The sequence below is a fragment of the Adiantum capillus-veneris genome, chromosome 5, assembly GCF_014529385.1.
Source record: "Adiantum capillus-veneris isolate H3 chromosome 5, ASM1452938v2, whole genome shotgun sequence".
Lineage (NCBI taxonomy): Eukaryota > Viridiplantae > Streptophyta > Polypodiopsida > Polypodiales > Pteridaceae > Adiantum > Adiantum capillus-veneris.
The window spans coordinates 1872962-2017140 of NC_140935.1; the positions used below are offsets into that span (position 1 = coordinate 1872962).

Genomic DNA, 144179 nt, shown 5'->3' on the forward strand with positions numbered 1-144179 from the left:
GCTCCCTTCGTCTTCTCCAAGCTGTGTGTGTTTCTCTGCAACCCTAATTCCAACAATTGGTATCAGAGCAGGTCACGTCTTCCCGGGCTTAGTCGCCAGCTGCTCCAGCACACGCCTGCTCACTTTCTCCGATTTCAGTGAGCTTTGGCGAGTGTTCGCAGGTCGACAAATATTTTGGGGCAACTCGAAGAGCTTGGTCTGCTCAGAATTTTGATTTCGGCTAATTTCGGCCTCCGTTTCCACTACGGGCAGTACTGCACAGGCTATTTCGTCATTTTGTGCAGATTTTCTGTCAGTGCCGTTTTCTGCATAACAGGTGCCTTATAGTCTTCTACGGTTTGTGCTATATAGCACAAGTTGTTCCCGCTCCATTTCTCCTATTTTCGGGCAGTTTTCACATCAGGTGCAGCATTTACCATGGCTGACAACAACAACACAGATGTGTTCAAGATGTTTGTTGCTGAGGACAGGTTGGATGGGGACAACTACCCTATGTGGGCTTATATGATGCAACATGTTCTTGTGTCAAAAGGTGTCTGGAACATTGTGCAGGGCATTGATGTACGTCCTGGTTCTGAAGATGTAGGCGATATTGAGGATGTTGCAGGTCTTGCTGCAAGGATTGCAGCTGTTAGAGTTGTTTTGCCTACGGCAGAACAAGCTCGTTGGGATGTTAAGGATGCGCAGGCTCATGCATTGATTGCGTTGTCTGTGAAGCGCACCATTATTCCTCACATCCGTTCAGCAAAATCTGCAAAACAGGCTTGGGATATTCTAGCAGGTCTTTATGCAAGCCGCAATGAGGCTAAAATTGCTTTGCTGCGTAAAGAGCTAGAGTCGAAGATTATGCATGAGGAAGATGATATGGACACTTTCCTTGCTAGTGTCAAGGATATCAATGAGCAACTCATTTCTGCAGGTGAAGTCATTTTTGACAGTTCCCTTGTGCAGACTGTTCTTGATGCCTTACCAGATTCCTACCAGACTTTTGCTAGTACTTGGAGACTGATGACCCAAGGAAATCCTAAAGTTGTCAAGTTTGATGCATTATGCACATTGCTGTTGCAAGAGTCACTTTCTAGAAAAAACAGGACTAGGCAGCGTGCAGTTGAACAGGCTTTTATTGCTTCTCAAAGAAAGGGTGGTAACAGTAATGCAGCCACTTCTTATGGTTCTGCTGCGAGTGGCAAAAATTCTGTTCATAATGCTTCTGCTGGCAGCACTTCGTCTGGCAATTCTGGTGATAAGGGAAAAAAGAAGATGCGTTGCCATTATTGTAAAGCCAATGATCACTTGATCAAGTCATGTCCTAAGTTGAAGGCCAAAGAGGCTAAGAAGAAAGAGGGTGGTTCCACTGCAAATGCTGGGTCCACTACAAATGCAACCATTGTTGAGTCTTCTGTGAAAGGAGATTGTGATGCTGATGCTGATGCAGAATGGGATTTTAGCGCAGAGTGCACTTACAATCCTGCTGTCCATGATGCATGCTTGTCAGTTGCTGCAGATTCACATGTGTGGTATTTCGACAGTGGTGCTACAAAGCACATTACCTCACATCGTGAATTGTTTACCTCTCTCGAGTCTGTCCCTCATGGGAATTCAGTCACTTGTGCCAACAACTCCTCTTACCCAGTTCAGGGAGTTGGAAAGATTGTGCTCGCTGCTGCTAATGGCAGTTCCTTCACACTTGTTGATGCACTTTATGTACCTGGGATCAAGAAGAATCTCTTGTCTGTATCCGCACTTGCTAGACTTGGACTTGTAGTCAAATTTGTGGATGACAGATGTACAGTTCATGATCTCAGTTTTGGTGATGAAATTGTTGCATCTGGGCTTTTGTGCCGTGGGATGTATAAGCTCACTTTGTATGACAAGTGTGGAAAAAATTTTGCAAATGCTGTTGCAGATTCAAGGGCTATTTCAGATGCAAAACTTTGGCATGCACGTTTTGGTCATCTGAATTTTGCCAGTTTGCTGCGTTTGCAAAAATCTGATATGGTTGCTTCTTTGCCGCCTCTTGAAGCACCTATCAAACATGTTTGTGAAGGCTGTATTCTGGGTAAAATGCAGCGTTCTAAGTTTCCAAAGGATGGTTCAGTTAGGGCCACATGCAGGTTGCAGCTTGTGCATAGTGATGTTTGTGGGCCCATGCAAACTCCGTCCTTGGGCAATTACCTGTACTTCGTGACTTTCATTGATGATTACTCCAGGCATGCGTGGGTATTTCCGCTTAAAGCGAAGTCCGAAGTTTTTATGTGCTTCAAACAATTTTTGGCTATGGCTGAAAATGTCTCAAAATGTACTATGGGCACCCTCCGTTCCGATCGAGGGGGGGAGTATATGTCTCATGAATTTAATGCATTTCTGGCTAGTCGTGGGATAAAACACCAATGTACAGTGCCTTATACACCTCAGCAAAATGGTGTTGCTGAGAGGAAAAACAGGTCACTAACGGAAATGGCACGATGTATGGTCAAAAGTCAAGCTTTGCCGCATTCTTTTTGGCTTGAGGCCATCATGTGTGCCACTTATGTACTTAACAGGTGTCCTACGAAAGCTTTGCAGTCTATTACTCCATATGAAGCATGGCATGATAGAAAACCTTCTATTGAGCACATGCGTGTTTTTGGCTGTTTGGCATATGCTTTGGTGCCACAAGTGCAGCGCAGAAAATTGGATGATAAGGCTATCAAATGTATTTTTTTTGGTTATAGTGCTGAAAGCAAAGGTTACAGGTTGTATCATCCGCAAACAAAACGTATTCTGGTTTCACGGGATGTAGTGTTTGTGGAAGATTCTGTTCAACCCTTGCTGTCATGTACTAGAGACAATAATGTAAGCTCACAGGACATTTATGACACTTTGTTGCCTCTTTTCAGTGGTGGAAATACGAATGTAAGTTCTAATGAGGCAAATGTACAGCCTATGGGGGTTTCTGAAAATGTTTTAGAACAGCCTATTACTGATGCAGATGTACATGATGTACTTGATGAGGAAAGGGCTGAAAATGAGCAGGCTAGAGGTATGCCAAAATGGCTGGTGCACACTTTGCGTGACAGTAAATTGGATGCACCTTTATCTAGTCGTACTCGTTCAGGCTCTCGCCATGCATCTTATGCATCAGATTGTTATGCTTTGGCTGTGTCTAGTTTACATGATGTTGAGGAGCCTCTGTCTTTTGATGAAGCACAGAATTCAGAAAATTGGATTGCTGCCATGAAATCAGAATATGATGCACTTATAGAGAATGACACATGGACTTTATGTGATTTTCCTCCTGGCAAAAAGGCCATTGGTACGAAGTGGGTTTACAAGTTGAAACGCAAGCCGAATGGTGAGATCGATCGCCATAAGGCTCGACTTGTTGCAAAGGGTTATGCACAACAAAAAGGCATAGATTATGAAGAGACTTTTGCTCCCACTTGTCGTATGACTACTGTGCGTTTTCTATGTGCATTGGCAGCTCATTTTGGTTGGGATGTACATCAATCAGACATTGTTACTGCTTTCTTGAATGGTGACATATTTGAGGAAGTTTATGTAACGCAGCCTCGCGGTTTTGTCATAAAAGGACAAGAGGACAAAGTGTGCAAATGTAAGAAGGCTTTGTATGGGTTGAAGCAATCTCCTCGTGCTTGGTATGAGAAAGCTGACACTCATTTGGTTAAACGAGGCTTTCGTAACAGTCCAACAGAAAGCACATTGTATGTAAAGCGTGAGGATGATGTATTTCTCATTGTGGTTCTTTATGTTGATTATTTGCTGATCACTGGACCAAATGAGAGACATATTGCTGAATTTAAGGCTGATTTGAATGCTACTTTCAAGATGAAAGATTTGGGGCTGTTGCATCATTACTTGGGTATACAGTTTAAGCAGTGTGATGGTGGTATTGCTTTGTGTCAGAAAAGTTACATAGAGACATTGCTATGTAAGTTTGGACTTGAGGATTGCAAACCTATTGCCACTCCCATGGAAACAGGTTTGAAGTTGAGTCTACATGATGCTGGCGATCCTGCTGATGTCACTCTTTACCAAACTGCTGTTGGCTGCCTCATTTATGTATGCAACACGAGGCCAGATATTCAGTTTGCAGTCTCGCAGGTCAGCAGATTTATGCATAGCCCAGGGTCTAAGCATTGGCAGGCTGTCAAGAGGATTTTCCGCTACCTTAGTGGCACTTTACATCTTGGCTTGTTTTATCCCAAGGGGGGATCATTGCCGCCAGACTTACATGCTTTTTCGGACTCAGATTGGGCTGGTTGTTTTGACACGCGAGTGTCCACAAGTGGTTTTTGTTTCATGCTTGGCAGTTCATGTATATCATGGTTGAGCAAGAAGCAACCTACTGTGGCCACTTCGAGTTGTGAGGCTGAGTACAGGGCAGTCTTCACAGCTACGGTTGAGTGTGTATGGCTCAGACGCCTTATGGCTGACTTGGGTGTTGGATAGGACACTGCCAACACTATCTACACTGACAGTCAGAGCGCATTGGCAGTTGCGAGGAACCCAGTTTTTCATGCTCGCACAAAGCACATTGAGGTGCATTACCACTATGTCAGGGAGAGGCTCTCAGCAGGAGAGATCAGCTTGGCTTATGTGCCAACACAGGACAACCTTGCAGATCTTTTCACAAAGGCATTGTCTCGTGAGAAGCTTGAAGCTTTCCGCAAAGCTTTGGGCTTACTCCCCTTTGTGGAATGATCCTGTCCTCAGGGCATGGTACTTCCCTTTACTCATGTGCCAGCTCTCGTTCACCGCATCACTCCAGGGGGGATTTGTTACCATATACATGTGGTAGTGATGTGTGTGAACACACTAGGACCGCCGGGGCATTTTTTCCCTCTTTAGGAGGTTTTTTCCCCCGTGCATTGATATATACGCCCATCACTCTAGGGCTATCTATCTTTCCATTGCACACTAAGTTACACACTCTCTATTGTGTGCCTTGAGCTCCCTTCGTCTTCTCCAAGCTGTGTGTGTTTCTCTGCAACCCCAATTCCAACAGTTAACCACTTTACTTAATTTACCTCCCAGTGTAAGATATACTTCACACAGAGCAGATAAATTTTAAACTCAAAACTCCAAAGCCTTAAAAAAACTATATTTAACTAATTTAACTTTTTATCCTACGCTCTAAATTTTTACTAAAAAAACTATATGACTAAATTTAAAATGGTTTTTTTATATCCTTTTTGATGTTGTAAAGCTTACCTACAGATGAGATAAGGGGGAAGAGAGATGAGGAAAATAGTTCGTTTTCACGATAAATAGAGGGCTATAATTCGATCAAAATTCTAAGAAATTATGCGATACAATGTTTTTGCTGATGTGGCAATGTATAATACGATCGAATAAAGATAGGTGTTGTATAATACGTCCGTTTAAAGCATATTATACATACACCGAATAACATACAATCCAACTTAGCTCCCTACACACATAGTGCACGCACTTGCAATGTTTGAGCCTCTTACTACACCCATGGCTTCTACTACCATAACCCTTACTCTCACCAAGATACACCATCTCTTGGCACTTAGCAGCTAACCCTGAACGGGCTGAAACATAAGCGACTTTACACAACCGCTAACCCTAAGCGGCTAGCCCTAAGAAAATTAAAATGGCCAAACGCTACCCTAACCTAAGTGGCTTTACACAACCTACCCTAACTTTGTTGTACCGTGGTACGTGCATAATGTGGAACTAAAATATTTACCTCACTCTCACTGCTTTTGTTATGTGGGACCAAATGCTATGATGTACATAGAGAGATATATGAGAAACAGATGCCACCGTTGTAGTCGTGTACATAACTTGTCGAACAAGCGAGGCCTTGGATGTGGCATTGATGCATGTTTTATCAAATCAAAACATGCTTCATTTTCTTAATAAATAAAACATATCAAGTGTTTTGAAGTGGCACGCTCATTTTGCCTAGAAAGTTCAATGCGAGCGATCTTGAACAAAAATAGCAGGTTTTGTGCGCATGCATAAGAGATGCATCCAGAGTGCTTGACAAGTGATAAAACATGTTTCAAGATAAAATTTAAGCCCAATGGATTTTCCCACAATTTAAGGGATTTTTCCTTGCTCGTTTTGGCTTTTTACGAGAAAAAAAGAACATTTTTGGCTAAAAATGACAAAAAATGGTCAAATATGGCTCAAAATGCCACATCACTCAGGGTTCCGTGACTATGATGAGTGAAGGGACATTTTGGAAGCACAATATCAGCAATTTGAGCTCCTCTGTGAAGGGATACAAAGCTTGTACCTATGGTCTGCTAGTGCAATCCCGTGTTGTTTCGACCCTGTAACGAGGCTGTAAGGCCACCAAGTAGGGTTCAAATACTTCCTTGGGAATGTCCAATAAATTTTTGAAGCTTCCATGAAATGTCTATGATGGAGAATTGAAGCATTTTTTTAGGGGTTTTATCAGGGCGAAAGAGCATTGGAAGAGTGCAATTAGCAGCGAGGCTACACCAAATCATCACACACACAAGAGTTTTGAGTTGATCTTGGATCTTTTTCAAAGTAAAGCTTTCATGGCTGGAGTTTGTTCTTTTTAAGTGTGTTTTTTAGCTTCAAATCTTCTACGAATTGCTTGATTTTGTTGCAAACTCCACAGTCACAGGCCTAGCGCTTTCCTAGCCAAAGTGTGCACTTCTTAACACTGTTCGAACACGGCCATATATTAGCGGTCAAACCCTAAGCTGCTAACCCTTATCGGCTATCCCTAAGCAGACTTAAATGGTTGAATGCTACCCTAACCTAATTTGGAGCAGCCAAACCTAAGCGGCTTTACACGGCCTACCCTAACCATCCAAACACGACCATCTATTAACGACCAAACCAAACCAAAAGTTACCAAACCCTGAGACACTAACCCTAAGCATCTAGCCCTAAGAGGATTGAAAGGGCCAAACACTTTCCTAATCCGATATAGAGCAGTCGAACCTAAGCGGCTTTACTTAACCTACCCTAATCAGCCAAACACGTCCATCTATTAGTAGCCAAACCAAAATCCACTAACTCCAAGCAGCTCACCCTGAGCAGACTAAACTGGGCAAATGCTACCTGAACCTGATTTGGAGCGACCAAACCTAAGAGTCTTGACTTGACCTACCCTAACCGTCCAAACACAGCCATCTATTAGCGGCCTAACCAAAATCCGCTAACCCTAAGCCTTTAGCTCCAAGTGGAGTGAAACGGACCTAAACGGATTGAAACGGTTAAACACAAAGTTTAAGCCAATTGAAACATGCAGCTAGCCAATCCTAAGCGGCAAGTTCTAAACTAATTAAAATGGTCAAACCCTAACACATTAACCTAGGTATTTAGTTCTAAATAGACTAAAATGGTCAAACGTATTAAATGAACTTTTTTAACACTAGAATGGTAACAGGACACTTTTATGTCCTTGGACACTGTTGTGTCCTGTTCAGTGACCATTTTGCTTGAATTATTTGAAGAGTATGAAAATGAATTTCTAGGTGCTATATATCCACAAAGTTGCCTTATGAGCTGAAAAAAACTTAGCATTTTTTTTGGAGTATCGATCTCACCATTAACCTTACTCTTGCACAACATTTTTGAACCTAAACTGTGTGAAAAAACGGGTCTTGTTTTTGGCTTTTTTTCAATTTTTGGCAACTATACCACTCTAAAATTCATGTTGTGAGGTTTAGGTGGCTAGAGGTTAGGCCTTCATAGTTCTCAACATGTTTTGATGCTTGTAGGGAGAGCTAAGTGTTAAAATTGAAAGTTCTGACCAATATACAAGAATTGCATAATCCTGTTTTTTGGCCAAAATTAGCACTTTTATGATTTTTTGGTGGCTTTCTTGATATCCAAATTCAATTTTGATTGTGTAAGTGTAATGTATAACATAAAGCTAATATTACTTGAGTTTTGGGGGACCTAATATGCTATATAGCATAGTATATGATGATGGTTGAGTTTTTTGATTGCTGAAGAATACGATACATTTTAGAGTAGCAAGTAAAACTTTCTCAATATTGCTAGTTTCGTAGGCCAATTGTGTGTATTTTGTAGGTAGTAACCATATCTAATCATAGACTACAAACTTGGTTAGATATTGAGTAGTTTCTATGGGTTTCTAGAGGTCATAATGCTAAACCCAATTTTTTCATGTTTGCTGTATTTAGCACTTTATCATTGCCCCCAAGGTTCCAATTGTAAGAGATCCATTATCCTTTTGACATGCTCCATGGCTCCTTTTGAATCCAAAGGCCCAAAGGGAACTAAGAAAACATGTATATAGTATCTGTATTGAGCGTGACTATAGAAACTTTAATCATAGGTTCGCAGAACGGCAAAAATGCAACTTTTTTGTACCTATTTTTTTATCCAAAAAAAAATTAGTGAGGTAAAAGCAACCATATGTTTTGGTCACCAACCCATTGAAGTTAACGGGGCATTTTATCTCAGGTCCTACAAAAATCCCCACTCTTATTTATATGCAATCAACCGTAAGAAATTGCTGTTTTGGGCAAAATGCACTGGTCCATCAACTTTGGAGGCTTGTAGTGACCAAGGGATGAGAAAAATTACAAGTTTCTCATTTTTCCCATATGTAGTAGTTATTGAACTATAAGCTCCTGAAAGGATTTTTCAAAATGAGTGGATCTACTATGGTTTTGGAAATTTTTCCCAAAACCCTGAAAGGACACTTTTATGTCCTGTTAAGTTACCATTCTAGTGTTAAGTTAAACATGAACAAAGTAGCAAGTTTTTTGTTAAAGTATAAATTGATCTAAACCAAATCAAAATAACTCAATGATTCTTTTTCAAACTTATTCTTATTACCAAATTTTATTATGCTTGATTGTGAATGATAATATTTAATCAAAATTTGAAAATAAAAAATTTAATATAATTTTCTATTTCTTATTTTTTATTTAATATATTTTTTATTGTTTATTTTCCTGTGTATGTGTGTACGTCGTAGTGTGTTAAATTATGTGTAAATTTATGTGCATCTTTATTTATTTTCATGTTGTATGCATGTGTGTGTGTGTGTGTGTGTGTGCGTGTGTGTATGCAAGAAAAGAAAGGGATAGTGCACTCATAAGCGGCTTAAGTGAGCATAATTGTCATGTTTCACAAAACATTATGGGATGAGCTTAGCATGAGTTATGGTGCTTTCTAGGATGTTGGGACTCCCTACAATAATCACATAGGATTTTGAGGAATGCATGCCACACATATATGAGTGAAGATTGGTGTTTTTAGAGGTCACACTATATAAAGGCATTAATAGCCATGCAGCCCTTAGGAAAGTCATGTGCCCGCAGCTAGGTGACACAAGGAGTAGGCTTTTTAACATGATGTGATCAAAGTTTGTGGCCCACATAAGCCATATATCTATATTACCAGAGTATCATAAGGTAGCATTGACATGAGATATGTATAGGTTTTGCAGAGAGATAAATGTAAGAGATACTATAAACCATAAGGAAAATGACTTTCGGCTTTCAAGGAGAACTCTCCAAGAGAAAAAATTCTATAACATCGAGTAGATATGTCTCAAGAGTGCCTCCCTCCTAGCCAAACTTACTAACACTATGTAAGTAATAGGATCAAAAGAGAGGATGTTCAACTATATAGAGCCACATGTAATACATAAATGAGAAGTAGATTTCTTTATATATAGACATGCATGATTGAACGTATGCAAAAATGTATATCTAAATATATATGATATGTGTGAATGTATGTTTTTGTGCCATTCATGTTAAATGCATATGTATGTATGTACGGATGCATGTATATATGTATGCATGTGTTTACACACACACACACACACACACACACACACACATATATAAATAAATAAACAAACAAACAAATCAATATATATATTCACACATGCAATCACATGTATGTGTGCATGTATGTATGTATGTACATACATACATACATATGCATGTATGTATGTAGTGATAATATGCTTCTAAACTAGAATTGTATAGTAAATGGTACTTAACAATTTACAACACAATAGACAAGATAGAAAAGAAAAATTAATTTATTAGAAAGTCTTGATATACAAACTCATTGTATGTTGCTAGCAGCAATCTACAAGGCTCCTATAGGAAGAAGTTTGGGACCTATACTTGTCATCATCCAAAAACAACAAGAATTTGGACCTTACATGCCATTTATAGGAAGACAAGTATCCAACCACCTCAATCTTCTTGTTATTGTTGTCCTTTTTATTACATTTTTAAGGGGAAAATGGTTAGATTCAAATACACACTCTTCAAAAGCCATATGGAAAGTGCAGTTGTCTAAGTAGGTCATTAGGTCAAGCCAAGTATAGTGACAAAGTGTGTTATATATATATATATATATATATATATATGTGTGTGTGTGTGTGTGTGTGTGTGTATGTATCTATACACATGTATATATATACATACATACATATGTATATTCATATGTATGTGTGTGTGTGTATGTATGTATGTGTATACATACATGTGTATGTGTGTGTGTGCATGCGTGCATAAATCAACATATGTATATGTAAGGAGAGATGTCTATGTGTATGGATATATATATGCCGCCATATGTTTGGAGATACAGATAGGTTTGTATGCAAGTGAGCATCATTCTATATATCTTCATACCAACATACATGTGTATACATATCTATGAGTGTGTATATCTATGAATTGATCTATGGATTTCTATATATGTGTCTAAGCTATATTTTACTATTGTTGACAAAAGGTGGATTTCATGTATGACAAATAAGGTCATTTATATAAGGATCTCTGATACATATGTTTGGAAGAATTAACCATATTTGTGATTATGTGTGTGAGTTCATTATGCAGTTCATAGTATCATTCAGATGAGATAGAGTCAGGTGTACCCAGGTACATTAAGGACTAAAAAATCACCTCATTAGGTATCATTCTCTATGGAATTCAATCAACATGTTTAAAACATACTATATCCACATACCAACTAACATGAGATTAAAGACACTAAGTAGGAGGATATGCACTAAGTAGGAAGATAGGCTTGCGAGATTGAAGCTTCAATGCTCTGATACCATGTGAAAACTAAATCTTTTGAGCACTTAACTATACTTAGTTAACTCACTACTAATAACAAGGAGAGAGTGAGAGGACAAGGATGACCAGAATACTAATAACACCACAACTGATATAATTAGCTAGATGTGCTCAAGAGAAGAATGAGCATACAAAGTGTGAGCCTTAATGGACTATTTATAGAGTTGGGATGAAGATTCACTACCTAAATCATAGGGAGGTTTCTATATCTGTGGGAGGTGGCTACAAAGTAGGGAGGTGGCTAAATTTTGGGATGTTAATGCTAAATCTATGGAATATTATCCTAGGTTTGACAATGGGAATTCACCCTTACAAAAGATAAAGGTAATTTTTCTAACATGTGTGTGTGTGTGTGTGTGTGTGTGTGTGTGTGTGTGTGTGTGTGTGTGTGAGAGAGAGAGAGAGAGAGAGAGAGAGAGAGAGAGAGAGAGAGAGAGAGAGAGAGAGAGAGAGAGAGAGAGAGAGAGAGAGAGAGAGAGAGAGAGAGAGAGAGAGAGAGAGAGAGAGAGAGTACCTGCATCGTATATAGATGTGGGCGATTGTAAAGGAAAATTGGCATTAATTGCAAACTGTAGTGGGCATGCTATCGTAGAGGAGGGTTGGCATGATTAACCATCCGGCTTACGTTTCAGCTTGTAAACCCACTTCGTACCAATGGCCTTTTTGCCAGGAGGCAAACCACATAAAGTCCATGTGTCATTTTCTATAAGTGCATCATATTCTGATTGCATGGCAGCCATCCAATTTTTTGAATTCTGTGCTTCATCAAAAGACAGAGGCTCCTCAACATCATGTAAGCTAGACACAGCCAAAGCATAACAATCTGATGCATAAGATGCATGGCGAGAGCCTGAACGAGTACGACTAGACAAAGGTGCATCCAATTTATTGTCACGCAAAGTGTGCACCAGCCATTTTGGCATACCTCTAGCCTGCTCATTTTCAGCTCTTTCCTCATCAAGTACATCATGTACATCTGCATCAGTAATAGGCTGATCTAAAACATTTTCAGAAACCCCCATAGGCTGTACATTTTCCTCATTGGAACTTACATTCGTATTTCCACCACTGAAAAGAGGCAACAAAGTGTCATAAATGTCCTGTGAGCTTACAATACTGTCTCTGGTACATGACAGCAAGGGCTGAACAGAATCTTCCACAAACACTACATCCCGAGAAACCAGAATACGTTTTGTTTGCGGATGATACAACCTGTAACCTTTGCTTTCAGCACTATAACCAACAAAAATACATTTGACAGCCTTATCATCCAATTTTCTGTGCTGTACTTGTGGCACCAAAGAATATGCCAAACAGCCAAAAACACGCATGTGCTCAATAGAAGGCTTTCTATCATGCCATGCTTCATATGGAGTAATAGATTGCAAAGCTTTTGTAGGACACCTGTTAAGTACATAAGTGGCACACATGATGGCCTCAAGCCAAAAAGAATGCGGCAAAGCTTGACTTTTGACCATACATCGTGCCATTTTCATCAGTTACGTGTTTTTCCTCTCAGCAACACTATTTTGCTGAGGTGTATAAGGCATTGTACATTGGTGTTTTATCCCACGACTAGCCAGAAATGCATTAAATTCATGAGACATATACTCCCCCCCTCGATCGGAACGGAGGGTGCCCATAGTACATTTCGAGACATTTTCAGCCATAGCCAGATATTGTTTGAAGCACATAAAAACTTTGGACTTCGCTGTAAGTAGAAATACCCATGCATGCCTGGATTAATCATCAATGAAAGTCATGAATAACACGTAATTGCCCAAGGACGGAGTTTGCATGGGCCCACAAACATCAGTATGCACAAGCTGCAACCTGCATGTGGCCCTAACTGAACCATCCTTTGGAAACTTAGAACGCTGCATTTTACCCAGAATACAGTCTTCACAAACATGTTTGACAGGTGCTTCAAGAGGCGGCAAAGAAGCAACCATATCAGATTTCTGCAAATGCAGCAAACTGGCAAAATTCAGATGACCAAAACGTGCATGCCAAAGTTTTGCATCTGAAATAGCCCTTGAATCTGCAATAGCATTTGCAAAATTTTGTCCACACTTGTCATACAAAGTGAGCTTATACAGCCCACGGCACAAAAGCCCAGATGCAACAATTTCATCACCAAAACTGAGATCATGAACTGTACATCTGGCATCCACAAATTTGACTACAAGTCCAAGTCTAGCAAGTGCGGATATAGACAAGAGATTCTTCTTGATCCCAGGTACATAAAGTGCATCAACAAGTGTGAAAGAGCTGCCATTAGCAGCAGTGAGCACAATCTTTCCAACTCCCTGAACTCGATAAGAGGCGTTGTTGACACAAGTGACTGAATTCCCATGAGGGACAGACTAGAGAGAGGTAAACAATTCACGATGTGAGGTAATGTGCTTTGTAGCACCACTGTCGAAATACCACACATGTGAGTCTGTAGCAACTGACAAGCATGCATCATGGACATCAAGATTGTAAGTGCACTCCGCGCTAAAAGCCCATTCTGCATCAACATCAATATTACAGTCTCCTTTCACAGAAGACTCAACAATGGCTGCATTTGTAGTGGAACCAGCATTTGCAGTGGAACCACCCTCTTTCTTCTTAGCCTCTTTGGACTTCAACTTAGGACACGACTTGCTCAAGTGATCATTAGCTTTACAATAATGGCAACACATCTTCTTTTTGCCTTTGTCACCAGAATTTCCAAACGAATTGCTGTTAGCAGAAACATTAGGAACATAATTTTTGCCACTCGCAGCACAACCATAAGAAGTGGCTGCATCACTGTTACCACCCTTTCTTTGAGAAGCAATAAAAGCCTGTTCAACTGCATGCTGCCTAGTCCTGTTTTTTCTGGAAAGTGACTCTTGCAATAGCAATGTGCATAATGCATCAAACTTGACAACTTCTGGATTTCCTTGGGTCATAAGTCTCCAAGTACTAGCAAAAGTCTGGTAAGAATCTTGTAAGGCATCAAGAACAGTCTGCATTGAGGGAACTGTCTGAAATGACTTCTCCTACAGAAATAAGTTGCTCATTGATATCCTTGACACTATCAAGGAAAGTGTCCATATCATCTTCCTCATGCATAATCTTCGAATCCAACTCTTTACGCAGCAAAGCAATTTTAGCCTCATTGCGACTTGCATAAAGACCAGCCAAAATATCCCAAGCTTGTTTTGCAGATTTTGCTGAACGGATGTGAGGAACAATGGTGCGCTTCACAGACAACGCAATCAATGCATGAGCCTGCGCATCCTTTACATCCCAACGAGCTTGTTCTGCCGTAGGCAAAACAACTCTAACAGTAGCAATCCTTGCAGCAAGACCTGCAACATCCTCAACATCGCCTACATCCTCAGAACCAGGACGTACATCAATGCCCTGCACAATGTTCCAGACGCCCATTGACACAAGAACATGTTGCATCATATAAGCCCACATAGGGTAGTTGTTCCCATCCAACCTGTCCTCAGCAGCAAACATCTTGAGCACATCTGTGTTGTTGTTGTCAGCCATGGTAAATGCTGCACTTGATGTGAAAACTGCCCGAAAATAGGAGAAACGGAGCGGGAACAACCTGTGCTATATAGCACAAACCGTAGAAGACTATAAGGCACCTGTTATGCAGAAAACGGCACTGACAGAAATTCTGTACAAAATGACGAAATAGCCTGTGCAGCACTGCCTGTAGTGGAAACGGAGGCCGAAATGAGCCCAAATCAAAAATCTGAGCAGACGCAACTCTTCGAGCTATCCCGAAATATTTGTCGACCTGCGAACGCTCGCCAAAGCTCCTTGAAATCGGAGAAAGTGAGCAGGCGTGTACTAGAGCAGCTGGCGACTAAGCCCGGGAGGACGCGATCTGCTCTGATACCAATTGTTGGAATTAGGGTTGCAGAGAAACACACACAGCTTGGAGAAGACGAAGGAAGCTCAAGGAACACAATAGAGAGTGTGTTACTTAGTGTGCAATGGAAAGATAGATAGCCCTGGAGTGATGGGCGTATATACAATGCACGGGGGGAAAAACCTCCGAAAGAGGGAAAAAATGCCCTGGCGGTCCTAGTGTTTTCACACACATCACTACCACATGTATATGGTAACAATCATCCTCATCCTCATCACTATTTTCTTGTACCAACTTTGCCAATGGCTTGATGGAGACATATTTCCATTCTTCAATGTGCTTCTAATTATTTTCTCTCATCCACTTCCCATTCACACATGGATAATAAGAGTATGACAAAGTCCAAAAACGCACATCACATGGATAATGTGTTGAATAGCCATCAACTCAATGGAATAAGCAAGAGCTTGCAATTGGTTAAAATGCCATAGTGGAGAACGAAACACCTCATTCGATGAAACCAACCAAGACACCCTCTTTGTGGTAACACTCCCACCTTCCCTTGTCATGAGCCGCACACTTCATTGGCCAGCCATCGGGGTCTAGCTCTTCATGTGTAGGAGTTCTCTTGATAACAACACTTGCACCATCATGCTCCCCTTTTCCATGTCCTAAAGCGGAGAATTTATGCATCATATGCAATCCTATCAACTGATAATATGTGGCTACAAAATAGTACATGGTACGAGCCTTGAATTGTGAAGCGGCACCATCTAATCATACCCAATGATAATACAGATTATATCCTCGTTGTTTCATCCAATTGTCATGCAACATAAAACAATGCTAAACAAAGCGCATGTCATGGAGCTTATCATCCAATCTGTACAAATGCATAGTCTTCTCAACAACTCCTATTGAATTCTTGATATAAGAGATGTGAACCAATATTGTTACCTGTGTTGACCACCAATGCATGGACTAACTATTTTTATGCACTTTAAAGCTATAATTCTTTGCAAAATCAACAACAAAAACCACAACATCTCTGGGAAACTTAAGCAAGCAGTCTTTAAATTGTTGGGCATGCCACCTAAACACAAAGTTATGCTTCACGAAGCTTTTTAGATGATTTGAAATTCTCTTCTTCTCTTTTCTTTTGGCATTAACCTATCCAATACCCGCATCCTTACAGGGTTGTACTCCGTGCATCATTGCTCACGCTTCTTTTGCGCCCAACAACCCCATAGATACTCTTCATTGCTGACAAGCTCATGAAAGATCATGGCTCCATTAAAATACCCTCTGTAAATGTAGGTATCACTGACTCAATATTGCTGGAGGGATTGTGCTAAGATTCCAACATTGTCTCTATAGATATGGTGCTAGCCTGAGGTGCCATAGAGAGAGAGAGAGAGAGAGAGAGAGAGAGAGAGAGAGAGAGAGAGAGAGAGAGAGAGAGAGAGAGAGAGAGAGAGAGAGAGAGAGAGAGAGAGAGAGAGAGAGAGAGCACGACAGAATTTGAATCCCACCCATGTTGATATGTTACGGGACTTTCAATAGAGAAGACTAAAGTTATAAACCTCCGAGAATTTTGTGTTTGACTTTTCTCCTTTAATTCCCTTTTGCCCTCTTTTACTTTAGTCTTTTTGTACTCAGGAACGCACCAAGCCTGGATGGTGTCAAGGACAACCAATTTTGTACCACCATCCCTTGCTTTTAGCCTTCTTTGCTTTGCTTGTGTGAATTACCTCTTCACCTTAAATGTGAAGTCAGCCTTCACCAACAAGAAATCGCCCTCTGTGATCGAGGCCCTACCACCTTTGCCCTTGACTTGCTCAAAGTTTGAAGTACTTGAAAAAACCCTCCTCTTGAATTTATTCTTTTGATGCTTGGAAGAGGCCTTTTGAAGCTTCTTGCGTCTCCCCTTCTGAATCTCAAGCCTTTTTAGTACCTTTACAAACGGGAAACCACTCTTGTAGCGAGTCTTATCTGCTTCTTGATTCCTTGGGGTCAACTGTAACATTTAATGGTCTAGTAACTTGTGTGTAGCGGAAATAGCATGAACATAGTGAGCATTTCATTAGAATAGATTCCTAATGAGAATAACAAGAGTGCTTGGTGGAGAGAGCAACAAAAAGTATAACACCTAGTTAGATAGCATGAACAATACTTCAAAAGAGAGAGAAATTAAGAAATGGACAATAGTTGAGGACCGGATTTGCATGGAGCCGGTCCCCCTTTCCAAAAGGCTTTGTATTATGGTTTCTCCCATCAAGAGAGACATTTTACAATACAATTCTTTGTGTTCCTTCAATACTAGCTAGTGCTATGAATATGGAAACTTCAAGCACTAAGCACAACACTTATCAAACATAACATCAATTCCCTCACGATCTCAGACCCAAGACCTCACACACCTTCGAAGATGGTGAGAGCTAGCGGGGTATGAGAGTAGATTGAGAGGAAGAAGGAGTATTCTTACGAGAAAGCTATACATCTCCTCACATAATCACTCTGATTAGCACAACTTAGCTTAGTAATTAGCATGGTAGAGGAGATGGGCATGCATTAAAGCTTGGCTCTTGGTTGGATTTGCATCACAAAGCCAAGAGTTTTTGGTGTAGGCCTCCCTTCTCACAAGCTTGGAGTAGGTGGTAAGCTTTCCATTAAATCTTGAGAAGGAGAGAGAGAGTCTTCTTGCTTCACACATAGATTGTGTGAGTGTGTAAGTGAATAATCCCTTGAGAAAATCAGGCCCCTCTCTCTCTTGGTCGACCCCCCTTGCTAATTGCTCATGCTACAGCCCTATTGGACTTCCCCAGGCCTAGCCAATGGAAATTAAGCAGCATAAGTGATAGTCTTTTGACATGTGTCCCCCTTTCCCTTTTGTGAGAGCTTTTGCTAATTAATTAATGTAACTAAACTCTCATTGGACCCTTTTGTCTCCTGGCCAATAGGAATCAGGCAAGCCATTGGGCTGCTGAATGCTCATTGGACCCCTTGGGAGACTGTCCAATAGTCTTCTAGAGAGCTTAATTCCTATTGGTTATTTTATGAAGTGTTTTTAAATTAATTAAACTATAATTATTCTAGCCTAATTCTCATTGGTCCACCTCCAAGGCCATCCAATAGGAATTGAGTACACCTTGAGGGCATTGGGCTAGGGAGTTGACATGTGTCCCTCTTTCCCCTTGTGTACAAATGAAGCCTGTGAGTGTGTGTGGGTGTTTCTCTCTCATCCCCTACTTCTTGGGCTCGCCCCCTCCTATGTAGGGAGTTGTGAAGACTTTTGTACACACACACACAAAGCATCCAATTTCCTAAGCTCTGACCTTTGGACATAACCTTTGAATTTTGGAAGTCTTAATGGACTGAACCATAGGGTCTTTTAAGCCCATTGTTGCACATTGGTCTTTTGCAGATGGGCCCCCCTTTGGATCCCTATTTTCCCTCCTTTGGATCCCTATTGTGGCTGGTCTGCCAGCTTAACCAATATTCTAGCTTTTTCTCATGTGGCACTTCCCCATATTAAATGATCAGTTTAACATGAGAAAATCATTTAGGAGAATTAGATATTAGTTTTTATGACATTACCTCTCTCTTGAAATCATAGTCGTCCTCGACTATGGGGTAAAGAAGATAAAGCATATCATTAGTCCTTTTTCTAGTGGATAGAGGATTCCTATGTTACTCTACGACATCGTTCTAGAATGGATGACTAGTCCATTTGGGGCTTGAGAGCCTAAGCTGCCACAAGCATGTCTGCACATTAGTCCTATCAATCTTCCATAGTAGAGTGACAAGCTATACTTGGTGTTCGGGAGACGTCGTCTCCGCAAACTTGATCTAAGCATGCATACTACTTCACATTTGTGTACAATAAAGAAAAGGAGAGTCTTATAAGACAAAAACTTTGTTCATTTTTAACATTTGTACATTTTCTTACTCTAGGGAAGCATTGTACGCATTGGCAAGGTTTAGGTTATCCTTTAATTGTATGCGTTGCATCCATCTAGCATCTTCAAAAGGATAATTCTTAAACTTAATAAGATATTGTTGGATAGTCTTACCGCCTCTTAGTACCTTGCTTCATGTCGGAGAATGGACTCAGGCTACAACACCTCTTCTTGGTCCTCGATCTCCGGTGGGTCTTCAATAGTTGATTCTTGAGGTGGCTCTCCTTTGTAAGGCTTTACTAGGCTCACATGGAAAGCATTGTGTAAGAGCCAATGGTTGGGCAACTTGAGTTGATAGGCCATCTCATTGATTGGCCTAAGAATCTAGAAGGGACCATAGTACCTTTTTGCTAACTTAGCATAGTACTTTTGGTGTCTCGTAGGATTCTTGCCCGTTGTGTGCCTTAATTGAGCCTTGGGAAATTTTAATAAGACCCAATCATTTTCTTTAAAGGCTTGGGCTCTTCTGCGCTTGTCAGCAGCAGGCTTTTGTCTTTGTTGTGAGATAGAGATAGCATCCTTAATCTTTTGGAAACATTCTTGTAGGTCTCGGCTATACTCATCTGTAGCGAAGATCTTCCCGTGTACCTTAAGTAGCAGGGGACTTTTTGATCTTCCCTGAATTACCTCAAAAGGTGCTTTTCCTGTGGAAGTATGTACATTATTATTGTAGGCATACTCCACTAAGGGTAAGTACTTCTCCCATTGGGATCTTTGTTCTACTTCCGTTACATAGGCTTTTAGTAGATCGAGAATTGTTAGGTTAGCCATTTCACTTTGGCCATCCGTTTGCGGGTGATAGGCCGAAGAGAAATTTAGCCTTGTCCCTAAATTCTCAAAGAGACTCTTCCAAAAATTACTAGTCATTCTAGGATCTCTATCTGACACTATGGACATTGGTAAGCCATGCTACTTGAAGATTTGTGAAATGAAGAGGGTTGCCATTTGATGGGCTTTGATAGTCTTTTTGGCAGGTATAAAATGAGCTTGTTTACTAAACCTTTCCTTTATTGTCCATATTCCCGTATTCCCATGCATAGACTTAGGCACTCCAAAGATAAAATCCATGGATATGCTCTCCCATGGTGAATTAGGGATTGGCAAAGGTTGAAGAAATCTAGGTTGCTTCCCTCTATCAAACTTTGTCTTTTGGCATACCACACATTTAGAAACATACTCTTATATGTTTGCTTTCATGGTAGGCCAATAGAAATATGTTTCAATCCCCTTTAGGATCCCTCTATGCCCCGCATAAGAAGGAGCATGAGATTCATACATTACTTTCTCACGGAGTGAGTTAGTAACGCATAGTCTATTGCCATAGAGAAGATAAACATCTTGTAAAGTAAATGGTTCCTCTTTCTTCCCTAGTGCAAGGGCTGAAATCACATCTCTAAAATTGGGATCAATAGCATACTCATCTATCATAGAAGATAGATCATTGTGAGTTGCTATGGAAACCGCATTCACTCTCGGTCGTCTTGAGAGTACATCGGCTCCTTGATTATGCTTACCAGTAAGTAATGTGAACAATATGAAAATGAAATTGCGAAAGGAAATTTGCCCACCTCATTTGTTTGTCAGAGATCTTGGTCTGCGTCATGAAGTACTTAAGACTTTGGTGATCCGTTCGCAGAATGAAAGGAGTCCCCAATAAATAGTGCTTCCATGAGTCCAAGGCATGTAGAACTACAAGGAGTTCCTTTTCATATATGCCTAGAGCTTGCTCAACAGGGTTGAGCCTTTGACTTTCATAGCCTATGACGTGCCCTTCTTGGAGTAAAACAGCTCCAAGGCAATCACCACAAGCATCACATTGGACCTCAAATGGCTTTGAGAGATCCGGTAGTGTAAGCACAGGTTGAGAGATAAGCTTTTCTTTAAGCTTTTCGTAAGCATTGTTCTCCTTGTTAGTCCATGTATACCTAACATTTTTCTTTGTTAGGTCATGTAATGGTCCTGCTATTAGTGATAACTTTTCTATGAAGCGTCTATAGTATGCACACATACCTATAAAGCTTCTTAGTTCATGAAGATTCCTTGGTTTAGGCCATCCTTTTATTACCTCTAATTTTGATGGATCCATTTGGATGCCATCTTGAGAGATAATGTGACGTGAATACTGAATCTCTTGTAAGAAAAATTCACTTTTCTTTTGATTAACATAAAGTTTATTCTCTCTTAGAACTTGAAATATTACCTGGAGGTGTTGCTTGTGTTCGTCTAGTGAATTAGAGTAGATGATGATATCATCAAAGAACACTCCAGTAAGGGTTCAGTGAGGCCTGGATAGCTTCTCCATCAAGCAATTGAATGTGGCTGGTGCATTAGTCAAGCCAAAAGGCATGACAATGTATTCGTAAAGACCAAACGTAGTGCGAAATGCGGTCTTTACAATGTCTTGATCAACTATCCTTATTTGATGATAGCCACTTTTTAGGTCAATCCTTCTGAAGTAGGTGGACCCTTGTAGCTTATCAAATAGGTCTTCTACCCGTGGAACGGGAAACCTATTCTTGATAGTGATCCTATTTAGTGCTCTATAGTCGACACACATAGGATATGTGCCGTCTTTCTTTTGCACTAGTAGCACAGGAGAAAAAAATGGAGATGAGCTAGGCCTAACCATGCCCTTCTCGACTAACTCATGCACTTGCCACATAATCTCCTCTTGTTGAGCTTGAGAAACTCTATGAGGACGTTTGTTAGGCGATGAACTTCCTGGAAGAATTTCAATTGCATGGTCATCATTGCCTCGTTTAGGAGGTAGCTCACAAGGGATGTCATCAATAAAGACAACTTGAAACCCCTTGAGAAAATTGGATAACTCTAATTCCTTTTGGTTGCGTATATTTTCTTTTGCTAAAACATTAGGTTCATTTTGAGAGTCTTTAACAAAAATCATGTACACGGAAATAGAGCTCTTTATTGACTTATTGAAAGTTTGTGTATGTACAATGGGTATGGTATTACCCATTTGCTTGGCATCTATGTACATATCTTTTTCCCTGAACCCAAAGGAGATTCTCCTTTCAGGGAATTTAACATTGGCAACCATGCGATCAAACCATGGTGCCCCTAGGATTACATCCTCATGCTTGAGAGGAGAGATAAAGAAGTCCTCTTTGTCTACATAGCTTTGGATATGGAGCCTCAATTTCCCAATTAAGGGAGTGATTGAATCTTCTTGCCCCTTGAAAGCACCAAATACGGGTAGGACATCTCCCATCTCATAAGCTTGTATGCCTAGCTTGGTGGCCAACTCTGTGGATATGAAATTGTGAGTAGAACCAGGGTCAAAGAGAATAAAAGCATCATGTTCTCTTACCTTTCCCTGAGCATGGCATAGAGGAGATCCTTTGTGGTGAGTTTCCTCCTCTTGGATTTCGACCAAGGTAGCTCTAGGAGGCTCATGGCGGGTGTTCTTTTTGGGACAAGCGTGGTACGTATGCCCTTGCTCACCGCACTTGAAACAACGGTTATCCTTACGATAACGCTCAAGCTCTTAAGGAGAGAGTTTATTATTGCTTTTGTAAACTCCCTTCTCTTTAGCTTTGTTGGAGTTGCCCTTAGGAGACTTTTGGACATTATCCTTCCCCTTAGGCTCATTGGAACCCTTGTTTTCCGTGGGCTTAAAATTTCTTTTAGCCCCCTTTTGGAAATTGAATGGTATATAACCGCCAATATGGTGCATGGACTTTGGGAGTTGATATACTCCGCCATTTCTTCAGTTGAGCCCGCACAAAATTGTTGCTTTTGCTCTGCAAAATCCAACTTCTTAAAGACAGTGGCTTTGAGTTGTAAGTCCCAAAGCTTGTCTACATATTTGTGAATGGATTCATAGGGAGAGAGCTTCAAGCTTCGCCATTCGGTGAGTACTTTCTCTTTGGCATCGGTGGCCAAAAACTGCTTCATAATGGAAGCTCTTAAATCTTTCCATGTTCGTGGATCTTCACCGTTGGCCCGTAGGCTAGACCACCATTGCGTGGCGAACTTTTGAAAGTGCATAGCTACATGGCATAGCTTAGAGGACTCCGTGAAGCCCTCATCTCCAAACGCCACATCGAATTGTTGGATAAAGGCCAAGACTTTGTCAGTAGCACCAAACAAATCATAGGTAAGGAAAGAGATGCTCTTCTCTCCCTCTTTGAACTTCTTGAGCTTGGATGACCTCTTCCACGCGGCATAGGATTTCTTATGGCCTCTTGTTTTTGATGGTTCAAAAGTTGCACCATCACTTTCTTCAGAAGATGAAGAATTTGAGGAAGGTGGAGAAGAGGGTGACCTCTTTCTCGCCTTTTTCTTGCCTTGATCTTCTTGGTCTTCACCATCACTTTCATAAGAGGAAGAGGATGAAGAAGATGGAGAAGAGGGTGTCCTCTTTCTTGCCTTTTTCTTCTCTTGCTTTTTATCATCCCTCTTTGAACTATGGTGTGGAGAAGTGTATGATGGTATTCTCCGTTTTGGAGGTGATGGAGAGCACTTAGCCCGCCGTCTTCGTGGAGCCATCTCTACCGAGGTGGTGGGAGACTCACTTCTTTCTGGTTCCTTCGATGGGGGCTCTTGAATTCTCCTTTGAGAAGGAGATGCGTCATCTAGGACAAAATTTTTGAGCCCTTCATATGGATCTTCTTCTTTTTCCCGAATCGGAGAGAGGCCTCTTTTGGAAGTCTCACAAGGAGGCTTCCTAGGTGCTCTCTCGTCATGGTGGGGAGCTTGGAGAATCCCATGGGCACGAAGCTGCTGTTGCACTTCACTTTGGAGGGACGCATTGCCCATGGCTTGTTGAAGCCTAGAAACAAGATAGTTAACAACCATCGGGGCATCATTAATAGCGTGCTCATTAGCAAAATCAAAGTTATCAACATTAATTTCACTCTCTTTACTATTGTCAGCCATTCTAACAACTTTTAGGTGTACTTTGGCACTTCAAGCCCTGGTTGCTACTCCTCTTTACCCCTTTAGAAAAAGCACTCAAGCTATTGTACCCGTGGCTCGAATACCATTAATTGCAAGGAATAGAAGAGAGGGTCGTTCAACACCAAAACATCACTCGCTCCTGTCAAGCTTCTAATAGCTCAATAGTGATTAATCCGTAGGCAAGCCCCGTAGGACTCCACTATTAAGACCATAGTTCTCGACGTTGATGCCCCGTTAACTGCACAAAGGTAGGCGCACTGCAAGGCTGAAAAATTCCTAATTATTAATACCAACCATTTATAGCTAGCTTGAGAACCTCCCTTCTTGAGCAAGAAAAGAGAAACCTTGTGCTCTGATACCAATGTAACATTTAATGGTCTAGTAATTTATGTGTAGCGAAAAAGAGCATGAACATAGTGAGAATTTCATTAGAATAGATTCCTAATGAGAATAACAAGAGTGCTTGGGTGGAGAGAGCAACAAAAAGTATAACACCTAGTTAGATAGCATGAACAATACTTCAAAAGAGAGAGAAATCAAGCAATTGACAACAATTGAGGACCAAACTTGCATGGAGCCAGTCCCCCCCCTCCAAAAGGCTTTGTATTATGGTTTCTCCCATCAAGAGAGACATTTACAATACAATCCTTTGTGTTCCTTCAATACTAACTAGTGCTATGAAGATGGAAACTTCAAGCACTAAGCACAACACTTATTAAACACAACATCAATTCCCTCACGGTCTGAGACCCAAGACCTCACACACCTTGTTTCATCCCTTGACACGACCATGTGCAATCTGGTGAGTAGGATTGTCTTCATAGGTTTGTACATATGCGTGCTGTCAACCCCATCCAAGCTGAGATTGTAAAGTTCATGAAAATCCTCCTTTGTAGTGCAAACCTTTGCATGCTGGATTTTGATGTATGGAGGTGACATCCACCTGAATATACAATAACAATAATAAGATGAAGTCCATAACATTAGCAGCAAAAGATGAAACAGATGACAGGTCACACACCACACACATGGACATGCACAATGACACAATTGCTTATAACAGGCAAATAACAACCACATACACACAAATACATAGACTGCACATGAGAACATCATGAGAAATTGCACCTCCTGGTTCTACTCCCATTCACGCAACAGCTTCGAGGTATGTCGTAAGGAACTCTTTGCAAGTTACAGTGATCAATGAACATGCTGTTGATGCAGAGACAAGAAGGCAATTGAGCACACATTCAACACCCCTCCAGGTATGGATACTCCAATTCACACAGCAGCACAAAGCTCTTTTGCAAAAGAGCATGTACAAGCTATGGTGGTTAATGACGACGACAAGATGGTCATATTTGCGACTCTTAGTACCGATGCTCCAATTGAGAAACAAGATTCGAGTTTTGTTGCACCGCAGTCCATGCAAGTAATGCTAATTAGTGATGATAGTGTGATCATGATAGATGAGGAGCTTATGTAGACAATTCAATTTCCTTCCATTTTTGAAAATGCGCATTGATGCAGCTTCTCTATCGACCTCCTTGCGATAAAAGAATGAGAACTGGGGATAGTCTTCCTGCTTTCATTGTTAGTTCATGCACTTCTCTATTTGGCAGTCTAATCGTTTTAAACTGGCTATCCCCAGGCACAAATTGAGCATATCAAACATCAGAAGTGGGGTGTGACGTCCAGACCTTCTACATCTGACTCTTTCCCAATTTGATGTCATTACTCTTTCAAGAAGGTGATCTTCCAGCAATGCAAATGCTTCATCTCACTTCTTTATATTCCTAATCACTCTCTATCTAAAGTTCTCTAACTAGAGTCTTACAAAACATGCAGTTCTTCTAGAGATAAAATAGCACTGCCAAGAATTGGCTTTAACACGATATATGAGCCCCTATCCAGCAGGTACCTTTGATGCAATAAGTTATCAGCAAAAGGTTAGAAATAACAGTGTGCTATTCTAATTCATGGAAACACCACTCTTCTGAGTTTATAAATAGCTCTCATCCATCACACCATACTTCTCCCACATAGAAACAAATCACATCCACACACACACACACACACACACACACACACACACAGAGAGAGAGAGAGAGAGAGAGAGAGAGAGAGAGAGAGAGAGAGAGAGAGAGAGAGAGAGAGAGAGAGAGAACCTTAGAGCCATAGCGTGCGCTGTTCCTATAGGAGAACCTTGTGTTCCTTGCCTTCCTGTAAAATTCTAGCCCATGCAAGAAAGTGGATCCGCACAAAGTTTTCCTCCCTCTCTCACACACTTAAACCAGTTTCCCACTACTTTTCTTGAAAATTTTTCAAAAGTGATTTTTCTTGACTTTTTTAAAGCTAACAATTAAGGACCAAGCTATTAAGGTGTTATGGAAAGACAACTTTGAACCCTAAAAGTGTACCACCCACTCATGCTACCACCCCTATGTGAATGTTGCTTAAAAAAAACACTAAGGTGCATTGGGCACTGGGAATTTAAAAAATAGGCGCAATGAGCACAGTGCGCGCGCGGGACTCTCGAACACCTTTGGTTACCAACTTGCCACTGCTCTACGAGCAGTTTGTTGAGAAGAGAGTTTCCAACTTCCGAGTAGCTCTCTGTGTGCGTGCGTGCGTGCGTGCGTGTGTGTGCGCGTGTGTGTGTGGCTATGAATCAAATGCCCACATTGGGCTGGCAGCAGATCTAACCTTCAGATCAAGAGTGGGCCGCTAATGGAGTGGTCAAGTGATCAGGAAGGCACCTTGAGCAGGTCGGGAGGCAGCGACTGGGATAAGAAGCTCCTAAGAACTCTGTTCCTGGTAAATATGGCAGGTATCATGGAGAAAGCTGATGAAGCCCTGCTGCCAGGTGTGTATCGCGAGCTGGGAGTAAGCTTGCATGCCAGTCCTACCAAGCTTGGAAGCCTCACTCTACTTCGCTCCATTGTGCAGATGCTCTGCTTCCCTTTGGCTGCCTATTTTTCTGTTCATCACAATCGCGTTAGCGTCATTGCTCTTGGTGCCATGCTCTGGGCCATTGCTACTTTTTTCGTCGGGGTTTCTTCTACCTTTGTAGAGGTGAGTCTTATTTTTTGTGTCTCCCGCTGCATTTGAAGCGTTAAGTCTAGGTTTCTCTGTCGTTTAGAAAGGCAGAGAACTCCATTCTTCATTACAGACTTTTGCCTGATCTTTGCAGGGTCTGGCTCTACGAGCATAACTGCTGCCTAGTAGGGCGCTATATTCCCGTTAATGGTTATTAGGGCTGATTTCATTCTTAATGGTGATTATGGCTGTCTGTCAGTTTGAAATAACATAATGTTTCTTCTTTGTATTGGCAAGGTAGCCATATCAAGGGCATTGAATGGAGTTGGGCTTGCCATGGTCATTCCTGCCATTCAATCCTTGGTTGCAGATGTTGCCCACCCTGAAAAACGAGGCTTGGCATTTGGTTGGCTTCAGTTCACTGGAAACCTTGGAAAAGTCTTTGGCAATGTATTTGCTGTGCTCTTGGCAGGCACTACCGTTTTTGGCGTAGCTGGATGGCGTGCTTCGTTTCACATTCTTGCAGCTTCAAGTGTATTGGTTGCCTTTTTTGTCTATCGATTAGCTATTGATCCGCGCTACAAGGAAGGCCAGCAGTAAGTATTATTCTCTAGTGCAATCAAATTTTTGGTCCATGAAAATCTGGTTCCTTGTCAGTAACTTGTCATTGTGTGTGTGTGAGAGAGAGAGAGAGAGAGAGAGAGAGAGAGAGTAGGCACGATTTTGGCGTTCTAGGAGATTTTCAAGTCATAGAATCAACTTCCAAAAGAAGGAGAGAGCTGAGAGAAAGAGAGAGACAGATAGAGAGAGGTGTGAAAGTTCAATCTTCTGTTTGGTGGTGGCTCCAGTATCTCCCAAGACAAATTAGGGAGAGAAGGTTGTGTCTGACCAGATGTGAGATAGACGTACGTTTTCCATTGGTATGAGCCATGTATGTGTCCACTTGGTAGGCTGACATGAGGAAGGACCTCTATTCCTAGGTCATTTGGGGTAAGAGTAGCTAGTAGCCATATTTTAATTTATGGTTGATGTGGCATATTTTTACTAGGGTGCCCCAAGAAACCCCAATCAACTCTATCATAAGCCTTCTCTCTCTCTCTCTCTCTCTCTCTCTCTCTCTCTCTCTCTCTCTCTCTGATTGTGTGTTTGTGTGTGTGTGTGAAAAAGCAAAGCTTATTCTATTACTTGACCCCCTTGCAGCGCCCAAAATGGTGCCTAACCCAAGGGGAAGTAAAAAAATGTTACATTAGATGCTCGTAGGAATTTACAAGGCCAATGGCCCAATTGTAAAAAAATGGTAAAAACATGCCAAGGGAAAAAACCCCTCCTAATGAGGGTAAAAAGGGGGTAAAAGTGCCCTCACAACTATTTGAAGGTGCCGCGGGAAGCGTGTGCGAGTGCAGAGACAGAGGGAGAGACTTGCTTTGGGTGGAGCGTACAACAACGTTATCCTGTTGCAGCTCCTTATTCTTTTGTATTAAAGAATAAGTGTATGTAGGTTAAGTTAGTAGATGGGTTATTAGTAAGTGGGATGTCCGGCCAGTTGGACTGAATCCCAAGAAACTCCCACTTGAAGGCCAATGCAGCCCAAGTGACCTGGTATGTACAATTGTGAAGTTTTCTAGTGGCTTCAAGCTATACCCATCAACTCATGCAATGTGTAAACCGCTCCAAAGCTAAGCCTTTCGTCAAAGTATCTGCTGGGTTGTCGTCAGTGTGTACCTTGACCAAATCAATGAGCTTTTTGTCCAAGAAATCTCTCACGAGATGATACCTGACTTCAATGTGTTTCGATTTGGAGTGAAACACGAGATTCCTTGCCAATGCAAGAGCACTCTGACTATCACAATATATCACTGGAGTCTCATCAATGCTAAGATTTCTGACCAAGCGAGATAACCATACAGCCTCTTTACTTGCATCCGACAATGCAACGTACTCTGCTTTCATAGTGGAAGATGACGTACAATCTTGAAGACATGACCTCCAAGATACTGCTGCTCCAGCAAATATGAAGACATAGCCAGATGTCGATCTCCTATTGTCGACACAACCCGCATAGTCTGCATCCGCATAACCCACGATGGATGCACCAATGTTCCCGAAGCGTAAACACCTACGAACCGTACCTTTGAAGTACCTAAGAATGTGCTTCACTGCTTCCCAATGCTTAATGCTGCCAAGACTTGCCATATATCGGCTCACCACTCCCACTACAAAAGCAATGTCTGGCCTTGTGGCTACCATAGCATACATGAGACTGCCCACTCCGAAGAATATGGTACCTTAGCCATTTCAGCTCGCTCAGCATCAGATTTGGGTCCCCCCCTGCATATTGAAACGCTGCAAAACTTTCTCAATGGATGTTTCCTGAGATAACTCAAGAATACGACGTTTGCGATATCTTTTGATTCGCATGCCAAGAAAGTGTGTAGCATCCCCCAAATCTTTCATTGCAATATTATCGCTAAGTGTTTTCTTCAAATTGGCAATTTCCGCAATAGATTTCCCAACTACAAGCATGTCATCAACATACAAAACTAGAATGATCATCGAGCCATCATCTAGCTTTTTTGTGTACAAGCAGTGATCCTCTTCGCTCCTTTTATATCCTTGAGACCTCATACATGCATTAATTTTATGATAACACTGCCTTGAACCCTGCTTTAAGCCATAAAGTGCCTTTTTGAGCTTACATACTAGCTCCTCACGAGATACGTTCTCCTGAACAAACCCTTCAGGCTGCTGCATGTAAATATCCTCATCGAGATCCCCGTGAAGAAATATTGTCTTCACATCCATTTGGACAAGTTCCATGTCCTCAATCGCTACAAGACCAAGTACGGTTCTAAGCGTTGTCATCTTGACCACAGGCTAGAAGATTTCATCAAAATCGACTCCCTTTTGCTGTTTGAACCCTTTGGCTATAAGTACTCTAGCCTTGTACTTTGGATTTGGATCACCTGAGGTAAATTTATTCTTGTAAACCCATTTGCAAGGTAAATCTTTCGCATCATTTGACAGTTCTACCAAGTCCCAAGTGTCATTAGCCAGAATCGAGTTATACTCAGATTCCATAGCCTGCTCCCACTTCACCACATTATACGTCATCATGGCTTCTTGGTAGCAGCTTGGCTCACTGCAATCGGTTAACATGATGTAATCAAGACCTGGCTCAAAACGCGCAGGTGGACGCTCTAGTAGACCGTCTCACTCCTTGACCATTGCTATCCGCTCCCTCTGGAGCATTGCTAGTGGAAGGTATATCACTAGCCCGCTGAGTTGATTTCACTGTTTCTGAGGCAACATCCTCAAAAGTGACTCTCTGAATCTCTATTTCCTTGATAGGTTGTTTATACATTTTCGACTCATTGAAGATCACATCTGAACTACGGATGACTCGACGAGATTCCGGGTGCCAGAGACGATATCCCATCTCTCTATCGGCACCATATCCAATGAAAATACATTTGTGTTTGGCTCTAACTTCTGTCGAAGTTGTTTAGGCACGTGAGCATAAGATTCACAACCAAAAAAACGTAGATGGTCATAGTGGGGCTTATGTTTAGACCATAACTCTTATGGAATCTCATAATTCAATGGCGTACTAGGCGAACGATTTATAATGTGCACTGCGGTCAAGACGTCTTCTGCCCAAAAGCCTTGTGTGAGATTTTCCCTAGAAATCCTGGCTGTGACTCTTCCCTAAATCATACGATTCATGCGCTCAACAACTCCATTATGAGCTGGTGTGTATGATGCAGTAAACGGCCTTTTAATCCCCCTTTTAGCATAGAAATTGTCAAACTCCTTCGAGACATACTCTCTACCGTTGTCAGTCCGCAATTGATTCCATTCCAGATATATTTCCTTCAACAGCTGTGGAATGGAAGCCTGTGGAGAGTCTAAGTGGGACCTGCAAAGCAATGCATAAAGGGATTGCAGATGCTATGTATGCTGACAAGCCACCTTCTTTTTACAAAACAAAGGATTTGTTTGTCTATTTTGCAGAATACAAGGTTCCATCACGAGAAGGTGCATATGGAGAACTACATCAGTTACCCGTTCCCACCATAAGTTTACGTGACTAGGAAGCTCCTGATGCATACTATATCAAGCTTCAAATCCAAGATCAAAGAGGACATCCTTAAAGCTACGTCTCCGGGCAGGACATCAAGAAGGATTAAAGTTCAATGGTTCTTGCCTATACATGTCTTTGTGGCATTGAGCTACCATGTAGCGGTGCTTTACTAACAAACGAGGTGCATGGCGTGTTTCTTGGCATGACCATCATTGGGGTAGACATGGTAGCTATGGTGTCATCAAGGGAAAGATGAGCTAGACTTGGAAAAGTAAAGCTATCACTTGTGGGCTTCGATTGCACTGAGACCCTTGGCGAAACAACATATGGAGGATCCATCAGACTTCTCCATATGACTTACTGAGGGAGTCTCCATTTGCGATAAGGTTGGTTGTTTAGCCTTCCCTATGTCCAAGAATCTCATGAGATCACCCGTTGAAGGAATGTGGATCCCCTTGTTCTGTCTCTCTAACTCAATAACTCTATGGATGACCTCACAAACTCTTTGTTGTTGATCCTCCACACTAGTAGCACCCGTTGTGGATTGTAGGACATCTAACCAACCCACGTGATAGGTGTGACCTGTGTATAGGTCGGTTATAGTTTCCGTTTGTAGTTTGTACTCCCAGTTCTCATTTAAGAACGCTCCATCTAGGATTGAGGTGCTAGGGGTGTCCTTTGAGCTAGATGCAATGTTGCTCTCTATGGGAAGGCCCTTAGTGGTTGCTAAGTTAGGAGCACTTGATTTCTCTCCTAAAAATGATATTGACATAGGGGCTTTCGCTTTTAACTCTCTTTGTTGCTCCGCCTTGTGTAAGCTCTCGATTTCCTTTTCCCTAGATGCAATGATATATCGCACAACCTCTTGCACTTCAACAAGGCTTCTACCATCAGGTAATATGACCTTGGAGGGGAACAACTCTGAAGAGTCAGGGGGTGGAGTGAATGAAGTATTCACGTGCACACTCTCTAAGAGCATGGGGTCTACGTTGGTCATGAATGGAGAATATACTTCCCCACCCCTCTCATTTACATCGTTAGCTCCATGTTCAGAGCGAGTGGCTCTACTAAAGGTTTCCTTCAAGCGGCTAAGCACGCTCGGCCCGGACCGTGGGTTCTGGCATGCATGTCTTGGCTTGAGCTATCGGGATTAGGCATTGGGAAACCCTCCATGACATTGTAGTCAGAGGAAGAGTCACTAGCCACTATGTTTGGGTCTTGGTTTGTACTACCTTGGGTCCTCGCCGAGGGCCCGGAACCTAAGGTAGGTGGATAATGAGAATTCGCGTAAGTCGAAATGCTCTCTAGTTGCTCCGTCTCTAGCACACAACCAGAGTGCAGATGCATGTGCCTTGGGCACCCTACAAGCATCGACGAATAACCTCGAATGTTAACCGCTTACTTTTTTAGGTGTCCGTTTTCACTCATTTTTTGATGTTTTTTAATGATCAGGTTTTGGATTAGAGCGTGTGATAGCTGAAAACGAGCATATCGCTCAGGGGGTTGTGGTGTGCTTTACAACAACGCATTCAGTTACCCAAAGCTCCGTTGGTCCTCAAAAAGGTTGATTTTTCCCTACCTATGAAGCTAAAATACATAATTTTAAAGGGGGACTGAGGCCTCAGCCTGAGCGTGAGCTTGGGCTTGGTTCTGAGCTTGGGTGTGGAGGATATTTTCGATCCCGGTCCTACCTTTAGAAAATTTTTTACTTTAAAAAATAATAATTTGGTGTAAGGTCGTCGCGGCCGCGCTGTGCGCGCGAGCACACACACACACCTAATCTACCTACTTACAACTAATACAGTTGTTGTTACACACTAACACACTATTACAACAACTCATTAGCTAACATTACTACTTACTTTACTTTACACAGAACTAACATTATAGATCTACTACCTTAATTCTAACACCTTATCACAGAGAAAAACACAGTACCTTTCAAGACCTTATAAACAGAAAAAACACAGTACCTTTGAACACCTTATTAACAAAACAATACACAGCAGCGAAACAAACTCCTTCTCAACACACATACCTTCCTTCTCTACCTTTTCCTACATTTGAAATTGCAGCGCAACACAGCACAGAGTGCCTCTTGAGCTTAGTGCAGGGCATTTCCCGGCAATGGTGCCAAAAATGTGTGCGTTTGTCGCACGTGTCAATGCGAAGGACTTGCCGATACACTGTGTGCGAGCCACAGATGGCTCCAAGCATGAAACTAGCCTAAACTAGTACCCTTAAAGATGACGATGGTGTGTCACTCACCGCTCTACGCTTGTTGTCGTGGAGAATTCCTTGCCGCGAAGAAGAGGGAGACACCGCTACGTCGTGCTCAACCGCCTCGCCACCGTTGTGCCACCGCAATGCTCGATCTCTCTCTCTCTCTCTCTCTCTCTCTCTCTCTCTCTCTCTCTCAAGCGCGCACGCACACACACACACACACACACACACACACACACACACACACACACACATACTAGTGCACAAGGGAGACGGAGAAGGAGATGGAGCAAGAGCACTCTTCTTGCATTGCACAAATGAGAGAATGAGGTATTTTAGGTTTAGATTGACTTTTATATGGGCTTGCCTGTTCACATTTGGGCGCCCACACTTAGCCAATCCTACCCAAACATTATAGGTTCCAGTTTTAGAGTGCGCCTCTCATCGGTGATCACTCTTAACCATTCCTATTGGACCGACAAGCCCGGTACTTGACTCTACCAAATAAATAATACGACGTCTATTGCAGGTGATATGAATGTGCGTGAGGGTTAACAATCAGGCACTATGCACCCATAGCTCCAAACTAGATCGGCCTACCTGGCATCACCTCCCTCGTCCGTCTCAGATATGCAACCACCTTCAATTTCAAAGCACCCTATCTTGCACACAGTGGCTCCATTTGACGAGGAGTCTTGGACTTGCTCCTTCAATAATTTTAGCTCCACATTCCCAAGCGTGAAACCATCACCTTGAACCTCCTTCACTTGCCACCATGTGTGGCCCATTTTGCAACATTTCTGGTCTAAAAACACACATAAAGCATACGTCTCCGTTGCCACCTGTCTACCCTGGCTCTTCCCATCTATCCTAGCCCTTTGCTCACCCTCTACCATGCATCTGTAAGCATACACATCACTTCCCGTGCCCTCATCTAGGGTCGACACACTTTGATTGCACCAACTTATGTTTACACATCCATCATTGAGGATATTGACATGTGCAATTGTACGGAGTTAGACACTGGCCTTTGGTTAAGACCGCTCCATTGCACCATGAGGGGTTAGGAGATTAGAAAGCTCACTTCAAGGAGAGGAAAATTATCATCAATTTTTATTTTGTATTGGTGTTATTTAGCTTTTCATTTAATAAAGCTCATGAGCAAGCTATGGTAGCGACCATGGCAGTAACAACACCAAGATGGTGCGAGTAGCATAATTGAAAGACAAAGAAGTAGAAATGGTGGAGGACAAACAATGAAGCTGTGGCAATGAAAATTTTTACATACTCTTGGACTAGAGCTCTGTGTTGGACTCCTAGATTGGAGCTGTGCTCATGGATTGGAGTGTTTATCATCAGTTGTCTCTTGGATTGGAGATGGTCCTCTGGATTGGGGTTGATGGTTAGCCTGAATTGATGTAGCTTCTATTTTCATAGTCCAAACCCCAAGGGGAGGGTTGTTGGGAATTTTGGGCTTTGTCCTATGTTGGTATGTATCTCCTCTATCCTACTATGATGCATAGGTGGCCCAGAACCATGTGTTTAGCATGTGGAAAAGGTACTCAAGGGTGTGGGTGCCCATGTGGGTCATTACTAGAGGTTGTGGACTCACCTAGAGTTAGTTATTGGACTCCTAAAGTGTCTTGAAAGGTCACCCACGAGTTTGCAAGTTGGATGGGTTGATTTTGAGCCTTTGTGTGTCCTCAGTGTTGCCAGATAAGATGCCTTAGCCAGCTCTATATAATGAGCCCGTTGTACACGCTTTCTAGTTGAATCAATTGATCTAGTTTTGCGTCTTTGTTTTACTCTATCTCTATTGTTTGATTAGCATCATCATTATCATGTTAACACCATGAATGGTTCTCTTATCCATACTTACTAAACTCTGCATGAGAATAGATAGATAGATTTTATTATCGTCCTCAGTGGTAAAATATGACCTATGGGACCAAAGCTACATGTGGTATATGTTACCATATACATATGGTAGTGATGTGTGTGAACACACTAGGACCGCCGGGGCATTTTTTCCCTCTTTAGGAGGTTTTTTCCCCCATGCATTGTATATACGCCCATCACTCTAGGGCTACCTATCTTTCCATTGCACACTAAGTAACACACTCTCTATTGTGTGCCTTGAGCTTCCTTCGTCTTCTCCAAGCTGTGTGCATTTCTCTACAACCCTAATTCCAACAATTGGTATCAGAGCAAGTCACGTCCTCCCGGGCTTAGTCGCCAGCTGCTCCAGCACACGCCTGCTCACTTTCTCCTATTTCAGTGAGCTTTGGCGAGCGTTCGCAGGTCGACAAAAATTTTGGTTTGGGCTCATTTCGGCCTCCGTTTTGATTTGGGCTCATTTCCGCCTCCGTTTCCACTACAGGCAGTACTGCACAGGCTACTTCGTCATTTTGTGCAGAATTTATGTCAGTGCCGTTTTCTGCATAACAGGTGCCTTATACTCTTCTACGGTTTTTGCTATATAGCACAGATTGTTCCCACTCCGTTTCTCCTATTTTCGCGCAGTTTTCACATCAGGTGCAACATTTACCATGGCTGACAACAACAACACAGATGTGTTCAAGATGTTTGTTGCTGAGGACGGGTTGGATGGGGACAACTACCCTATGTGGGCTTATATGATGCAACATGTTCTTGTGTCAAAGGGTGTCTGGAACATTGTGCAGGGCATTGATGTACGTCCTGGTTCTGAGGATGTAGGCGATGTTGAGGATGTTGCAGGTCTTGCTGCAAGGATTGTAGCTGTTAGAGTTGTTTTGCCTATGGCAGAACAAGCTCGTTGGGATGTTAAGGATGCGCAGGCTCATGCATTGATTGCGTTGTCTGTGAAGCGCACCATTGTTCCTCACATCCGTTCAGCAAAATCTGCGAAACAAGCTTGGGATATTTTAGCAGGTCTTTATGCAAGCCGCAATGAGGCTAAAATTGCTTTGCTGCGTAAAGAGCTGGAGTCGAAGATTATGCATGAGGAAGATGATATGGACACTTTCCTTGCTAGTGTCAAGGATATCAATGAGCAGCTTATTTCTGCAAGTGAAGTCATTTCAGACAGTTCCCTTGTGCAGACTGTTCTTGATGCCTTACCAGATTCCTACCAGACTTTTGCTAGTACTTGGAGACTTATGACCCAAGGAAATCTTGAAGTTGTCAAGTTTCATGCATTATGCACATTGCTGTTGCAAGAGTCACTTTCTAGAAAAAACAGGACTAGGCAGCGTGCAGTTGAACAGGCTTTTATTGCTTCTCAAAGAAAGGGTGGTAACAGTAATGTAGCCACTTCTTATGGTTCTATTGCGAGTGGAAAAAATTCTGTTCATAATGCTTCTGCTGGGAGCACTTTGTCTGGCAATTCTGGTGAAAAGGGCAAAAAGAAGATACGTTGCCATTATTGTAAAGCCAATGATCACTTGATGAAGTCGTGTCCTAAGTTGAAGGCCAAAGAGGCTAAGAAGAAAGAGGGTGGTTCCACTACAAATGCTGGTTCCACTACAAATGCAGCCATTGTTGAGTCTTCTGTGAAAGGAGACTGTGTTGCTGATGTTGATGCAGATTGGGCTTTTAGCGCACAGTGCACTTACACTCCTGTTGTCCATGATGCATACTTGTCAGTTGCTGCAGATTCACATGTGTGGTATTTCGACAGTGGTGCTACAAAGCACATTACCTCACATCGTGAATTGTTTACCTCTCTCAAGTCTGTCCCTCATGGGAATTCAGTCACTTGTGCCAACAATGCCTCTTATCCAGTTCAGGGAGTTGGAAGGATTGTGCTTACTGCTGCTAATGGCAGTTCCTTCACACTTGTTGATGCACTTTATGTACGTGGGATCAAGAAGAATCTCTTGTCTGTATCCGCACTTTCTAGACTTGGACTTGTAGTCAAATTTGTGGATGACAGATGTACAATTCATGATCTCAGTTTTGGTGATGAAATTGTTGCATCTGGGCTTTTGTGCCGTGGGATGTATAAGCTCACTTTGTATGACAAGTGTGGACAAAATTTTGCAAATGCTGTTGCAGATTCAAGGGCTATTTCAGATGCAAAACTTTGGCATGCACGTTTTGGTCATCTGAATTTTGCCAGTTTGCTGCGTTTGCAGAAATCTGATATGGTTGCTTCTTTGCCGCCTCTTGAAGCACCTGCCAAACATGTTTGTGAAGGCTGTATTTTGGGTAAGATGCAGCGTTCTAGGTTTCCAAACGATGGTTCAGTTCGGGGCACATGCAGGTTGCAGCTTGTGCATAGTGATGTTTGTGGGCCCATGCAAACTCCGTCCTTGGGCAATTACCTGTACTTCGTGACTTTCATAGATGATTACTCCAGGCATGCATGGGTATTTCCGCTTAAAGCGAAGTCCGAAGTTTTTATGTGCTTCAAACAATTTTTGGCTATGGCTGAAAATGTCTCGAAATGTACTATGGGCACCCTCCGTTCCGATCGAGGGGGGGAGTATATGTCTCATGAATTTAATGCATTTCTGGCTAGTCGTGGGATAAAACACCAATGTACAGTGCGTTATACACCTCAGCAAAATGGGGTTGCTGAGAGGAAAAATAGTCACTGACGGACATGGCATGATGTATGGTCAAAAGTCAAGCTTTACCGCATTCTTTTTGGCTTGAGGCCATCATGTGTACCACTTATGTACTTAACAGGTGTCCTACGAAAGCTTTGCAGTCTATTACTCCATATGAAGCATGGCATGACAGAAAGCCTTCTATTGAGCACATGCGTGTTTTTGGCTGTTTGGCATATGCTTTGGTGCCACAAGTGCAGCGCAGAAAATTGGATGATAAGGCTGTCAAATGTATTTTTGTTGGTTATAGTGCTGAAAGCAAAGGTTACAGGTTGTATCATCCGCAAACAAAACGTATTCTGGTTTCACGGGATGTAGTGTTTGTGGAAGATTCTGTTCAGCCCTTGCTGTCATGTACCAGAGACATTAATGTAAGCTCACAGGACATTTATGACACTTTGTTGCCTCTTTTCAGTGGTGGAAATACGAATGTAAGCTCCAATGAGGCAAATGTACAGCCTATGGGGGTTTCTGAAAATGTTCTAGATCAGCCTATTACTGATGTAGATGTACATGATGTACTTGATGAGGAAAGGGCTGAAAATGAGCAGGCTAGAGGGATGCCAAAATGGCTGGTGCACACCTTGCGTGACAGTAAATTGGATGCACCTTTTTCTAGCCGTACTCCTTCAGGCTCTCGCCATGCATCTTATGCATCAGATTGTTATGCTTTGGCTGTGTCTAGCTTACATGATGTTGAGGAGCCTCTGACTTTTGATGAAGCACAAAATTCAGAAATATTCCATTTTGCAAAAGCTCTAGCCCCCATCATTGGTCTTAAGGGCATGCTATCTACACGGGTTGGAATTTTAGCTCATTGACATGCATCGCACCTTCAAACATATTCTTTGGTATCTGCAAAAAGTGCTGGCCACCATATGCATGCCATTAAGATTGCTCTTGCAGTGGTCTCATTAGAAAAGTGACCTATAGCTAATCCAGCATGTGCTTGTTCTATAATAGGATTATATTCGTTTTCATTTGCACAAAGATGCAAGTGTTGATCCTTACCTCTCCGTCGATACAATTGGTTTCCAATAAGAGCATAGTCTCTTGCTTCAGTTTTAATTACTCTTTGACGGCGTTTACTCATACCCTCAACTAACGTTTGGCTTGATAAGTAAGTAACCAGATAGTTACTCCATTTAGGAACAGTTGGCATTTGAAACAATGTTACATAAGGTATGGGTGCTTGTTTTTGACATTGAGGACAATCTTTCGCAAAAGAATGAACATCCCTTCTCATAGTTGGCCAAAATACTCCAAGCCTCAAGATCCTTTGCATAGTTTGGTCTTCCACAAAGTGAAGTCCTACTACAGTAATATGTGCTTGACTTAGGTATTGGGTTTTTTCCTCAGGATTAACTCATAAAAGCAATATTCCATCTCGATTTCTTTTGTATAACCTTCCAACTAGTAATTGATACATAGCCAATTGCTCAATTAATCTGACTGTAATCGGAAGTGGTATTTTTGAATCCACTTGAGCTATGGTCATCAATGATACTATGTTTTCCGACCATCGAGGTATCATTTCCACAGCGAACAGATATGTATCTAGTAGATCATCATCTACTCCCTTGGGTGGTCCTCCTGAAATAATCCGCTCTTTGATGAGTGGTGCCCTTTTCCACAACTACAGTGAAATCAAATTCCAAAAGAATGATGAACCATTGCACTATTCTTCCTGTGTTGCATGGCTTGTTGACCAAGTACAATAAGGCTTGGTGGTCCACAAAGAACACAAATTTGTTTGCTAATAGGTAATGCCTATACTTTTTTATGGCATAGATCATTCCTAATCCTTCCCTTTCGGTGGTGGTATAATTATTTTCCGCCATGTTCAATGTTGGATAGCATAAGAAATTGGAGAATCAGTTTTCCCGTCTCCTGGTTGAGCTAGTATACACCCGATGGAAAAATTGGAAGCATCTACATGTATGTGAAATATCTTATTCCAATTTGGTGCTTTCAATATTGGAGCTGAAGTGAGAGCTTGCTTAAGCTTCATGAAGGATTCTTCACACTCATCAGTTCAATCAAAGTGTGTAATCAAGTTGTACATGGGTTTTTCAATTATAGCATACATGTAAATGAATCGTCTATAATATCTACAATGTCCCCTGAAGGTTTGAACCCCCTTGACTATTCCCGGTATAGGCAAATCAACAATAACATGAATTCTATCCACATCAGTAGCTATACCGTTTTTAAACACTATATATCCAAGCATTTTTCCTTGTCTACCCATAAATGTGCACTTTTTAGGATTTAGGCAAATCCTATAAAGTCTACATTTTTTGAATAACTTTTTGAGGTGTTCAAAATTATCAGCTTGGATTGATGAATGTACACATAGATCATCCATATCTACTTCCAAGAAATTTCAAAGATATAAGTTTAAAAGCATGGCTCATCAATCTTTGAAAAGTGGCAGGAGCATTAGTTAACCCAAAAGGCATAACCCGATAGGCAAAAATATCCCATTCAGTTGCAAAGGTAGTTTTATGCTGATCTTTGGGGTCAACCAAAAGTTGATTGTATCCCGATAGCCTCTTTTCTTGCAACTCATCCTAAAACATGCTCGGTGATTGGAAGAGGAAATTTGTCTCTAATGGTAGCTGCATCCACTTTCTTGAGAGTGACACACACTCGTAATTTTCCATTTTTCTTGGGTACTACCACAATTAAAGACACCCAATCTGTGTGTTCAATTTCATAAATGAATTCGACTTCCTTTAGCTTTTCAATCTCTTCTTTGATCTTCCTAGAAAATGTCTCATTATATGTGTATGGCATTTGGCTACTTGGTTTCGCATCATCTCTCATGGGTATGGTATGTTGACAGATTTTTGGATCAACACCCTTGAGATCCTTATAAGACGAAGCAAAGATATCTTGGTATTAGTCTCAATGAACGCGCTTGCTACTGCTGCTCGACCCCCCCTTGTTGCGCCATCGCTAACCTTCCCCCCCCGCTACCCCCGCCCCGCCAGCCCCTGCGCGCTGACACACAACCCGCCCGCTGTCTCCCCTGTTTTTGCGTTGCCCCACAGGCCGCCCGCTGCCTCCCTGTTGCACTGCCATCCCCCCCCCCCCCCCCCATCTCCCCGCTCACTGTCGCTTGTGCACCCGCACATTACTCGACCCTCCCCCCCCCCCCTTCCTTTCTTCCCCGAAGCCTTATGCAAATTGGCTTGTGCAGCACTGTCTTTTTGGGCAGTGCTCGGCGCTCGTCTGCAGGTTCTCTCCACCGCCCATTTTTTCACCACAACAGTAGACACAGATGGAGGCTCCAGCTCCGCCCCCACAGAGGGGCTTGTCCGAAGTCCCCTCCCCCGACCCCGCTGAGCCCACCATTCAACTTGCTCTTTCACCGATAGAGCAAGTGATCCTTGGCGCAGAGGTAGAGCGATTACAGGCGACTTCTGTCACCTGCAAGATTCTCGACACCCGACCTAGCAGAGGAGAGTTGCATGACCTTCTCCAGGCCCGCCTTCTCGTAGAGGTGGGCAAAATCTTGGACGTACAGATACTCGGATGAGGGTACTATCAGATCGAGTTTGAGACCTCCGAGATGGCATCCAAGGTCATCGCCATGAGTCCACTGACCATCCGAGCAGCACGTGCCCACTTTCGACAGTGGAGACATGGTTTCGACCCTGCTGCGGATGTTCTAGTAGAGGAGGAAGACATCCTCATCTCTGTTTGCTTTCCGAGTTTGGGGAGGGAGTACTTACCACTTTTGTCCAGGATCGGCTCAATCATTGGGCCTGTCTCGGAGACACCTCGGACGGCAGCCTCAGTAGCTGCCAAGGCGGCTGGCATTCCCTCACTTCACATTTTGGTTAGAGACACTCACACACTCCCGAAGGTTATTCTTCTGCCTCAAGTGAGTGGGGGTTGGTTTAGACAGAGTGTGGAGTATTCGGGCCTCCCGAACCAGTGCTTCATTTGTTGACAGATGGGCCATCTAGCGAAGGCCTATCCACGGAGGAGGCCTCGACCTACACCACATCTTCAGCCCCAACCTGCAAGGGCTAGCCAGCAGACACAAACAGAGACATAACGCACACATGCAAAGACACCCTCTGAGTCTGGGTCTCCAGCGGATGAGGGATGGCAGCACGCCTGTGGTAGACAACGACACAGGCCATAACGTCAGCCTGGCACTCAGAGTGGTCCTCAGGCGCCTACTCAGCAGCAGTGGGTTCCCACGGGGAACCGGTTTGGTCCTCTTGAGTAGGATGAGGTCCTTGCTCCAGCCCCCACCCCAGCTTCACCCTCGACAGCCCCTCCCCCCCCCCCAGAGTTCCCCCCCTCTTCCTCATTCGCCCCCCCGCCTCTTGCTCCTGCCGCCTCTCCCCCCCGCCCCTCTACCTCTGCCACTCCCTCCTGCCCCTCTTCTCCACCGCTCCCCCTAGCTGCTTCTCCCTTCCCCTCCTGCTTCAGTTCCACAGTCGACCCAGGGGGCAGGGACTTTTCCAGCGGCTAGGAGATCTCTTGCCCGGGGGATTCTGAAGGAGTACGAGCGAAAGTGCGACGCGAGAGAGAGTGCGAGAAGAAGAGCACGACGATATGGTGAACTCGCTCTACTATAATGTGTAGAGCATAGTGATTTCTTATTAGGTTTTTACAAAAGAACATGTGTACATACCTGGCGGCCCGCCCACTTACCTGGGCGACCACATTGGGCTTTATACCCCAACAACCTCCCACTTAAAGTCCAATGTGGTACTTTAAGTGTGAGAGAAGCTACTATACAAGCTAATATACAAGAGATGTAGAGAAGTGATGTACTACCCTACACCTAACTGCTTGCAAAAATGCGCAAAGCTCTCTGAGGGAAGTCCTTTTGTAAGTAGATCAACAGGATTTTCTGTGGTGTGAACTTTGACAAGCTGAAGTTGCTTATCCTCGAGCATTTCCCTGATGAAATGATACTTCACATCCACATGCTTTGTCTTTGAGTGATAAACTGGATTGCGAGCCAATTGTATAGCACTTTGACTATCACAATATAACACAGGCATCTCTTCTTTGATTCCCAAATCTGTTACTAGTCGATTAAGCCAAATTGATTCTTTGCATGCCTCTGATGCTGCAACATATTCAGCCTCTGTAGTAGACTGAGTAACACAATCTTGTAATCTAGAACGCCATGATACTGCTCCACAAGCCAATGTAAAGACATACCTTGACGTAGACCTTCGGTTGTCTAAGTCACCTGCATAATCTGAGTCTGTAAAACCCTTTACACTTAGCTCCTGACTCCCATAGCATATACGCATACTCTTTGTAGCTTTCAGGTATCTCAATATTCCTTTCACTGCCTCCCAATGTTTCTTGCCTGGGTTTGACATGTATCGACTTACTACTCCCACTGAAAATGCAATGTCTGGGCGAGTAGCAATCATTGCATACATCAAACTACCCACTACAGACGCATATGGAATCTTATCCATTTCAGCCTGTTCTTCCTTAGACACAGGACAATCTTGTTTGCTAAGTTTCACATATGGTGGCAATGGAACACTCAATGCCTTTCCCTTCTCCATATTGAAACGTTGCCAAACCTTGTCAATATACTCTGTTTGAGATAACCAAATCAACTTCTTTGATCTGTCTCTCTCAATGCGCATAACAAGTATATGACTTGCCTCACCCATGTCTTTCATGTCAAACGATTTTTCCATCTTTGACTTCAAAGCTGAAATTTCTTCCAAGTGCTTGCCAGCAATCAACATGTCATCCACATACAAAATAAGGATCAGCCAACTACCATCCTTAGCCTTCTTTGTATATAGACAGTGATCGAACTCACTACGTTTGTAGCCTTGAGAAAGCATAAACTTGTGGAATTTATGGTACCATGCCCTCGGTGATTGTTTTAAGCCATAAAGACTCTTTAACAACTGGCATACCCAATCTTCCTTGCCTTTCTCAACAAACCCTTCTGGCTTCTGCATGTAAATTTCCACATCTAAATCACCATGCAAGAACGCTGTCTTGACATCCATTTGGTGCAACACCAAATCTAATATGGCAACCAATGCAAGAAAGCATCTCAATGTAGTCATCTTGACCACCGGAGAGAAGACTTCATCAAAGTCAATGCCTTGTTCTTGCTTAAAGCCCTTGGCAACAAGCCTTGCTTTGTACTTTGGATGACTATCATGAGCGGTGATCTTATACCTGTAAACCCATTTACAAGGTAGAGCCTTTTTGCCCTGTGGTAATTTAACTAGCTTCCATGTCTTGTTTTTATGCAGAGCTGTCATCTCTGACTGCATGGCCAATTGCCAATTCCCGGAGTCCTTCATTTGCACTGCTTCCTTGTAACATGAAGGCTCATTGCAATCAGTCAACATGACATAGTTCATAGATGGAACAAACCTATCAGGAGGTCGCATGACACGTCCAGATCTACGCACAATAGGTGGCTCAGGCTCATCCACAACCTGTGGTTCCACTCTATCCTGTCCTTGATCCTCTTGAGCCCTGACATTTTGTCTTGCACGTGCAGGTCCATCTTCTTGGAAGACAACTCTTCTAATCTCCTCAACCCTCTCTGGTTTAGAATGATATTTGGATTCATTAAAGTGAACATCATTGCTGCGGACAACCTTTCTGGATTCGGGATCCCAAAGTCTGTACCCCATCTCACCAGAATTACCATAGCCTAGAAAGATGCACTTTCTACTCTTTGGCTCAAGTTTGTTCCTAAATTCCTTTGGAACGTGAGTATATGCCTCACAACCAAAGACTCTGAGATGCTTGTATGAAGGCATTTTGCCTGACCATACCATCTCTGGCACTGAATCCTTCTGCAAAACCTTGCTAGGAGATCTATTTACAAGATGAACAGCTGTTGATACAGCTTCAGCCCAAAACCCATTTGGCAGTTGTGCATTAGACAACATACTTCTGACCTTCTCTTGTATGGTCCTATTCATCCTCTCACCAACACCATTTTGAGGAGGATTGTAAGGAGCAGTAAGTTCACGTTTTATACCTTTTGACTCACAAAAGTCCTAAAAGGCCTTTGAAACATACTCTCCACCATTGTCAGTGCGTAAGCATTTAAGCTTCTTGCCACTCTGATTTTCCACAAGTGTCACAAACGTTTTGAAAACACTAAACGCTTCATCCTTGTGCTTGAGAAAGTAAACCCATACTTTCCTCGAGTAATCATCTATAAATGTCATAAAGTAAGAAGCTCCCCCTAGAGATAGGTTAGGCATAGGTCCACACAAATCACTATGAACAAGTGCCAACTGTGTATCTCTTCTACTGCTTCTATGCTTATGTGGCTGCTGTGTTTGCTTACCATACAGACAATGTTCACAGAATTCAAAATCATTAAATGAAAAGCCAGGCAAATAACCAGAACGAGACAAGATTTCCATTCCCTTATTGGGCATATGTACTAACCGGCTATGCCACAAAGAAACGTTCGGCTGCTCGGTTACATTGATTACATTTTTAGAGACATTTGATACATAAATCATGTAAAGTCCTCCAGACTTTACTCCATGTGCTACTGTCATAGAACCCTTGGATATCTTCCACATGTTCTGTCCAAAAGTGGTGACGTAGCCAGCATCATCAAGTAAACCTGTGCTGATCAAGCTCTTTGTAATTGCGGGAACATGTCTCACATTCTTCAGCGTGAAAGAAGAGCCATTCTGAAACTTCAATTGAACATCTCCAACACCTAAGATCTCACATGTCTGCCCATTTCCTAGCCGAACATGATCTTTAGTGGTCACATAAGAGGTAAACCACTCCTTGTTTGGAGACACATGAAGTGATGCCCCTGAGTCTATAATCCAGTCACTCAGTGCATTTCCATCAGATGCTGTAAGAAGAGCTGAGTCCATTGTATTCTTCAAGAAGTAGATGTCTCCTGACACTAGACTGTCATCCTCTGCAATAGTGTTTGTCACATTTATTTCTTGAATCTTCACTGAGGACTTGTTCTTCTCACTATGGTCTTCAGCTTTCTCTTTGCCTTTTTCTGCTTTCCATTCTTTGCAGTCTCTTTTCATGTGACCCTTCTTACCACAATGGTAGCATTCTATGTCACTCTTGCCTTTAGCACTGCGGGACTTGCTACGAGACTGATTCCTCTTTCCACCTTTGTACTTTTCTTTGGTCCTTTCCCTTGACAACTAAGGCTGTAACTTTGCCTTTGTCCATTGTCTTTCTATTGGTTTCTTCAGTAAGCAGACTTCCTTCTACACCTGCTATGTTCAAACCATCTGGAGGTGCAGAATTACTCAAAGCTGTGCGAAAAGTGTCCCAAATTTCCGGCAATGTGATCAACAGGAACATAGCTCTAACAGGTTCATCAAACTTGACACCTTGAGCTGACAACTGACTATAGATTGTGTTGAATTCATTCAGATGATTGGACATAGGTGTCCCTTCTTTCATCTTCAAGTCAACAAGCTTCTTAAGCCAGTATACCTGTGAAGCTGCACTCTACTTCTCATAAAGATCACTCAGCTCTAAGCATGCTTGATAAGCCGACATCTCGTCTGCTACATTGAAGTAAATGCTTTCTGCCAAAGTCAGCATAATGGTAGAAAGTGCCAATTCATCCATTTCGCTCCATTCATCTTCGTCCATATCTTCTGGTTTTATCCCCTTGAGCTTTATAGGTTTTATCTGCTTCTTTTGTACCAACACGTGCCAAATCCGTTTCTTCCGCAATGGGAAATTGGTTCCATCCAGCTTCTTGATATTGTAAAGAGCAGTGTCCTGTGATCCAGCCATAGCTACGCTTCACAGTAGTTTACTTTTCTGGGAAAAATTTGGCAGAGTTTCCCCTGTAAACTGACCTCTGAACCAATATCAACCTGTCAAATGAACCAAGAAAGCTTCAAATTCTGCAAAAATTTTGGCAGAGTCTCCTTTGTAAAATGGCTCTCGTGTACTAAAAACAGAACAAAAAACAGCTCAAAAAACACTGTCTCTCTGACACTGTAAGCTGCGGGTAAACCTGTCCTGCACCAGTACTGTCTCTGACTGTCCTGTCACTGTCCTGTAAGCATAGACTGCGACAATGCCTCAACGACAGTAAAGCAAAGATGCAATCCCAACTGTCTAACTCACAGTCAATACATCCTACCTACCTATCTAAGGGTGCTCGAGGGATTGCTCCAAGACCTGTATCACCGAAAGGATCTCAACATTCGAGAATCCCCCAGCTCAATAAAACCTCACTTGACCCTCAACAAAGGCTGCAGTAAATCTGACAGTACATAGACTTCCCACAAAGTCATACATCCACAAATTTCCCACTGTAACCGCTGCGGCGGTTGTTTGCTGCGTGACTCACAAGCAAACCCTCAACAGACATACATCATCTCTGACAATACATCCCATGTGGAAGTACCTGCAATGTCAGGATGAAATCTGGAATATTAAGCAGCAAACACAAGCTACCTGATGAACTAGTGGATGTCACCTACAGTCTGTGTGTAGATGCGCCCGTGTCGTATGTGACACGCCTCCAAGAACTGTGAGCCGTCCTTCGATGTGTAGACAACCACAAATCAACACTCTGGGAGTGTCGATATCCTCAGCACCTGTAGTCGTAGGCCAAAAAACCCAAATTTGCAGAGTCGGATCTGCACCCGCTGAGACCACGTAGTCGAAAATGGCCTGCGCAGAACTTTGTCGAAGCCGAACGGTGACCGAGATGACCTCAGAATGAAATTCTGAGCACACCAAGCCCTATGGGCTTGCCCACAAGATTTGGGGCCGTGTCTTCGCCTGTCAAATTTCACTCGAATCTGAGCTGGTGACTCTAGCCTCTTGCAATGCTGCCCCGAGCCTTGATTTGAGCTCTGATACTAGTTGAAGGAGTACGAGCGGAAGTGCGATGCGAGAGAGAGTGTGAGAAGAAGAGCACGACGATATGGTGAACTCGCTCTACTGTAATGTGTAGAGCATAGTGAGTTCTTATTAGGTTTTTACAAAAGAACATGTGTACATACCTGGCGGCCCGCCCACTTACCTGGGCGACCACATTGGGCTTTATACCCCAACAGATTCACCATGGAAAACTTACCGCACCACGTAAGTGCAAGGGAGGGGGGTTTTTTTACAAGTTACATAAGTGTATAAGTTAGGGATAGGCCTCCAGTAATTTATCTTCCAAGCTTAAAAATAAGGGAAGGGGTATCATATTTATGTGTGTGTGTGTGTGTGTGTGGGGGGGGGGGGGGGAAAGTGAGAAAAGGGAAACATGAGAGGAAGTTTTTGTGTTTCAAAATCATGGCTTCCCAAAAGATTCTTCCCTTGAACTTGTGAGTCAATAGCTACAAAGATACATGCAAGAGCTAACACTGCTTTGTATATAGTCCATTTGTTGAGTTTGTATAGATGCAAATTTACATGGAGAACCTAGCAAAAATTTATAACCATGGTTTTTGAGTAATTTAGATGGGTCAAAATTGGACCCGAATTGGACGAGTAGGTAGAGTGCAGGCTGATCGCGCACATAGTTTCAAAGTCAAACTAAGAGACATTGAGGGTACATCTAGTTATCAATAGAAGTGGCTCCTTAGTACGTTGACAGTCACTATGCTACATGCTCTTTGACTAGTTTTACTCATCTAGATCATGTAAGACCTAAATTTTATATGTAAGATAGGGGTATGATAGTTTTTTGCATGGATTGTCGTATAAGCGTAGAAAGGGGGGTCATATTCCCTAATATGAGGTGTATATAGGGGTTTTATCAAAGTTGTCCGCTCGCAGGTGGCGTTCCATTTTGTATATAGAGTGAATTTCCCGGGATCTCTTGGCAGCGCCTTTGCCACGAGTCGCTTAGCAAGAGAGGGACAACCTTTCTTGCGACCCCCTCTGAAGGTAAAAACATCTTCGCTTGCAGCTATCCCTCGTGGTCTGACGAGCATTGACATCCAACGCCAATGGGACTTCTTCGACTATGGCTTTAGTCGTTTTCTCGACGACCCCTCAGCAGACCATGAGGTAGCCTGCTTCAGGGTCCATGTTTTGTTCCTGGAGGCATCCAGACAGAGTGGACTCTTGACTCAGTGTTGGGATGGTTGCACACACAGGTCCTAGAGTTCTCTCACCACATGGGAGAACTAGGAGTTACTGACATGCTCCAAACTTTGTGGCCATTGGCCAAGTTTGCGATGACACCTCTAGACTCAGCAAGATGTAGACACATTGTGGTTTAGTTATTTGCCGATACATAGTGCTTGCCATGCTATCTATACATTCATGAGGACTCCTGGACAGAGAAGGTTGCTTTACGTACGGCTTGCTCTGCTTGGGCTTGGGCCAGGCACTCGTTGCAGTCACGCCTATCTAGAGGACGCTCGGATGCGGATTACTCCCCATCCAAGCCAGAGCCTTGAAGATAGCCCGCTGTCTAGCTGCTGTGGCAGCATCTGTTCTCTCTCGCTCCCCATGAGGATCGTCTCATGGAACGTGCAGGGACTAGGTGGGCCCCAATTTCAGCGTCAGCAGGGCCGACTGCGTCAGGAGCTTCAGCGCTGCCTTGTGGGAGGAGAGATTGATCTCCTTATGCTGACAAGAAAATGCTACAAGTAGCATGCAAGGAGTCAGGTAAATTTGGGCACCAAAAGCACAGCTTAAGAACAATCCGAATCAGATTTGGGTGCCCAAAACATCATCGACAGTACCAAAGACGGTTGCAAGGTTCAAAACACAAAAAAAAAATCTTTGAACAGGGAATCTAACACGAAATGGATTTGGAAGAAAAAGGAGCACTTATCTTCTCCTAAAACTATCAAACCAATCAAGCAATGGAGAGTTAAGTCTTAGAAAACTCAACCACACCATTCTGACCAAGACACACCAAGATCTCAATGGTGGGTGAAAGCTTGACAACAACCAATATTGGTACCAACAGCTCAGGAAATCAGTATGCCAAAGCATCCTGATGCTACAATCAAGCAAAGAGCACACAAGCTAGCTACAAGATTTTCTCTTTGAAAGACAACAAAAGAAAACCTCAACATCAGAAATTCTTGAGTTAATTACTCAAGACCCAACTCTTGCACAACACAATGGTTTGAACTGCATTGATCTTCAAGCATGGTAGAGCCAATTACGTCTATGCAAAGACATGATTGTTCAAGCCATGCACACAGTCGTCCCGAAGTACGCCATCTGGAGGGGTCGAAGGGAACCAAGTAATGAAGGGCAATGTTTGAAGAGAAAGAAAAAAGTTGATGTTAACGTGTGATTTTTTGCAAAATTACCTAATAATGCCCTTATAAATCATCATAAGGGGAAATTTAACTGATAATATCTCCCTGATGAGTGTGGATAGTGTATATTCTATCAAAAAAGCATCAAAAAATACTCTTTTTTGGTTATTATTCATCATTTTTCTTGATATTGGGACTTAAAAATGGAGAAATCCAACAAAAAACAATAAAGCAGTGTTTTTTGATGGATTTTCTTAATTATTGGATTTTCACTTTGCCTTTTTAGTGCATTTTGTTTTTTCATGTCAAAAATTAATAACAAATAGCAAATGAGCTCAGATGGAAAAACTTAAGATATGATGATGATCAGAAGGACAAGGCGTACATGCATGAAAAATTTCAATCAAATCGACAGATGGAAGCGGGAAGCCTAAATTAGGCAGTCAAGACCTACTTTTGCAGACATTAGGAAAAGTTTGGACTCAAAAATGGGCCTTGTAAGAATTGTTGATGTGGCATAGCTTTCAAAAAGTGGGACCGGTAAATTTTTTGCAAATAAGATCCAAAATTGTCGGAGGTTGGATATTTAGAATCTACTCTTAAAATGCTATCTATTGATATATAGCATGCATGTATTGGACATTGCCTTCATGTAGATCTAGAAAAAGGTGATTTTAGATTACCGTAACGGTAACAAAACTTGGCTAATTGAAAAAAAATGGCATAACTTTCATAGAAGTCATCCAAACTTTTTGGACCTTGGCTCTTTAGATTCCATTTTTCAAGAACTTTCCAATGATAGGTCATATCATGGGGTTCTAAGCAATATTTAGAGGGGTCTACCGGGTTGCTTTCTTTTGTACAACTTTGATGATGTGGCACTCTTAAAAGGCCCAAAAATGAGTTCAAAATTTTCCTAATGATTCTTGCAGAATGAGTTACATGAATCCGATTGCAAAATTTTTTGAGTCTAACATAGATTTCACGGTGTAGTAGGACTAACAAGGGAATTTGGGAAAAAATGGTTCAGGAAGTTCGAGTATAGATATCCAGGGTAGTCTAAAATCACCTCATTTCCACTTGTCACCTTTGGAGAGAGAGCTTTTCGACCTTCTTTGCGCACATTTTCCGGAGTCCACAGTCGCCTGTTTTCAGCACCATCTAACACAAGACATGAGGGGTAAGTTCTATACTTATCAATGATCCATTCTGTATGAACGATAGCTAGGCTAAACCCCAGGAAAAAACCCTAGAATCCGAGCAGTTCACGAAGTCCTACGACCAAAAATTGACCATAGCGGCCTGTCAGCTTAACCAAATCAGACGATGCTTGAATTGTAGCATGCCCAAACATTATAGAACATTTCTACATCACCAGTTGACCATTCGACAGGGGTCGAGCGGGGTCCCAAGTAGAAAAGCTAGGTTTTTAGCAGATGCCAGAATTGCATTCTGACTCCACAGACAACTTATAGACTAGGTGTATATACAATGTACATGGTTGGTTTCATAAAACCAATCAAGGTAAGCCCTCAAAAAGCAGAAAACCGCTCAAAGGCTACAAAGCGTCAAATTTGGCATACAAAATCAAACTAACTCCAAATGGGCCAAAAATAGATGAGTTGCTTCAGGACTATGTAGCGGACAAGTCCATAGCCTCAAAAGTGACTAACCAACTCCACAGGCCATGTAGTCCCAAAAATCGGTGAATTCAGAGTCGACAAAGCACGAAGTGATGCCGGCAAGACAAAACTTTACCAAATTCAATTTAGGACTTGTTTTAGGTGTATTGAATATGTTTAGGTCAAAATTTGTCAGGTTTTGCAAAAAACATTGATTGCTGTAAATAATTGCGATTATTATTTTTTTGCAAGTTTTTGGCTTGAAAATGGTACCTTCACATCACCTATCATTTGTACACACCTATTACATGCCACATTTCAAGTATGAGCCAAATTGATCAATGATGACTTGGAAAATTGCCAAAAAACGCCAAGAAGTCCTTTCAAACCAATTTTTGAGTTATTTATCACCTTAAATCTCATACACATAGTCTACATCATGCCTAGAACCAAGTTGCTTCAAAAAATGTCCATTTTGATAAAAAAATTAATAATCGTGATTATTTACTTTTTGGCCAAGATGGGGAGAAATTGCAACTTTGACTTCATGGGACCAAAGCACATAACGTCCTAAGCCCACTGACCAAGTTTGAACAAATTTGGAGCTCAAAATAAAAAAAGTCCTTTATATCTACTATTTTAGAGAAGCCTAAATCTGGCACCATTTTCACCCTGTGCACTCAAATGAGCCCTTATTTCACTCAGAGTATCTACTTGATATATATTTCAGGCCTATGATGCCAAAATTGCAAAAAGTTGGAAAAATTCATCAGTTGTAAATAATCACGATTATTTACTTTTGTTGCAAAATTTTGCTTGGACTTGATGATTTTGATCTTTACATGTTTTTATGCATCTATGCATGTTCAAAAATTACTTTGAAGAAAATTGGACTTAATTTGTCAGCAATGCAGAGACCGAAGGGCATTTTAGAGCGAAGTTGCAAAAATTTTCTAACTTTGGCACTCTATTCACTTAAAAGAAGCCATGCAAGCTGTGGAAAAGGCCAAGAAGAGGGTCTCTCAAAAAGAGAAGCTACAAGAGTTCCCACCCTACCAACTGGACCCCAATTCAGTAAAAATAGCCAAGGCAACATATCTATCCAGGGAATAGCTTGAAGAAAACAACACCATAGTTTTCATAGGCAGGTTTAAAAGTGAGAAAGGACACCAGGTTGAGCTGTAGCTATTTCCAAAAGAAATCTATGATGTTGCAGCAAATCCCAACAAAAAAGAAGCTAACAAAAGGCTCGGACTCAGAGAATTCTACGACCAAGAACCGTGTGGTGTAGACTTCTAGAAAGCCTATAAGCTCTTGTCTACAATCTAGGAAGATGGATCAGCCCAAATAACTGACCAACAAGGGCAGAAGGTAGAAGTGGTGATAACAAAGGAAAGTGTGGCCGAGGCTCTCAACCTGCCAGCAGAGGGGATGACAATGAGGGCCAGAGACAGAAAAACAGCAGGCACTTTCACCAAGGAGGCTGCTGTGGCAACCTTTGCTGAACTCATCCAGTAGCAAGTGGAAGAACCTGCATGGTTATATCATCAACACTTCCACTTTCTAGCAAAGAGACCGCCAAGATACACAATACCTAATCATGCCATTGCGACTACATTCACACAGGTGTTTAAGTCGACAACCAAGCAACCCATTTATCACGCGCAGTATGTGCTATCCACGCTGAAAGGTACTAACAAAGAGGGTAAGATCATGCATCTCGGTACACCTGAGGTATTAACAAGAATAGCATACCATGCTATTGGCATGGCAGACAATTGCCACTGCCCCATATCAAAACACATGGATTATGTCAGCACAGCCATCTCCAAGAACTACAAGGTTAACAAAAAGAGTTTACACATCTGATGAAGAGTCTGGAGAAACCTCACATGAAGCACATAGCAACGAAAGCTTAGACAACGAGGAAAGAAGAGCCAGAAGAGAGGAGATGAAGAAGAAGTCAGTGGCTTCACATCAGGAAGAACCGCAGCAAAATAAGGTGAGGTTTGAAAGGGAAAAAGAGACCTACAACGAAAGAAGCCACCAAGCTACAGGTGAGGACCTAGTACGGTGGGTTCCAAGAGATATAAAAGGCCCCCGAACCAAGAATCTTGCCAGAAGAGAACCAGAAGATCCCAAGGATTCTCTTGAACGCATGTACCAGGTTGTAGAATCCTTAAAGCAAAAAGAAGCTCAAGAAGCAAAAAGAAAAGCAAGGAAAGATGCGATGGAGCAGCAGAGACAAGCTGAAGAGGCCCAACAAAGTAAAAGATAGCATGAACAGGGTGAGATGTCTCCCAAACCTACCTCACCATATGCAGAATAGGCAGAGGAAATAGAACAAGGAGAGACACAGCACGATCAAGAAGAGATGTCTCCTAAACCTACCTCACCTGCTACGGAACAACAAGACCACCCCATGCCAAGTCCTCCACCTTCACCAACACTTAGACCCACTGAGGGAGAGCAAACCAAGGAAAAGGATCTTGAACCGCATAGGGTAGCAAGTCTTGAACCACAAGAGAGTGCTAGTTTTGAGCAACCAAAGGCACAAGAAACAGAAACCACACCGTCTACAACCACCCAGCAGGAAACGACCGAGGCATCCACAAAGCCTCAAGAAGACAAAGCAATCGAAGCAACCACAACCCCACCCAAGGAGCCACCCACATTGAGTACTAAAACATCTTGACAGCCGACATATCATGAAGATTGGTAGACAATTGATGAGCTTATTCTACAAGTAAACGAATATGCCAAGCAGATGCAAGAAATAACAAAGAAAATACAAACATCCGCACTTAGCCGCAGTGCTAAGGCTAGAGAGCTGAAGATGGTTATCGACGCTCTCAAAGGAGAGCTCGAGGACAAAATGAATGTCATCATGGACCTGCAAAGACAAATCCAAGAGTTGAGAGTTGAAGCTAAACAACACCAGCTAGCAAAGAGAAGCAAAAAAAAGAAATGGAAGTGCTAGGTGAACTTCTCACGAGTTTAACAAATGCCTGTAAATTAAAAGACAAACAATTGGCAGAGGTTACCAATGATCTCTTAACTACAACTTTGTCAGTTCAAAAGATCCAAGTGTAGCTCGATGTAGCAAATGCTTCACTACAATTCTCAGAGCAAAGGATCAATGATCAGGCAACCTTCTTGCGACAGATAAGAGAAAATCCCGTAGCTGCCTCGCTCAAAGTTACAGACGGAGTATATAAACCACTGGAAAAGAAGAATGAAGATCTCGAGCTAGAGATCAAGCTAGAGTAGTCACAACAAAGAGACCTTGCATTGATGCAAGTACAAAGAGAGAAACAACTACTCAAGGAGATAACAGACCTCAAGAAAGTTAATCAGTTGTTGCGAGACGGACAACAAGAGATGCAGGAAGAAGCAGGTACATCTGAGCAACCAAACATTGAAATTTCCTCAGTCTCTTTTGCTGAGATGGAAACACATCCGGCACAAGGGCTGGGACAAGAAGAAGACTTTCAAGTACCAATAACAGATGCCGATCAAGTGCCAATGATCCAACTATCAAAAGTTGAGGAAGATGCACTTAAAGAGCAGTTTGCTCAAGAGTGCCAATGATCCAGCTATCAAAAGTTGAAGAAGATGCACTTGAAGAGCAGTTTGCTCAAGAGACAAATGAACAATGGAAAGCAACGATGGATTGGGAGTTGAGAGCTCTCCATTCATTCAACATTATTCAACTCACTCCCAACCAAATCAATGCACAATGGCATCAAAAATCACCGTCATATCCTTTGATCAAGGTAGAACTTTTACAGGTTAAGGAAAGATTATATAAAGACATGCAGACAAAAGGTGCAGAAGAAGTCCACCCCAAGTGGAGAAAGAGTTGACTGAACAAGAATCCCAGATACTTGATTCTGTTCAAAAGAGCACCTGCAGCACTTCAGAAAGACCCGACCTTTTGTCCTATACCAAGAGTAAGGACATGGCAAGCACATGAAGCAATGACAAAGAAGCGGCCTACATGGCTTAATTATCCAAGATTGCCAGCTCCAGAAAAAGGAACACCGACAGAGAAATACATGGTGAAAACCCTAACGAGCGCCATGACATTCTTCAAAAGTCTCCCTGATCTCTCATGTGCTATGCTCTACAAAATTTGCCGAATGCTACTCACATGCATTGAAGCTTTTCATGAGCCAGAGCAAGCAGGACCACCATGGATGTCGTTCCTCGAGGGAAATAAAGGTCTTTGTTACGACCTAAGCGGCCAACCTTCTGAAGGAGTCCTTTATGGCTTCTATGTCCGATCCATGTTTTTACCTTCTAGCAATATGTTGGTATTCGAGGAAGCGTTCTATATAGGGTTCTTCACTTGGAGAACAAAGATTTTTGGGCCAGTGATCAACAACTGAACCTCCAGATTCGTAGGCTACTCAATCATTGAGCTAAAAAATAGGGTCATCATGCAATTTTTGCAGGTTCTAGACAAAGAAAGAAAGATTAGATATGAGAAGGCACTTCATGCACACCTTGCCAACTGTCAACCCAAATATTACTTCAGCCCATAAAGCTGTGTCAAGGGACGACATAGGCTAGGAGGGGGGGAACGTTAGTAGCATGCTAACTTGGATCACATTTTTCGGAGCTCTCATTGTAAAAAGATTTATTATTTTGATGAATTGGGAATATTGTAGCTCCTATTTTCCAGGTAAACTTTGTAATTGATAAGAAGGGGCTACAAGCTTCTAGATTGTATCAACCTATCTTTAGTTAGAGCTCCCAGATTATTAGTTTTGACCACCAAAAACCTTGGCTAAGGTATAAAAGCCAATTTTTGTAAGTTTTTCATAAGTTTTGGATAATGAAATACACAGTGTGAGCTAACGCTGCTCACTTATCTCCTTCTTGTGCTTCCTACTCCCTTCCCGGTTGTCACATTACAGTCGCATCTATTGTGTTGTAACCGCAAGTAAGAGCTCTATGAATTGATGTAAGCATTTTATAATATTTTGTAGCCTTTGGTATTACCAACCTATGGCCTAATCTCATCATAAGTAGGAATTTACACTTCAAAATCAATTGCTAAGCATTTAAATGCATTCTGGGTTGAAAATGACTAGGTCAAAAATCCACTACTGTTAATAATCCCGATTTTTGCACTTGACCTAAAGTGGGATTTGAGACCATAACCATGTGTGCTTAGGTCTTATAAACATGTCCTATGAAGTTTTGTTACGTTTGGATGTCATTTGATGCTGTAACGGATGTGATTTGTTTGCCGATGATCAATTGGCTTTTGGTGATTTCAATTATTTGAGTGTAGCTTGAGTTAGATGCGAGTTGTTTGTTGTTTTCCAAGAAATTGACAACCTCTTGTAGCCTGGCTGCAATAAGATAGGAGTGAGGTTAGACACCTATCCCACATCTATCCATCATGCTTAGCCACAGTTCCTGCATCTACTCGGACAAATCCTCCACCGTACGTACCCAATTCTGTGGCACAACACCTACGCCTTGATTTTCATGATTTTCCTTGTGCATAGCCTCACTTGGACTCTATGGTTGAAGGGGGGGCATTGTTTCATAGCCCGACATGCCCTGCTCTATCTCCTTCTTTATCTGTTTGCTCTTTGACCGTGCACCATGCAATCAGAATATGATGCACTTATAGAAAATGACACATGGACTTTATGTGATTTGCCTCCTGGCAAAAAGGCCATTGGTACGAAGTGGGTTTACAAGTTGAAACGCAAGCCGGATGGTGAGATCGATCGCCATAAGGCTCGACTTGTTGCAAAAGGTTATGCACAACAAAAAGGCATAGACTATGAAGAGACTTTTGCTCCCACTTGTCGTATGACTAATGTACGTTTTCTATGTGCATTGGCAGCTCATTTTGGTTGGGATGTACATCAATCAGACATTGTTACTGCTTTCTTGAATGGTGACATATTTGAGGAAGTTTATGTAACGCAGCCTCGCGGTTTTGTCATAAAAGGACAAGAGGACAAAGTGTGCAAATGTAACAAGGCTTTGTATGGTTTGAAGCAATCTCCTCGTGCTTGGTATGAGAAAGCTGACACTCATTTGGTCAAACAAGGATTTTTAACAGTCCAACAGAAAGCCCATTGTATGTAAAGCGTGAGGGTGATGTACTTCTCATTGTGGTTCTTTATGTTGATGATTTGCTGATCACTGGACCAAATGAGAGACATATTGCTGAATTTAAGGCTGATTTGAATGCTACTTTCAAGATGAAAGATTTGGGGCTGTTGCATCATTATTTGGGTATACAGTTTAAGCAGTGTGATGGTGGTATTGCCTTGTGTCAGAAAAGTTACATAGAGACATTGCTATGTAAGTTTGGACTTGAGGATTGCAAACCTATTGCCACTCCCATGGAAACAGGTTTGAAGTTGAGTCTACATGATGCTGGTGATCCTGATGATGTCACTCTTTACCAAACTACTGTTGGCTGCCTCATTTATGTATGCAACACGAGGCCGGATATTTAGTTTGCAGTCTCACAGGTCAGCAGATTTATGCATAGCCCAGGGTCTAAGCATTGGCAGGCTGTCAAGAGGATTTTCCGCTACCTTAGTGGCACTTTACATCTTGGCTTGTTTTATCCCAAGGGGGGAACATTGCCGCCAGACTTACATGATTTTTCGGACTCAGATTGGGCTGGTTGTTTTGACACGCGAGTGTCCACAAGTGGTTTTTGTTTCATGCTTGGCAGTTCATGTATATCATGGTTGAGCAAGAATCAACCTACTGTGGCCACTTCGAGTTGTGAGGCTGAGTACATGGGAGTCTTCATAGCTACGGTTGAGTGTGTATGGCTCAGACGCCTTATGGCTGATTTGGGTGTTGGATAGGACACTGCCAACACTATCTACACTGACAGTCAGAGCGCATTGGCAGTTGCGAGGAACCCAGTTTTTCATGCTCACACAAAGCACATTGAGGTGCATTACCACTATGTCAGGGAGAGGCTCTCAGCAGGAGAGATCAGCTTGGCTTATGTGCCAACACAGGACAACCTTGCAGATCTTTTCACAAAGGCATTGTCTCGTGAGAAGCTTGAAGCTTTCCGCAAAGCTTTGGGCTTACTCCCCTTTGTGAACTGATCCTGTCCTCAGGGCATGGCACTTCCCTTTACTCATGTGCCAGCTCTCATTCACCGCATCACTCCAGGGGGGATTTGTTACCATATACATGTGGTAGTGATGTGTGTGAACACACTAGGACCACCGGGGCATTTTTTCCCTCTTTAGGAGGTTTTTTCCCCCGGGCATTGTATATACGTCCATCACTCTAGGGCTACCTATCTTTCCATTGCACACTAAGTAACACACTCTCTATTGTGTGCCTTGAGCTTCCTTCGTCTTCTCCAAGTTGTGTGCGTTTCTCTGCAACCCTAATTCCAATAGTATAGTACATGTATGGTTGATGAGTGACTCTCAATGCTCCAAAATTGTGGTGATGAGAGTCGCAATAGAGATCTCACGCTATGGGTGGGAGAGGAAAGTGTGTAGGTCTAAGTCATGGCAAAAAATGTGAGAGAAGCAAGTTCGGATGTGACCAAAAGCTGAGCATTCTAGTAGTGTGTGTCACTCAGACTCTCGAACTTGCAGTGAGCATAATTTGCAAAATCAATTTGAATTTTCTCCATTGCCCCAAAACCCTATCTCACATCGAAAGGAGTGGGAGCTAAGTTGAATGATTGTGATAGTATATATCGTTGACAAGGGGAGGCTCAAGCATGTAAGTGTGAGTACAGTTTCCTCTTTCAACAAAGAACATGGTTTTGTAGTTGGGGGAAATATGGGTAGTGTAATGTATGAAGCATGACCCACCGGATTTCTCCCAAGCCATAATACATTGGCATTGTAGAAAAGCTTCATTCACTTGGGAGTCAATTGAAGCTTCATGTAGCAAATGTAATGTATCCCATTTCCCAAACCACTTCTTTATGCCTTGGATCCATCTCGTGCTCAAGATCTTGCTTTTATGTGTCTTTTGAACTTTTTGCTTGCATCCCATGCAATTGTAGGAAGTCAATGTGAGGGGTTTTGATGCATCTTTATCATGTAATCCACAACTCTTTCCATGCATGTAACCTCAATTGGAAGAGATCTCGACTCAAGAAGTAGGAGCATTTATGGTGCTTGTGTCTTAACTTAGAGAAAGTTTGTAAGAAAACACTTTTGGACATTCTCAAACTCTTTCCAAGTAGAATTTGAGATGCTCCTGCCCCACACTTCAACTCCATAAAGAAGAACCGGTTTCACCAATATGTCAAGTAAGTACTTCTTGAGAACCCAACACTTGATGTTTCCCGGATTACACATGTTGTCAAATGCATAATATGGTCTCTTTCTCACTTCCAAATGACACATAGAACATTCATGCCACTTGTGATTGGACGGAACCTCAAGGCCAAGGTACTTAAGGCTCTCAACGACTTCAAGTGTCTCATTGTTGTACACAATGTATGGCTTCTCCATATGGTTGGGTTTCACAAGCATAACATTTGTCTTGGATTCATTCACAATCAGCCCACTATGCAAGCAAAAGTTCTCGAGGACAACCATAAGCTTTTGTGCGTCCTCTAAAGTATGTGCTAGAAGCACTACATCATCCACATACAACAAAAGCATGATAACCGCATTGCAAATAGTGACCTCTTCAATGCCTTCTTCTTGCATAAAGTCAAGCACAATTTGTTCCAGTTGATTGATTTGCATTGTGTTCCTCTCTCTTTGCTCTTTCATTCAAGTGTAAGCATTGTCAATTTTGTTGAGGTTTGCAACTACACGTTAGTGAGCCTTCTCATCACATTTGAGTGCTTAAATCACTATTTTTTGACATTTTGATCATAGGAGAGTGTTCTTAGACCATAGGGAAACATATCAGGTTTGTTCTGTTGCAGTTTTCAAGACCTCCTTCATGATGAATTGTGATTCTGGTGCCTTGTTAAATTGCAACCAAACCTTGTAGGATAGTGCCCCTAGGTGTCCTAGACCTCTTCCTAAAGTTTTGTTGCATTTTGAGTCCGTTTGAGTGCCAAAATGGCGTGATGACCTAGAGCGGCGAGAAAGGACATATGCATATTTCCCTGATCATTGAGTCATTGATTTGTTTGTTGAGCTAGTGTGTTTTCTTGTTAGGTTCACTTCTTGATATTGACAACCTCAAAGAGTCTTCATGCCCCATTCGAGTCACTTCTTGGAGTATTCATGTTATGTTAGTGCCAGATAGCTATGCTACAACTGTCCGTCGTCGCCACTCGCTAACAAGACACCTGTTGTAATGCCCTTAGAAACAGGTGATAGCTTTGACTCAACCACTCTCTCCCAACTGTTCAAGGTGAAATCTAGAAAGTGTCCCGTTGGTTGTTTCCTCAAGCCGCGAACCTACAAGCATTACTTGTTGTGATAGCATTTTGTACTTGCTTCTGGCTTAATATGAAATACCATCCCATTTTGATAAGGCAATGTGTTTGGTGTCATGTCACTCTACTCTTGAAAGATGTCAATGTGTTTGTAAGCTTTTATGTCCTAGTGTCAAAAATTGGTAAACTTTTATGGGCCTAATGTCCAACTTTGCTATTGCAAAAAGGTTGTGTTCTTCTACTCATATAGTTTAGTGGTACTACAGCCAGGGATAGTTGCTGGCTAAATGAAGTACAATCGGATACATCAATGCCGGCAGATGAAATAGAGAGCAATATGTGCCTTGTTATTTTGGATGTCAATGGAGTGCTACTGAAGGATTGTGTTGAAGAACCCAAAGATTTAGGGAATATACCATTCCCAAGAGGATGTAGGTCCCGAGGTGTGCAAGTCTCCCAATACAAATATTGTGTGGCCAGACCTGATGCGGAGGACTTCATCATCAACTTGAGGAAGCGATGCTATATGATGCTTTGGTCATGTAGCCAAAGGAAGAATCTGATGACCATAATGAATGCTTGCTTCCCTAAATTGATGAAGATGAAAGACCTCTTTTTAGGTATTTATCCCTTAACTTTCAAATTGGCTTTATTGATTTTGGTACTATGTCGCACTTTGCTACTGATTTGTACACATTTTGGTACTATACAATACTTTGGTACTTTTGGTATTGTTTACTATTGTGTACTGAATTTGATATTATTTGTGTCTTTGGTTTTATGGTTCTATGGTATTTTGGTACTATGTTTGGTACTGTGTATACAATTTCCTACTGTTTTGTACTTTGGTTCTTTACTCATTTAGTACCGTGTGTTTGTTGCTTTGGTACTCTTATTTGTATAGTTGTTCTAATTGCTTAGTTTCTCTATCACGGATACTTTTGACCAGTCTCAATGTGAGATATGGGCTCCCAGACTCAGAGACGTGCCATCAATTTTGGAGGAGTTTTGTGACAAGCCTATTTTTCTAAAGCTCCTAAGAAGAGTGTGGCACAAGCATCCACACTTCAATGAAGCAAACATCCTCCTTGTGGACAACACAAGATACAAGTCGTGGAAGAATGATTATGACTCGTGCTGCTGCATTCGGTCATACATGCCAAAATATTATGACCCAAAGACCCAAAAATCCAAAGTATTTTATGGAGGTCATTTTTTCATGGATCTATGGGTGGCTAGAGGTGAAGTTCCCCACTGCTTACAACCATTGCACACACTTGTTTGATGTCAAGGATGAAATTTCCTTGTACGTGCCAGCTACTTTGTATATTTGGAGGGATATTCGTACTGCTTTGACCCCCCTGATGTGTAAAGGATTGTGTAAGCTTGAACATTGCCTATGGCATTTTCATGAAAATTATGAAAATTATCATTGCACGTGTATCTTGGTCCCTGAAAAATTTTACTAGTGCACTTTATCTTTTTGTATACGTGCTTTTTCTTGCTACTGCTTTGGTACTTTTTTGCTACTACTTGGTGACAAGCGTGAGTTTGAAGTTAGTGACAAGTGAAACTTGCTAGGTTAGTAGTTCCTCTTTAAGACTGGATGACATGAGGGAAGAGGACAACATGAAGCTAGGGGAGAGAGATAATGAGAGCAAGGGAGGGGAGGATGAGAAAGAAAGAGGAAGGGGATAATTTCGCAGAGTACCAGAAAGGGTTCTTATTACACAATAAGAATGGGCTTTATAACTCTGTCTGCATAAGAACTGTACATAGCAGTCAGGTAAAACCATTTAGCACAGTACCAAGATTTGATACTACAGTACCAAAATTGGTGGCATATTACCACCAAAGATTTTTATTGTATAACACAATAGTAATTGAATGATTGTAAAGGTAGTAGATAGTACCAAAGGTGGGTAGTGTAGAGTATCAAATTAGGTACTACATTACTATAGAGTATCAAATTTGGTATGGTAACATAGAGTATCAAATTTGGTACTACAACAATTAGTTGAACACAAAAAAACACAGTACCAAAATTTAGTGCTACTTTTCCCTTAACCTAGGCATAGTACAAATCCTCAACTAGAATTTTACCTTTTATGATCTTGTTATTCCAAAGGTCCTTCACTACGCTCAGTGCCTGGTACATGTTTTTTGTTCACTTTAGAATGCAGAAGTATTCTTTCTCCTCGGTTGCCTACACTGCAAAGTCATCCCCAATGGACAGTAATTGGCTCAGCACCTCATTGTCTCCTACATACATAGGCATGCTTAAATCTTGACTCATTTGGGAGGAAAACAAGTAACTATAGTTTTGCTCATTATCTTCATCCTCATCACTATCTGCTTGTACCGACTCTACCAATGGCTTGATGGAGACATATTTCCATTCTTCAATGTGCTACTTCTTATTGTCTCTTATCCATTGCCCATTCACACGTGGATCACAAGAGCATGACAACGTCTAAAAACGCACATTGCATGGATTATGCATTGAGTAGCCATCAACACAATGGAATAAGCAAGAGCTTGCAATTGGTTACAGTCCCATAGTGGAGAATGTAGCACGTCATTTGATAAAACCAACCAAAACACCCTCTTTGTGCTGACACTCCTACCTTCCCTTGTTGGCTGAAACCTCGCTTGCAAAAGATTGACCACATCAGCCGCACACTTCATCTGCCAGCCATTGGGTTTTATCTCTTCATGTGTAAGAGTTCTCTTGATAATAGCACCCATACCGTCATGCTCTGTGTTTCAATGTCCTAAAGCGGAGAAGTTATGCATCATATGCAATCCTGTCAACTGGTAATACCTGGCTACAAAATAGTATGGTCGTCGTGCCTTGAATTACGAAGAGGCACCATCTGACGATACCCAATGATATTGCAAACTGTTTCCTTGTTGTTTCATCCAATTGTCATGCATCATTTTACAATGCTAAACAAAGAGCATGTCATCGAGCTTATCATCCGATATGTAAAAATGCGTAGTCTTCTCAACACCTCCTACTGAATTCCTGATATAAGAGATGTGCATCAGTATTGTTACCTGTGTTGACCACCAATGCATGGACTAGACCTTTTTCTGCACTTTAAAGTTGTAATTCTCTGCAAAATCAACAACAAAAGCCACAACGTCTCTCGGAAACTTAAGCAAGGAGTCTTTAAACTGTTGGGCCTGCCATCGAAACACAAAGTTATGCTTGATGAAGCTTTTGAGATGATTTGAAATTTTCTTCTTCTCTTTTCCTTCGGCTTTAACCTGTCCAATACCCACATCCTTAAACAATCACCTCCCTACTATTTGTTGCAATCTCGTCTGGGCAGAATGACAACTTTCTTACATCACATCTAGGGCACTCTCCAAGTAAGCATCTCTTTGCATGATATTCATGATCCATAGGACGAGAGGACAATATGGAATCCAACAAGATATTTATGTGTTGAAAAACTGCTTGATTTGCAGAGAACTGACCTACGGCACTATGTGTACCACAAATGGAGCATATGGACATGGATGTTCTTTTCCGTGATGCCCAAAATTGTTCTGGTGCATTTGATTGAAAGCATTCTTGAAGTATACCATCTTGATATGGTAAACACAACAGTAAGTATAACGCTCTTTTAATTTTTGGACAAAGAATGGTTTGAGTGTCTCAAAGGACCTAAGTGACAACTTCACCACAAGATATGTGCTCGTGAATCTTTTGTAGAGCTCCACTTGTGAACAAAAAATAATCCACATTAGAGCTCATAATATTACAAAAAGAAGAGTAAAGCACCAAAGCACTTTACAGTACCAAATGGTATTGTAAAAAACCAACTCCTTTTAAAATACCAAAGTTGGCACTGTACTGCCAGAAATTAGACTATATTACCAAATTGGGTGTAGAAAAGCACCAAATTTGATTCTATGTGACTTATGCAAGTCCTCTAAAATCAAATACTCTGTTTTTTGAACTATAGTACCTACAGTGAGACTGGTGCCCAAAAGAATTAAATTGAACATTATGCTACTTAAAAGTACCAAATTTGATACTATGGATCCCCTATATTGTACCCAGTTTCATACTTTTCTGTAAACTCCATAGTACAAATTGGATCCCTAATACCAAGATGAATTTTTTGGGTAGAGAAATGTGCGAATGTTGGTACTATGTATCCGGTTTGGTACTTTGCAGGATACTTTGAAGGCACCAAATCTGTTTCCAAACCCAGTTTGGTATTATACTACCAAGTGTGAGTGATGACCAAAAGTACCAAATTGAGATTATTATATGCATGCAAACTCAAAGCACCCTGCATAGTACCAAACTGGGTGCATTTCCTTACACTTCATAGTGCCAAATTGAATTTATAGCACCAAAAAAGTGCCAATGCAATTCAGTAGTACTAAACGGGGTACTTTCCATTTTCCAAGAAGCAAAAAAATTGGTGTTATCCATCTTGTTTGGTACTTTGCACGTGGAAAGTCAAGGGCGAAGGTGGTAGGGCCTCGATCATAGAAGGCGATTTCTCGTTGGTGAGGGCTGACTTCACATGTAAGGTGAAGAGATACTTCACACAAGCAAAGCAGAGAAGGCTGAAATCAAGGGATGGTGGTACAAAATTGGTTGTCCTTGACACGGCCACCCATGCTTGGTGGGTTCCTGAGTAGAACAAGAATAAAGTAAAAGAGGGAAAAACGGAATTAAAGGAAAAAAATCAAATGCAAAATTCTCAGAGATTTATTACTTTAGTCTTATTTTTTGAAACGTCACGCAACAGATCGACATGGGTGGGATTCAAATTTCGTCGTGCTCTCTCTCTCTCTCTCTCTCCATGGCAGCTAAGGCGAGTAGCATATCTACAACGACAATGTTGGAAGCTTAGCACGATCCCTCTAGCAATCTCGAGTCAGGGATACCTGCATTTACAGAGGGTACTATAATGGGAGCCATGAGCTTTCACGAACCAGTCAGCAACCAAGAGTTTTTGTGGGGCTATTGTTGCAAAAGAAACGTGAGAAACGACGCAAAGAGCGCAACCCTGCTAAGACAACTAAACTTTCTACAACCAAGTCAAGGAACAATATATGCAAAGCCATTGCTAGATGTTGGCATCGGCAGACCCAAGGACTAACAACAGTACAAGAACAGGAAATTCTAGACCAGCTCAAGCATCATCATCCATTTTCCAAGTTGAGGAGTTTGGATGCGCAATCGAGTCTTCTTTCCGGCGTTCGCAACTTATTTACTCAGCTGAAAGTACCCCACTCTTCAAGTGAGCTTTTTGTGAAGAGAACCTCTTTGACGATGGTAATGAACAATGGCAATCAGAGACAACGTCAATGAACCAGTTCAAAATTGTTGTTGTCTTGGGTGTTCATTGATGAAATATAGTGGGAGCAAGGAGTTGACTGGAAAGGAAAGATGAGGATGAAGTGTTGCCACTTACTGCTGACACAAAAAATTGCCTCTGCATACAAGTATCACAAGTGAAACTAGAGATTTGGTGACGGCTTTCTAGAAATCCGAGACGAGTCTCACCTAGCAAAAAGGATATTTGCAAGCAAAATATCGAGGCAAAATGTTTCATCAAACATCCCATACATCTTCTAGATGACCCTCAGGTAATGTATTTTTTCTACAATGCAATTTCGGTGGCCTTGGATTCAATTGGATTAGTACTCACAAAATTTGTAGTTTTTAGGTGGCATTCAGGTTTGGCTGTACAATGCCAAATTGGTAGTTTCTTTGCTAACAATCACTCTAGGCCAAACAAGCAATATTAGTTTGGTATTTTTTGTGCAACAATCACTGTAGGTACCATTTCCCAGCTCCATAGTACCAATTTGGTGCTTTTTTGGATTTTGCATTGTTCCCAAGAGGATTCACAATACAATTTTTTGGCTGCATGCCCGAATGTATGGATGCACATTCTCAATTTGGTACTTTTGATTTCCACCCAAACTTGGTAGTGTAATACCGAATCAGGTTTTGGAAACAAATTTGGTGCCTTCAGTATATCCTGCAAAGTACTGAACTAGAGAGATTGTACCAATTTTCAATATCTAGAAAAGATCCCAATTTAGTACTCTAGATCCGTTTTTTAATTATGCAATATATTAAAAAGTACCCAATTTGGCACTATGCAGGTTACTTCAGGTGTGTCTGCATACTACTTAAAGGGATCCACAATACCAATTTGATACTTTTGGGAGCTTCTTACACTCAAATGTATAGTACCAAATTGGATTTTTGGTGCTCCCCTTTTGAATCTCCAGCCTTTTTAGTACCTTTTCAAATGGGAAACCACTCTTCCAACGAGTCTTCTTTGCTTCTCGATTCCTTGGGGTCGAAAACCCCTCTATAGAAGGTAGGTTTAACACTAGAATGGTAACCTAACAGGACATAAAAGTGTCCTTTCAGGGTTTTGGGAAAAAATTCCAAAACCATAGTAGATCCACTCATTTTGAAAAATCCTTTCATGAGATTATAGTTCAATAACTACTACATATGGAAAAAATGATAAACTTGTAATTTTTCTCATCCCTTGGTCACTACAAGCCTCCAAAGTTGATGGACCAGTGCATTTTGCCCAAAACAGCAATTTCTTACGGTTGATTGCATATAAATAAGAGTGGAGATTTTTGTAGGACATGAGATAAAATGCCCCATTAACTTCAATGGGTTGGTGACCAAAACATATGGTTTCTTTTACCTCACTAATTTTTTTTGGGAAAAAAAAAAGGTAGAAAAAAGTTGCATTTTTGCCATTCTGCGGACCTATCATCAAAGTTTCTATAGTCACGCTCAATACAGATACTATATACATGTTTTCTTAGTTCCCTTTGGGCCTCTGGATTCAAAAGGAGCCATGGAGCATGTCAAAAGGATAATGGATCTTTTACAATTGGAACCTTGGGGGCAATGATAAAGTGCTAAATACAGCAAACATGAAAAAACTGGGTTTAGCATTATGACCTCTAGAAACCCATAGAAACTACTCAATATCTAACCAAGTTTGTAGTCTATGATTAGATATGGTTACTACCTACAAAATACACACAATTGGCCTAAGAAACTAGCAATATTGAGAAAGTTATACTTGCTACTCTAAAATGTATCGTATTCTTCAGCAATCAAAAAACTCAACCATCATCATATACTATGCTATATAGCATATTAGGTCCCCCAAAACTCAAGGAAGATTAGCTTTATGTTATACATTACACTTACACAATCAAAATTGAATTTGGATATCAAGAAAGCCACCAAAAAAATCATAAAAGTGCTAATTTTGGCCAAAAAATAGGATTATGCAATTCTTGTAAATTGATCATAACTTTTAATTTTAACACTTAGCTCTCCCTACAAGCATCAAAACATGTTGAGAACTATGAAGGCCTAACCTCTATCCATCTAAACCTCACAAACATGAAGTTTAGAGTGGTATAGTTGCCAAAAATTGAAAAAAAAAAAAAAAAACAGGACCCGTTTTTTCACACAGTTTAGGTTCAAAAATGTTGTGCAAGAGTAAGGTTAATGGTGAGATCGACACTCAAAAAAAAATGCTAAGTTTTTTTCAGCTCATAAAGCAACTTTCTGGATATATAGCACCTAGAAATTCATTTTCATACTCTTCAAATAATTCAAGCAAAATGGTTACTTAACAGGGACACAAAAGTGTCCAAGGACATAAAAGTGTCCTGTTACAATTCTAGCGTTAAGCCCGTGGGAATGAGCGCTTGAAGAAGGGGGTCAACCCTTTGTGAGATTTGGGCAAGAGAGCATGGAAAATGGGGACTCGAAAATAACAAAACGGCTTTGAAGAATGTTGGCCGCATTCGGGTGAAGCCTACATAGGAATCGGGGCTTGCTGATCCGTCATTGCTTTCAACCAAATTTAATTACAATGCTTGGCATTCATCCACATTCCCCATGCTAAAAATAGGCGATGCGCGTTGAACCTATGACCAATTTGCTACCTTAAGGACTTAATGCCTTAAACCACTCCACCCACCTCCTTTGCACGTGGAGAGAAGACAAATAAATCTCTTTTAAACTCAAATTCACATAGGAAAAACACTCTATCCCCACCAAATTGCAGAGGTTATTTGAGAAGCCAACGACAACCAATATAAATGGAGAGATTGATAGCTTAGATGAAAGCTCTACTTGTAGGGTTTCTCCACACACCAATAATGGTGCAAGGTGATGCCACAACAAAGAGTAATGGCAAGCACAAAATGATGAAAAGTACATTAATTATTCTACTAAGAAGGTCCGAATGCTCCATTAATCACAAATCCCTTAATCAACAAGAGTAGTGGCTCATTGGTATTTCCAAGAGCATACCCAATTTTAATTAAGATCACTAGTGTTCCGGGAACTTAACCTAGAAAGAGAGATACGGATCTAATTGGTGAGATTAGGAAATACTAATCCCTTCATGGCTTTGATACCACTTGTAGATTTTAGGGAGGATGGATAAGCGAACCATTCATGGTGTTAACATGATAATGTTGATGGTAATTAAACAATAGAGATAGACTAAAATATAGACTCAAAACTAAATTGATTGAGTCAACTAGAAAGTGTGTACAAAGAGCTCATTATATACAGTTGGCTAAGACATCTCATGTGGCATCACTGATGACATCATACAAAGGCTCCAAATCAGCCCATCCAACTTGCAAACTCATGGGTGACCTTTGAAGCCACTTTAGGAGTCCATTAACTAACTCTAAGTAAGTCCACACCCTCTAGTAATAACTCCCATGGGTACCCACACCCTTGAGTACCTTTTCCACATGCTAACACATGGTTATGTGCCACCAATGCATCCCAATAGGATAGAGGAGATACACACCAACATAAGACGAAGCTCACAATTCCCAACAACAACAACAACAACAACAACACACACACACTCTCTCTCTCTCTCTCTCTCTCTCTCTCTCTCTCTCTCTCTCTCTCTCTCCATAGGATGGGTCACACACTCATCAATATGAAAAGGTAAACTATTAATCACTAACAGCCTCATGTGGCATGGGATGCGAGCAGCCTGACATGACGTGGGATGTTCACTGTCCAATTTTCACCAGAAACCTCTTGTGTAATCATCAAACTCAGCAACCTGCTCTCCCCAACCCCAAAAATCTTCGTCAATAGCTATCTTACCAATAGTAGACCTTTGTGCCAACAACTACATTGCCAAGAGAAGCCCTCTTTGGCAATAACTTTCCCCAATAGCCCCTAGCTAGCAATTTCATGATGCATCTAGAAAGGCCCACACTTCTCACAACACGCCTAGAAAGGCTTTGCCTTGGAGCCTGCCAAACAACAATAAATTTGCCGCCGCCTTTGAGATTGCTAGAGTCCAATCACACTTACAAGATGTTCACCAACCACATGGAATGGCATGCAATCATGTGTGTGTGTGTGTGTGTGTTTGAAAGAGAGAGAGAGAGAGAGAGAGAGAGAGAGAGAGAGAGAGAGAGGAGATTTTCTTTAATTCTTCATTTTCCAAAATGGAGCCTCCTTACATTGGCATTATTAATGTTTAATTATTTTGTCAGGATTAAAGCCTCACGTAAGATGCATTGATTTTAAAGATAAACTAACATTACGAGGATGTGGTTGTTGCTTGTTAACTTACTACTTCCTCACAAAATCATAATGCTAACTATTCAATGTAGACTATCTACATTACAAATACTGTATTTAGACTTCTATATTAACTTTCTTATAGATTTTATAATCACCACGTTTATTAGTACCCCGTGTCTATGAAAGCGCATGTCTCTTTGTGTGATTCTTGAAGTTCTTAGTTAATCCATCTACTACCTTCAAAGCATGGGATATTTAGATTTCAATATAGACTCATAAGTAATCTATAAAATTGTAAAAGGGGGAGGGCTCTTCCCCCCCCCCCCCCCCCCAAAAAAAAAAAAAAAAAAAACCATGTTAACCCAGCAGTGTCCCCTACGCCTCCGGGCATGTAGCGACGAACACACACACACACACACACACACAGAGAGAGAGGGAGGGAGGGAGGCAAACTAGTCTTTATAAACGTTGACTAGTTATTGCTTTTTTATTAAATTGAATGTGACAATCACCCCCCATCACCACGTTCATAAATATCCCATGTCTATGAAAGAGTCCGTCTCTTTTTGTGATTCTTGAAATTCTTAGTTAGTTTATCCACTACCTAAAAGCATCGGATATTTATATTTCAATAATACACATAAGTTTTAATAATATTCAGAAACTTTGTCTATGTAATCAACCACTTGAAACCAATTACAAATTAGTATGGCAAAAAACAATATCTTTTTTTGCCAAACCAAAAAAAAAATCCATAGAAAAAAAAGGCATAGTTCTATAGTCTTTGATCTCTTAGAAGGACAAAAAATGGTAAAATCTTGAAATTCAACTCAAAGAAAAACTTTGGCAACATACAGGTGGAGGATATTGAGGAGTTCATGCCTCTCTCCCCATGATCTCTACACTTTAAGTGCTACTCTAGAATGTGAAGGTCATTAGAATGAGAGAGAAGCAAGAAAAACTTTGGCAATGCATGAAGGGGAGAACATATATAAATTGTTAATGTTTACAAAAACACCACCTTGATGCCTCAATGCCAAGATGGTTTTAATGGAGTGATGATAGAGATCCACAAGGATCTGGGGCCAAAAACACCCGTCCGAGAGGGCCCTAGGGTTGTCCATGGCTATATCTCACATGAGCATGGAGGAGATGGAATCTGGGTTAGATCTCGGGGAAAGTAAACTTAGGAAAAGGGCCAATTCGGCCTAATACATTAGGCTATGTGAGTGTTGCTTAAAAAACACTCAAATGCATTGAGCAATGCGCATTTAGAAAATGAGCGCAGGCGACTTTCGAACCAACTTGCCATTGCTCTACGAGCCAATTGTTGAGAAGAGAGCTTCCAACTTCCGAGTAGCTTTGTGTGTGTGTGTTTCTGTGTGTGTGTGTGTGTAGCTATGAATCGAATGTCCACATTGGGCTGGCAGCAGATCTAACCTTCAGATCAAGAGTGGGCCGCTAATGGAGTGGTTAAGCAATGATCAGGAAGGCACATTGAGCAGGTCGGGAGGCAGCGACTGGGATAAGAAGCTCCTAAGAACTCTGTTCCTGGTAAATTTGCAGGCATCATGGAGAAAGCTGATGAAGCCCTGCTGCCAGGTGTGTATCGCGAGGTGGGAGTAAGCTTGCATGCCAGTCCTGCCAAGCTTGGGAGCCTCACTCTACTTCGCTCCATTGTGCAGATGGTCTGCTTCCCTTTGGCTGCCTATTTTTCTGTTCATCACAATCGCGTTAACGTCATTGCTCTTGGTGCCATGCTCTGGGCCATTGCTACTTTTTTCGTCGGGGTTTCTTCCACCTTTGTAGAGGTGAGTCTTATTTTTTGTGTCTCCCGCTGAGTGCCTTGGTGCAGAGCATTTGAAGCGTTAAGACTAGGTTTTCTCGGTCATTTAGGAAGGCAGAGAACTCCATTCTTCATTACAGACTTTTGCCTCTTTGCAGGGTCTGGCTCTACGAGAATAACTGCCTAGTAGGGTGCTATCCCGTTATAAATGGTGATTATGGCTGTCTGTCAGTTTGAAATAGCATAATGTTTCTTCTTTGTATTGGCAAGGTAGCGGTATCAAGGGCACTGAATGGAGTTGGGCTTGCCATGGTCATTCCTGCCATTCAATCCTTGGTTGCAGATGTTGCCCACCCTGAAAAACGAGGCTTGGCTTTTGGTTGGCTTCATTTCACTGGAAACCTTGGAAGAGTCTTTGGCGTTGTATTTGCTGTGCTCTTGGCAGGCTGTGCTCTTGGCGTGCTTCGTTTCACATTCTTGCAGCTTCAAGTGTATTGGTTGCCCTTTTTAGTCTATCGATTAGCTATTGATCCGCGAAGGCCAACAGGAAGCATTATTCTCTAGTGCAATCAAATTTTTGGCCCATGAAAATTTGTTTCCTTGTCAGTAACTTGTCATTGAGATTGATAGGGAGAGAAGGCTGTGTCCGACCAGGTTTGTGATAGACGTACCTTTTCCAATGATATGAGCGATATATGTGTCCACCTGGTAGGCGGGCATGAGGAAGGACCTCTGTTCGAAGGTCATTTGGGGTCAGAGTAGCCAGTAGCCATATTTTAATTTATGCCTGATGTGGCATATTTTTTCTAGGGTGCCCCAAGAAACCCCAATCACCTCTATCATAAGCTTTGTGTGTGTGTGTGTGTGTGAGAGAGAGAGAAAAAACAAAGCTTACATTCTATTACTTGACCCCCTTGGAGAGCCCAAAAATGGTGCCTAACCCAAGGGCGCTCCAAGGGGGTCAAGGAAGTAAAAATTGTTACATTACATGCTCGCAGGAATTTACAAGGCCAATGGCCCAATTATAGAAAAATGGAAATACTAAAAACATGCCATGAGAAAAAACCCCTCTTGCCCTCACAACTATTGAAGTGAGAGAGGATAAAAATAGGCACCACCAGATCGTTGTGAACAGTAAAACGATGTAGGAAGATATAAGCGGGACTCGAGAAGCCCATGACAACATCAAGGATGCCTTGAGAAGCAACCATTGCATAGGAGGTTGAAGGATGAGTCGGAAGAGGGTAACTAAAATTGTTGATAGCTGGCTGCAAAACCGCAGTAGATCTGAGGCGCTTAGTTGGCTGCAAACGCAGTGGATGATGGAGCAGATGATGAATAGCAAAAGGAGCACTTGATGCGGCAAGAGAATGCCCAAAAAGAGGCTCGATAGGCTGCCAAAATGTCCATGCTGCAGCAAGGAACTTGGATTAGCATATGTGTGGCCTTTTCAGTGAGGAACTCGGCCAAAAACACCAAAACATTGGCTGTTGAGCTGACTCTTGCGATGTGGAGCAAAAATGCCAAGGGCACTACAGGAGGTAGAAAACGCTTGGTGATCTGTAACTTGTGCTGGAAAACTGATGAAAAAACACTAGCCCTTGTGTTTCTTTTATACCGACTTTTTGATGCCAAGTCGGGAAATGTGCAAATGTGAGCACATGTGAGTTTCCGGCTGTAGAATGGCCATAACTCATTGATTTGTGAACCATTTGGCGAAAGAGTTGGAGCGACATGTTCCACTAGCCTAGTCCCACATACACATCATGCCAGATGCCTACCAAAGTGTAATAACATCTGTCAAAACGAGTGTACAAACCTTTTTTTTTGTAAAACAAGAAAATTATCATTTTATTATTAAATAAATTGTCAATAAGGCTACAACCGGCCTCTGCTAGAGAAGGCTATATCAAACCTAGGAGACCACCAAGGGACCAACAATGTTGGGCAACGTTCCAGCGCGCTCTAGGCAGAACATTGACAAGGATATCGTTTTAAAATGCTGTTGCTACGCTAGATCTTGTTGTTGTCGTCAAGGCCACCACCGCTTTGAGGTTACATTCTAAAATGTTGTGTGTAGAGAGCTCTTTGATGCCTCCTTGCTCTGTGCCACAACAAACGACGACATTTCAAAATGCCATAGTGCGGTCAACTCCTGGCGCTCTAATACCACTATTAGAGAAACAAGGCTAGGGAGGGTATAGGCGGTGGGAACACTACAAGACGTTGTGTGCTTTTGTGACGCTGTTAGCGACGGAAATACACTGGGTTTTTATAACCCCCGGCGTCGCTAAAACCGTCGCTAATAGCGTCGCTACGAGAGCGTCGCTATATGCGTCGCTATAAGCGTCGCTATATAGAGACGCTCATAGCGACGGTCATAGCGACGGTTATAGCGACGTTTACACAGAAGTCTATAGCGACGCTTATAGCGACGCTCCAGAGCCATAAATAGCGACGGTTATAGCGACGCCCGAGAGAATTTTTTTTTGGTGACAGGGCATTGAATGCCCTGCCACCCATCAACCATATTGTACTTGATTCACTTTTTTAAAAAAGTGCAAGGGTAGATAATAGACCCAAAATAGTCACCCACAAGACGCATTGTTTGCAAAATTGACAAGCGTAAAATTGACAATTGTACACATCATAGGCAAAATGAATTGATTGGCAAATGTAATAATGACAATTGTAAAACATCATAGGCATAAAGGATTGATTGGCAAAATGAACTGCGGTGACAAATGTAATAATATACATGGTTCAAAAAGACGTATAAAATCCGTCTCATGATACATAAGCTATGAGAAACCCTAAACTAATGCTATCTAGCTACGGCTAAACTGATGTCGTCTAGTCAGACGTCTCATCGCGTCCAAGTGGCGTATCTGTCGGATTCTGCAAAAAAAGACAATAAGACAGCTTTCAGTAAGTATAAACATATAACGACATTTATAAAACAATACAAAAAATAGAAAAGAGTAAACCCTAATACTAACCATGCCGCTGCGAGAACTGAGAATGTCCATCAGGGCGTTTAAGCCCTTCCTGCCTGCGTACTCACGCTCGTACGGTGTGGGATCACGTCCTGTCATCGACCACTGTCAAAACATACAAAGATTTCATTATGTTAGAATTAAAAAACTCATAAACCCTAAACTATCGAACATAAAGAGCAATGCGAAAACACTTACAAAATCGGCCTCAAATGATGCCCATCCACCGCTCCCCAAGTGGTGTGAGCTCCCTGCCTCTACTCGCGCTCTGGCTGCATCCTTTTGTTGATTCCACTTGTCGGGATTCTCGCGCGCTGCTTTCTTCACATTCTTCCAATCTTCTTTGGCTAGCCAATCTGGCCTGTTCATGCTTGATTGCTTTTTGCACTTCGGAACGCTTGTGTTTGCAGTATTCGCGCATTCGAATCTTCATCAGGTCTTCATTGAAGCGCTGATCCCGTGTTGGAACGGGAAACTCATCATGAAGTATGCTGATGACTCTGTCTTTTAAATCACTTGGTACTTCACTCCATTTGTTTAGTATGTAGTGTCTAAACAGCTGAGAGCAAAGACCATGCATGCGCGAGATCACCTTCTTGCCGTCATCATCCATGATGATGCCGTCGCTGAAGTCGATGGAGTAAGGCAAGCCCTCTGGCCGGTGACGCGTGAACCTGGGTGTCCCGACAGGGGTCTCCATCGGCGTGTCGATGGGGGTACGGACGTCAGGTGTCTCCACCGACGTCTGGGCCCCGAAGCAAGGAGTGTCGAGTGGGGTGGCTCCTGGCGGAGTAGGTAGAGGTGTGTAGCTACTAGGAACAGTCAGCCGCGCAAAACCTGGCGTAGATGGCGATGCTGTGGCTGGTGTGGGGGCGGGCAAAGAAGGGGAGGGTAAAGAGCCTCTTCGAACACGAGGCGGTGTGGAGGCATCGGCGGCGGAATCCCCTCAACAACCGCCACCGCCACCACTAGAGCGCCGGTGTCTAGACGAGTGTGAAGATCGTTTCGTCGACACCGAAGCTTCGGAGCGCGCCGAATGCTCCGAAAGAGAGGGAGATGCGGATGGAGTAGGAACGCGCGATGATGCGCCAGAGCGATGACGCTCCACGTACCACTGTCTCTGCTGCGGTGACAAAGAAGAAATAAACTCCTCATCATCCATACCTGCATTAAACACACGAATATTTAAACTTAATATTGAATGAATAGAGTAGACAATGACGCAAAGACCATTAAATACAATGACGTAATGACGCAATGAATTGAGTGATAGAAGAGGCAAGTCGAAAACTCAGAATTTTCAATCAAAAGATGTGAGCGCGAGTAGAAAAGAGCGTTATACACCATGGAAGGTACTTAGAGAGCCAGAGCTTTTACAACACGGAGCAAAATTATTCAAATACAATATTTGTGGCTTTAAGAGATCTCTCTCTCATCCTCGCATAACTCAGCATAACTTCCTATATCTATATAGAGCTCTCCGTTTATACACATATCCTCTGTTTCATTTTGTAGATCCTCTGCATGCACCCCATATAGAGTAGTAGCATCTTGATGCTCGTCTGGCACCACCGCAGCGGCTTCTGATTGAGCATCTTCTCTGATCTCCTCCATTGATGCCGTTGTGATTGGCACATGGTAGCCTTCATACGTCCTTGCACTACGAGGGGCTACCTCTATGACATACCACCAGTTTGATGTAGACTTTGTAGGATGAAATATTACCTGCCAAAGCCACATAACTTACATGAGAGCTTTCAAGCACATAACTTGTAAAAGGGGGATGTTAACTATTTACATACTTACTTGTTCACAATGCTCGGATAGTACGAAAGTGTCTCTTAGGTCAGTCCATTTCTTAGTAGAATCCACCTCAAGAAAACCAGACTCTCCTCTATGCACAGTAGCATTGCGACCCTCCATGATTATCTTGAACCATTGCACGTCGAACAAGTCGACAAAAAATCCTCTGTAATCGATCCTCAAAATCTCTTGTAGCGTGCCGAAGTAAGTGAGTTCCGCCACCACAGGATCTGCATCAGAGGAACGTCGTCGACTAAACTGTTCAAATTTTGCCATGATTCCACAATCTTGAGTAAAACGCTTTTTGTCGATCCGTTCCACCCTAAAATGTCGACCTTTACACCATGCTGCTGTGTATGACTTATACTACAACGAACAAAGATTATGAGTGGCCGTTCAAACGTTTAGAAATAAAGTCACTAACTAGTCGTACATTGCAAACTTACCTTGGTCGCGCAACCCCGAGAGTACTCCCACTCTTTCTCAGTCACTTCGTCACCGCATTGTTGTGCGCTTTTCAATTGGTTGTGCAACCATCTTAAGCTCATGAATTTTGGTAGGCTGTAACATTTAATGGCTTAAAATCTTTTGTGTAGCGGAATTTAGCATGAACATAGTGGGCATTTCATTAGAGTTGATTCCTAATGAGAATTACAAGAGTGCTTGGGTAGAGAGAGCAACAAAAAGCATAACACCTAGTTAGATAGCATCGACAATACTTTCAAAAGAGAGAGCAATTAAGCTATTGACAACAGTTGAGGACCGGATTTGCATGGAGCCGGTCCCCCCTCCAAAAGGCTTTGTATTATGGTTTCTCCCATCAAGAGAGACATTGTACAATACAATTCTTTGTGTTCCTTCAAGACTAGCTAGTGCAATGAAGATGGAAGCTTCATACACCAAGCAAAACACTTAATCAAACACAACTTGAATTATCCCCGTTCTCAGACCCAAGACCTCACACACCTTCGAAGATGGTGAGAGCTAGCAGGGTATGAGAGTAGATTGAGAGGAAAAAGAAGTATCTTACGAGAAAGAAGTACATCTCCTCACATAATCACTCATATTAGCATAGCTTAGCTTAGTAATTAGCTTGGTAGAGAAGATGAGCATGCATTGAAGCTTGGCTCTTGGTTGGATTTGCATCCACATGCCAAGAGAGTGTTGATGTAGGCTTCTATCTCACAAGCTTGGAGTAGGTGATGAGCTCTCCATTAAAGCTTGGGAGGAGATAGAGTATTTTCCCTTCACACATGGTCAAGTGTGAGAGTGTGTGTGTCAATGCCAAGCAAAAATCAGCCCCCCCCCTCTCTTGGGCGAGCCCTAGCTGCTAAATAAGTCTGGCTTTTGCCTCATTGGACCTCCCCAGGTCAAGCCAATAGGGATTAAGCAGCATAAGTGATAGCCTTCTGACATGTGTCCCCCTTTCCCCTTTTGTGAGAGCTTTAGGTAATTAAATAATTAAACTAAACTCTCATTGGACCCCTTTGCCTCCTGGCCAATAGGAATCAGGCAAGCCATGGGGCTCCTGAATGCTCATTGGACCCCTTGGGAGACTGCCCAATAGTCTTCTAGGACACTTAATTCTTATTGGTTTCTTTTATTAAATGTTTTTAAATTAATTAAACTAGATTTACTCTAGCTTAATTCTCATTGGTCCACTTCAAGGGTCTTCCAATAGGAATTGGGCACACCTTGTGGGCATCTGGCCTAGGGAGCTGACATGTGTCCCTCATTCCCTTTGTGTAAAGGGAGCCTGTGTGTGTGTGTGGCTTTCTCTCTCATCCCCTAGCTTTGGGGCTCGCCCCCTCCCATGTAGGGATATGCAAAGACTTTTAGGGCACACACTAAGCATCCAATTTTCCCTAGGGTTGACCTTTGGACACAACCTTTGAATTTTGGAACCTTAGCATTTTGGAAGTCTTAATGGGCTGAACCTTAGGGTCTTTTTGGCCCATTGTTTCACATGGCTCTTTTGCAGATGGCCCCCCCTTTGGATCCCTATTTTCCCTCCTTTGGATCCCTACTGTGGCCGGTCTGCTAGCTTAACCAATATTCTAGCTTTTTCTCCCTTGGCACTTCCCCACATTAAATGATCAGTTTAATATGAGAAAATCATTTAGGAGAATTAGATATTGATTATTATGACATTACCTCTCTCTTGAAATCATAGTCGTCCTCGACTATGGTGTAGAGAAGATAAAGGATATGCATGAGTCCTTTTCTTTAGCGGGTAGAGGATCCCTATGTTACCCTACGACATCATTCCATAATGGATGACTAGTCCATTTGGCGCTTGAGAGCCTGAGGCTGCCGCAAGCATGTCTGCACATTAGTCCTATCAGTCTTCCATAGTAGAGTGAGAAGCTCTACTTGGTGTTCGGGAGACGTCGTCTCCGCAAACTTGATCTAAGCATGCATACTACTTCATTTTTGTGCACAAATAAAGAAAAAGAGAGTCTTATAAGACAAAATTTTTTGTTCATTTTTAACATTTTGTACATTTGCTTACTCTTGGGAAGCATTGTAAGCATTGACAAGGTTTAGGTTATCCTTTAATTGTATGCCTTGCATCCATCTAGCATCTTCAAAAGGATAATTCTTAAACTTAATAAGATATCGTCGGATAGTCTTACCGCCTCTTAATACCTTGTCTTCATGTCGGAGAATGGACTCGGGCTGCAACACCTCCTCATGGTCCTCGATCTCCGGTGGATCTTCAATAGTTGGTTCTTGAGGTGGCTCTCCTTTGTAAGGCTTTAATAGGCTCACATGAAAAGCATTGTGTATGAGCCAATGATTGGGCAACTTAAGTTGATAGGCCATCTCATTGATTGGCCTAAGAATCTGGAAGGGACCATAATACCTTTTTGCTAGTTTAGCATAGTACTTTTGGTGGCCCGTAGGATTCTTGCCCGTCGTGTGCCTTAATCGAGCCTTGGGAAACTTTAACAAGACCCAATCGTTTTCTTTAAAGGCTTGGGCTCTTCTGTGCTTGTCAGCAGCAGCCTTTTGCCTTTTCTGTGAGATAGAGATAGCATCCTTAATCTTTTGGAAAGATTCTTGTAGGTCTCGGCTATACTCATCTGCAGCGAAGATCTTCCCATGTACCTTAAGTAGCAAGGGACTTTTTGATCTTCCCTCAATTACCTCGAAAGGTGCTTTTCCTGTGGAAGTATGTACAGTGTTATTGTAAGCATACTCTACTAAGGGTAAGTACTTCTCCCATTGGGATCTTTGATCTACTTCCGTTACATAGGCTTTTAGTAGATCAAGAATGGTTAGGTTAGCTATTTCACTTTGGCCATCAGTTTGTGGATGATAGGCCGAAGAGAAGTTTAGCCTTGTTCCTAAATTCTCAAAGAGACCCTTCCAGAAATTACTGGTCATTCTAGGATCTCTATCCGACACTATGGACATTGGCAAGCCATGGTACTTGAAAATTTGTGAAATGAAGAGGGTTGCCATTTGATGGGCTTTGATAGTCTTTTTGACAGGTATAAAATGAGCTTGTTTACTGAACCTGTCTACTATCGTCCATATTCCCGTATTCCCATGGATAGACTTAGGCAATCCAAAGATAAAATCCATGGATATGCTCTCCCACGGTGAATTAGGGATTGGCAAGGGTTGAAGCAATCCAAGTTGCTTCCCTCTATCAAATTTTGTCTTTTGACATACCACACATTTGGAAACATACTCGTGTATGTTCACTTTCATGGTAGGCCAATAGAAATATGTTTCAATTCCCTTTAGGGTAGACTGAATCCCTCTATGCCCCGCATATGGGGGAGCATGAGATTCATACATTACTTTCTCACGTAGTGAGTTAGTAACGCATAGTCTATTGCCATAGAGAAGATAACCATCTTGTAAAGTAAATGGTTCTTCTTTCTTCCCTAATGCAAGGGCTGAAATCACATCTCTAAAATCGGGATCAATAGCATACTCATCTATCATTAAAGATAGATCATTGTGAGTTGCTATGGAAACCGCATTCACTCTCGGTCGTCTTGAGAGTGCATCGGCTACTTGATTATGCTTGCCAGCAATGTGAGCAATATGAAAATGAAATTGCGAAAGGAAATTTGCCCACCTCATTTGTTTGTCGGAAAGCTTGGTCTGCGTCATGAAGTACTTAAGACTTTGGTGATCCGTTCGCAGAATGAAAGGAGTCCCCAATAAATAGTGCTTCCATGAGTCTAAGGCATGTAGAACTGCAAGGAGTTCTTTTTCGTATATGCCTAGAGCTTGCTCAACAGGGTCGAGCCTTCGACTCTCATAGCATATGGCGTGCCCTTCTTGGAGCAGAACAGCCCCAAGGCAATCACCACAAGCATCACATTGGACCTCAAATGGTTTTGAGAGATCTGGTAGTGTAAGCACAAGTTGAGAGATAAGCTTTTCTTTAAGCTTTTCGAAAGCATTGTTCTCTTTAGCAGACCACGTATACCTAACATTTTTCTTTGTTAGGTCATGTAATGGTCCCGCAATTTGTGAGAACTTTTCTATGAAGCGTCTATAGTATGCACACATACCTATAAAGCTTCTTAGTTCATGAAGATTCCTTGGTTTAGGCCATTCTTTTATTACCTCTAACTTGGATGGATCCATTTGGATTCCATCTTGAGAGATAATGTGACCTAAATATTGAATCTCTTGCAAGAAAAATTCACTTTTCTTTCGATTAACATAAAGTTTATTCTCTCTTAAAACTTGAAATATTACCTGGAGGTGTTGCTTGTGTTCCTCCAATGAATTAGAGTAGATGATAATATCATCAAAGAACACTCCAGTGAAGGTTCGATGAGGCCTGAACAGCTTCTCCATCAAGTGGTTAAATGTGGCTGGTGCATTAGTCAAGCCAAAAGGCATGACAATGTATTCGTAAAGACCAAATGTAGTACGAAATGCGGTCTTTACAATGTCTTGATCAACTATCCTTATTTGATGATAGCCACTTTTTAGGTCAATCCTACTGAAGTAGGTCGATCCTTGTAGCTTATTAAATAGGTCTTCTACCAGTGGAACGGGAAACCTATTCTTGATAGTGATCCTATTTAGTGCTCTATAGTCGACACACATACGATATGTGCCGTCTTTCTTTTGCACTAATAGCACAGGTGAGCAAAATGGAGATGAGCTAGGCCTGACCATGCCCTTCTCAACTAACTCATGCACTTGCCGCATAATCTCCTCTTGTTGAGCTTGAGAAACTCTATAAGGAGGTTTGTTAGGCGGTGAACTTCCTGGAAGAAGTTCAATTGCATGGTCGTCATTACCTCGTTTAGGAGGTAGCTCACAAGGGATGTCGTCAATAAAGACATCTTGAAACCCCTTGAGAAAATTGGATAACTCTAATTCCTTTTGGTTGCTTTTATTTTCTTTTGCTAAAGCATTAGGTTCATTTTGAGAATCTTTAACAAAAATCATGTACACGGAAATAGAGCTCTTTATTGACTTGTTGAAAGCTGGTGTATGTACAATGGGGATGGTGTTACCCATCTCCTTAGCATCTATATACATGTCCTTTTCCCTGAACTTAAAGGAGATTCTCCTTTCAGGAAATTTAACATGGGCAGCCAGGCGGTCAAACCATGGTGCCCCTAGGATTACATCCTCATGCTTGAGAGGAGAGATAAAGAAGTCCTCTTTGTCCACATAGCCTTGGACATGAAGCCTCAATTTCCCGATTAAGGGAGTGACTGAAGCTTCTTGCCCCTTGAAGGCACTGTCTGCGGGTAGGATATCTCCCATCTCGTAGGATTGTATGCCTAGCTTGGTGGCTAACTCCATAGATATAAAATTGTGAGTAGAACCAGGGTCAAAGAGAATAAAAGCATCATGTTCTCTTACCTTTCCCCAAGCATGGCATAGAGGAGATCCTTTGTGGTGAGTTTGGTGAATCTCCTCCTCTTGGATTTCAACCAAAGAAGCTCTAGGAGGATCTTGGCGGTTGTTCTTTTGGGGACAAGCGCGGTACGCATGCCCTTGTTCGCCGCACTTGAAACACCGGTTATCTTTACGATAACGCTCAAGCTCTTCAGGAGAGAGTTTATTCTTTCCTTTGTAAACTCCCTTCTCTTTAGCTTTGTTGGAATTGCCCTTAGGAGACTTTTGGACATTGTCCTTCCCCTTAGGCTCATTGGAACCCTTGTTTTCCGGGGGCTTATTGTTTCTTTTACCCCCCGTTTGGAAATTGATTCGCGAGGCCACCATAGTATGGTGTATTACCGCCGATATGGTACGTGGCCTTTGGGAGTTGACATACTCCGCCATTTCTTCGGTTAAGCCCGCACAAAATTGTTGCTTTTGCTCTCCAAAATCCAACTTTTTGAAGACAGTGGCTTTGAGTTGTAGGTCCCAAAACTTGTCTACATATTTGTGGATGGATTCATTGGGAGAGAGCTTTAAGCTTCGCCATTCGGTGAGTACTTTATCTTTGGCATCGGTGGCCAAAAACTGCTTCATAATGGAAGCTCTTAAAGCCTTCCATGTTCGTGGAGCTTCACCGTTGGCTCGTAGGCTAGACCACCATTGTCTGGCGGACTTTTGAAAGTGCATAGCTACATGGCGTAGCTTAGAGGACTCCGTGAAGCCCTCATCTCCAAACGCCGCATCGAATTGCTGGATAAAGGCCAAAACTTTGTCTGTAGCACCGAAGGTGCCATCATAGGTAAGGAAAGAGATGCTCTTCCCTCCCTCTTTGAATTTCTTCAGCTTGGACGACCTCTCCCATGCGGCATAGGATTTTCTATGGCCTCTTCTTTTTGATGGTTCAAAAGTTGCACCATCACTTTCTTCAGAAGATGAAGAATTTGAAGAAGGCGGAGAAGAGGGTGACCTCTTTCTCGCCTTTTTCTTGTCTTGATCTTTGTCGTCTTCACCATAGCTTTCATAAGAGGAAGAGGATGAAGAAGATGGAGAAGAGGGTGTCCTCTTTCTCGCCTTTTTCTTGTCTTGCTTTTTATCATCCCTCTTTGAATTATGGCGTGGAGAAGAGTGTGATGGTCTTCTCCGCTTTGGTGGTGATGGAGAGCGTTTAGCCCGCCGTCTTCGTGGAGCCATCTCCGCCGAGGTGGCGGGAGACTCGCTTCTTTCTCGTTCCTTCGGTGGAGGCTCTTGAGTTCTCCTTTGGGAAGGAGATGCATCATCAAGAAGTAAGTTCTTGAGCCCTTCATATGGATTCTCTTCTTCTTCCCGAATCGGAGAGAGACCTCTTTTGGTAGTCTCACAAGGAGGCTTCCTAGGTGTTCTCTCGTCATGGTGATGAGCTTGGAGAATCCCGTGAGCACGGAGCTGCCGTTGCACTTCACTTTGGAGAGATGGATTGCCCATGGCTTGTTGAAGCCTAGAAACAAGATAATTAACAAGCATTGAAGCATCATTAGTAGCTTGCTCATGAGCAAAATCAAAGTTATCAACATTAATTTCACTCTCTTTAATATTGTCAGCCATTCTAACAACTTTTAGGTGTAAACTTTTTAGGTGTACTTTGGCACTTCAAGCCCTAGTTGCTACTCCTCTTTACCCCTTTAGAAAAAGCACTCAAGCTACTGTACCCGCGGCTCGAATACCATTAATTGCAAGGAATAGAAGAGAGGGTCTTTCGACACCAAAACAACACCGGCTCCTGTCAAGCTTCTAATAGCTCAATAGTGGTTAAGCCGTAGGCAAGCCCCGTAGGACTCCACTATTAAGACCATAGCTCTCGACGGTGATGCCCCGTTAACTGCACAAAGGCAGGTGCACTGCAAGGCTGAAAAATCCCTATTCTACTTACTCACAGGCAATTAATAATACCAACCATTTGTAGCTAGCTTGAGAACCTCCCTTCTTGAGCAAGAAAAGAGAAACCTTGAGCTCTGATACCAATGTAACATTTAATGGCTTAAAATCTTTTGTGTAGCGGAATTTAGCATGAACATAGTGGGCATTTCATTAGAGTTGATTCCTAATGAGAATTACAAGAGTGCTTGGGTGGAGAGAGCAACAAAAAGCATAACACCTAGTTAGATAGCATCGACAATACTTTCAAAAGAGAGAGCAATTAAGCTATTGACAACAGTTGAGGACCGGATTTGCATGGAGCCGGTCCCCCCTCCAAAAGGCTTTGTATTATGGTTTCTCCCATCAAGAGAGACATTGTACAATACAATTCTTTGTGTTCCTTCAAGACTAGCTAGTGCAATGAAGATGGAAGCTTCATACACCAAGCAAAACACTTAATCAAACACAACTTGAATTATCCCCGTTCTCAGACCCAAGACCTCACACACCTTCGAAGATGGTGAGAGCTAGCAGGGTATGAGAGTAGATTGAGAGGAAAAAGAAGTATCTTACGAGAAAGAAGTACATCTCCTCACATAATCACTCATATTAGCATAGCTTAGCTTAGTAATTAGCTTGGTAGAGAAGATGAGCATGCATTGAAGCTTGGCTCTTGGTTGGATTTGCATCCACATGCCAAGAGAGTGTTGATGTAGGCTTCTATCTCACAAGCTTGTAGTAGGTGATGAGCTCTCCATTAAAGCTTGGGAGGAGATAGAGTATTTTCCCTTCACACATGGTCAAGTGTGAGAGTGTGTGTGTCAATGCCAAGCAAAAATCAGCCCCCCCCCTCTCTTGGGCGAGCCCTAGCTGCTAAATAAGTCTGGCTTTTGCCTCATTGGACCTCCCCAGGTCAAGCCAATAGGGATTAAGCAGCATAAGTGATAGCCTTCTGACATGTGTCCCCCTTTCCCCTTTTGTGAGAGCTTTAGGTAATTAAATAATTAAACTAAACTCTCATTGGACCCCTTTGCCTCCTGGCCAATAGGAATCAGGCAAGCCATGGGGCTCCTGAATGCTCATTGGACCCCTTGGGAGACTGCCCAATAGTCTTCTAGGACACTTAATTCTTATTGGTTTCTTTTATTAAATGTTTTTAAATTAATTAAACTAGATTTACTCTAGCTTAATTCTCATTGGTCCACTTCAAGGGTCTTCAATAGGAATTGGGCACACCTTGTGGGCATCTGGCCTAGGGAGCTGACATGTGTCCCTCATTCCCTTTGTGTAAAGGGAGCCTGTGTGTGTGTGTGGCTTTCTCTCTCATCCCCTAGCTTTGGGGCTCGCCCCTTCCCATGTAGGGATATGCAAAGACTTTTAGGGCACACACTAAGCATCCAATTTTCCCTAGGGTTGACCTTTGGACACAACCTTTGAATTTTGGAACCTTAGCATTTTGGAAGTCTTAATGGGCTGAACCTTAGGGTCTTTTTGGCCCATTGTTTCACATGGCTCTTTTGCAGATGGCCCCCCCTTTGGATCCCTATTTTCCCTCCTTTGGATCCCTACTGTGGCCGGTCTGCTAGCTTAACCAATATTCTAGCTTTTTCTCCCTTGGCACTTCCCCACATTAAATGATCAGTTTAATATGAGAAAATCATTTAGGAGAATTAGATATTGATTATTATGACATAGGCTCTCCAGACCCGTCGGAATGGTCTCTTTTACTTTGCGCTCTTTGGCTCCTGTCAAAATCCATGGTGCTTTAGGGAGTTTTATCGATCCATCAGACGCTGTTTGCGGCCAATATTGCTCCATACGATCCACATTTCTAAGGTCAACTCTGGCTCCCAAAGTATCTTTCTTGCCGGTCAGATGGTCCCATAGTAGATTACCCACATTCTTGAATATGTGCATTGGATCGAGCAAGTGATTGATCATGAGTCGGGGCCAGTATGGTAACTCGTACCATAGAGATAGTCTCTTCATCCCTGGAGGCAATCCGTCATCGCACATCTCCTTCTGCTCTAACCATGCTTGTGCAGACATCCTTGGTGGCTCTCTTCCCAAAAAGCCGTCGCGTAACACATGATTCTCTGGAAGATACGCTTGATGACCTTCGTAGATTTGCTTCTTCAGTGAGGGCGCCCTACGTGCATTCAGTCTAGATCCACATGTGACACATGCTCTGTATCCGCTTGTTTGAAGCCCTGCATGTATACACATGATAATAGATCAACTATGGGAAAAAAAAAGATTTACAGTGTCTGAGTGAGGAGTGTCAATAGATCACCTGAGCATTCTGTTAGCCCGGGATAGTCATGCATGGTCCACATTAGAATGTCTCTAATCAAAGCATTCCGTCGTCCTGTGTGTCGGCTCATATCCACCACCTCTATGCCAATCCACAATTGTTGTAGCTCTTCCAATAGTGGACGAAGATACACATCCATATTCTTCACTTTATATCGCCCTAGCACAATCAAGCTTAGCCATAGGTGCCCCTTCTTCGTAGTCAACCACGGGGGAATGTTGTAGTTGACGATGACAACGGGCCATACACTGTAAGATGTTGATCTTTGACCAAATGGATTTACGCCATCCATAGCCAGGCCTAAGCGCAAATTTCGAGCTTCCCTGGCAAAATCCGACCATGTTCCATCTATATGTTTCCAGGCTGCGCAATCTGCAAGAATTCGTAGCACACCATCCGAAGATTTATTCTCCTCATGCCATGATGCTAGGGCGGCCATGGACTTACATTCGAAGAAATGCTTGATGCGAGGAAGCAGAGGAAAATGTCGCAAAACCTTTTGTGGAATTTTTGTCCCGTGGAGATCTACTCGATATCTTTCGGAATCACATTTCGGACACTTCTCCATGTCTATGTATTCCCCTCTGAAAAGAATGCAGTCATTAGGACAAGCGTGGATAGAATTGTAATCTATCCCCAAGTTTCGCAAAATCTTTCTTGCTTCATCTCGGGAATCTGGCATCACATTGTCAGCTGGTAGTATGTGCTCTTTAAGCAATCTACACAACATAAAAATACGATACAGTCGTGTAAAAATCTATCAGATCATTATACATTTAGAGTTTTATTAAAGTAAACTAATTGTAATAGATCACCTGAAAAGCGCTGTGACTCTAGTGTCACTCCATCCAAACTTTGCCGGCTTGTTGAGAAGAACCAGGAGTGCTTTCAATCTAGACATACGTGCTCCATTATACAATGGCGTATCGGCTTCACTTTTCATATCATCATAGATAAGCCTTTCTGAATCCATGATCGTCTCGATCATTTCATCAATCTCGGGCTCAAACATTGCCTCGTTGGGAATGTGCTCTGCATGATCATCCCCCGAGCTGTCAGAGGCTACATCTTGTGGCCTCACATATGCTGCTTGACCAAAGCGCCTGCGAACACGTCTATTGGGTTGCAAGATTGCTGCTTGTTGGCCAGCGTCAGAGTCCGACGAGTTATAATTGGCAATAACTTGATCTATAATAGATGGATCGAACTCGCCAAATTCGCGAACGTGCTGCAAAGAAACACGTCTTGTCCGTCGCACAGCATGCTTGCATTGATTACAAGGACATAAGACCCTCGTTGAGAGATAGGTGTTTCGGTTGGACGGTCCCACATCCTCGTCACTACTCATAATGAGGATAGAAATCTTATAACCTGGACAACAAATTTAATATTCTATTGGCATTCTTCGTCTTATCTCTCTCTCTCTCTCTCTCTCTCTCTCTCTCTCTACCTCACATTCTCTAGTCATGTCCAATCCCCGCACACCTCCGTCTAGAGGTGCACGGAGATCAGAACCACCGGGTTATAATCTCGTCTTTATTGGTCAATACCTATATTTGTGGGTACAAGAAATCTACAGACCCACGTCTACATGATATTGCATGTAGTGGACAAAACCCCTTTGCCTCTTCTCTAGCTGTAGCACTTCACAACATCTTAACATCTTTTCACAGTAGATCTTTTCACTGTTCGTCTAACTCTAAACCCTAAACCATAAGTAATTCTTGCGTGGACTCGATCTAACGTAAATAAGCGTAAATCTAACTAAAAATAAACCTAAATCTAATTTAACGTAAGTCTACATCTAACCTAATCTTTAACGTCTTTGGGATAGTTTCCTACGACGTTAAAACTCTCTTCTTCTTGTGTGTGTGTGTGTGTGTGTGGGTAAACCTAAATAAACCTAAGTCTAATCTAATATAACATAAATCTAAATCTAACGTAAATTATGTTATATTAAAAACAAAGAACTAAACTAGCAAGGATTATAAGAACCTTAAAACTGATTTAACACATAATTTTTCACATAACTCAGCAAGAGTTGGCATTCTCATCACTAAAGATGTGAGAGTTAACTTTCGGCGGTGACGCTGCCTCATCTCCATCCACATCTGACGACAGCAATTGGCCCTTTGGACCGTTCTTGCTCTTGTTACTAACTTTGAAGTTGCTGTTGAATGACTAGAGGTTGTCTAGATGGTCATTGCCGGGGATGTAGTGACTCTTGCCGCCCTGAAGATCCACCTTCTTCCCTATCTTCTGAAGACATTTCACCAGTACTTTTGGATCGACGGAGCCCACCATGAGTGAAGGCAACAATACCCTATATTCCATTGAGGGCTTTCTTCATCCGCTTCATGTAGGCATCGCAGTCTATGGAGACCTAAATCTAATCTAATATAACGTAAATCTAAATCTAACGTAAATAAACGTAAATCTAACTAAAAATAAACCTAAATCTAATCTAATTTAACTTAAATAAACCTAAATCTAATTTAACGTAAATCTACATCTAACCTAATCTTTAATGTCTTTTATGATAGTTTCCTACGACGTTATAACTCTCTTCTTCTTGTGTGTGTGCGCGTGTGTGGATGTGTGTGCCAATAAAAAGAGATAAATGGTATAACCTTTCTATCACCCATGCCAAGTATGATAGATTGGTTATGCCATTTCCCTCTTGAATAATAGGTCTTGAGTTCAACTCCTCGTTGGCTAGATCTTTAGGTCTTTTAATTTTAATTAGTTTCCTACGACGTTAAATTAGTTTCTCTCTCTTTCTCTCTCAATGTATGTGCGTTTTTTTGTTTATGCATGTTTTCTCTCTCTTTTCCTCTCTCAATGTGTGCGTTTTTTGTTTATGCATGTTCTCTCTCTCTCTTTTCCTCTCTCAATGTGTGCGTTTTTTGTTTATGCATGCTCTCTCTCTCTCTCTTTTCCTCTCTCAATGTGTGTGTGCATTCTTTGTTTATGTATGTGTGTGTGCGTTTTTGTTTATGTTTGTACTCTTTCTCTCTCTCCCTCTCTCTCTCTCTGTCTCTCTCTCTCTCTCAAAAACACTATGTGTGTGTGTGTGTGTGTGTGAGAGAGAGAGAGAGAGGGAGAGAGAAAGAGGGGAAGGGAACATGAGAGTGAGGAGAGGGAAGGAGCATACCTGGCTCTCCTTCCTCTCCTCGTGTGTGTGTGTGTGTGTGTGTGTGTGTGTGGAGAAGAGAGAGAGAGAGAGAGAGAGAGAGAGAGAGAGAGAGAGGGAGAGCGTTACCTGCTCCTTGCTTGAGGGCGCCGAAAAACTCAGATCTGAGATCTGAGTTTTTGGGCGCTCTCTATTATTTTTTTTAGCCCAGCCGACGTCGCTATGAGTGTCGCAAATTTACAAGTAAATTTGCGACGCTCATAGCGACGCCGGATTTTCTTTTTTTTGAGCGTCGCTGTGTGAGCGTCGCTAATATGAATAGCCTCTTGTAGTGGAAGCCATGCTAGAAAGGGAGCGTGCAAGCAGAGAATCCGCGCGCGAGAGAGAGAGAGAGAGAGAGAGAGAGAGAGAGAGAGAGAGAGAGGGTTTGCATGGTAAAATGTGTGGCTAATACTAGTCTAGCTTTTCTATTTATATATAAGAGGCGTGGTTCTTTGTCTTTGTGGTAAAATGTGTGGCTAATACTAGTCTAGCTTTTCTATTTATATATAAGAGGCGTGGTTCTTTGTCTTTGTCGATCAATCTCTCTCTCTCCAAGGAAATAAAAGGAACAACCATTCGTGCTAAGTAGCACACATTTTACCATGCAAACCCTCTCTCTCTCTCTCTCTCTCTCTCTCTCTCGTCTAATACTAGTGGCTAATACTAGTCTAGCTTTTCTATTTATATATAAGAGGCGTGGTTCTTTGTCTTTGTCGATCAATCTCTCTCTCTCTCTCTCTCTCTCTCTCTCTCTCTCTCCAAGGAAATAAAAGGAACAACCATTCGTGCTAAGTAGCACACATTCAAGCAAGGAAAAAAGTTAACATTTGTGGAAGTGTAAAGTCAGTAGATCTTCACTTTTTCAATTTCGCTGCACGTGACAATATGTGACTCTCGATGCTCAAGAATTGTGGAAATGTGGTGTCACAATTTGGAGCCCACATCATGGTTTGGGAGAGGAATGTGTGCAGGGAAAGTAAGCTCTAATCTCATCAAAAGCTAAGCACTCGAGTGAGGTTGAGGGCATAGAGTGCGTAGCCACATATGAGACTCTTTGCCAGTGCCCCAACGCCTTGTCTTGCATGATAGGGAATGAGAGTTGAGCCGGATGCAGGTGATAGTGCAGATCGCACTCAAGGGTATGGGCTCGAGCATGTTAGGGTGGGTGCGATTCCCTCGTTCATAGAAGATGGTTTTGTAGTTTTGGTCAACATATGTGGTGTAATTGAAACATACTCGTATGTTTTATTGTCCAAACATATGCGTTGTAAAAGAGCCTCATTCACTATGGAGGCGTCATGAAAGAAGCAATTGTAATGCATATCATCTTCCAAACGACTTCTTAATGTCTTGCAACAGAAACAGATAGAGCATTGGAAAGATGCAGGGGAAATAGAATAAAAAATATCCAATTTTCATCCCCATGGATTTAAGGTTGAAAGGGGAAGTATGGACTGAAGAATAATAAAACCCATTGCTCCCAAAAAGAGATTTAAGATGAAATCTATTCTACATATTAAGCAGAGAGACATTCAGGGGGCCACGTGGCGCAATTTGCTTCATCCGGCAGTGTGGCCCTGCATCTCCGGCAACAATGAGGACAGTGCGCGCGCACACACACACACACACACACAGAGAGAGAGAGAGAGAGAGAGAGAGAGAGAGAGAGAGAGAGAGAGAGAGAGAGAGAGAGAGAGGCCCCCGGCCACACTAGTATATTATATAAGGGCTGGAGTTCCCAGGCAGGTATAAGAGGCATTCTCTTCCATCTCTTTTCTAGGGCTGCTCACAAACTGATTTTAAGCTTACATAATTCTCTAGTCTCGTAGATTATTGGAATCTGTCCTCACCTGCTACCAATAAGCCATCTCGTGTGCAGGAGGGAAAACCATCGTGAAGATCCAGCTTCTGCATTTAAGGAGACTCTCGCTGAAGCCAAATTTGTGGTGAGAATACCAACTTTCATAGCAATTGTTTCACAAGGAGTGGCGGGAACCTTCCCATGGGCAGCGCTGTCATTTGCACCCATGTGGCTAGAGCTCATGGGTTTTTCGCACGATGTTACAGCGGCAATCATAGGCGCTTTTACCTTATCCATTTCCTTTGGGGGATTGTTTGGAGGCTGGTTGGGTGATGTATGTGCCAGCCATTCCCCCAATACAGGACGAATCATTCTGGCACAGTTCAGTTCAGGCATTGGAATTCCTTTTGGTGCTGTTATTTTGCTGGTCTTGCCTTATAACTCGTCTACTGCCTTCCAACGTGGAGCCTTGTTTTTTGTTATGGGTTTTTTGATGTCATGGTGTGGAACTGGCACTAATAGGTAAGTTTTGCTGGGCTTCTTCTTCTAATTGTAATTATCCCAACCATCTTGCAGTAACGAATGGTTTGACTGTGTATTTGTGCAGCCCCATATTTGCTGAGATTGTGCCCCTGAAGATGAGAACAAGCATCTACGCCCTGGATGCGTCGTTTGAGTCGCTCCTATCATCCTTTGCCCCTCCTCTTGTCGGTGTCCTTGCTGAGCATGTCTTTGGCTTTTCAGCAGCTCAAGCAAGTGGAACTACAGGTGCAATGGCAGACACAAAAAATGCAAGGGCCTTAGGAAAGGCTTTGCTTTTGGCTTTCGGAGTCCCCTTCACAATCTGCTGTCTTTTGTATTCCATCCTTTATTGGACATACCCAAGAGATAGAGACAAAGCACAGGCAGAGTTGCAGCTTAGTCAAGAGCTGTCGCCTGGGATTACTGAGATCAACAATCTAAAGCCAGGCTACTTTAGTCTTACGAAAGGTGCTGACCTTGTTGGAGATGAGCCTGAGATCACCGTCAACTCAAAGTCTTTTGGAGAAGCACAGCATATGTTGACAGAGTCCCATAGTTAAAGGGAATGGCCATTTTCAGGTTGCCGTTCCCCGTTCTCAATCTAGCTTCCCGTTCTGAATCCCCATTCCATGTTTCAGACGCGAGTGTCCAAAACAGAGAATGTCATTTCATACTGGTTGCCATTCCCCGTTCCCCGTTCAAGTGCTGTCATCTAAATCGACGGTTGAGACATCCTTAATCAATTGTTTAGCAGCTTTTGTAACTCTCGTTAAGATCAAATTGTAGCAAGAGGAGGGGATTTGTGGTTGGGGTACTAAATATGTAAGAATTTTTCTCAACACATAGCTGCCATATAAATAAAGATCTGACCACATTTTATCGACATGTTTACATTCTCCCATTATAAACTCCTTCCATGTGATTTGAGCAGGATGAGTAGTCCCATAAACTCTTTATTGAGAGGGCAAGCGAAAAAGAGATGCTTGATAGATTCCGCCTCTCCTGTTATTTGTGGCATAGCTCAGCACCCTTTCCAATTCATCTACATCTCTGCCCAGTCGAAAGACCTCGATGTAGCATAAGCTATATCAGGCAATGTGCTTCGCACATAGTTTTGAACTTGTATGTCCATTGGTGGGAACTCCAGTCAATTGACCACTTGGCATTGATCCTTTTCCTCAATTGGGAAGATACATTATGGACCGTAGAGAATTCCTTATAGGTGTTGAAACACGACTGAGCAAGAGTGTAGCGGTTGCTCCTACAAGCTTGAGAAAGACTAGTTATCTTGCATATATAATAGATAGATAGATTTATTGTCCCTAGAGGCCAGACATGATCTATGGGACCAAAACAAAACAGTACAATTGTTCCTTCTAGTGAAGGTGTGGGATATGTATTAGTTAAGGCATGAGGGACTATCGATAGGGTTTTAAAAGAAGTAGAAAAGCCTAAGGCGGGTCAAGTGATGGGGTAGTTGGTATGGGAGTTCGAAACTCTTGGATGATCACTTTGCCACATCGATAGACCACCCATTTGCATTGTTTGATGGCTTCGTGTATCTTCTTGAGCTCATTTGTTTTGAGTTTGAGTTGGTTGGTAAGTTCCTTTGCGATTTAGAACTTGGTTCCCTTGAGGAGTCGGGATTGGTGTAATAGCTTTATACGTTCCTCCTTTCCCTTGATTCATGTGATGATTCAATGCTTGGGTGGCACGTGTTTGTTTGTATCGTTAATCTAGGAGATTTGGAAAGAGGCACATATTTCTTCTCTTGCCATCCACCCATGATCCTTGTATATGTCCTTGGAGTATCTAATACCAGTTTTGAAGCACATGCATGCTCTTCTGTTATAACTATTTGTCTTGCTCGGTGTCCATGCCAAATAGAGTCCTTTAGTAAAAATTGCTTGGAGTGCATGGTCTCGTTGATGTTCCAATAGGATTCAACTTGCCGCTAAGAGTCTGAAAACATTTTCGTTAATTATGAGGCAAATTTCTTTGAGTGCATAGTCTTGTTGATGTTCAAATAGGCTTTAACTTGCAGCTAAGAGCCCCAAGACCTTCTAACTAATGTTGATTCACTAGCTTGTAGATGATTGGAGAAATGAGCGGGTATTTGACAGAGAGAGATTAGTCCAAGATGTAAACCCTTGCAAATGGAAATTTGTACAATTTTTAGTAAGCAACAAGGATTGATAATAATTAGAAGAGGGGGTTCTGATGACCCATTTAGCTATTTAGTTGTCATCTTAGTGGTCATTTTTTCAAGGTCTAAGATGCCCAATCCCCCACTTTAGTTGGGAAGACAACATATACTCCATGCAATTATGCATCCTTCTTGACTTGCCCCCACCAAAGGAATATCCTTGCTAGTGAGATCACATGGTTTAGCTAGTACTTAGCAGGTTTTCAACAAGAAAGAGATTCATATCTAATCTAATCATGCAAGGAATTCAGAGGTTGGGGTAGCGTGTTCATACCTATTCTAAGCGGGGTTAGATATAGAATAGAACAGAATAAATACCATCACAAAAGTATATAGAGGGGTGAGGGTTGTCTATGTCGGGGCTACTATACTAGACACCAAGATACTCTCTCTTGGCTGTAAGTCCCCTCACACTCCTCTACAACACGACAAACATACCCTCCCATGAGAGAGAGAGAGAGAGAGAGAGAGAGAGAGAGAGAGAGAGAGAGAGAGAGATTGTATTATTGTCCTCTGAGGTCAAATATGACCTATAGGACCAAAGATAGATGTGATGTACTATGCATGGAGTTGATAAGTGATTCTCTGTGTTCTTGGATTGTGGTGATGAGAGTGGCAATGGACAACTCACATTGTGGCTCGGAGAGAAAAGTGTGTAGGTCTAAGTCATGGCAGCTAAAAATGTGAGGGAAGCAAGTTCGGATGTGAACATCCTGAGCAAATTATCTTTTCCTCTCTTGTAGAGATGATTTTCAATCATTGTGAAGTCTCGAGCCTCTATCTCTAAAGCTCTTTGATGTGCTCTAGAGGTATTTTAAAAAAATGTTCTAGTTGTGAGATAATCAATTATATGTTGACTCCATTCTGGTGCAATTATCACCTAAAACAATGTTGCATTTTCTCTTGGCGGTGTAGGTGTGCATGTAGCATAAATAGTAACATACTCAGCACACATATTTGGCAAATGCACTACTAATTTTTTCAAGCACTGATATGTTTTTGTTTGCGAGCAATGAAATGCTAAGTGCTGAATATGTGCTTCTAGAAGATAGAAATTGTACTCCTCTGGACCTATGCATAATCGTAAAATGTTGTCAAAGCCTAAATGATACAAACGTCTACAAATTAATTGGAAATACTTTGATTGGCAAACCGTCTGTTGTTTAAGCTCTTGTTCATTCCTATCAAATTCTCCTCTATAGCAGAGGAAAATCTATATCTGTTGAGACCACTTGGGTACCATTTCAACATTGAAAAGATATGCATCTGGGATATCATCGTCTACGCCTTCTGGAACTTCTCCATTTGGCAATCTAGACAGATGATCTTCTCAAAGATAAGTCTTTACCTTTTTAACCACTACTGTAAAGTCAAACTCTAGCAATATGATAAACCATCAAACAATGCGTCCGGTATTGCATTGTTTGTTTACAAGGTATAAGAGGGCTTGATGATCAATGAAAGATACAAATTGGTTTGCAAGGAGATAATGCCAAAATTTCTTAACAGTATATATAATCCCTAGCCCTTCCCTCTCAGTGGTAGTGTAGTTCTTTTCAGCACTATTAAGTTTTCTGCTTGCATAGCAGACTGGGAAATCCATATTTCCTTCTCCTAGTTGATCCAAGATGCACCAATAGCAAATTTGAAAGCATCAATATGAACATGAAAGATCTTCTCTCAATGTGGTGATTTCAATATTGGAGCAGACATGAGTTCTTTCTTCAACCTTTCAAATGATTCCTCACACTCAAATGTCCACACAAAGACTACTATAAGTCTGTAAAGGGGTTGGGCAACGACTGCATACATGTGTATAAACCTCTTGTAGTAACCACAGTGTCCCATAAATCATTGTACTTGCTTTGCGTTGTGGTCTAGTAATTTCTATAATTACTTTTATCTTGTCCAAATCCATAGATATGCCATTTTGCGAATACTTTTTTGAGGTGCTCCGATCCGTATATTCATGAATCATCTCTCAAAAGAAAGTGTACACATAGATCATCCATGTAGATTTCCAAGTATTCCTTAAAAGTATGTGCCATTAATCTTTGGAATGTTGCTAGGGCATTGGTCAATCCAAATGACATTATCCTATATGTCCACTCGGTTACAAAATTTTGTCTTATTGATCTTCGCAAGCGATTGTCAGCTGGTTGTAGCCAAGGAATCAATCTATGAAGGAATATGCTCACTTGTCTGCCACTCGTTCCAATACATGGTCAGTGATAGGTAAGGGATAAGTATCCCTTATTGTGGCTACGTTAACCTTCTTTAGATTGGCACACAGTTGGCACACAGTCAAAGTTTACCATTCTTCTTGGTAACTACTACAATTGGAGATACCCAGTTTGTGTGTTCTATCTCGTAGATGAACTCATCTTCCTTTAGTTTATCAATCTCTTCCTTGATGCGCTTAGCAAACGTATCATTGTACATGTACAATCTCTGTCGGCTAGGATTTACATCAGGTTTCAATTGGATAGTGTGTTGACATATTATCGGATCTACTTCCTTTAAGTCTTTGTATGACCATGAAAACACGTCCTTGTACCCCTTGAGAAGGTTTATAAGCTTCTCCTCTTCTTTTGAACTCAGATCAGTTGCTATGTAGACCATCCTTGGCCCTTCTCCTAGCTCTTCCAAGTCTATCTTCTTCGCATCTTCTGGCGTGTCATAAGACATTAGGGCCAAAAACAGCTAGAAAAGGGTTGTTGTTAATCTAAGGATTAAGGAATAGTCCAATAGCCATTTGACACGTATACAAAAGTATGACACTTTTGTCTCCTCTATCTTGGGTTTTGGTGGTCCTATTTTGACGGAGATCGAATTGAATACTCGCCAAATAATATGTGATGTCTTTTTCTCCTCAAGTATCTATAATAGTAGTTATTAAAAGCTTTATTGTCATCTAAAGTAGCAAAGCTAACTTGTTGTGCAATAATTGAAAGATGCTTAGATAATTTTGTGGTAAAAGATCCAACATCATAGATACACGAAGGGATCATAGAGTTGGAAAAGCCTCAGATAAACACGCAACTAGTACCCTTAAATAAGGTAGGAGAGTATTATGAAGGCAAGTGTGGATATACTATGCTTCCATTTGTGTTCCAAGGTATTACAACCATGGCAGTTCTTGACAGTGGGGCTTATATGTCCATTAAAGTAACTTGTTAGCTACTTTAGGAAGCGCATTTGAGAGAGCAAAGCCTCGTATTTTTCTATATGCACTCTTCTGCAAGTTTACTTGGCTTAATAGAATATGCATAATCAAGATGGAGTTAAAGAAATTTGTCCAAGATTCCAATTTTTGCATGCATTGTACATATATGTACATTTTTTAAAGCTATTCTTAGAATTGGATCCCAAATCATAGAAGACGATGGATAGTCGATGACGTTCACACTATTTTTCGATGGTGGTTTTCCAACCTTGTGTTCTGCAAGCCATCCTTTTGTTCCAGTGCTTTTCGTGCAATACAGACATGGATATTTGGTATTGGCACCTCCACATACACCAAACATGCACTTCAATGCTTTTAGGTCGGCACTCAAGTGTCCTACAATAAAGTCACCCATGCCATCTACACGGAGTTGTTCACCTGCATTTTGATCCTGTATCAGAAGGGATATCAGTCTGCAAAAAGAGCCATTTCAATGTATCGTGATTTTCTATTGGTATTTGAGCTGCTCCAATCCACCTAATTTTTTATTGAGTTTTGTGGTATGGAGAATCAAGCTTACCCTGGCTATAATCCAATGCTCTATTCATTAGATATGGATACTCTTTCTATTTTTTGACATTTTTGAATTTCAGCTTCATCCAATTTCATAACAAATATAAGTTTTCCTTCACAATCTACTTCTCGCATGTTATAGTATCTCACCATAGCAAATTGAACTTTTTTTATACTCATCCAAACATTATTAAAAACATTATACTCAAAAGAAGATTTTGTTTTTGTTTTTCGTATGGTATCATTCCTTCTATATGATAGTACTCTCCAAAATGTTCGGGTATTTGTTCAATTAACAGAGTCCTTACTTTCCCAACATTGTGAGGCCTAGGCAACCCAAAAGATTTAATCTTGTAATAATTTAGAGCCTAAAACTAGGCTTTAGAGATGGCCCTGTAACCCCTTCTACTCACGCCCACTGTGTAATGAGATAGCTTAGAACTATATCCTAGTAAGCCATCAACCCCATCTCCAAAAAATCTCATCAAATCATGAGGTGTGTGAAAAGATGGATGCCTTCCAATGCTAGGATCTGGTGGATACAAGCTCCCATCTGTCCATAGATCAATGTGTTTCTTTCCCTCGTTGCAAAGTTGTTGTGCTTCATTTGCAGTTATAACTGGTCTTTGATAAACACTCCACGTAGTAGCATAATCTTGGCTTAGCTTAATATTCAAGTGAAACTTGCGGTTATCACTAATGGAAGATGTATTACTCATTGTAAGTAATGAACACATAGAAAGTATAATGGAGATAACATAGTAGCATAACAAGGTGCATCAGAAAAGAAGAGAGAAAGCTTGTGAAAGGTTAGAGAGAAAAAAGGGAGAGAGTGATTCAAAAGTGGAAACAACTATTTACCGCCAAGTGAAGTAAATGATAACAAATTTCAAGGCGAGATGCAAAGGAATGTGAAGAAAATGATATCTTTTTGAATATTTAGAGATATGTACCTAAATACACTTTAGATTGCGTAGATATGCTTTAAATGACCAAAACGACCAAATTTGGAGTCGTTTTGACCGTCAACGACTCTGCTAATTAGTAGATTAACCAATTCCTTACACAACCCTTTTAGACTCGTTCTTGGCCCTAATGCTTCTTGTCCTTTCACTCTCATATGGGTTGTGTCATCCCTACCTTTCTATATTGGAGAGTGAATTTCTTGTAGTGTGACGGCACACTCATTTTTTCATCATTTTTTTCACACTCTTCTTCACCACTCTCTATTTTTGTTGTCCACACTTCTTTCAAATTTTTCTTGACCTCTCTGTATTTCTTCTTTCTCTCAACTTTAGTCCATTTAGTCTCCCCAAGCTCATCTAGTGTTGGTTCTTTTGTCCTCTTTGGTTTTGTTTTAGTTTTAGACTTTCTAGTTTGTTTTCTTAGATTTTTTATGGTGTCTAGTGTTTTTGGTTTCTGAGCTCTAGAGAATCTCCCTGAAACTTGGTCCTTAACGATATGAATGATAAAGGTTTGATGATCAAAATTAATTGCAATAGGAAGTTCAAATATTAAGGATAGAAAATCCAACAGTAATGGGATCCTAAAGATGTGGAATATTGCAAAAGATGTTGACTCTAGGATGGTTTCCACATTACTAAATTGGCTTAGATATGGCGTGCATGCATGCAAGAGATAGATAGATAGATTGATTGAATTATCGTCCATGGAGGTCATATATGACCCATGCGACCAAAAGGAGCACTGCAACAATTCCTTCTTGGAGTGAGGCGTGATACATATCTGTTAAGGTTTGAGGGTCCATCAAGAGGGTAAAGTAAATAAAAGAGAAACAAAACCTAAGGGGGTTCAGCTGAGGTGATAACCGGCTTAGGATTTTAAAATTCCTGGATGATCGCTTTGCCACCTCGGTAGATTGCCCATTTTCCTTGTTTACGTGCTTAGTTCATGTATCTTCTTGAGCTCACTTGCTTTACTCTTGAGTTGATTCCTGGTCAATTCTTCAGCAATCCAAAGATTTTTATCCTTCAAAAGCGGAGATTGTCATAGCAGCTTCATACGCTCATCTTTGTCCTTGAAAGTGAGTATGCAATGCTCGGGTGGCACATGCCTATGTGTGTTGTTGGTCCATGAAACAATTTTGGGCTTGATATAGACAGGTTGAAGAATGTCATTTAGCTTGGAGATTTCTTCCTTAAGGGTGTCCTCTCTGGTGCACCACGGTGAGTGGCACCCCCCAATCCTGACCTTGAGGCCAAGAGAGTCTTGTAGTCGAAATTCATGTAGGGCTGCCCGTATCTTGCTGTCAATCTTCTTATGTGTTGCTTCATGTGATTCTTTTTGTATTGTTGCCATGGCCGTCTTGGTGAGTAAGGTTTGAACCTCTTGTGCTTTTGCAAGTAGAGCTTAGCTCTCTGCTTCCTTCGCGTCTTTGAGCTTGCATAAACGTTCTTTGAGTTTCTCATTTTCCCCAATGAGTTCTTGAATCCGAGCCTCGAGGGCTGTGAACCTTGCTTCTTGGTGGGCGGCAGGGTCCTTCCTTCGGGCCGCTACCACTGCAAGAAAGCTCTTGCATGCAATGGGAGTGCCAAACAATTACATCGGTGCCACCAATGGGCTAGTGACACGTTTTCATTAAAATTCCTAGCTTGCAACTCTGTCGACAGAGAGTGTGGTGGGTGGGACTGAAGGCTTACTTTGATTTGAATAAGTGAAAATAAACCCTAATATAAGCTCTGTGTAGACGGGTAAGCTTGTGTGGATGTGTCGACATGAAGCACATTTCCAATTATGAGCTTGAAGAGGAACTATGAAGCGTAGAGAGAGAGAGAGAGAGAGAGAGAGAGAGAGAGGAGTTTGACACTGTAAGGAATTTGGAACAAGAAGCAGTTCGATAAAATCAGCAGGTCGACAAAATCTATCTTGGATGCAGGTCGGCAAGAGCTTGCAAAAACCACATTTGCGCAAAGATGATGAGCTCCGGCATACAAGGGCAGGGCTATCGTATTAACACCCCCCCACGGGGCCGCTCTCACCCAGGGGGAGACGTGCATATAAGTGTAGGGCTAGGGCTTTGGCAGTGGCACACACATGTGCGCGCGCACACACACACACACACACAAAGAGAGAGAGAGAGAGAGAGAGAGAGAGAGAGAGAGAGAGAGAGAGAGAGAGAGAGAGAGAGAGAGAGAGAGAGAGAGAGAGAGAGAGAGAGAGAGAGAGAGATAGATTTTATTATCGTCCTCGGAGGTCAAATATGACATATGGGACCAAAGTTACATGTGATGTAGTATGTGTATGGCTGATGAGTGACTCTGGATGCTCCAAAAGTGTGGTGATGAGAGTCGCAATGGAGAGCCCACACTTTGGCTGGGAGAGGAAAGTGTGTAGGTCTAAGTTATGACTGAAAATGTGAGAGAAGCAAGTTCGGATGTGACCAAAAGTTGAGCACTCTAGTAGTGTGTGGTACTCAGACTCTCGAACTTGCAGTGAGCATAATGTGCACAATCGATTTGACTCTTCTCCATTGCCCCAACTCCCTATCTCTACAAGACCATGTTCTTCGCTGAAAGAGGAAACCGTACTCACAGTTACATGCTTGAGCCTATCCCCTCGTCGGTGATACGCACTATTGCAGCCATTCAGCTTAGCTCCCATTTCCTTTGATGAGAGAGAGAGAGAGAGAGAGAGAGAGAGAGAGAGAGAGAGAGAGAGAGAGAGAGAGAGAGAGAGAGAGAGAGAGAGAGATTCAAGTAATCACCAAGTTTTGCAGGATTCTGAGGAGCTTTAGGTATCTCAACCTTGAATTTTCTTATATGGATGAAAATAAAGATTTAAGTGAATGATGTAGAGCCATATCTCAATGCATTGGGTTGAGTAGCTTTGTGAAGTGAGCAAGGGAAAATGTTGGTTTTTGAGACAAGGTTCAACAAGAGGAGTAGGTTCTACAACAATGTTGCAAAGGAAATTAGATAGAGTTCATTAATTTCTGATTCGGGATAGGTTGGGGGCTTGGAAAAGAATCTTGAAATTAGATTGTGGCATCCAGGTGCTATGAATAGTATGAAACCTAGTGTTGGCAAAAGGTAGTTGAAGAAGACTTAGTCTGGGCCAACAACAAGATTTGGGCTACATATCATTACTCAAGCATTAAAGGAGACAAGTGATAACTTAGTAAGCAAGGAGGGGAGTGTGGTCTCAAGGTTTAGCAACAAGAGATGCACTAGGCCAACAACAAGATTTGGGCTACACATCATTACTCAAGCATTGAAGGAGACAAGTGATAACTTAATAAAAGAGGAGGGGAGTGTGTTCTCAAGGTTTAGCAACAATAGATGCATGTGGTTTTGGCAAAGAAGACTGCACCAAAGGACTATGTATGGCAAAGGGGAAAAGGCATGTTGTGTGGAGATGCCATGGTATATTGATGAAGCCCTCACAACATTTACTACTAAAATAACGGGCACTTACAAAGAGTGTTTTCCAACAGAGTTGGGTGCGACAACTACAGAGAGAAGATAGAGATGTCGGCCTTGAGATAAGGAAGGTGAGGGTGTTGAAGACCGCATAAGTTGAACATGGTGTCCAACGATTTGAGATGACTAGCTTCAAGATTTCAAGGTCGCTTGGTGGTGGATATGGAACGATGAGGCTTGCATTGGTTTGAAGTCTACCTGCATTGGTTTGAAGGCTACAATCGATGAAGACTTGGGCCATGTCAAATGCAATCTCTTTATTCAATTTGTGATTTTTTTCCTCTTTCCTTATTTTTTTGCTCTATTTCCTTAGAAAGTTTCTCACGCTTGGCTTATTTTATTTTATGGTCATTCATTGTTGGTCAGCGTTCAAAAAAATATCACTTAAGGTGTCAAAATTCATCCAAAAGTTAGGGGTGTCTAAAACTAACAAGTTGAGAAAATTGTGAGAAAACGATCGCGGTGGTGTTAAACATACTTTTGACTTTTCCCTAACCAAGGCACTTGAATACATTGTAATAAGTCTTCTTACATCGTGATGGAGACGTTAAGCCCAGATCTTATGTATTCTTTTGATTCAAATTCAGCTTAAAGAAGCTTCAAAATCTCAATGGTAGAGGAGCATCTGCCCATAATAAATCTTCCAAACTTGCAATTGATAAAGACTAATTTTGTTGAGAGAGATTGGATGACATATCATGACAGTGAAGGACTATGAAGATACATTGACCACGGTGAGGTCAACCTATATAGGTGCTTAGAGCCATACCTAGCAGAGCTAGCTGATTACAAGCTCTTGTTTGTCTATACATAAGCAGTTGACCATCAATGGAAATCTATAGTTGTTGACAAGTATGGACAATAATAAAAAGTTGTAGAAAGTACAAATCCATAGATTGCATTAGAAAGAGGTGGATATTTGGTCATTAAAAGAACATAGATATCTGCACCAAACACAAGAATTCCAAAAAGGGAGCCACATGGATTCTCTTCTAGAGCGATAATAAGAGATGAAATGATCACGGAGATGGCATACATGCCTCCTCAAGTGAATCTGCCTAATGGACCAATCTCCAACAGAACGTCCAAACCCCTCAAAGAAGAACCTAGGCATAGTAGAAGGCCCGAGGCGAGAGAAGGATTAGGAGAGTCTGTGGTTAGACTTGTAGACAAGCGGCGGGTTAGACCATCCCAGATCCAAAAATGGGTAAATAGGAAATACTTTGGAGATAAAGATCTGAGAGATCACGTAGCGGCTTTTAGAAGAGTGATTAAAACAGAGGAAGTCTTGGATTTTGTGACACTGTTTGCGGGATTTAGACTAACTGTGGAAGATTACACGGCTACATGGTTTGAATCAATAAAAAATTTTGATTTTGAGACTTTAGATGAGGTGTTGAAATAATCCATTGAAGAATTCAAGCACAAAGGAATAGCTCACAATACAGTCTCACAAATTCATAGATTCAAGTAGAAAGAGTGTGAATCAGTACGCAAGATGGAATTACGGCTCAAGAGATATGTCAAGTTCTGACCAAGAACGGAACTACCTACGTAGGCATGATTTGATGTTGATCTTTATCTAGGGAATGAAACATACAGGTATTCATAAGTTATGATAAGGATCAAGACGCTAAAGGAATTAATCAAAGGAGATTTTTATCGGGTGGATAATTTTGAGGAATATAAATGAAACGATTGTAAGAGTCAAGAGGACGACACATCCTCTCAACATAGTGATTCACAGATGAGTGAGTCCATTGAGAAACTAGTGGCACTTATTGATCAAGAAACGTTTATCAACGAAATGGTCAAGAGGTTAGCTTCTCTTGTAAATGCTTATTCCAGGGAGCCTAAGTGGTGCGAAATTGAGAGAAAATGGACAAACCATTTGATAGAAGAGTGCTACTATAGATGGAATATGCTAGGGAGAGGTATGTACAACCTATTCCTGTAGCACCTCCTCCACCTAGATACGCTATGGGGAATGCCGCAAGTCCAATAGGAGATGGAAGGTCACAGCCTGCTGTCTTATGACAACAACATCCACTGCCAGGTGCTAGAATGCCTGTAAACATGAGATACACGTCGATGATGGAAGCATCTCATAAAAAAGCACTAGTACCAACTACAGTGTATTATAACAACCAAAGTGGTTATTGCCCTTCAAAGCGGCAACAGATGAGAGAGACACATGGATTGTTGAGGTCGGTACAACCTCCATGTATTGTGTTTTGACCTAAAGAAAAAAGGTATGAGATGGATGAAAGGACATTGCGGTTCATTGTGAATAGAGGCTTAGCTAGGTCAGAGCTAGTTTACATCCAAGAGGAAGTGCACGAGGAAGCTCCTCAACCAGAGAGAGATTGTCACAAAAGCCGTGGAAACCACTTGGTCAAACAATGTCCCCAGACGGAGATCACACAGGTAAATGATTATTGTCTTGATTGTGGCATCATTCACTTCATCCCCAACTATCCATAAAAGCCAAACCAAGTCATGAAGATTATAAAGAATGTCTTAGGAATGGTTTAGCTACCCAACAGCTTGGAGAACAAAAACATCGTACTAGTTCAAGTAGTTATGAAAGAGCAAGCTCTAAAGGAAGCTGATGAGAACCCAAATACCAAGAAAACAAAAAGTGATACAAGTTTAGAGACGGGTAAACCAAAGACTGACGCACCTAGTCAGAGAACCAAGAGCAAACATAATAGCTAGAAATCTAGAAAGGCTAGGATGAAGGCACGAGGGGAACAAGATCAGAAATCCTTATCTAAGGAGCTTACCAAAGCTAAAGAGAAGATAAGACAACATGAGTAAAGGGTTACACCTTCTCTTACGCAGATGTCTCAACCTCCAGAAGAACCATCCAAGGAGGAGAAACTGAGAAGTGCTAGTTCAGGAGGATCTGTATTGGTCGAGAAGGTCAATGAGCCATTAGATGCCCTCTTGAAAGCCTATGAAGTGTGGCTCAAAAACAACCAAACCCAAGAGCAAAGATGGATGACATATCCATATGCTGAACTAAAAAAGCCAATGCTTGACATGTGATAGAAATTGATTCAAACAGCCCAAGATTTATTAGAGCGACCAGTCGAAAAACCTGAGGGTGTGATCCTTATCCCACCTACACCAGTAATCCCACCAAACCATAAATGAAAAGATCTAGATTCAAGTCATAAGCACGGACCAAATCTCAAGGACCCTGCATTAGAACCAAGGATAGTGTTGAATACCATGGATAACTCTTCCAAGGGATTTCACATAGATATACGTGAGAGTTGTAAAGAAATAGATGGTCTTAATGAACTGTGGAAACAAGTCAGAGAGTCCAATGAAGCTAGTGAGCTAAGCAGACATGTAAACCATACCAATGATGGAAGAGGAGTGTTTCTTTCACCAATAGAGGAAATTAAGACTAGATCTCAAATGAATCTAGACGTGCAATCATATTGGGGAGACAAAGGATTTGTACAATCTATGGACAATTGTTAGCAGCAAGCTAACACAGGTACCATTTTTTGGAGCTCTCATTGTAAAAACATTTATTATTTTGATGAATCGGAAATATTGTAACTCCTATTTTTCGGATAAACTTTGTAATTGATGAGCCGGGGCTACAAGCTTCCAGATTGTATCATCCTATCTTTAGTTAGAGCTCCCAGATTATTAGTTTTGACCACTAAGGTATAAAAGCCAATTTTTGTAATTTATTATTACGTTTTGGATAATGAAATAGACAACGTGAGCTAACGGCACTCACTTATCTCCTTCTCACGCTTTGTACCGGTTGTCACACTGTAGTCGCGTCTATTGCTTGCAATTGCAGGTAAGAGCTCTACGCATTGACGTAAGCATTTCATGGTATTTCATAGCTTTTGGCGTTGCCGACCCACAGTCTAATTTCATCATAAGTAGGAATTTAAACTTTAAAATAAAAAACTAAGTATAGGCGGGGTATTGGGGCATCATTGCTAAGCATTTAGATGCATTCTGGGTCAAAAACAACTAGGTCAAAAATCCACTGCTGTTAATAATCACGAATTTTGCACTCAACCTAAAGTGGGATATGAGACCATAAGTATGTGTGCTTAGGCCTTATAAACATGTCCTGGAGGTTTCGTTACGTTTGGATGTCATTTGATGCTGAAATGGATGTGATTTGTTTTCCGATGAGCGATGGCTTTTGGTGATTTCAGTCACTTGAGTGTAGCTTGAGTTAGATGCGAGTTGTCTATTGTTTTCCAAGAGATTGACAACCTCTTATAGCCTATATGCATTGTCGAGTCAGCTTTCTCCCATGGATTGACAATTTATTCGTGGTTCTCGCTATGTCTGCAAATAAGATAGGAGTGAGGTTAGACGCCTATCCCACATTTGGCGCTGCTGTCGGGGATCGAAGAGACCTAAACTAGGAAAAAACACGAGCGTCTTGTGAAGTTATCCTTTAATTTACTCTAGTATCTCCTAGAGTAAAGACTTTCTTTTTAAAACCTCATAACTTAAGATTGTCATCTTTGGAAGTAATCATACTTGCTGAGTGCCTTTAGGATTGTAGGATTGTAGAATTAGACTAGTAATTTGAGAATGATTGATGGACAAGACAAGTCTTAAGATCAATGCTCAAGAAACCATAAAAAACAAGAAAACGAGTGTTTGTGGATACTTTCACAACTCCATTGCAGTAGAATCTAGGAGTAGGGTAAGTAGAATCCGAGGTGGATTTCAGAACATTGCTCTCTCTAAAAGAATCAATTATGAGTTGTTATGTGAAGTTGAAAAATTTCAGGTCTACGGCAAAAAAATAGCACGAAATGACTGCCAACCACTCAATCCGACTGGAGAGTATGCCTTAAAAGTTGTATGAACCAGTGGATAAGCTCAAGGACACATTGAGGTAAAAATTTCAAGAGTTTACAAAAACGCAGATTATTTACTTTTTCTGGATATTTTAGGCCAAATTAAGTTTTAACTTGACTCAGAGGCTTAAAATAGCTCATGAAAAGACTGTCGAGTGGAAAAGTCCAAAAAAGTGTCCAAAAAACTGACCAAGCTTGGTACCAGAGACTCTATACATGTATACAAACAACTTTTGTAAAGGCACATAGGATTTGGATCAACAAATTTACCAAAAACTAGGTAAAAATTAAAGTCTGTACTGACTTTCGGGAACTTGAGTGTAAATTGGAATTTTTTTTGTTCAAACTCAATGAAACTTGATTCATAGGCTTATATTGATGTGATAGACATGTGTACATGCTCAGTTGACCAAAAAAATGAAAAAAATTGCCAAAAGTAAATAATCGTGATTATTTACATCTGCCTAATTTTTCAATTTTTTTGATCAAGTTAGCATACCACTAGCTTTACCATGTTGTAATAAGCCCACAAACCAAATTTGGTAAGATTTGGATCATTGAATTAAAAATTTTGACCAAATTTGCAAAGACAGTCTGCGGACACAAAACTAGTGATGACCATTTGAACAAAAATAGTCCAAATTTGATGAAACTTGGCTAGGGGGCTTAAGTTAAGGTGCTTAAGAGATCTGTGTCAAGATTGGGACAAAAACTGGCAAAACGTAGTAGGAGTAAATAATCGTGATTATTCACATCTGCTTCAAAAATTGATAATCTTGCACATTTGAGTATACCAGCATATCAAGCACATCAAGTAGACCACACTAATCAATTTTGGTGAAATTTGGATCACAAAGGTCAGACTTAAGTCAGATTCTTGAAAACTGAGTCTACAGACACGAAACAGTTGCTAAACTTGAACAGATTTTGTCCAAACTTAGGGAAACTTGTCCAGGGACCTTAACCGGTTGTATACTTGGCAAATCAAGGCAAAAAGTGCAAAAAATTGAGAAAAGTAAAGTAAATAATTGCGATTATTTACTATTGCTACATAGAGACACCATTTTCGACTTTTGAACTTGTACAGTGTTAGACCAATATAATACAAGGCCACCGGGAAATTTTAGGTTCAATCGGATCCAAATTGGTAAATGTTCACTCAGTTTTCAAGTTGTAGATTAATCCTTTGATTTTTGCAAAAGTAGAATCTAGAAGTTTCAACTGCTGACTCACATAGCTCGCATAGCTCGATTTGAAGTGATACATATAGACCAATCACAATAGTTAGCAAAAACTATACAATCTTTGTGAAAGAATAACTAACTTGATTAAAATTGATACAAGAATCAGGTTGCAGACAAGGAATTGGCAGTTTGACAAAAGTTGCAATCAAGTCAAGCGGAAGAAATTGACAACAAGTCAATCCAACGGTACGTACTCTATCCAGGGCTTCACAAGTCTATCTGAACCTTAGATTTGGGCGTATACTAGGAAACCAAGACATAATTGGTGGAGAAACCTCCAGTAGAGTATCCACCGAAGAAAGTGTGAATCAAGGCAATCCCTTGCACACTATCCTTGAATAAGTCTCAAACACTTTTTTAGATTTGAGATCTGAAATGTCTTCCTACTCGACTCACTCAGAAACTGGAACGACAGTGCGCTATAAACATATACTCTCTTTTTATAAGACTAATCGCCATGGAGCTCAGGTTTACCTAGATCCTAACGAAGAGTATGCTATTCGCATTGATGACCATGGTATTGAGTTCAAAGAGGAAATGAGGGCAAACAAAAAAGAAAAAATGCACATGGATAGAAACGGAACTCAGTATTTACAAGTCAAAAACCCAAAGGTGATAGACAAATGGGGGTCAGAAGTAAATACTATAATTCCAGATATGGCAGCTAAAGAAGGACCACCAACTTTATAATTTGAGGGATACGATCAAATTGATTTGAAGCCTTTGAAATGGCTCAGTACGGATAATCCTAGGATCGGGGTCTATTGTTGGGAGGATAGAAACGTCAAAGATCTTCTATGGACTTTGCATGCCAAATCAAGACAACTAACATCCATGAAGATCATCTATATCTTCAAGATTAAAGATAAGGGTTCAACATATCTACCAACCTACCTGTTTAGGGATTGTTATAACAACAACTTTGTCATGATGACTTCTAAGGAGGTGGAACAAACCATATACCAAGGGTACTCCATAAGGGATGGGATATTGGTCCAAGGAATAGAAACTATTCCAAGAGAAGAACACCGTGAAAGATCTTCTGAGAGTAATGTTAAGAAACCAGAAACCACCTCATCACGAAGAAAACCGGGTGACACTAAAGCCAGTACAAAGCTACATGAGTCACTATTTCGAACACACTAGTTTGCAGGACTTGGAACGGGACGAACTGCCAGGAGACCGGGAGTTGAACCAAATAGACGTGTCAGACCAGCTGATTTTTAAAAATGAGTCAAAAAATACAGTGGATTTGGGAATCCATATGACCACTTAGCAAGCTTTAAGCAAATGCTAAGAGCAGAACGCATATCCGATTTCCCTACTCAATTCGAGGGGTTGGAATGACATTAGAAGAAAAAGCATTGACATGGTTCCAAAACATTCCACCAAGGTCAATCATGGACTTAAATACATTAGCTCAAGGATTTGTAGCTGCTTGTTCCAAAATGGGGATCAAACACAATTGGGAACAACTACTGCAGCACTGCTTTCAGCCAAGAAGACATGCTCAAAAGGATGAATGACATGATGAATAATATGCAAAAAGCACCTATGAATGGATTAGGACAAGGGATACCTCAACAGGGACAACCAATTAGGCCACAAAAATGGTGTGCAATTGAGGGTAAATGGACCAACCATGAGATCAATGAGTGTTATTACCGACCAAAGTATGATGGGAATGTTCAATACATGGCTATGAGACCAATATGCTGGGAATGTTCAATACATGGCTATGAGACCAAAAGGACAACCCACATACAGATGTCAGCCTAATATGGCCCCAACTCAAAGACCACAAATGGATATGGAAAGACCTCAACCCGTGTTGGGTCAACAACCTCCATATTAAGGACATAATATAGTGCTTGTAAAGTAAAGGCATCCAGAGGGAGTCATAGATGAACAAGCACTAGTGCCTATTACACCCTATGCTGAGCCTAGTCCATCTACAGTTATAGTAGAAAGAGATTGGTATACTTTACATCCACCACCAATGAAAGAACTTGTGACTTATACTCCACCAGAGCTTGAACCAATGTATTTTGTGGCTAATCAAGGTGTTAGACCTCCTATGATAAGACCCATAATTAAGCCAAAATTGGAAACTGTCATAATTGTGGTGCAGATGATCATTGGAAAAATGAATGCCCAGAGCCTGACAAAAACCTCAAGCCAGTTGAATCTTATTGCTTACAATGTTGCAAAAAGGGAGGACACTTCCCAGAGGATTGTTCAAAAAATCCTTTAAACAAGGGTACAACAGTAGTGAACATAGTCCAAGTGATATCTAGTAGCTCATTCGAGAGGGAACCGATTGTTCCAATCAAGGTAATCACCAGAGCCCGGGCTAAGAAAAAGAAACATAACTCCTCTGATGATTTGAAGAATACAAAACTTTCCTCTCAAAAGACCAAAAGAAGCAGAAACAGAAGGTATGAGATGAGAAAACAGAAACAACGGGCTGAAATCAAGGAGAAAGCAAAAAAGCTATTTCAAGAAAAGGTGAAAGAAATTGGAAGTGAAATCAAGAAAACCATCGTGAAATTTGGAGGATCAATTTTGGTTAATAAATTTTTTGAGCCTATTAATGCAGCCTTGGAAGCTTATTAAGGGGACTTAAAGTAGGCCAAAACATGGAAAACAAATGGAAAAACTATCCTTCTCTAGACATGTAAGTAGCTAAGCTTGAAGCTTATCAAAATTTGGTACGAATCATGCAAGAGATGCTGGAAAAACAAAAACCCAAGCTCGAAAGTATGGAAAAACTTGAAGAGCTTGTGATAGGAACCAATAAAGAAAAATCCAAAGTGGTGATAGTTCCCCACCTTGAAACAAAAGATCTAGAACTTATGTGCCGGATAGCGAAGATGCCTTAGACAGAATTCCATTCGTAGAAGAAGATTGGCCAGGACACTTATGGAAAAAATTTAGAGAGATTAATAATGGGAGCTTAACTCTGAGGTCAGCTCCTCTAGAGGAAGTTTGGTTAGACAACCTACATCCTAATCATGGATGTACAATCCTTGTATGGGGATTGCATATATGAAGCTTCAGGAATGTCTAAACCATTGACCTTGAAAACATTACCCTCTTACTTGGGAGATAACGAAGATGAATCCATAGTGTGTAAAACCACTCAAGTAAAAAGAGCGGAACAGACCCTAGAAGTAGACAACATTCATTCAATCATGTCTACACCCATCCAATGCACTCTTACTTTATGAAAACTGTTGAAAATTAGGTCATATTTATGGAATGATCTATAGAAAACTCTAGAGAAGGTGGGAATAATTGGGCTAATCGCAAAAAATTTAGGAAAATTTAAACACGAAATGGATAACAAAGAGATTCAATCTATTTCAATGAACAAAGTCGGAGAATACTACGAAAGGGAAGACGAAAACACGACCCTTCCAGTGACGTATAATGATATAGAAACCATGGAAAATACTGGAGAGTGAGGCATGCATAGCCATAGCCACAATAGCAGTATGAGTATCCTGGGGACAACCAGCCATTAGACAAACTTGAATGAAGTTGCAATTGGCTGATGGACACATTGAAAGACCCTTAGTGATAGTTAATTCCTCTGGGATTTAATATCAACACACTTTTGCCATAGTAAACTTTGGAAAGAAACTCAATTACAAAATCATGTTGGGAAGACCTTTTATGCGACAAGTACAACTCATCTAAGATTGAGGAAACAATTATCTGTACTTGAAGCAAGTGGGATCAATAACAAAGGTTAATCTAAAAGATCACACTTATAGAGATGTCATGAAAACGCACATACAAGAGTTCGATTCAGTCTCTTCGGCTGAAACTAAGCTTCCATCTTGGTTGAACAAAGACACCCCTATTTGGATGTGCGGAGTTTCAGGAAATGAGAGCTTAAAATGAGAATAATGTATCTTAGAAAGGGATTGCACAGATGAAGCCTATGTACCTGAACCCTTTTTCGAGCATTTGTTTGATCCATTTGAGTGGATTTAAATTTTAGCAACAATGGATGTGTGTGTAAATACGTCTATGCCTACTCAATTTTGCAATGAGGATGGCTATGACATAATTCCCATACGAATGATCTCAACCCTCCACGTTGAAGATGAAAATTCCGGAATCCAAGGACTTGATGAAATCTCAAAAAGTCTTTTCAAACGTCTACTATGATGCAACAAATGAGTTAGAAGAACATTCAGCTACATTAAATGATTCGGGATCAGAAAAAGAACATGTGAGAGACAAACTGCTCATGAAAGGAGGAGAGGAAAAGTTTTTTGACTTTCCAAACCAGAAATCGAGAAGACAGCAATGGTATAGATGAAAAAGAGACACCAAAAACGTGAAAGCTAGACCTATGCCATCAGTCTCCAGTAGAACACAGTTCCTAATGCAGATAGATGCACATGATTGTATCAAGGACAAAATCACTGGTAGATATCCTTTAAACAAAGAACATGAAATGACAAAATCATTGAGAAAATCGAGAAAGGAAACTCAAGCAAAACCTAAAAACCAATACAAGGGCTCAACCATGACACGGGTTGAATGAAAAAAGAAATATCAAAAGTTGAAAAAAGCTCTAAAGGAGATATATACGACTAAAATGGAAATCACAAAAGAGAATGATACAGATGTAATGAGCGTTCCATCCCATTACAAGAAATATACTCTCCAAGATAAAAAAATCATAGTTGAACAACCTGTCAGGCAACTATGAAAACATGGCAAGTCCTATGAAGGACTTGAAAATGCAAAAAAGATAGACCTAGCCAAACCAGGGGAAGAGCCTAGACCTGCCTACATTGCAAATGACCTGACAGAAGAAGAAGAAGAGCTTTTGTTAAGCTTACTGAAAGAATACCGAGATATCTTTGCTTGATCTTATAAGGATCTCAAGGGTGTTGATCCAGAAATCTGCCAACATACCATACCCATGAGAGATGATGCGAAACCAAGTAGACAGGCCATACACATGTAATAAAATTTTTTCTAGAAAGATGAAAGAAGAGATTGAAAAACCAAAGGAAGCTGAATTCATTCATGAAATTGAACACCCAGATTGGGTGTCTCCAATTGTGGTAGTACCCAAGAAAAATGGAAAACTACGGGTGTGTGTCAACCTCAAGAAAGTGAATGCAGCTACCATTAGAGACAACTTTCCTCTTCCTATCACTGAGCATGTTTTAGAATGAGTTACATATAAAGATTGTTATAGCTTTTTAGATGGATTTTTGGGATACAATCAACTTTTGGTTGACCCAAAAGATCAACGTAAAACCGCCTTTTCAACGGAATGGGGTATTTTTGTCTATCGGGTTATGCCTTTTGGGTTACTTAATGCTCTTGTCACCTTTCGAAGATTGATAAGCTATGATTTTAAAGAATATCTTAGGAATTTCTTAGAAGTATATATGGATGATATATGCGTACATTTATCAATCCAACCTAATCATTTTGAACACCTCAAAAAGGTATTCGAAAAATGTAGACTTATAGGATTTGCTTAAATCCTGAAAAGTGCACATTTATGGGTAGGCAAGAAAACATTCTTGGACATATAGTGTCTAAAAATGGCATAGCTACCGATATGGACAAAATTCATGTTATTGATGATTTGCCTAGACCAACAACAATCAAAGGGGTTCAAGCCTTCATGGGACATTGTGGATATTACAGACGGTTCATTTACATTCGATGGTCGGAAAATATGCTATCATTGATGACCATAGCTCAAGTGGATTTGCAAATACCACTTCCTATTACAATCACATTAATTGAGCAATTGGCTATGTATCAATTACTAGTTGGGAGGCTATGCAAAAGAAATCAAGATGGAATATTGCTGTTGTGCATTAATCTTGAGGAGAAAACCCAATACCTAAGTGAAGCACATGTGACCATAGTAGGACTTCACTTTGTGGAAGACCAAACTATGCGACGGATTTTGAGACTTGGAGTATTTTGGCCAACTATGAGGAGTGATGTTCATTATTTTGTGAAAGATTGCCCTCAATGTCAAAAACAAACACCCATACCTCATGTAACATTGTCCCAAATGTCACATGTTCCTAAGTGGAGTAACTGTCTGGTTACTTACTTATTGAGCCGAACATTTCCTGAGGATATGAGTAAACGCCGTCAAAGAGCAATTAAAACAGAAGCAAGAGATTATTCTCTTATTGGAAACCAATTGTATCGGAGAGGTAAGGATCAACATTTGCGTCTTTGTGCAAATGAATACAAATATATTCCTATTATAGAACAAGCACATGCTAGATTAGCTGGAGGTCACTTCTCTAGCAAGATCACCGCAAGAGCAATCTTAATGGCAGGCATATGGTGGCCAACACTTTTTGCAGATTCCAAGGAATATGTTCGGAGGTGTGATGCTTTTCAACATGCAAAAATGCCAACCCGTGTAGATAGCATGCCCTTGAGACCAATGATGGGGGCTAGAGCTTTCGCAAAATGGGGTATATATTTTGTTGGGCCAATACAACCACCTGCTTATAGAACCCAAGATCAATATATCATTGTAGCTATGGACTATTTGACCAAGTGGGCCGAGGCTAAAGCAACACAAAACAATGATGCCATAACCACTGTCGCATTCTTATATGAGTATGTGTTCACAAGATATGGACTGCAATAGAAATAGTCAGTGATAGGGAAACTCATTTCCTCAATGAGATAATCAAGGATCTGCTTAATGAATTTATGGTCATCCATAAGAAATCAGCTCCCTATCACCCAGAAGCAAATGGACAAGCTGAGCATACGAATAAAATTCTTAGCTCGATTTTGACTAATATAGTTAGTTTAGGAACGACAGACTGGGAAATGAATCTCCATGGTGCTCTATGGGCTTATCGGGTTTCATTCAAAACAGCTTTAAATGCTACACCCTTTAACCTTGTTTATGGTCTTGATGCCATATTGCCAATAGAATTTCTATTGCCGACACTAAGGGTAGTTAAGAATCATGAGTGGACTGGACATGAATTGTCAGAGAGACTTGAAGATTTAGAAAAGCTAGATGAGCAAAGGCTAACTGCTATAGCTCACATCTATGCACAAAAGCAAAAAAAAAAAGTTTTTTGATTCCCATATAATTATAAAATATTCAAAAAAGGAGACTTAGTTTTAGTCTATTCCCTTAAGCAACACATTCCCAAGTTTGAGAAAAAGGGAAATGGACAGTTTATCATTGAAGGTGTATCTCCAAGTGGAGCAGTTAAGTTGTCCACCCTAGATGGTGAACAAATGGCTAATTGGATTAGTGGACGTCGATTAAAGAAGTACAATTTTTCACTAACCAATGAATTAATAGGAAGGATGCATGCAACTAAGCAAAGAAAGATAGAACGACAGCAGGTTATTGATGAAGCCCAAGAAGAAGCTCGGCTTTGAGTACTTAAAATAAAAGCTGCTCTCAAGAATCAACAAATACCTATTCCCATCAACACTCTAGAAATAGATGAACGACAATGGGAATTGTAGAAAGAGGCCATGTCAACAGATGATGTATGGTTAGATGGAATGGACCTTCGCGTCAAAGTACAGCTGAACATGTTGGGGTTAAGGCCTATGTGCCTTGACCGGTCGCCCAGGTCATGGGCGCCTGCCCACTGTTACCCTATACTTATAGTGAGTATATTGTATAGGGGGAGCTGCCACTTCACAGTCTCCCCACCCACATCGTGTGTGTGTGTCTCCTTCTCTCTCTCACTCTCCGTCTGTGGTGCTCCCCGATCCCCTTCAATTGGTATCAGAGCGTAGGTGCGGAGGGAGCGCGTGTGTGCACAGTCACGACGACAACGGAGAGCCAGTTTCATTCCCGAAATCGAGTCTGCGCGCGCGCACACTTTCAAGAGTGCAAACAGGGTTTCGACTCCGGCATCGGCAAATTCAGCTTTTCGAGAGAGTTTCCACCAAGTGTTCTGGCGTTTTATCCCCCTTTCAAAGCCATTCGAGCCATCAGAAACCTCATTCGAGCTATGGTTGAGGAGCTGCATTTTTCAGCCCTCTTTTGGCAGTTTATGCTGCGTTTTTGGGTCGAAACGGAGGTTTTTTGGCATAGCTTTCACACTCCAGGAGTCTACCTTGGGGTTTTGGCACGCTCCGGACGCGCTCGTCATATCAGAATTTTAAAATTCTGAACGCTGAATTTTCTGCAGCAGCAGCAGTTGTTTATTGTGTGTAGAGGATTCCACACATGGTTTGCTCTCATATGTGAGAGTGATATTTGCTGCAAGTTTCCTCATAGGTGGGAGGATACAATGTATGCCTGATGTGGTTTGATGCTCAGGGAGACTAATGTGATTGCATTTTGAGCTCGGCAATGTATGCCTTGAGCATGTTTTTTGGCAGTCACAGGTAGAGCAGATATTTGTGTACTAGATTTGCAGGTGTTTGCAATGATGTATGCAAAGTGTGGAGATTGGTGCATGCATTTGGAGTGCGGTTTGATGCGCTTTGGTTGCTCATGGTTTTGAGCGTGCAGTCAGTTTGGTTACTGGTTTTGTAGCCGTTTTACTAACGAAACTCTGGCGAAATTTTCCAAGGAGTTTTATGCGCATCATTTATGCGATCTAGGTAGAGATTGCGGATTGCACTCAGCATTTGTATGCGGTGTTCTCTGCAGGTGGGAGATTTGTGCGTGTGTATGCATCGATACCGAACAGTGTGGGCTTGGTAATTAGCTCACGCTTTGACAGGCGTAGAGTTATCTTGGCACACTCACAGGAGTGAGTATTGTGATGTATGCTTGTGTGGCTACGAGCTAGGTAGCCGGATTCGAGCATTAATGGCTTGAGGTTTTTCAGCAGGTTTCAGCTGCAGGTTTACAAGTTTACAGGCAGGTTTGAGGGCTTATTTGGGCGTTGAATTTTCAGCCATTTTTTCCTCTTTGCAGGTGTCCATGTATGGCTCAGTTGTAGGCTGATCTGGGACACGTTTGTGACTTGTTTATGCAGCTGTTTAAGAGCTGAATTTTGGGGCTGTTTTGGGACTGATTTGCAGCCATATTTGCAGACTTTTGTTTGATGCGATTCGAGCCAGTTTAGGGCTGATTTGGTTGACATTGCGGGAGCTCTATTTTGGAGTGTGTCTCACAGGTTTTACATTGTGTTTCTGGCCATATTGGTAGACAATTTCCAGGTGTTGTTGGTGAGGTGGTTTTGCTATCTAGCTTACTACTTGTGCTCATGGCAGAGACAGGTGATCGATCAGATTGTGACCTCTCACAGATGCGCGTGTTTGATGGGTCAGACTTTGTGGCATGGAGAGAGTGTATGCTTGATGCATTGACACAGCGAGGGTTGCATCGACCATTGAGTGGCGATGCAGGTGGACCTTCAAACATGTCTGATGATCAGTGGCAGAAGCTAGAGGAGATGGCACTATCTACGCTCTCTTTGCACCTTGCGGAATCTGTATATGCTCTTGTTATGTATGAGACTACTTCGAGAGCACTTTGGCGCAGATTACATGATATGTATGATAGATCTGAGTCATCATGGACTCGTGTGAGACATGTACATTCACGAGTATACCGACAGGTGATATGTTGGTATTGTGGTCATTCTGGACACGTTAGACGGCGTTGTTTTCTTCGTATGCGACATCGTAGGAGACATGGCAGTCTCAGAGATGTATGTAGTGATGCCATGGACTCAGTTGCTTTGGCAGTTGAGGCAGATGTAGTGTCGAAGTATACTGGTGACGGGGATGTCACTTTTCCCTCGAGCTATGCACAAGATGCTATACATGTGGATAGTGCACTCCCTTCGCAGTGGTTGCTAGACGTAGATGCTATGTTTCATGTCACGCCGCATCGTGCATGGTTTTGTAGCTATTCTAGCGGGATGCTTGGCAGTGTACGTTTGACCGATGGATCGGTGCATGCGATAGCAGGTGCAGGAGATGTGAGACTGTCATTACCGAGTGGTGCATCTTACTTGTTACGACATGTGCACTATGTACCAGATTTGACAGTGATTTTGATATCGATTGGTCAGCTTGGAGATTGTGGATGTCAGATTTCGCTACGAGAGCGAGATTTTGTGATGCATTTGGGCTCGCTAGTGATTGCGAGAGGTGCTAGGAGTGGTACAGGTTACCCATTGCATGTGGATCACGGGAGAGACGGTGTTGTCTCTGTGATCATGCAACCAGGTAGAGAGCGAGAGAGCAGGCGAGTCTCTTTTGCTTGTGGGTTGCAGGATGCTTTGCATGGAGTGCAAAGCAGTGACCTTGTTGTGCAGGTTGCGTCTACGGATGCACAGGTAGAGCGGGACAGCTCTAGTGAGTCACAGCAGGATGAGTCATCAGAGGTGATGACAGAGATGACTCGCATGGATGCTGAGTTATCGACTATTGTGGATTCATTTCTTGATATGCTTATGCCAGAGCTTGATGCAGATTCAGGACATATGGATACTCTTGGTACACATGTGATATGTGGTGGGCACGAGGAGTCACTCCAGAGCTCGGAGTGAGAGTGCCATGGTCTCTATGATAGGGGACAGGATTGCCATGAGTTGAGTTCTGAGTTGGAGGTGGCAGAGGTTGCCAGGGCTGCATCAACGTTCGGTGTCCTTATGTACGAGATGCTGATCTCGAGGCCCGACATAGCAGCTGCAGTGGGAGCATTTGCAGCAGGGTTGATCAGTCATTTGATGACTGATCTCGTCATAGAGCATAGGAGAGGTTTGCAGGTATTGGACCGATACTTGCAAGAGTGCATGAGCTCTTATAGACTATTTGCAGAGCTTGGAGCTAGCTCTGTGTGGCTTCCCCAGCGGGATGTTTGTCTATCAGTAGAGCCGGATGCACTAGCTCATCGAGAGTCAGTGGGCATAGATTGAGAGAATCTCTCACCTTCTATTAGTTGTACACTAGTAGATCTTGCTTAAAGGCACATTGGCCTTTAAGTGGGAGGTTGTTGGGGTTAAGGCCTATGTGCCTTGACCGGTCGCCCAGGTCATGGGCGCCCGCCCACTGTTACCCTATACTTATAGTGAGTATATTGTATAGGGGGAGCTGCCACTTCACAGTCTCCCCACCCACATCGTGTGTGTGTGTCTCCTTCTCTCTCTCACTCTTCGTCTGTGGTGCTCCCCGATCCCCTTCAGAACAATCATAGCACGAATGCATTGGTCGACATAGGAGCTTGAGTAAATGAAATCATTTATTCCACGTACAAGAAAGCAGCAAATTGGTCTTTGATAGCAGGAATAACGACTATCAAAGGATGCAACAAGAACCCAACACAACATTGGGAGTAGTCAACTTAAATGTGATAGTACACGGATGTTCATGTTGTCATCAGTTTGTATGCTTGCCAGATGAACAAATGAATGAGACAATGATTCTTGGAATCTCATGGATGCAGACGTACAAGGCAGTACCATATTGGGATACCAATCAGCTCAAGTTATCACCTAAAGGTGGGCAACTCGTTGTTCCAATTACACCAAGCAAAGAGGAATGGAAAAGAAGTTAGCAGCAGAGCAAACCATGAAGCAACCAATCTTCTCCAGCCTATCGACAAGTAAATGCTACAAGTAGCATGCAAGGAGTCAGGAAAATTTTGGTACCAAAAACAGAGCTTAAGGACAAGCCGATTCAAATCTGGGTGCCCAAAACATCATCGATAGTACCAAAGATGGTTCCAAGGTTCAAAACACAAAGAGGAGCATCTCTGAGCAAGGAACCTAACATAAAATGGATTTGGAAGAAAAAGAAGCACTTATCTTCTCCGCAAACTGTAAAATCGATCAAGCAATGGAGAGTTAAGCCTCAGAAAACTCAACCACAGCATTCTGACCAAGACAAACCAAGATATTAATGGCGGCTAAAAGCTCAACAACAATCACTAGTGATACCAATAGCTCAGGAAATCAACATGCTAAAGCATCCTGATGGTACAATCAAGCAAAGAGCACACAAGCTACAAAATTTTCTCTTTGGAAGATAGCATCAGAAAACCTCGACATCAGAAATCCTTGAGTTAATTACTCAAGACCCAACTCTTGCACATCATAATGATTTTAATTGCATTAATCTTCAAAGCATGGTAGATCCAACCAAGGCTATGCATAGACACAATTGTTCAACCCATGCACACAGTCGTCGCGGAGTACGCCATCTAGGAGAGGTGGAAGGGCACTAAGTAATTAGGGGCAATGTTTGAAGAGGGAGGAAAAAGTTTGATGTTAACTTGTGATTTTTTGCAAAATACCTAATAATGCCCTTATAAATCATCAACAGGGGAAATTTAACTGATAGTATCTCCCTGATGAGTGTAAATAGTGTATATACTATAAAAAATTCATCAAAAAATAGTCCTTTTTGGTTATTTTTCATCATAGTTGCACCAAAAAATATCATTTTTGATGAAAAAGTTAATAATTGCGATTATTTACTTTTTAGCCAAAATGGGGGAATTACAACTTTGATTTCATGGGACCACACATGATGTCCTAAGCCCACTAACCAAGTTTGAACAAATTTGGAGCTCAAAATCTCAAAATTCCTTTATATCTACTGTTTCAGAGACGAAAAGCATAAATCTGGCACCATTCTCACCCTGTGCACTCAAATGAGCCCATATTTCACTCAGAGTATCTATTTGATATATATTCCAAGCCCATGATGCCAAAATTGCAAAAAGTTAAAAAAATTCATCAAGCTGCAAATAATCATGAATATTTACTTTTGCTGTAAATTTTTGCTTGGACTTCATGATTTTGATCTTTACATGTTTTTATGCATCTATGCATGTTCAAAAATTGATTTCAAGAAAATTGGACTCAATTTGTCAGCAATTCAAACTGAAGGACATTTCAGAGCGAAATCTGTCAAATTTTCTAACTTTGGTACTCTTTATGCACTTAATAGGAGAAATGCAAGCTGCGGAGAAGGCCAAGAAGAGGGTATCCCAAAAAGAGAAGCTGCAAGAGTTGCCACCATATCAACTGGACCCTAGTTCAGTAAAGACAGCCAAAGCAACCTATCTCTTGAAACTTTTGCCAAAAGAGTTCTACGATATCGCAGCAAAGCCCGAAACAAAAGAAGTTAACAGAAGGCTTGGACTCGGAGAGTTCTACGACCAAGAACCATGTGGTGTAGATTTTCAGAAAGCTTATGAGCTCCTGTCCACAATCAAGGAAGATGGAAGAGCCCAAATTACTGACCAGCAAGGGCACAAGGTAGAAGTGGTAATTACGAAAGAAATTGTAGCCTAAGCTCTCAAATTTCCGACAGAAGGGATGACCATGAGAGCTAGAGACAGAAAGACAGCAGGTACCTTCACCAAGGAAACCGCTGCGGCAACCTTTGTTGATCTTAGCCAGAAGCAATTAGTGGAAGAACCGGCACGGTTATATCACCAACACTTCCACTTTCTAGCAAAGAGATCGCCAAGGTACATAACATCCAATCATGTAGCTGCAACTACATTTACACAAGTGTTAAAGTCGACAACCAGGCAGCCCATTGATCACGCACAGTATGTGTTATCCACGCCGAAGGGTACCAAGAAAGAGGGAAAGATAACGTATTTGGGAGCACCTGAGGGACTCACAAGAATAGCTTACCATGCTATCGGTATGGTAATGGCAGAAAATTTTCCACCTGCCCCAAATCAAAACACATGGATAGTGTCAGCACAGCCATCTCCAAGAACCACAAGGTCGACAAAAAGAGTTTACAAATCTAATGAGGAGTCTGAAGAAAGCTCTCATGAAGCACATAGCAGAGAAAGCTCAGACAATGAAGAGAAGAGAGCCAGAAGAGAGGAGATGAAGAAAAAGGCAGTGGCTGCACATCAGGAAGAACCTCAGTAAAAAAAAAGCGAGGTTTGAACGGGAAAAAATAGACCTATGAAAGAAGACGCCAAGCTGCAAGAGAGGACCCAACACGGTGGGTACCAAAAGATCTAAAGGGTCCGAGAACAAAGAACCCTGCACGGAAAGAAATGGAAGACCCAAAGGATTTTTTGAAAAGAATGTACGCAAAAGTGGAAGCATTAAAGCTAAAAGAAGCCCAAGAAGCTGAGAGAAAAGCTAGAGAAGATGCGTCCAAGCAAGGAAAACAAGCTGAAGCGACACAACAAGATGAGGCCCAACACAGAAAAAGTGAGATGTCTCCCAGACCATCATCACCTGCTACGGAACAACAAGACCACCCCATGCCAAGCCCTCCACCATCACCAATAGATAGACCCACAAAGGGTGAGGAAACTAAAGAAAAAGAGCCTTTATAGAAAGAAGCAACAAAATCTGCACAACATGCATCAACTACTTTTGAGCAAGGCAAAGAAAAAGAGCCAGAACTAGAAAAAACAGCAAGTCCTGAACCAAAGGAGGCAACAAGTTTTGAGCATCCAAAGGCACAAGAAACAGAGGCCTCACCGTCTACCACCACCCAACAGGAAACGACTGAAGCAACCACACAACCACAAAGAGAGGTAGAAGCCCTGCAACCAGTAACTGCCACAATCCCACCCAAGGACCCACACAAAGAGACTGCTGAATCATCTAGGCAGCTCACAAGAACTGAAGACTGGCAAACAAATGATGAAGTAATTCTCCAAGTTAATGAATATGCAGAGCAAATGTAGGAGATGACATAAAAAAATGCGATCAGCAGCACTTAGCTGCTGTGCTAAGGCTAGAGAGTTGGAAATGGTGATAGATGCCCTACAAGGAGAATTGAAGGAGAGGATGAATGTCATCAATGATTTGTAGAAACAAGTCTAAGATTTGAAAGCTAAAGCTGAACAACACCAACTAGCCAGAGAAAAGCAGCAAAAGGAAATGGAAGAGCTAGGCGAACTTCTCATGAAGTCAATAGATGCCTGCAAGACCAAAGACGAACAACTGACGAAAGCTACCAATGAACTCTTAACTACAACTCTGTCAGTTCAAAAGATCCAAGTCCAACTAGACGTAGCAAACGCTTCATTACAATACTCAGAGCAGAGGATCAATGATCAGGGAACCTTCTTATGACAGATAAGAGAAAATCCCACAGTTGCCTCGATCAAAGGTACATATGAAGTGTATAAAGCACTGGAGAGAAAGAATAAAGATCTTGAGCTAGGGCTAAAGCTAGAGCAGTCACAACGCAGAGACCTTGTATTAATGTGGGTACAAAGAGAAGAAGAGATGCTCAAGGAGATAGCAGAGTTGAAGAGAGTCAACCAGCTACTGCGAGATGGACAGCAAGAGATGCAAGAAGAAGCAGGTACATCCAAACAACCACACATTGATATTCCCTCAGTCTCTTTTGTTGAGATGGAAACACAGCCAACAGAAGAGCTAAGTGGAGAAGAAGAATTTCAAGTACCAATAACAGATGCCGATCAAGTGCCAATGGTCCAGCTGTCAAAATGTGAAGAAGATGCACTTAAGGAGAAGGTTGCTCAGGAGATGGATGAGCAGTGGAAAGCAGTGATGGATTGGGAGTTGAGAATTCTTCATTCTATCAATGTTACTTAACTTGCTCCCAACCAAATCAATGCACAATGGCATCAGCAATCACTGCCATATCCCTTGATCAAGGTTGAGCTGCTACAGGTCAAGGAACGACTATATAAAGACATACAAGCAGAAGGCACAGATGAAGTCCACCCCAAGTGGAGAAAGACCTGGTTGAACAAGAATCCTAGATACCATAAGAGCACCTGTGGCACTTCAAAAAGACCCAACTTTTTGTCTTGTACCAAGAGTAAGGACGTGGCAAGCACACGAGGCAATGACAAAGAAGCGGCCTACATGGCTGAGTTATTCGAGATTTCCAGCTCCAGAGAAGGGAACGTTGACAGAGGAATACATGGTGAAAACCCTAACCGGCACCATGGCATTCTTCAAAAGCCTCCCTGATCCCTCATGTGCTATGCTCTACAATATTTTCCGAATGCTGCTCACATGCATTGAAGCCTTTCATGAGCCAGAGCAAGAAGGAGCACCATGGATGTCCTTCCTCACTGGCTCACTGGCCAACCTTTAGAAGAAGTCCTTTATGGCTTCTATACCCGCTGCATGTTCTTGTCATCTCATAATATGTTGGCGTTTGTTCTACACAGTGTTTTTCACTTGGCGAACAAAGATTTTTGGGTCAGTGATCAGCAACCTGGCTTCCAAATCGTAGGCTACTCCATTGTCGAGCTAAAGAATAGAGTCACTATGCAATTTTTGCAGGTTCCAGAAAAAGAAAGAAAGATCATATATGAAAAAGCTTCACATGCACTTAAAGACCGCCTCGCCAGCCATCAACCCGAAGATTATTTCAGCCCATAAAGCTGAAGATTATTTCATCCCATAAAGCTGTGTCAAGGGACAACACAGGCAAGGAGGGGGGAAATGTTAGCAGCAAGCTAACTCGGATACCATTTTTCCGAGCTCTCATTGTAAAAACATTTATTATTTTGATGAATCGAGAATATTATAACTCTTATTTTTCGGATAAACTTTGTAATTGTGAGCTGGGGCTACAAGCTTCAAGATTGTATCAACCTGTCTTTACCTATCTTTAGTTAGAGCTCCCAGATTATTAGTTTTGACCACCAAAAACCTTGGCTAAGTATAAAAGCCAATTTTTATAAGTTATTATTAAGTTTTGGATAATGAAATACACAGCGTGAGCTAACAACGCTCACTTCTCTCCTTCTCGCGCTTCCTACTCCCTCCCCGGTTGTCACATTGCAGTCGCGTCTGTTGCGTTGCAACCGTAGGTAAGAGCTCTATGCATTGACATAAGAATTTCATGGTATTTTGTAGCTTTTGGTGTCGCTGACCCGCGGCCTAATTTCATCATAAGTAGGAATTTAAGCTTTAAAATAAAAAACTAAGTATAGGCGAGGTATTGGGGCATCATTGCTAAGCATTTAGATGCATTCTAGGTCAGAAACGACTAGGTCAAAAATCCATCGCTGTTAATAATCAAAAAAATTTCACTTGACCTAAAGTGGGATATGAGATCATAAGCATGTGTGCTTAGGTCTTATAAACATGTCCTATAGCTTCATTACATTTGGATGTCATTTGATGTTGTAACGGATGTGATTTGTTTGTCGATGGGCGATTGGATTTTGGTGATTTCCGTCACTTGAGTGTAGCTTGTGTTAGATGTGAGTTGTCTGTTGTTTTCCAAGAGATTGAAAACCTCTTGTAGCCTCTATGCACTAGTCAAGTCAGATTCCTCCCATGGATTGACAATTTATTTGTGGTTCCCTCTATGTCTGCAACAATAAGATATGAGTGAGGTTAGACGCCTGTCCCACAATAGTCAACCCCATTTGCTAAGAACACTACCGTCCTATACGGGAGAGTATGAGGCCAAGTTAGATGTTGTTGCAGTCCCATCAGAGAGAAAGTCATTGATTCAAAAGGTCTAATAGACATTCTGTTGACACTAGTCACCTATACGATAACGTTATCCGAGTTGCTCAAATTAAGACCAAACATGTGGACTACTGTGAGAAATTTGGAGTAAAAAACCCAATGACTCAAATCGAGGAAGGAATCAAAGAGCTAGAAATTCCTCAGCTAGACACTTGGCCAGTGCCATTAAACAAGGTTGGAGAGTATTATGAGGGAGAAGATGGTAACTCCATTCTTTCTATGGAATTCCAAGTTATAAAAACCATGGTAATCCTTAACAACAATGGATCTGGTGTTTCCATCACAACAAAAGAGATATAGAAAAAACGAGGAAAATCAGCAATGAGGGTTACCAAGATGAAACTACAGCTTGCAGATGGACACACAAAAAGGCCCATATGACTACTAGAAAAAGTAGTTGTTACTTCTTGTGGCATGGAGTATGAGCATACCTTTGCTATTGTTGATTTTGGCAAGAAGAACAACTATGATATCATTCTAGGAAGACCATTCATGCGACAATTGAAAATGGTCCAGGATTGGGGATTGATCATATCTACCTGAGACATATGGAAACCACAACAAGGATAGACTTGAAAGACCATAGCTACAAGGACCCCCGATTGAGGAGTTCAATTCAGCTACGATAGCAGGACCAAAACTTCCAACATGGTTGGGTAAGCCTATAAGGAACTGTGGATGTGCAGAGCTTTGCAATGTGGAAGCTTAAAGCGAGAGGAATGTATCCTAGAAAGGGCAATGAAATACAAGTATTATATCCCAAAAACATTTCTTGAAGAAGGATTAGAGCCACTAGAATGGGAACACATCTTGGCTACTGTGGATGTATGCGTTGTTCAAGACAACCGAACAACAAAGTTCTGTGATAAATATGGCTTTGATGTTGTTCCTTACTTTGTAGTGAGTGTGATCCAAGAAAATGAAGACAAAGAAGAAGACAAGTTCTATGACTCTGTAGACCACTTGGAGCATCCAAAAGATACCAACAATGGAAATTTGGACAATCCATGAGGTGGCATAAACGGCACTTCAACTAATGCACGGTTTTATGATTAGTCAGATCAAATATCGAGGAACCAATGTCACCACTACAAGAATAAAGTGCATCAAAAGTGGAATTCAAATTTTTTGGTGGAAATGCAATTGCAACAAGCATCCTCATACGTGGCTCCTATACATGAAGAAAAGACTTAGCCAAGAAGAACACAACCATGTCAACAAGCTAACAACGCGCTAATCTATCGGCTAGAAAGGCCTCGCAAAAACACCAATCCAAGAGCAAACTAACAGTAACTTTCCATAACCAGCCAAACAAAAAAGGGAAAGTGCCAAAATTCAACCTTACTAAAGCTAGTAGCGACATTGATGATTCTTATGAGTCATCACGATCACTAGCAGCTTCAGTAACAACCAAGGAGGGCTAAGAGCAAAGAACAACAAGTCAAAACCAAAAAGTTTGACAAATCTGGATACGAAAGAGCCAACTCATCAAAAAACAGGTATGGAACAAGAAGACAAAGATCTTTGATGAAAAACCACAAGATCCAACACCAAAAGGAAAACAATTGAAGTGTGTAAGAACAACTAAGAAAATCACAAAGCTAAAAGCTTTTGCAACTTAGATTTGGGTTCCAAAGAAGTTGATTCAAGCACAAAGAGGTCAGGAGTTTATTTTGATTCCAAAATGGTTAAAGTTTATTTGGATCCCGTTCTCAACCAAGAGTAGAAGGACTGAAGCAAATAACGATGCTGACTCACACAATGAAAAGGTGGATCCCAAAGAATTCTCTTCACACAAAACGAAGCATGCACAAGTATGGGTTCCCAAAAGAGCAACATCAATGAGACAGCTAGTAATCACAAAGAAGTGGGTCCCAAAGGAAACCAATAAAACTATTGTCACTGGACCGCTTCTTGAATTGTTTCAATTCCTCTTATGGTTACAGTATAGCTAGACTAGAGTAAGTCACTCACTTCAAGCTAGAACCCACTGATGAGGAACAATGCCAAATAGGACAACCACAACAAGGCTAAAATGGATTCCAAAGAAGCATCAAACAGATAAGTTAGCCTTCAAAAAATTTATCTGCAACCTTCAATCAAGAAAACGACACCAAAGCTTTAAAGAACATCTCATTGCTTAGAATAGGAAGCCTCTCCAGCAAATGCCAATAAGCACACTGCTTATACCCACATCTTGCATATCATAAATTTTTCCATGCATTGACTGTGTATGCATGGTAGGACTACATTATAAGGCCTACATTGGCACAATTTTTGAATGCCCAAGCACATCACATACCCTTTACGATACCATGTCATCTAGGAGGACTCCAAATAGGAGGGGGGGAGGCATTCTAAATACGAACCTAATACTATGAATATTAGAGGGCCATGTTTTTTAGTTGTATTGAATTTTTGCGTTTGATTGTGATGATCTTTTGGCAAAATTCAGAGTATATGCCCTCATAGAAGCCTTACAAAAGGAGTATGGGGACAAAATCCATATGGACATGTGTACAATGTACATAGCATTTAGAATTCTATTTGAATAATTTTGCTTTTTGTTGAGTTGAGTTTTGGTTTTATTTTGTTATTTTTAAGATTTTCTTTTTTAAAAAGAAGGGAAAAAGTCCACAATCCAAATGAAGAAAAGAGATTGAAGCGATGCGAGAGTAGTACAAAGAGAAGCAGCTACATAAAACTGATGAAACTTCACGAGGAATGTCTCAAAAGATATATGCAAAAGGCTAGAATGTCAGAGGCAAGAAAAGAATGTTGATCAGCCTTCAACAACAATATGAGGCCAAAAATGATTGAGAATGGTCATAAAACTCTCCGATGGTCTACAAGGACAAAGAAAGTTGGTGATGCAACTAAACAAAATCACCCATCAAGTTAAAGTTTCCTGTCAAACACTTCACATGACTACAAGGCTGTATACAAGAAGTAGATCTCTATATTGTAAATCTTCTATCTTGTATGTGACTTAATGAAGCCTACCAAACAAAAGGGACTAACAATACTGACAAAAAAAGGGGCAAAAATGATAATTTAGTCACATTTTCCTAATATATATATGCTAGAGCAACCAGGGATCAAGCCAAATTTTGGCCATCATCATTGGTTCTACATGTGTTTGGCAACCAGAGGGTGCCAGAGATGCCCATCAGCCGTTCTCAAGACTAAAATCCAAAAAGTTAGCTTGTAAAGCAAATGCAAGTCCAAATCAAGCTAAACTTTGTCAAGAGGCTACAAATAGAGAATAAAAGCTAAGGGTTTTTTTTCTTGAAAGGAAAAAAACCCTAGCTAGTCAAAGATGAAAATTTTCCAAAGCTAAAGCAATGATAGCCACCTACATCCCATGTACATCGTGTATATGAGCTTTGGGGACAAATGGACAATGATAGCTCATAGATGGTCATCTATTGCAAATGATGTCGACGGCAGATAAGGTTCTTTTGAAGCAAGTTACTAACTTGGGGAATTAACTAGGGTTTGTCAGGCTTTAATTAAGCCATGTATCAAGTAGAAGCAGTATAATGATTTACACATCACAAAAAGGTAACAGTGGCAAATGCAACTTTGATCACTTTGACGCAGGAACAAAGGAGTGAACCACAAAGAAGAGAAGATACAAATGGTAGAAACACCAACCTTCACAGGGGTACATATCTTGTCTTTGATGAGGTGGATCAAATGCTAGACATGGGTTTTGAACCTCAAATCAGGAAAAATTATCTCCCAGATTCGGCCTGACAGACAGATTTGTATTGGACTGCAACTTGACCTAAAGAAGTTGAAGGTTTAGCCAGAAAAATTCTGAATCCTTACAAAGTTGTCATTGGATCACAAGATTTGAAATCCAATCATTCAATTCTATAGATTGTAGATGTTGTTTTTGAGAATGAGAAATACTCAAATTGACAGATTTACTAGAGTGAATGATGGATGGAGCTTTATAAATCCATGATGATAAGAGTCAAGCTGAACGAGATTGGGTTCTTTTTGAATTTAGATCTAACAATAGCCCTATAATGACAGGAACAGATGCTTCAACTCGGGGCTTGGATGTGAAGGACATAAAGTTCATTATCAATTATGATATTAATGGCTTATAGTTCTTGTTGTGGTTTGACAAAGTACAAGCAGTGGAGCACAAACAAAAGCAAGAACAACAACAAAGACCACACCAACATTGACAACCAGGTAATGTCAGGGATGACATAGGGAGGGGGAGGGGGGGGTTGACACATATGACAATAGTACGATATAACTCAACAAAGCCTTATTTTTTAAGAGTTATGAAATGTTGACAATTATGTTTAAAAACATCATTTGTAATTAGTCTAGTTGCAGAAACTGGAGTACAATGGCACTTCCAGATTGTAAATACAAAGCCATTTGACCCTTTTGAACTCTTTCTTAGTTTTAACCTATGGTAGCCTTAGTATATAAGGTACCTAGGTCATTTTGTAAGGAGAACTTTTATCATAATCAAGTTTTAAGATGTTGTCAATTGTTTGTGAGAGAGAAAGAGAGAGAGAGTGATCTTCATCTTGGCGCTACTCCTTGCTCGTTCATCACATTGGAGATCCGAATGCATCATTGTTCTAGGCTTGACAAGAGCTACGTAACAACACCAAGCATTCCACATGGAATGGAGGAAACATGCTTGTGTACATACGAGCTATTTGTGGTCGTAAGTATATCAAACGATGTCTATTGTTTTGCATGCAAGTAGTCATTAGAATCGTGGTGACATAAGATACGCATAGGTACTCATAGACTTTAATTCCAGGCACTTCCAAAATTTTTCTCTGTCTTCATATGTGTTTTCTATAGATGGATATAGAGCGAGATTTTTGGGTGTTGAGGCTTTGGGACAAGTGTATCCTAGAGAGGGGATGGTGTTCCTTAAGTTTTGTACGATTCTCGCATGGTTTGGTGAGTTTTCTTTCGTTTTTGTGCATGTGGGTGGTGTTAGGAAATATGATGTAGCTAAGTAGATAGTTGAGTAGATTACTTAATGGAGAGAGATAATTTTCCACAAGAGTTTATAGAGTAGAGAGAGAGAGAGAGTACACACGATATACGTGGTTCACCCAATGTGGTCTACGTCCATGGGAAAGCAACCACTCAATGGCTTTAGTACTTCAAAACAAGAAGTAGGTTAGAAAGGGATTATACCCTTAATAGACCTTGCTTCACTCTCACCACCTCACACCCACCTTGTTGCATCAACTTCACACTATGAAATGTGTGTAGAAATGGCCTCCTTTTATAGGCCAAAAGGGCTACCCTCTCTCATGAGAGGCAGCCATGTGTAGCCGCCCTTGTGTAGATCAGTCCAAATCGGACCCTCCAATCCGCCCATGTGTGGCCGCCCTTGAGAAGACAAGTCCTCCTTTGAAATCGGCCACCGGCCATTGAATTCGGCCACCGACCACCACCGGCCATTGACTTCTGACCACCGGCCATCGGCCATTGACTACCGCCCACCGGCCAAACGATCGGCCGGTTTTCGACCACTTTTCTACCGTCGTTCAGCCATAAGATTTCGGTAAAAAGGAATATTTCGGTGAAGCCAGTCTCGAGCTTAGGCTCGAAACTGGGCATGAAAATTTTGGTTTCCAGCGAGTGATTTTATTTTTTGGCGAGTTGTTTTTCTTCACGCACGATCGCTTCTCCTCATAATGGGGGCCTTACAAATGTGCGTTCTTAACACAGAAAATTACAAGGGGTAAATCAGGCTCCATACTTAACATGTGGGTGGTGTACTTGAGAGCAGTGAGATTCTAGATTGTGGTTTAGTTAGCCTTCTAGAGTGTTGTATGCGTGGGATGGTCTCAACTTGATAAGCTAAAGAGATTGTTGTCGTGCACCTATCGTGCCATCTGTGCCCTCGATTGACATCATGTTGATCTAGGTATTTTTGCATGCACTTTATGAGTGGTGTGATTCGCTCTCGCAAAACTTGGTGATCAAGAAGAAGAAAGGAATGAGCATGTCAAATCTAGTTCAATTTTGACCGGCGGTGATAGAAAGACTAAATTGGGCCCACAAAGCCTGATTTGTTGGAATTTTCAAAAATGGGACAATCGGAGTCCAAATGAAGAAATTTTCAGATGGATAGTATACTTCACGATCTAGAAGAACTAACCGCCAGGGGGTTTGAGAGAAAATTATTCGAAAAGCCCAGGTATGTATAGTCCTAGTTGGCCAAAAATAGTCTCATTTGTACTTGCTATTTTTTGGAGAGATCTCTTGGAGGCTTCTTTGCATGCACTTTCTATAGTTCCTAGCAACCACCACAGTATATAGTCTTATACGAGACATGAGAGCTAAGTTCTTAACTCACTAATGAACATGTTTAGTCATAAATATGGGGCTAGGGTATTCCGAAAAAACCCCTAGGCTAGTAGAAGCTTCCCTGGAGCGAACAAAAGAAAAAACGATTGTAATGACTGACTCGATGCACCAAATCCAACCAAAATTGAAGGGAGCCATAGCATAGGTATATCGAACATTTTGACAAGCTCAAATGACCATTTCATCAGGGGCTAGGGAGGGAGGTCTTTATAGATAATAAGCTCAAATTTGGGCCGATGTCAGAATCAAATTTTGAATTCACAAAAGGATCTCCCTACAACCTATGGAACATGCTTATAATCTTGGAGTGAAGAAAAAGATTGTTGCCAAGTGTCGGGGGAAAAAACCACCAAAGTCATAGGACCAACAATGGAGAGAACAACCCCAATGGATCAAAACAAGTTGAAAGATACCACTACCAAGTGTCGGAGGCAAAAACTACAAATTCATAGGACCAAGTGTAGAGAACAGTCTCAAGGGATCAAAACAAGTTCAAAAAAGGGCAAAAAGTTACTTACTAAGTTTTTCTAGAACAAGTGTGAATCACCAAATGTTAAATTGGTTTAAAACTTACAAGGGTAGATAATAAAGCACACTTATCATCTACAAGCATAGATTACATCCCATTTTTGCACTTTTTCATCAATGATCCACATCTTGTATTACACCCCTAACCCCCCTTAGGTCACAAAAATCACTTTTATTTTATTCCCTTTATCAAGAAACGCAATAGAGCTCCCAATTTTCAAAGTTTAGACAAAGGAACAACTACAAGCCCAAAAATATGCAAAATCACATTTAGGGTAATTGGACATGATGGAAAACTACCCCATGAAGAGAAAATGCAAAAAAATTACAAAAATAGCACTATAGATAATAGGTGCGCTTATTTTCTATGGAGCCAAAATGAGCCCAATTTTGCAAAATTTTGTCACTATTAGCTTTATTATGTTATTACAAGCCCACACATTAATTTTGGGACAAATTGGATATCCCAAGAATTTGCACCAACACTCTAACAAGGAAATTTCAACTCCAAATTGTACCTAATGCCAAATCTTCATAACTCTAGGTTCAATGCAAAACTTACCAGTACAAAAGAAAAAGACACTCAAGCCATGGAGAAGCGGATTAAAGACCTTGAGATTGAGATCAAGCTAGAACAAATACAAAGAAGAGAGCTATCTCTTTCTTTCATGCACAAAGAAGAGACCCATCAAAAGTAAATTGCTAATTTGCAAGCATTCATGAAGGCAACTCAAGAGAAATTGAAGGGCAAATAGAATCTATAGGATGAGGATATCCTTGAGTCACTGCCAACATCAATAGAAGCTTTGCAGTTCCTACAATTTGAAGAGGAGACTGATGCCACCACCATACTTCCAAAATCAGGACCAATTGAACTTGAGGGTGAGCAAGGGCCCATAGATAATTTTACTACCAACAGAAATAGAAGCTTTGCAGCTCCTACAATGTGAAGAGGAGACTGATTCCACCACCATAATTCCACAATTAGCTCTAATTGAACCTGAGGGTGAGCAAGGTTCCATAGATAATTTTACTTCAGAAGCTGAAATGGCCTTGAAGGTGAACATAGATCAGCAAGATATAGAGGATATCTAGAAGGCATCACTGGCATGGGAGTACTGAATATTACATTATTTCATTGTTTCCTAGCTGATTTCTCCACAAATCATAGATGCATGGCATCATCAGTCGCTCCCTTATCCTCTTGTCAAGTGAGAGATCCTTGAAGTTAAAGAAAGACTACTCAAAGATCAAGCCACGGAAAATGCAAAATCACACCTGGCTTGGAGGAAGTTCTGGTTGAATAAATATCCCAAATATCTAATATTATTCATCCAAGCTCCTCCAAAAGTTAGAACATTTCAAGACAAGGGTCATACTGCTAAGAGCTAGGAACTAAGAGCTTCGAACGGATAAGAGCAAGAGGCTTAGGGCTAAAACAGTGCCATGAGGAAAGGGGCTCCTATGTGTATCACTCCTAGGTCAAGGCCTTGGGCTATATAAGGATACGTTAGGGTGGCATTTTGATGGCATCCTAGCTACCCTTAATCTCATATTGGTATCAAAATAGATTTGACACAGGATAAAGAACTGTGTGCAGGCTCGCTTAACAGAATGAGGAAGATGATGACTATGCTATGTGGGAAGGCGAGCTTAGCCGTGGAGTGGGGAGGACTCAAACTTTAAGTAAATTGGTCATTGTTGTGGTATTCAAAGGGATAGACCAAGGGACGAGTTCAATCCAATGATAGATATTTGATCGAAGACTTTTTTTTCTTTGCTACATCCTAATGACAAAAGTATCTATCTAGTTTGTCTTGCAAGGACTATTTCTAATGTTGATAATGATTCTTTGTCACCTAACTAAAAGAAAACATTGGAAAAATATTGGGCACCTTTTGCAAGAGAGAGTGGCATAACAGATGATCATGCTTATGCTAATTATTAAAAGGGGCTTTGGACCATCAATGAGAAAGATATGCAAGTGTGGGAAAATGCATAAGAAATCAAAATATTGCCTAGGTCTCTATAGTGGAAATGAGTCTGATAATGTTGACTCCAGTGAAGAGCAAAGTCATGTAGCTTGAGTTTTTAGAAGGCTTTACTTACAATTATTGCTAGGATTAAGGGGTTACTAAGTAGCAATTAGAGTGATGTAATTATTAGACAGAGAGATATATAACATACAAAAGAAAGAAAAGAGAAGAGAGAGAGCATACACAATATATAGGCGGTTTATCCAAATGTGGGCTACATCCATGGAAAAGTAGCCACTCACTATTTTTATACTTTAAAATTGAAGTAATCTACAAAGATCTTAGAAGCCCTCAATGGTTCTCCCATTTGTTTCTCTCTTTAACTTGCACTTCTTGCTTCATCAATCATGTGTAGAAGAGGCCTCCTTTTATAGATAACATGGAGTCTCTATGGGCTACCCTCTAACATGAGAGGTAGCCACCCATGTTTAGACGTTGGTACAAACAAAGTTGGTCGAGGCTAGAAGTAGGGCTAATGGGAAAATCATCAAAATGCTGACAAAGTACGTGTATAAGCAGGAGACTGAGTGGGAAACAAATGTAAAGAAGTGTCTACAAAGTGGCTACAAATTTCACTCCATTTGAGTTTGTCTATGGTAAGGAGGTTGTGTTGCCAATGCATGCACAATTAGGAGCTTTGAAAGGTATGTGATGTGTGAATGCCACTCAAAAAAGGTTTTGCAAGATCAAATAGCCAGTCTAGAGGCTTTGCAAATGGACAAGGAGGCAGAAGTGCACTACTATGTGAAGCAGAGATAGAAGTGGATTGCCAAGTTCAATCAGAACTTACCGGACAAGAAGATAGAGGGGGGGACCTGGTGATAAAGTATGAAAGTTACGTGGACTTCATGTTCCAAAAGAAGTTCAAGAAGAAGTGGATGGGTTTGTATAAAGTGTAGAAGGACTTTCCAACTGGGACCTATCAACTGGTAAGGGAAAATGGTAAGCTTCTTAGGCACAGGGTAAATGGTGTGCAGCTGAAGCTATATTTTGAAAGAAGTCTAGTGCCTGAGGTGCATCACGTTGTAGCGAAGGGGGGTGGGCATCCCACCTAAAGTATAAAGTGTGAAAGAGGAAATGAAGTGTTTATACATAGCATGTACATAAAGTTGCGGTTTTGCAAGTGCTTTGAGCTGTCAGTTTGGTTTGCCAGTTTTTAAAGTTTTGTAAATATGCTTTTGGTCGAGCATAAATGTTTGATGAGGGGGTTGGGAAATGATGGTACATACAAAGTTGGTCGAAGCCATAAGTAGTGCTAAGCAGTGCAAGAGGTATGCACATGTGCATGGTAAAGGGTTTTAGCTGGTATCAAGGTCCAGGGCAGCCAAGAGGTAGCAAAAATGTATTCCTGATGCGGATTTTGAGGCCATAAAATCTCCAAAATGGGTCAATTAGGATGGCGGGTTCAAGTGTCCAAAATGTTCTATCAATGTTCTAGAGTGTGGGGTTCAATGTGCTCTAGAAACCGGTCGTGTCAAAGGGAGCCTCGGTGGGTGGATGCATGAATAGGTGGCCCGGTTTTAACCGGTTGAAAGTTTCTTTTGGAGGCTTAAAATTTAGGGGGTATGAAACTGGTGTTATGGGCAAGAATTGTTTGAATTAAATAATCGTGTGGAGGATACAAAATCTTAAAAATCATGTGGAGGATTCAAAAACACATGTAGAGCCCACGTCAGAACGAATGTTCAGTTGAATGTTTTCATGACTGTGACTTCTCTGTATCTTTGTGCCTTTCTCCTTCTGCGCCTTTCTCAGCTCACTCTACAGCCCCCTGTGCACGCTGCTTATCCTTCGCTATGGATAGCAACCTAAGAAAGAGCCCAAGGAATGCAGCCCGACAGGTCTCCCCCACAAAGACCCGACATTCTCCCACGAAGGTATGTCACCTCTCTCTGTGTTGTGTACAGCGGACCTGTATGTGTAGTAGAGTACTGAGGTGTGGATACATTGAGTAATGAATATGGATTTATTCCTTTCAGAGACAGAAGTTACAGCCTCCTCCCAAAATCAGCCTCTTTGTTCACCCCAAGGATGTGGAGGTGCCATTAAAGGCATTCTGCACGACAAAGGAGGATTTTCACAGGGAATATGGGTTAAGTCTTGAGGGGAAAGATGTTAGGAAGTTGACAGATGCAGATGTGCCCATATCCGACTGGATGAAAGTTTTCACGTGTCTTCCAGTGAAGGAGAAAAAAGTGCCGATAAAAAAAGCAAGGCCGGATCACTACAAGGCACTCTACCAGCTCTACAAGCAGGTGTACCAATCCAAACCACCAAACTATCTGCTGGGAGTCAAGTTTACACGCGGATATGTTTATTTCATATGCACAGGTCCGGTAAAGTGGGCTGAGTTTGCATCTGAGGTGGTGAAGAATGTGACCAATGAAGGTCACTTAGATAGGAAAAGAGAACAATGGAAGTCAGAGACTTCCCAAGTATCCACAGGAACCCCAAGTGGTTCTGCCATCTTCTTAGTAAATACCCCATCCGGAAGTACACCAGTCGGAAGTGGACTTTTTGCGACCACTCAGTCTGTGTTTAGTGTTGAAGTATCCACTTCCTTGCAAGAACTTCTTGTTGAGGTTAGAAAATCTCATGACAATGTATCAGCCGAGTGTCAGAAGGCTAAGGATTCAGTGGTCAAATCTGTTGCTGATGTGCACCGTTGCGAGGGTGCCCTTGACACCATCCAAATGCACTTCCCTGATGATGCCAATGTACCAACAGGCTTGCTTGACAGCCTCCAAGAAAAATTTGACCAAGCAAAAGCCACCCTACAACAGGCACAGGTATGCTTTTAACTCCATCTGATTGTAGTATAATACCTGCAAAGTACCATACGGTATGATTTTTCATACCGGTAGGATTATATCATATTCGGTAAGGGTAGATGACAATACCGGTAGGATGTTATGATACCATTAGGATTATACCCTACCGGTATGATAACATCCTACCGGTATTTTTATATCCTATCGGTAGGATTTAGGAGATAATCCTACCGGTATGATAACATCCTACTGGTATGGTTACATCCGACCGGTATGGTTAGATCCAACCGGTATGATAAAATCCAACCGGTTTGATGTTATGCTTCCGGTATAATGTTATCCTACCGGTATGATGTTACCGGATGTTATCCTACTCGTATGATGTTATACTATCCAGTATAATAACATTATACCGGTGGGATAACATCATACCAGTAGGATGTAATCATACCGGTATGATAACATCATTATATCGATTTTCAAGCATTCATACCGATTTTATACCTGTTTGACATTGTCTGATAACAGAGGTCTCTTGCCTACAGGAAGAATTATCCAAATGCTTGGACCATGAGGAAACCTTTGGTCTCTATGTCACGTTTGTGACAAACATGATTAGTCAACCAATGCTACCTGAAACCATAGTCTTGCCTGCACGAGTTTCAGCTCCTGGACATACTGTTGTTCTCATTGATCTGTGCAATGCTTGTGGTGTAAAAATTCATGATCACAATCGCTCAAGCCATGTTGTTCTATTGCCTTGTTCACATGCATACCATGCATTCTGCTATGCTCACTTGGCTGAGAAAGGAAAGTGCATGCTTAAGGATTGCCCCAGAGTTATTTCTACAGAAGACCAATCCCTTCTAAAGAAGAAGCCAGTTGAACCATGCCCAAAAACAGGTGAGAAAAGTGTTTCACTGGGTAATCAGGTGGTTGACTTTTGTCTTCTCTGATGTTTTTTCAGGTGGTTGGTTTTTGTCTTCTCTGATATTTTTTCAGAGTCAAGCTGCTTCAGAACTACTGCCGGTAAAGACACAGGGAACGATGCAGTGACGCCTTCATACAAGACACCTGTGGAGGTATTGCTTGATGAAAATGTCCCTGGTAATGCTGAGAAACCTGTTTCGGAAACAACAGAAGAAGAACAAAACTTTGAGGTAAAGGAGCAGAGTACGACTGGTACTGAAGGGAAAACCCAGGATGAGGAAGACGATGTGTTGCTAGACACTGGCATGCGGGTGACAAGATCAAAGACCCCGAGAAAACGAGGCCAACGTGGCAAGAGTAAGTTTTTTCATTGATTATGGCTCTAATAAGTGATCTTTTGTTGCACAGCTTTCTAAAGCTGATGGTCGTGTAGATGTCAGAGGCTGGAGTGAAGTCCCGAGGAGACCCTTGCTCAGCATATAAGAAAGGCAAAAAGAAAAAAATCGAGAAGACTGGAGATGAGAAGCCTGAAATGAAGCAAAAAAGCAAGGAAGAGGAAGAGACCCAGTGGCAGCCAGAAGAGGAGATGGACATAGAAGACACTAAGGAGATGCACAATACCGGCACAAGTTCTGACCCTAAACCCAGAGCTTGCAAAAGATTATAGTTTGCCCCCCCTATGTTTCTTTTTATGTAACCACTTCTGAAATTAATATAACTTTCTTTCCCATTCGACGTCTCTTTCATCTTGTGCCTAATTTTTGAACATTGTGTGTTTTTATTGTATGATTTCAATCTATAGATATGTCCTAATTGCATATTTAAATTTGAGTCTTGTGTAATTTTGCATCTGCAAATATGTTTTCAGTTGAAGAATGGCGCCTTGCAGATAGGTTCAGGGTTGACAAGCAGAATGGCAGGGCTGACATTCGTGCAATATGGAATTGCGTGTTGTGTCCTGCAGTGCTCGTGTTTCCTCTATGGTATAGACTAATTAAAAGAATCCCACTGATATGGCCAAGGCCACCACCTCCGTTGAGCATCCAGCGTAGGGTTCTCATTTTGGACCTTAATGGATTACTGCTCAAGAAATTTGATGGAAAATATGGTGAAGAATTGCCCCACTGGCCAGAAATGCGGTATGTTGTTGAAGGGGATACACAGTTTTGGGTAAGGCCCGATGCAGAAGTGTTTCTGAATTTTTGTTTCAGATGGTTCGAAGTGTGGATATGGAGCTGCTGCGAGTTTGAGAAGCTCAAACGCACGCTAGCGACAGTGTTCCCTGACCACCACAAAAGATTCAATAGAGTGGTAAGTCAAGCGCAGTGCACAAGGGCCCCTTTTAAATTGGGCACGACAAATAAACCGGTGTTCCACAAGAATCTCGAAAATTTTCTTGACCTACCACCTGACACACTTATCTTTGATGATTCTGGATATAAGCTAATGTTTAATCCATTGGGGTCATTTCTTGTTTTTCCCAAGCTAGAAAAGAAGTCTAAAGAAGTGCGCGCCTGTTTTCTGTCAACCACTGTCATAAACTGGCTGGCACACTGGTTGTACTCTAAGGACAGAATTGAGTATACAAAGAGGACTGTAATTTGTGCACATGGACAACCTGACGACACCTATGTGCATCGTTTTTATTGGAAATGGCGGATTGACTTTTTCAAGAAGAAAGGAACAGATTTTTTATATAAAAAGAAAGCTTCATAAAGTTTGTGAAGTGGGCAACTTTTGTCGATGTATTTTTTTGTCGATGGATGTAAATGGAGAATTACTCAGCCTTCTTGTCAATCAATGTAACAGAATTCATGTATAATACATTTACAAGCAAGTTGCACGGAAATACGTTGTATTCTATATTTGAAGTATATTGCAAATAAAAGGAGAGAGAGAGAGAGAGAGAGAGAGAGAGAGAGAGAGAGAGAGAGAGAGAGAGAGAGAGAGAGAGAGAGAGAGAGAGAGAGAGAGAGAGTCTGATAACGGTATTATACCGGGCATGAGTGGTATGATACTGAGAAGTGAGAGAGAGAGAGAGAGAGAGAGAGAGAGAGAGAGAGAAAGAGAGAGAGAGTCGGATACAAAGAAGTGACTTGTATGATACCGGTATGATTCTTTCAAGTGACTGGTATGATACCGGTATGATACTGAGAAGTGACCGGTATGATATTGAGAAGTAACACACACACACACACACACACACACACACACACACAGAGTCTTATACTGAGAAGTGACTCGTATGATACTGTGAAGTGACTAATATGATACCGGTATGGTACTGAGGAGTGACCGGTATGATACTTAGAAGTGACACACAGAGAGAGAGAGAGAGAGAGAGAGAGAGAGAGAGAGAGAGAGAGAGAGAGAGAGAGAGAGAGAGAGAGGGAGAGGGACTGGTATGATACCGGTTGATACTGTGGAGTGACCGGTATGATACTGAGACGTGACAGAGAGAGAAAGAGAGAGAGAGAGAGAGAGAGAGAGAGATAGGGACTGGTATGATACCGGTATGATACTGAGGAGTTACTAGTATGATATCGGTATGATACTGAGAAGTGACTGGTATGATACTGAGAAATGACAAAGAGAGAGAGAGAGAGAGAGAGAGAGAGGAACTTGTATAATACCGGTATCATACTGAGGAGTGGCTGGTATGATACCGGTATGATACTGAGAAGTGACTGGTATGATGTTTAGAAATGACAGAGAGAGAGAGAGAGAGAGAGTGAGAGAGAGAGAGAGAGAGATAGAGAGAGAGGGAATGTATGATATGGGTATGATACTGGGAAATGACTAGTATGATACCATATCATACCGGTATGATACTCGGAATTGACTGGTATGATACCGGTATGATACTGAGAAGTGACTGGTATGATACAGAAATGATACTGAGAAGTGACAAAAATAGAGAGAGAGAGAGAGAGAGAGAGAGAGAGAGAGAGAGATATGGAGAGAGAGAGAGAGAGGGAGAGGGAGACAGTTCAGTTTACAGTTAAAGGCAGATATACACAAAATTATGCATTATGCATTTCTTAAGATGGTTACAGCTCAAAAGGCATACTATTGTAGATAGACTCGCTGACATCAAGTGATATTGTATATAGTTTTGAGTTTCTGGGATGGGGTATCATGGGGATTTTGATTGCCCGAACAAGATGTGAATATATGAACACCTCTGGCTTTTTTTCCAAAAGCTCGTAGGTCTGCTCATTTATCATACGATAGTAAAACCCTTTGATAGCATAGGATCCTCGCCCAATGATATTGCCCCAGTAATCTTCAGCGTCTGAATGAAACTCTTGAATAGCTGCAGTGCATTTCACTATATAGAAATCCACTTTTTCTTCATTGTCATTTGGTGCGGGAACGGCAAAATTATCACCAACAATAAGAGCTTGACTGAGGGTGTCATAGTGTCCTTCATACGTTGCATCCTCATTTATTTCGTTGTCATCGTCTTCCCCTTCTTCTATAGGCTCCAAATAAGGTATGTCAAGAAAGGAACGTGTGACTTGCTCACACATCTCCTCCACTTTTCCTGTTTACATGCACTACAGAAACAAGACAGTGAACGTGTTCTCAAAGCAGTTGTATCATGCTCTGAATATGCAGAAACAGAGTGCATTGAGCGGGTATTTTTTACAGCCTTCACATCCCAATTTTTTCCCCTTTCGACATCTCCCAATTCAATCACCCAAAAAATCTTGCTTACATAACGGGCCTGGGATGCATAGGTGGCTGTAGCACCATCTGACAAGGTCCGTCTCAATAATTCCACAACATCTGCAGCACAATCTATCTTTGGGCAGTCTGGCTGCAATTGGTATTGAGTTAAAGACCTTTTTATCACTGCTCCCGCACCGTCGTGTTCTCCCTTACCATGTCCGGATCCAAAAAAGTTCCAAGACATTTTCCATCCCGTAAAAACAATGTATCTGCAATTTATTCAATGGATAGAAGAAGATTAATATACTCTTGGCACGATAAAATTACCAAAAAAAACACGTATTATAATGTTACTGATGTTAGACAAGCATTTTATTACAACTTTAATGCCACTATTATAGGTCTCTATATTGAAACCACCTTCAGATAATGTTTGTTAGAACATGGTATACCTGGCAAGGAAATAGAATGGTCTTCTTGCTTTGAATTGTGAAGCTGCTCCATCAGGCCATACCCAATGACTTTTTATGTTTAGACCAAATTGCTTTAGCCATTCCGCATGTTTCAGAAAACAGTGTTGAACAAAATGTGTGTCACGTTGCTTGTCATCTGAAATGAAGAAGTGAATTGTCTTGTGGATGTCACCTGCATAATATAAAAATCAGAAATTATTGAAGGCTTAATACAAAAGAAATAATACCGATCTAGGGTGATGTCGTTACCTGCAATTCGGAAATATGTTATGTGCACAAAAATAGTCACTTGATTTGAATACCAGTGCATGGACTGAATCTCATTTTGTTCTTTGAAACTATAATTTTCAGCAAAGTCAACAACTGACACAACAACATCTTCTGGAAAGCTTTGTATACATTCCTTATATTGTTCTGCTTGCCATCTATACACAAAATTATGCATTATGTATTTCTTAAGATGATCTTTCAACATGACTGAGAGATCCTGGCATGATATTTCCTTATGCGACAAGACTTTCCTTTTCTTGTTCAGACCGTCACGCGCAGTTCCTACTTCTAGGTCCTCAAAAATCTTCACCACAATCTTTTTAACAATAAATTTAGCCTCTGCTGCACAAAAGTCTAACTTATCCGGGCCACACCTTTTACATTGACCACTCAAGCAGGAAAGGGCATGGAAGGTGGACGTATCTGATTTTGGACAC

General features: G+C 41.5%; 2 protein-coding genes across 2 annotated transcripts; both read left to right on the plus strand.

Moving 5' to 3' along the window:
- The first annotated feature begins 26579 nt into the window (after positions 1–26579).
- Positions 26580–93662, plus strand: LOC147456778 (uncharacterized). Its single transcript, XM_086513447.1, has 6 exons — positions 26580–26924; positions 27186–27484; positions 51368–51385; positions 82209–82219; positions 92354–92777; positions 92863–93662. Exons 1-6 carry the CDS (start codon positions 26580–26582, stop codon positions 93335–93337), a joined length of 1572 nt encoding a protein of 523 aa, XP_086369573.1. The 3' UTR covers positions 93338–93662.
- Positions 71590–73002, plus strand: LOC147456779 (uncharacterized). Its single transcript, XM_086511916.1, has 3 exons — positions 71590–72212; positions 72296–72421; positions 72667–73002. The coding sequence occupies exons 1-3, from the start codon at positions 72075–72077 to the stop codon at positions 72958–72960; spliced, it is 558 nt and encodes a 185-aa protein (XP_086368042.1). The 5' UTR covers positions 71590–72074; the 3' UTR covers positions 72961–73002.
- Positions 93663–144179: the final 50517 nt, after the last annotated feature.

Bases quoted from the DNA above. Each gene is read 5' to 3' on its own strand.
- LOC147456778 (XM_086513447.1), top strand. From the start codon at position 26,580: ATGGAGTGGTCAAGTGATCAGGAAGGCACCTTGAGCAGGTCGGGAGGC. The intron at 26,925-27,185 runs GTGAGTCTTATT...TGTATTGGCAAG, and splicing joins TTTCTTCTACCTTTGTAGAG to GTAGCCATATCAAGGGCATT. The intron at 92,778-92,862 runs GTAAGTTTTGCT...GTATTTGTGCAG, and splicing joins TGTGGAACTGGCACTAATAG to CCCCATATTTGCTGAGATTG.
- LOC147456779 (XM_086511916.1), top strand. From the start codon at position 72,075: ATGGAGTGGTTAAGCAATGATCAGGAAGGCACATTGAGCAGGTCGGGA. The intron at 72,213-72,295 runs GTGTGTATCGCG...TCCATTGTGCAG, and splicing joins TGATGAAGCCCTGCTGCCAG to ATGGTCTGCTTCCCTTTGGC. The intron at 72,422-72,666 runs GTGAGTCTTATT...TGTATTGGCAAG, and splicing joins TTTCTTCCACCTTTGTAGAG to GTAGCGGTATCAAGGGCACT.